The sequence below is a fragment of the Hordeum vulgare genome, chromosome 7H (genome assembly GCF_904849725.1).
Source record: "Hordeum vulgare subsp. vulgare chromosome 7H, MorexV3_pseudomolecules_assembly, whole genome shotgun sequence".
NCBI lineage: Eukaryota > Viridiplantae > Streptophyta > Magnoliopsida > Poales > Poaceae > Hordeum > Hordeum vulgare.
In genome coordinates, this window is record NC_058524.1 from 185290048 (window position 1) to 185434226 (window position 144179).

Consider the following 144179-nt stretch of genomic DNA (forward strand, 5'->3'; position numbering starts at 1 on the left):
CTCCCCGCTGTTCTCCTGATACACATATTGGCAATAAGCAAAGAGGATGTGTACCCGGAGAACAACAGGGAGGCACTGACGAAATTCCACATCGGATCCGGAGCAGAGCATACGAAAAAACGAACCCAATCTACACATACTCGGGCTGTCCATGGATAACGTTGGACAATTCGAAAGGATGGCGGTGATAAATATGCAAAGACATGCATATTTATAGATGCCACCCTTTCAAACAGGAGACGCATACTGGTCCCACATACTGATGATTGAAGAAACCTATAGCTAGCAAGTTTCATCGGCACGAAGACCGGAACAGAGCAAATTAAGGGGGTAGGAGGGGAAGTCATGTTTGCTCACCAACAAACGCAGGGGCGGAGCTCGTCCAACGCACGGGGAGCTCGTCGAACAACTGCACATTGATATTCACCCGAGCAACACAAATATGATGTTTTTTATAACATAATCGAAAAATATGTGACCTAACTCATAATTTACAAAACTATGACCCCGTCGGCCTTTGGAAGGCCGAAAAGTACCTTCTCGTTCAACAAGAGGCAGAAGAGGTGTCGGGGGTCGGGGGTTAGTGGCGTCGGGAGTCAATGTCGTCGAGGGTCGGTGGTGTCGGGTGTCGGTGGTGTCGGGGGTTAGTGGCGTCGGTGGTCGGGGGTCCAGGGTCAGTGGTGTCGGGGGTCTGGGGTCACGGGCCTTTTCGATCAACAAGAGGCTGAAGATGTGTCGGAGGTCGGGGGTTGGGGGTCAGTGGTGTCGGGGGCAGCGTATTAATAGTTGCGCGGAGTTTTCTGCCAGGGTGTCATCAGGATGTCGTGTCGAGGCGTTGTGTCAGGGTTTTGGGGCATCATGTCGGGGTGTCGGGGTTTTAGGGTGTCATTTTCTTCTTCATCATCTTTATTTTTTCCTCTTCTTCCTTTTCTTCTTCTTCCTTCCTTCCTTTTCTTCTTCTTATTTTTCCTTCTTTTCCATTTCCTCTTCTTCTTCTTCTTCTTCTTCTTCCTACTTTTCCTTTTTCACGTTCTTTATTCTTCTCCTCTCTCCTCTTTTTCTTCTCCTTCTTCTTTTTCTCCTCCTCCTCCTCCTCCTCCTCTTCTTATTCTTCTTCCCTTATCTACTTATTCTTCTTTTATTCTTCATCTTTTTTCTACTTATTTCAATTCTGACTATGTAACTAAACCTAGCACTAAACCTATCGCTAAACCTATATAGCACTAAACAGAAAAAATAACAAAAACAAAATCTACCAATCATTAACTAAAAAATAATCTACCACTAATTAACAAAACATAATCTACCTCTAAATTAACAAATAAAAATAACCTGGCACTAATTAACTAAACCTAGGACTAAATCTACTATTTAACTAAATCAACTAACTAAACTACCACTAAATCAAATAACTAAATCAACTAACTAAATAAACTAACTAAATCTAATCAAATAACAAAAAACAAACTCACCTATTAGCTTGAACCGGAGAGGAGGGCAGTGGGCAGCCGGGTCGGTTGGCGACCGGGGCGGGTAGATGAACCCATTCCTTTGCATGACCCGTCTTTTTCATAGTAAATAGCTAAACCAAGCAACCTAGCATACCTGGTAGATGATTGAGCCATGTTGTGCCATTACCCTCATATGCTTGCTATGCTTAGAGTTGAGTTGGTCTGATCATCTGGATGATGAATTAGAATGATCATATCCTACTGATGAGAGTTAAGTATGTAAACCTGTTTTGGTAAAGGTAGCGATGAGAGGCTATGTAGGAGTACATGGTGGGTTGTCTCATTGATGCCGCTCTTAGGACTTGAGATTTTGTGTTGGTGTTCCAAGACTAGCTACTACCGCACATTAGGTTCTGGTAACTGGACCCCTCTGGGCCTATTAACTACTCTGTTCTCAGTCCAGGAGTCGCAGTAGTTCGAAACGTTCATAGGTTGTGGCACGGCCTGCTAAGTGGATGAACAGCCCAATCGGGACCGGCTAGGGGCCCTTCTCACATCGTTTGAGTCCATGTTGGAAACCTCCGCCGGACTTCCATTATGGGTTCCAACTCAGATAGGCGACTGCCTTGGACGTGCGTGATACGTCCCAAACGTATCTATAATTTATGCTTCTTCCATGATCTTGACATTATTATATGTTTTGCTACACTTTTATATCTTTTTACACATATTTGGACTAACCTACTAACTCAGTGCACCCAGTGCCAGTTTCTGTCTGCTGATGTCTGTCGAAAAATCTCAAGAAAAATATATAAAAAATCAGCGTAACGGAAGCTTCCACATCACCGAAGATGGTCCAGAGCGGGTCATGTGCCTCCCAGGCGACCTGTGGGCGGGGCATGGACCTAGGTCGTGCCAAGAGGCCGCCTGGGTGGGGCCCACCTCCTCTGGTGCCCTCCTTTCGCCTATATTTACTCCTCTGAGAGAAAACCCTTCCATCACATCCAGAATCGCGATTTTCTCCATCGTTCCGCCGCTGCATCGTTTCCGAGACCGGGAGCGACAGGAGACCTCTACCCGGCACCCTGCCGGAGGGAGGATTGACCTCCGGGAGCTTCTCTACCGCCACGGACGCTTACCGGACGTGCCGTGAGTAGTCCTCCTTGGACCATGAGTCCGTGACCAATAGCTATGTGATGTCTTCTCTCCAATCTTGTGCTTCAATGGTTAGTCCTTGTGAGCTTCCCTACATGATCAAGGCATCTATGTAACTCTCTTGCTATTGCTATGCTCGGTTTGTTGGGATCCGATGGATTATGAGATTATGTTCAGATTGTTATGAGTTATATATTTGGTTCTCCTTTTATATTATGTTCCTTAGTGATTCATGCATGTTCTCTGTTGCTATTTATTGCTTTGGCCGAGCAGTAGATTGTAAATCCAAGAGGGAGCGTTATGCACGATTGTGGGTTTGTGCCCCTCGATGTCTAGCTTGAGTGACAAAACATGAGACTAGGAGATGTGCTATTGCCACCAGGGAGAAAACAACGGTGCTTGTGACCTCGATTGCAAGGATTGTTTACCGTACACATAGTTCGTTAATGTAGTTGTCCATTGCTTTGAGTTTATACTTTGGGTGGGGCTCGCAACTTAATACTAGCGAGATGTTCTGGATAGATATCTCAAGGTGGATGATTAGTAAGTAGATGGTGATGAATAAACGGTCTACTTGTCTTGGCGTACTACCCATTACTATTGAGCCTCTAACTTTCAAGTAGCATAATTAGCATTGCGGTGCGTTTATAATTCTGTCAATTGCCCAACTGTAATTTGTTTACCCAAGCATAGTTGTTTATTGTCTTTTGCGAGAGATACATCACTAGTGAACATCATGTGACTCCGGTCCATATGACCATCATTGCTTACACCTCCACCAGTTACCGTTTTCATTTACTTTTCCGTTGCAATCACTATTAATATTCCCTCTTGTGTTTTGATCCTTTGCAAACTCCAAGGCCGGAGAGATTGGCAACCTCTGTGTACTCGTTGGGAGCAAAGTTATTTCTTGTGTCTGCAGGTCCACGTTTTCTGCTAGCTAGTACATGAGACACCTACTTGTTGAGCCTAGGAGTCCTCCTGGTTCAATAAACCTTAGAGTCTTTGTGTGAGGGAAAACTTGTTGCTGACTACATCTCAACCTTCCACTTGGGGTAACCAACGAGGTGCGAGAAGTATATACATCATCTCCTCATCAAGCAAATTTTTCTGGCGCCATTGCCGGGACTCCAGTCTTCAAGATAGTGGAGTTGCGCACTATCTTTTACCTTTGCTTTTTAGTCTTGTTAGTTTGCTTTTCATGATTGGCATGACTAATTAGGCTTATGGAAAACTGCACTCTTAGTTTGCTGCTTGGGGAAGGCCACTTCACCACACCCGTGGTAGAGAAGTCTCCTCCACCTACTGAATGTATCCCATTCAAAATACCACTTGGGATAATTGAAATAAATAGGAATGATTGTTATGCAGGAGATGGAACAGGCAATCCTAGTATTCATTTGTTGAAACTTACAAAACTTTGTGAGTTGTTTAAGATTTCAGGTTTAACAAGAGATGGAGTCATGAGGAAAATATTTGCCTTGTCACTAGAAGGAAAAGCATTGGAATGGTATAGGATACTAGATGATTCTCACCTACGGGATTGGGAAGAGATTCAGTCTCTCTTTTACTCCAAATTTTATCCTCTTCATGAAGTCCATGATAATAGGAATTATGTTTATAATTTCTATCCTCATGACGGAGAGAGCATAGCTCAAGCTTGGGGGATACTAAAAGCTTTAATGCTAAAATGTCCTAACCATGCGCTCCCCGAAGATTATGCTTATGTGGAGAGTAAGAGTACCTTTTTGCATGTGGATCATGGTAACAAATCTTTATGTGATACTTATATTGTTGAGTTTATTCATGATTCCACTGAAAATTATTATGAGAAGGGAACATATGCTTATAGATATTTCAATCATATGAAGTTCCCTCTCTTTATGTTGAAGGTTTTGAAGCTGCACTTGTTTTGCCTTCCTATGCTTATTGCTTTGTGCTTCAATGAATTATTCTATTGCAATATTCCTATGCATAGGAAGCATGTTAGACTTAAATGTATTTTGTATTTGCTTCTTGATGCTCTCTTTTGTTATACAACTTTCATTCCTATGAGAGCATCATTAAAATCATAAGCCTATCTTTATGGCTATAGAGAAAGAGCTCTAGGGAGACAACCCTTGTTATCTTTACTTTGAGTTTTTACTTTCAGTTTTTAGTGGTCTTTATGTGTGTTGCTACTGTAGCAACATCATTGTGTCTTTATTTTTAAGCTTTGTGCGAACTTTTTGCCTCTGATTGCAAGAAAGTTCAAAAGTTGTGACATGATGTCCAGAAACAGATTATGTCTCCTTGACGGAAACAGATTTGAATTGTTTTGACAGCGTGCTCTATATAATTGTACTTCTTGCATCTATTCTGTGTTTTTTGATTTGAGTTGTAGAAGTGCCCCGAATAAATTATTTACTACATGTTGTTCTGTTCTTCGTAGATTCTTCCATGTTTTGCGTTTTCATTATTTTGCAAGTCTTAATCTTGCTTTTCCTTTGCAAAAACCTTTTGGCAATCATGAGAAACAATAGCTTTTCATGAACATCATTATTTCCAGTAGGTAATAAATTATTTTATCAAGGGTACTAACCACTCTAATCAGCTTATGATGAGTTTCGTATGAAGGGAGTTTTCAAGTATGCGATGGGAGATGATGAAAGAAGATACAGGAGTGTCAAGCGCTCAAGCTTGGGGATGCCCCCATGCACCACCAAGAAATATTCAAGGATACTCAAGCGTCTAAGCTTGGGGATGCCCCCGTGCATCCCCTTCTGTATCAACAATCATCAGTTCCTCCATCTCCATGATATATTTTTATCACTTCATATGTTATGTGCTATGCTTGGAGCGTCCCACTCTTTACTTTTTAGTTGGTTTTTTTTTTGCTTGCTGTTCATAACAAGTCGGAACCTAGCCTACCTTGTTTGGGAGAGAAACACGCTCCATTCCACTCTAGAACACAACATAGGTTTTCATGCTTAATTTTGTGTGTGTTCTGCTCCTAGTTTTCATGCTATATCTTTTTAAGAGCTATTATTTAGGTTGCTTTTGGAGCTCTCTTGAGTTATCATGCTTATCTTGTTTAGAGAGTTGGCTTGTTGCACTGAGTTGTGTGTTTTGCATGAGTAGGTAATTGAGGTTGCTATTTAAGTATAGTAGTAACTTGCAATAGTTTTGAGGTATTGATTTGAGTAATGTTTGTACTATTGGTGCCAAGCGCTTGAGCCTATTAGTGATAGGTGTCATATTTTGGGAAATATGTTTGTTTTTCAAAAACTAAAATTTAGTTGAGAACTCTAGCTACTAAATTGATTGATAACCTATGGAGGGGTTGGAATATATAGAGTACCCTCACGTTACCATGAGTCGAGGATGCGCAAGGATAACCAAACCCCCAAACACTCCTCCTCGGGGTACTTGTCTCTTTGTGAATTTCCTAACTAGATGGAGAGTTACCGATATTAAGTGTATGAGTTCTTCAGACTAATGTGAGTATTCGATTGTTGGCACTTCCACCATCCATACTTTGCTAGACTCTTCGCTACCGTGCATTGCCCTTTCTCACATTGAGAGTTGGTTCAAACTTCGCCGGTGTATCCAAACCCATGACATGATACACTTTGTCATACATAAGCCTCATTATATCTTCCCTCAAAACAGCCACCATACCTACCTATTAAGGCATTTCCATAGCCTTTCCGAGATACATTGCCATGGAACATTCACCATCTCATGACTTGATCTTCATGTCATACATGCTTTTGCTTGATCGTAGAGCCTCATGATAGTTGGTCCTTGCCCAAATTATTTCTACATGACGTGCTAGTATCATTGCATATCCTGCTACACTGTCAAAGGCATACATTTGCATACATCATGATAGATTTCACTTATCTTTATGTCGAGTACTTCTTATAAAGTGTGATGATCTTCTTTTTTCATGTAAAACATAGAGTGTTGTCCTTAAGTGAGGGAAAGATCCCAAAGAGGACAAAAGAAAAGTTCCCAAAGAGGACAAATGAGAGATAAAAAGAAAGAGGCAAAGAGGCCACACACAAAAAAGAGAAATAAAAAGAGAGAAGGGAGCAACACTAGTATTCCTTCTGAAAGATCCACACTCGTACTCCATTGCTATATTTTTACTCCATAGAGATTATCATTCATGCAAAACTATGTGGGGACCTTTACACTATAAAACTTGGTTTGCGTATTCCAATGATGAGCCTCCTCAAATGAGCTCTAGGTCTTCATGAGCAAACAAGTTGGATGCACCCACACTAGTTCCATTGGAGAGCTTACCTTAGCTCATATGTGTATATGTTACATGGCAATCCCTACTCCTCACATCATATCTATCATTTGGCTTTCTCTCGCCTATGGTTGTCCTCATTGATGTGAGCCTTTCACACCTTTTTGTATTCCTTCCCCATCATTATTCTATTTGCCATCCTAAGTGCCAACATATCTTGCTTACGCTCATCCATTGCATGAGTGCTCAAAGTCGAAAGGGAGAGGATCATTTTGACTTGTGCCTGACTAGTGGTCTGCGGATGAGTCAAAATAAGATTCCGAAGGAGACTAAGTGCGAGGTTTAGTAGATTGAGTTCTGAATTAAAAACTATTTTATTTTCTAAACCCATCTCCCACTTCTTGCATGCATACACCATTTGGAGACATTCGAGTCACGGACAGCGAGAGCTCTTGCACCTTTATGTTCTTACTTTGTTGAATTCAATACTAGATATAGACTCTTGCTTGTTATTGTCTTGACTTGAATTGCATATCTTACTTGCTTTGCTTTGAAGTTCTCATAGGTGTGTTAGCATGTCACCACAGAAATTATTATGTTATCATTTATCTACTCGAGGACGAGCAGAAATTAATCTTGGGGATGTGGATACGTCCCAAACGTATCTATATTTCTACTTGTTCCATGATCTTTTGGGTGACATTGTTATATGTTTTGCTACACTCTTATATATTTTTACACATATTTGTACTAACCTAATAACTCAGTGCACCTAGTGCCAGTTTCTATCTGCTGATGTCTATTTTGCAGGGGCTTTCACCCAATTTTTTGAAGCCCGAAAAATCCCAAGAAAAATATATAAAAAATTAGCGTAACGGAAGCTTCCAGATCACCGAATATGGGCCACACGGGTCCAGGGGCCTCCCAGGCGACCTGTGGGCCCACCTCCTAGGCCCCGCCAAGAGGCCACCTGGTGGGGCCCACCTCCTCAGATGCCCTCCTTTCGCCTATATTTACTCCTCCGAGAGAAAACCCTTCCATCACATCTAGAATCACAATTTTCTCCATCGTTCCACCGCCGCAGCGCTTCCGAGATCGGGAGCGTCGGGAGACCTCTTCCCAGCACCCGGCCGGAGGGAGGATTGACCTCCGGGAGCTTCTCCACCGCCATGGACGCTTCCCGGACATGCCGTGAGTAGTCCTCCTTGGACCATGAGTCCATGACCGGTAGCTATGTGATGTTTTCTCTCCAATCTTGTGCTTCAATGGTTAGTCGTTGTGAGTGCCCTACATGATCAAGGAATCTATGTAATTCTCTTGCTATTGCTATGCTCGGTTTGTTGGGATCCGATGGATTATGAGATTATGTTCATATTGTTATGAGTTATGTATTTGATTATCCTTTTATATTATGTTACTTAGTGATTCATGCATGTTATCCGTTGCTATTTATTGCTTTGGCCGATTAGTAGATTGTAACTCCAAGAGGGAGCGTTATGCATGATTGTGGGTTCATGCCCCTCAATGTCTAGCTTGAGTGACAGAAACAAGAGACTAGGGAATGGGATCTTGCCACCAGGATGAAAACAACGGTGCTTGTGACCGGGTTCCATGGATTGTTTACCTTACACATAGTTCGTTAATGCAGTTGTTCGTTGCTTTGAGTTTACACTTTCGGTGGGGCTCGCAACTTAATACCGCGAGATGTTCTGGATAAATATCGCAAGGTGGATGATTAGTAAGTAGATGCTGATGAATAAACGTTCTACTTGTCTTGGCGTACTGCCCATTACTATTGAGCCTCTAATTTTCAAGTGGCATAATTAGCATTGCGGTGCATTTATAATTCAGTCAATTGCCCAACTGTAATTTGATAACCCATGCATAGTTGTTTTATCGTCTTTTGGGAGAGAGACATCACTAGTGAACATCATGTGACTCCGGTCCATATCACCATCATTGCTTACACCTCCACCATTTACCGTTTTCGTTCACTTTTCCATTGCAATCGCTATTACTATTCCCGTTTGTGTTTTGATCCTTTGCAAACTACAAGGCTGGAGAGAATGACAACCTCTCTGTTCTCGTTGGGAGCAAAGTTATTTGTTGTGTGTGCAGGTCCTTGTCTTCTGCTAGCCAGGATAGGAGACGCCTACTTGTTGAGCTTAGGAGTCCTCCTGGTTTGATAAACCTGACAGTCTTTGTGTGAGGGAAAACTTGCTACTGACCACATCTCAACCTTCCACTTGGGGTAACCAACGAGGTGCGAGAAGTATATACATCATCTCGTCATCACTGAGTCATTGTAGGTTAATATCCGTGGCCGACTCCCTCGCGGGGCTTCTGCTTGAAGGTTGCTGAGGTGCTTGTTTTATGTGCACACGACGATAAGTGGCGGGAGCATGTGTGACGAAGTACACCCCTGTAGTGTAATTATCTATTCGAATAGCCGTGTCCTCGGATATGGACTACTTGGATACTTGCATGGTTCATCGATAACTTTAACGGATACTTTAAAATGGTCCAAACAAGTGTGAGTGCTATGGATGGCCTTCTTGTAGGATGACGAGAGAGGATCCATGGTGGTGTATTGATGTGGTGGATATGTGGACTCGTGTGTCCTCTCTCGTCCGGAGACGAGAGAGGTATAAAACATTGTTGTAGTTTAGGTTAGCCAAAGGTCAAAGCTGGCATTTCTGCAGTAAACCCCACAACCCCATTCATTGATAAATGACGCATATTGTGGGGACCCCGACTTACTAGTCGAGAATTGCCATGCTCAGTGATCCCAGAGATCAATGCTCACCGACACAGATACTGAATAAGGAGTCTTACATCCGAGTATAGATTATTATTACATTACGTGACTGAAGGGTCAAGTTCACAAGACAGGGCCTAAGGCCAAATCACACGAGTACACTAATAGTGGAAAAACAAAGGGGCTAAGAGGGTGCCCATGCCATCAAGCCTACACCGACCGGCATTCTGACTCGGAAGCGTCCTAGTTTGCAGGGGTGTCGCCGAAGACGTACTCATCTCCAAACTCCGGTCCTTCCATGTCTGGTCAATAACATATCCAGTGGCAAGCCAATGAGTACTTTGAATGTACTCGCAAACAGCCCATGATATGAACAATGAAAGTGAAGGATAACAATATCATGCATTTCTAGTATAAATCATCGGGGTGGAACAATCATTCTTTATGCATCAATTTAAAGAATTACTCTTGAAGAACAGGTTACACATAGCAACATATCGGTTGAGGGCTGAACCATATGGGTTCACCCTATATGCCAAGTCATCAAACTTGGTCATAGCATTGCTATCATAGCAATACTTTTCTCATCACCACACACACATACTCACGCTATGCAAACTTGGTTTATGCGGAAATATCAGGACGTAGTTTAAGCAGGATTACCCAACTGTCCTTGACCGTGGACACGGCTATTCGAATAGTTTACACTCTGCAGAGGTAGTACGATGGACCCACGAGATCCGGGAAACTTCCTTGTCATCCATGACTCACGGTATATCACATACCCGAGGTAAGTACCCGATCAATGCCTTTCCCCTCACGATACTAGACAAAGAGGTCCACTTGATTGGTACCCAGCCCACATGTCGTACGTCTTACGAGCACCAACTTTGGACAGTACCGACCATGCGAGGACCAACGGTGTGACCGGAACTCATAAAAATGGCATAGTCGTCCTACCCGGCACGACGCCATCACGAGAGTGACTACAATCACTCCCGCCACTAGTAATGTGGCTCTTTGCTAGCACCGACCAGAGTAATTAACATAGCCCCGTCCCATAAGGGGTAACGTGGTCGTACTGGTAAGGTTGGGACGGTCGACACATCATAAATCGAATCCCATTTCCGAAACCTTACTCACACAAATACCGGGTGCATCACTTCACCAAAAGTGACCACCTAACTCATCAGCACACTCGGGCATTAGTGGCACCCGACGGGGTTTTCATAAACTCTTACTTTGTGACAACATCATGCTCATGATAGTACTACTGCTACCTTTACTTGTCAACATGGTATTAGCATGACCCTAAGGGGTAGAGTCAAGCTCAATGCAAAGTACTCCGGAGGAGCCTTCGGTAAAATCATATCAAATGATTACCGGTACTTATGATCATATGCAACGAGAATACTTGCTATTATAACATGCAAAGTGACATATGCTCAGTCATGGTGAAAGGGCTGCTTGCCTTGGTCAGCTAAGTATCCGGGATCTTCGAGGTCTTCCGCTCTCGTCACACGGGTTTTCTTTCGTCGATAAAACAATAAATAAGAAATAGCTCACACAAAAATAGTCCATAAAGTCATTTTAAAAATGCTCCCTATTTCTGATAAATCTAAGATATCATATTAAAAATACTTGCCTAAATTTTCCCTGAAGGAATATTTTTAAAAATAACCAAGCAGAAGCAAAACTATTCCATTTTAGCCCTTTTTAATATTGTAAAATAGATTAGTTGCTGGGAAAATTCATCTAAGCATATCATTAAATACTACGCATTTTTAGAAGAATAACAGTGGAAGAAATATATTTTTACACTGGTTAAATGTTTTTGTAAAAATCTTGGAAATCCAGGTTTAAAAATAAAAGAAAAATATAGGCCAGCTCCTGGCCTGGCTCGATCCAGAGCTGGGCTGGCCCATGGCCAGCCGACGGCCTACCCAGGAGCGCGCGCCGTCAGGTTTGAACCTGACGCGCGGGGCCCTGCTGTTAGTGGTCGAGGCCTGCGCGGGGGAGGAGGCTGGGCCACCGACAGGTGGGGTACACCTATCGGGGTCGTCTCCTACCTCCAGCCAGAGAGAAGGAGGAGGACGCCGACGTGCTCAAGCTCCAATGAGCACGGGAATGGGTTCGCCAGACCGTCGCCTACCTGCTGGTGGTTGAAACGACGACGGGGAGGTAGGGGTTCGCCGGCGACGAGGATGCTGTGGTGGAGGGGTTTCGGGAAGTGTTCGAGGGGGTGGCTAGAGAGACGGAAAAGCTTGGGCGAGTTAGGGAAAAGCTTCCTGGGGTCAAGGGGGTCAGATTGGTGGGTCGAGGGGCGCAGGAGCCGTCGTGTAGCCGGAGATCGATCGGAGCTCCGAGGCGGAGGGGCCTCGGTCGATCTCGAGCACCGGGGCTCTGCTGGTTTGCTGGGGTGGCTAGGGAGGTGCTAGTGGTTGCGGCGAAGCTATCTGAGCGGTGCTGGAGAGAGGGGGAGGGCTATTTATAGGCCCGCGACGGTGAACGGACTCGGGAGCGTTGGTGACTCACCGTGGCGCGCATGGGGGTGCAGAGAGACGTTGGGGATGAAACCACGGTCTCAGGACATGGTATTGGACTGCCCGAATCGTCTGCTGCAGAGAGAGAGAGAGAGAGGAGAGTCGTGCATTCGTGGCATCGCAAGCTTGGCCGAATCTGGAGCGCGCGGGCACGCGTCGCGCGAGCTCTAGCGCGAGGGAGGAGGGGCCTTGAGGCTTGCCCGGCGCAGAGGGACTGTTGGGGAGGAGGTTGGACATCTCGGGGGAGGCTGGAACTGGCCGAGGGCATCGCCCCCACCTCGGTGACTCCCTGTAGCGCGCCCAGAGCGCAGTTTTGGCATGCCATGGCATGCTGGTGCGCTCTGAGGCACTTTGGACGTGTCTAGCATGTCCTCGCACTTGCTGGGGGTGTGGCTAGCCGTTTGGTTTTAGTGGGAGCTTCCGCTGGTCAAAGGAGTCAAGAAATACTGGTGCTGTCAGTCATGAACTGAGGTCTAAATTTGGTTTTTTGGCATTTCCACTTTGAACCAGTGAGGGGCCAGTTGACTCGGGTTAGATACAGGTGTTGTCTGCTTAATCTAAGAGTTTGAAGCAAACGAGTTTGGTTTAGCTGTGGCTAAGGTGCCTTTTTCCTATCTGTCAGAAGGTGTGCGACAGTGGTCACAGGGGGTTGCACCCCACCACTGGTGCTGAGACTTAACAGGTTTGGTTTTGGTGATAAACCATGGAGTTCCACCAAATTTGAGCTCCAATGGACAAGTTTAGCTTTGTAAACTTGAAATCACTCCAATATGACCAGATATGTTCCTTCCAAAGGGAGTGTGCGCAAACTAAGTCCCACAAATCCCATTTTTGGTGTAGAGCCCTCATTTGAGGTATTAGGCACTCCTGCAAAGTTTTAGCCTCATTGGACAAACTTTGCTATGTAGAGTTGCTCTAACTTGATTCTCGACAGACGGGGTTTTTGGGGTATTTGGGGTCCTTATCCACCTTTGATCATGGTGAAACTTTATGTGGACTCCATACATGGCTTAGGGACATCGCTGGAATTTTCTAGGAATTTATTGAGAATATTTCCTTTGGAAATATTTCAAAATGCCAAAATAGACAGAAATAGCTTTTATAGTTTTAATCAATAAACATAATATAAAATGGGGTTTAAATCTTATGTATGGAAAATATATGTCCTTCTAATCATCTCTAAACTTAATCAGATTTTTCCAAAGCAGTAAAGTATTTTTCCATGTTGGAATGCCAATTCTGATCTTAGAAATGGACAGATTATTTAATTAGGAAAATACTCACAAAAATAATTATTTTTGTGGTTTTGAGGTAAATATCAGATTACCAAATATATATATATATATATATATATATATATATATATATATATATATATATTTTTTTTTTTGAGATGAGCTCCCCGCTCCCCGCTCGCTCCCTAGCCTAGCCTAGCCCACCAGCCTCGCCGCCGTCGAATCCCCGCCGGTAGCCCTCCTCCTCCGCCTCCCTCCGGCCATGGCCTCCGCCGACACCCGCTCCGACGACTCCAGCCCCACGGTCGCATCCGCTGGAGCGGCTCTGCGGGAGAATCCTCTAACTCGCGCTCCTACCGCGAGGTCCTCAGCTCCCCGCCGGCACCGCATGGCCCACCGTCGCCGGCCGCGCCGCGCCTGGCCCCTGCCTCATCGGCCATGGTGCCGCTCCGCTCGACCGCGCCGGTCGCCCGCGTTCCTACCGCCGCCCGCCTGGGACCGCGCTTGGAAGTCCACCGTTCGTCTGGAGGCCCTGTACTCGACGCCGATGGATTCCAGCAGCCGCGGAGGAGGAACCGTCACCCGCGCATGCGTCGCGCGGCCACCCCTCCTTCCCAGCGCCGCCGCCGCAGCCCGTCGCCCGAGGAAGTCGCCGGCCTGTGCTTCAGATACCTGGAAGGCGGACACCGGGTGCGTGCCTGCACCAACCCCGTGCGCTACCGCCGCTGTCTCATCTCCGGCCACGAATCCAACTGCTGTGAGACACGGCTGCCTGGTGACCACCATGCGCAGCCTTAGTCGGTTCACCGGCAGGTGCGCAACTCCCCGCTGCGCAACCCTCCTCCTGGACTCCACCGCGACGCCGCGCAGCCTCGTAACGCCGCACCGCCCCAGCCGCCCGCCCCCGCGCCAACGCGTATCACTATGGCTCGTTCCATCGAGATGGAGGAAACGGAGGAGGTGCTCGCGCGTGGCATGGTGGCCACCACAACCGGCACCAGGTCCTTCGTCTCTCCGGCCGACGTGGAGGCTTCCCTGCATGCTATGTTCGACCTGCAGCCCGGCGACTTCACCGTTCACAAACACGCCCCGGAGGACTTCTTCATCATCTTCTCCTCGCAACTGATCATGGACCGGATGGTCGGCGACCACCTCCTCAACATCGCCCGCTTCTCCCTGCTGCTCCGCCCATGGTGCAAACTCGCCCACGCCACTGCCGGGAGCTTTGCATACTCCGTGCAGCTCGAGCTCCGCGGCATCCCGGCGCAGGTGTGGCACCTGTCTATGGCCGAGCACATCCTCGGGACTAGCTGTTGGGTTGAGCGGCTGCACCCAGACACGCGCTCCCGCGCGGACCTTGCCGTATTCTGGCTCACCGGGCGCGTGCGAGACCTAGCCTCCATTCGCAGGGAGGCCATCCTCGAGATTGTCGAGCACGTCCCCGCCGACCGGCCTGACCTGCCTCCGGCCTTCCGCACCCTGGAGTATCCTATCTCCATCCGGCTGGTGCAATCCGCCGCCCTCCCCAGGGCGGTTGATGATGCTACCAATGGCAATGGCACTGGAGATGGAGAGGCTCATGGCAACATGCCTGACCCTGCAGGCCATGGTCGTGGACGCGGACAGCAACGCCGCCGTGGACGGAAACATCGCCGACCAGCCTCCGCCCATGATGGACGCGCCGACGGCATGGCACTTGACGCAGCCGGCTGGACTTGCTGCACGGGCCGCCTACGGGCCGATGGCGATGCGGTCGACCCTGGCTGGCCGGCGCCCCGCACCGCCGAGGCTGTGCATGCGGCACCGCCCGTACCATCCAGTGACAGATGCATGGATGCATGGCCCCAGGCTGGGACCCACATGCCTTGTCGCAAAGCCAAAAGAGGGAAACATGGGGGAAAGAAAAAGCGCGCGAGGATTCAGGCGGCGCTAGCCAAAGCTGCAGCTGCAGCGGATCCCAGGCCGACCGAGCCGACCGGGTCGCCCACCCCACCGTTGGTCCTTGCCACCCCGACAGCTGGCAACGGCCTATTGGCGCTCGCCCGCCCTCCTCCTGCTGCCGGACCCGCAAAGCCCCGGTCGTGCGCGTCGCCTAGCGCACAGGGGGACCCCCCCTCGGGCGATGAACCCACCACGTCCAACGTCTGCGCGTCTGGGGATCAGGACGACCCATCCTCACCACATGTGGCTCCCGAGGCTGATCCGCTGTCGGGGCAAAGCGATACTTTGCCTTCGTCGGCTCCTGTGGCTGATTTGTCACCTACTGCTTTGCATGCCGGCCCCGCCACTACTACACAGGCTGCAGTGCCCACGTCCACCCCTGCGGCCCTGCCGGATCTGCATGGCCACCTCACCTCGCCATCGTGGGACGCGAGTGGTGAGACACCATGCATCTCGCCTTCCACCGCGCCTCTCGGAAAAGATGACTTGGGCTGCCCCTCCCCTGTGGCCCAGGAGCCCAGGAGCATTCTGCGAAGGCCCACGCCAGCTTCTCCAAGCCCGTCTACGCCACATTCCACCCCTGCGTCCCATGCGACTCTCGTGCGCAGCGCAGGAAGGCTTGCCTCACCGCCAAGCACCCTGCGACGTGCCAGGCAGCCGGCCTCTGTCAGCTCCTGGACCCTTGGAGATTTCCTCACCGCGGAAACTAAGCAAACTTGCTCTGCCCTTCCCAACCCCGGATGCAAACGTCGCCGACAGCCCCTCAACTTCTCGCCGCGTAGAGGACGATCTGCTGCCGCTGTGAAGGCTAAGCTAGGCGTGCCACCCACCGCTGAGCGTCGTGCGCAGGTTCAGATACTACGCACCCTCGGCATCATTGGCACTGATCGGGTGATCTCCGCCGAGGCCATGAAGGCTTATGATGGGGTCTTTTCTGCGCCCCTCTCGCATGCCGTGTTGACGGCCATTGCCGCGCTCGTTGGCCGCGCGCTGCCCGCCAACCCGTCCATGGCGCCTGTCACCATGGTGATATCGGGCAGCCCGATAGAGGCCTAGCTGAGCCGTCGCGTGCCCATCTGTCGACCTCTGCCTAATGGATCACGGCCTCAAAATCATCAACTGGAATGTTTGGGGCCTCAACGCCCGTGCCAGACGTACGGCAGTTAGCTCGCTTGCTGTAACTTCCAGCGCTTCGTTCGCTTGCTTTCAAGAGACTAAAATGGAGTTCGTCTACTCGTCGACTATCCTTGAGACGTTGGGCTCTGAGTTTGATGAATACATTTATCTCCCAGCGAACGGCACCTGTGGCGGGATACTACTGGCATGGAAGAGCCGGAACGTGACGATCACGGACCCGATGTTCACCACCAATACCATCTCTGCCCGGGTTCGCACAACTGGTAGCACGAGCTTGACATGGTGGCTCTCTATCGTCTATGGCCCCCAGGACAACAACGCCAAGATAGCCTTCCTGCAGGAGATTCGCGATGTCCGCGACGCATGCCCCGGGCCATGGCTCATCTGCGTGGACCTCAATATGATCTATCGCGACGAAGACAAGAACAACGGCAATGTCAATAGGAGTATGATGGGGCGGTTCCGTCGCGTCCTCAATGACCTCGCGCTCAAAGAGATTTATCTCAGCGGCCGGTGATGGGGTCATAGTCCTAGGGTAGGGTCATAGGCCTGTCCTACAGGTCCTACCCAAGGACTACCCCACGCAAGGGACAGGACCTTAAGTATGCACGACTGTATTAAGGTGTCCCCATCATCCAGTCGGTAACGGGCCCAGAATCATCCAGTCGGAGACTAAGACTCGGAGACCTACCGACTGGATACACTCGGTGCGTCGTAACCTCCATGGAGGGAAACTGTCGTACGTTTCCGGGTGCATTAACTAGCATTTATAGCATACGTTACCTGTAACGCATGCATTCAATCGCCACTACTCCACCCTTGAATCAGAACCGTTGTGGAGGGCAGCGCACTCTATATAAGCCGCCCTCCCCCACTAGTAAAAGGGTTAGAAAAACATTGTACTCCATATTACACTCGGTAACAAGCTCCAGGAGCACTGAGACGTAGGGCTATTACCTCCACCGTAGAGGGGCCTGAACTCATACAACCTCGCCGTAGCTAGGACTCTGCCCATCTCATTCGTACCCTACACATCTACTGTCGGGCTTATACCCACGACAGTTGGCGCCCACCTTGGGGCAGGCGTCTAAGCGACTTCCGGCGAGTTTGCGGCTACTTCCTTTCGTCATGTCGTCCGGTGGAGTTTCGAGCATGGGTCACCAGATCCTCTTCGGTGCTCTCTCCTTCGTCGTCGACGATTCGGCGTGGCTTCGGGATGCACCTCTCGACGTCGAGGCGCTTCCCCGTCGCGGGGCCACGCACTTCCGTGCTGGCACTCACGGCGTTCTTCTTCTCCAACAATCGGCTCCATTGCCGGCTTGCACCTTCATCACGCGCCGCAGCAGGCGGTCGCGCAGTCCGCGTCTACAACGTTGGGTGCAGCATGCCCGAGCGCGCCAGTTCGCGTCCTCTCAGGTGGCAGTCCTGGAGTCTGTTGTAGTCGCCCCACGCTCCCAGTGCTCGGACTCGCTTCCGACTGAGCTTCCTACCGAGTACGTGGGTCGTGGGCGTGCAGCAGAAGTACACATGGCCAACTCCCATGAAGATCCTCGTCAAGCCGACCGAGGTGAAGTTGGCGAAGCATCCGGTGTGCGTCGTCCGCCTCGTCGTTCTGCCAGCCGACACACTCGGCGGAGCAACGTGGAGGTGTTCCGCACACCTCTCCTCAACCTGGCCGCGGCTGCCCAGATTGTCGATTCCCTCCAGCCGACTGATTCAGAGGCAGGAAGGGGAATCGAACAAATCCGAGCCCTGTTGCGCACGGCGCAGCAGCAGAATTCGGCAGTCTCCCAGTCACACAATCGGATCCGCAATAGTTCCGTCCATGCAAACACGCATAGATCGGTTCAGAGCCCTGGATCTCATCAGTATCGCCGTCGTTCACGCACCCCTCCGCGGGGTGGGCCCTACGGGTCCCGACATCATGATGATCGGCATTTAGTCGGCGACACTTACGACCCTAGACCCGACGCAAGGGGCCGAATCGCTCAGCGAAGAGTCGACAGGGGTCGAGCCCACCGCGATGGCCACGATATGGACCGTCCGAGTGGAAGCAGGGCCATCGTATCTGGTCCTGAGTGTTTTAGTCGAGCCATCCGCTCGGCTAATATCCCACCCAACTTTCGATTGGCTGCGGGAATCGGTAAATTCTCTGGAGAGTCCAAGCCCGAAACATGGCTAGACGACTACCGAGTGGCGGTCCAGATTGGAGGAGGAGACGACCATGTCGCTATGAAACACCTCCCTCTGATGCTCGACGGCTCGGCCCAAGCTTGGCTGAACCAGTTGGCCCCCGCAAGCATTTACAGTTGGGCAGATCTAGCCCGAGTGTTCATCAGAACCTTCGAAGGAACGTGCAAGCACCCTGCAGGTCTTGTGGAGCTTCAGCACTGTGTCTAGAAGCCGAATGAGCCCTTGCGCGACTTCATCCAGCGATGGACGACTCTTTACCACACGGTGGAGAACGTCACCAAGCATCAAGCAGTCTGCGCCTTCAAGGCAGGCGTGCGGTACAGGGAGCTGTACTTGAAGATTGGTCGAACCGGCGGCATCTTCATGAGCAAGATGATGGAGATAGCAACTTGCTATGCAAATGGCGAAGAAGAGGACCGCATCCGGAGCGGTAAACACAAGACAGTCGACGATGCCGACGGAGGTAACACTCGGAAGCAGAAACCAAAGGTTCCGCCCACACCGCAAGCAGAAGCTGCAGCTGTAACCAGCGCCAAATTCAAGGGCAAAGGGAAAGCGCAGTTCACCCCCAAGAAAAAGCCTTTCAACAATCCCATCCTGGACCAGCCTTGTCCAATCCATACGAAGATGGATGAGGAAGGTAACCCCATATTCGCAAAGCACACCACTCGGCAGTGCCGTCTCCTGATCCAGGGTTTCAGCGAAGGGCAGCCGAGTGAGAAGAATCCTGAACAGGATGAGGAGGACAAGGAGGATCCGTTCCCCCAAGTCCATGCAACCCTCATGATCTTCGCTGACGTCGAAAGCAAGAGTCGACTGAAGCTAGTAAACAGAGAAGTCAACATGGCCGTTCCGACTGCCCCCAAGTTTCTCAAATGGTCTCAGACTGCGATTACCTTCGATCAGTCGGATCATCCAACACATGTCCCCACCCTAGGAAGGCAGGCTCTGGTCGTCGATCCGGTGGTGGAAGGAGTCCGACTGCGCAAAGTCCTAATGGACGGCGGCAGCGGATTGAATATTATGTACGCCGACACTCTCAAGGGGATGGGCATTCCGATGTCCAGACTCAGCGAGAGCAATATGCAGTTCCACGGAGTCGTCCCAGGGCGGAAGGCCAAATCACTCGGCCAGATCGCATTGGAGGTCATCTTCGGCTCCGACAAGAACTTTCGCAAGGAGAAGCTCACGTTTGAGGTGGTGGACTTCCAGAGCGCTTACCATGCAATTCTGGGCCGCCCGGCATATGTGAGTTTCATGGCACGACCGTGTTATGTGTGCTTGAAGTTGAAAATGCCCGGTCCAAAAGGCATTATCACCATCACCGGCAACCGCCAGCGAGCCGAGGAGTGTCTGCAAGAGGGGTCGAGGATCACCGACCAGCAGATGGCTGTACTCGAGCTCGAAGAGTACAAGAAGACAGTCGACCCCGCCGACTTAATGCGCTCAATGAAGCCAGCTTCTGAGTCCGCGTTCCAGTCGGCGGGAGAGACTAAGAAGGTCAGCATCCACCCGACGGACGAGTCTGCCGCCCCGACGAACATCTCCACCACCCTGGATCCCAAATAGGAAGCCGAGCTCACCCAATTCCTCCGTGAGAACTGGGACATGTTCGCATGGAAGCCATCTGACATGCCGGGTGTACCTAGGGAGTTGGTTGAGCACCGACTGCATGTGGATCCCGCTGCTTGGCCCGTCCGAGAGCGCCTGCGCCGGTCCGCCGCGCACAAAAGGAAGGCAATCGGAGAAGAGGTGGCTAAGCTGCTAGCTGCCAGATTCATTCACGAGGTTCACCACTCCGAGTGGCTCGCCAATGTAGTCATGGTGCCCAAGAAGGACAAGTCACTCCGAATGTGCATTGACTTCAAGCACCTCAATAAGGTCTGCCCGAAAGACCATTTTCCGCTCCCCCGCATAGATCAAATTGTCGATTCGACTGCGGGGTGCGAGCGTTTATCATTTCTTGATGCCTACTCGGGTTATCATCAGATCCGTCTGTATGGTCCCGATGAGTTGAAAACAGCTTTCATCACCCCGTTTGGGTGCTTCTGCTACATCACCATGCCTTTCGGTCTGAAGAATGCAGGAGCTACCTTTATGCGCATGATCCAAAAATGTCTCCTCGACCAGATCGGTCGCAATGTGGAGGCATACATGGATGATATCGTAGTCAAGTCCCGCAAAGGTTCCGACCTGCTGACTGACTTGGCAGAAACATTCGCCAACCTTCGTAGGTACGACATCAAGCTAAATCCTGCCAAGTGTTCATTCGGTGTTCCTAGTGGAAAGTTACTCGGTTTCTTCGTTTCCGAACGAGGGATCGATGTTAACCCCGAAAAGATCAGGACCATCATCCGAATGGAGAGGCTGGTCAGAATACACGATGTTCAACGACTCACATGTTTCTTAGCAGCTTTGAGCAGGTTCATCAGCCGACTCGGCGAAAAAGCACTTCCTCTGTACCGACTCATGAAAAAATCATATACCTTCGAGTGGACAGACGAAGCCCAAGTCGCGTTCGACGACCTCAAAGTCCTACTTTCCACCCAGCCGGTTCTTACTGCTCCGCTCAATAAAGAGCCCCTTCTTCTATATATCGCGGCAACAAATCAAGTGGTTAGTACTGTTCTTACAGTCGAGCGAGAGGAGGAGGGCAGAGCTTACAAAGTTCAGCGGCCAGTGTACTACGTTTCCGAGGTTCTGACCCCTTCCAAGCAGAGGTATCCCCATTATCAGAAGCTTATCTATGGGATCTATTTGACTGCGAAGAAGGTTGCCCATTATTTCCAAGACCACTCGGTATCTGTCGTTTCTGATTATCCTTTGTCGGAAATTCTCCACAATCGAGACGCGTCAGGCCGAGTGGCGAAGTGGGCGATGGAGATGCTGTACTGTGACATCAAGTTCGAGGCCAAGAAAGCTATTAAGTCTCAAGCCCTAGCTGACTTTATAGCAGAATGGGTAGAACAACAGCAACCGACTCACATCTACTCGGCTCATTGGACCATGTTCTTCGATGGGTCTAAGATGTTGAATGGATCCGGCGCTGGTGTTGTGATCGTATCACCAAAGGATGACAAGCTCAAGTATGTGCTTCAGATACACTTTGATTCCTCTAACAATGAGGCAGAGTATGAAGCTCTTCTCTACGGATTGCGCATGGCCATCTCACTCGGCGTCCGTCGCCTGATGGTCTACGGCGATTCAGACTTGGTGGTCAACCAAGTAATGAAAGAGTGGGACGTAAGGAACCCCACTATGACAACCTACTGCAATGCAGTCAGGAAGCTGGAGAAGAAGTTTGAAGGTTTAGAACTTCATCATGTTCCAAGACTGAAGAACCAAGCGGCGGACGAATTGGAGAAGCTCGGATCCACTCGGAGACCCGTCCCGAGTGATGTCTGCCTCGAGCACCTCCATCTTCCTTCAGTCAAAGAAGATCCCTTCACGGAAGAGACAGTGCAACCCAAGAGCGCAACAGACCCGACTGAAGTCGATGTGCCTGCTATGGTTGATCTGGTCACAGAGATTCTGGTAATCATCCCCGAGTGGACTGTGCCGATTATGGCATATATCCTAAGGCAAGAACTTCCAGAAGACGAAGTCCAAGCCCGACAAATAGTTCGCAGGTCGAAGGCATTCACTGTCATTGACGGTCAATTGTATAAGGAGAGTGTTTCAGGCGTTCTCCAACGTTGCATTTCCCCAGAGGAAGGGCAGTTGATCCTAGAGGATATCCACTTGGGAACCTGCGGCCATCATGCTTCTTCAAGAGCAATCGTCGCCAAGGCGTTCAGGGCTGGATTCTTCTGGCTGCAGGCTAACGAAAATGGCCAAAGCTATGGTCGATCGATGCGAACGCTGTCAGTTCTACTCCAACAAGTCCCACAAGCCAACATCTGCACTAAAGACAATCCCACTTGTGTGGCCGTTTGCAGTTTGGGGATTAGACACAGTCGGACCATTCAAGACAGGCCAAGGAGGCTACACACATCTGTTGGTGGCAGTCGACAAGTTTACAAAGTGGATAGAAGCCAAGCCCATCAAGAAACTCGACGCCTCCACAGCCGTGAAGTTTGTCAGAGACATCATCTCCAGATTCGGAGTGCCTCACAGCATAATCACGGACAATGGGACAAACTTCGACTCGGACAGATTCAAAGGTTTCTGCGCGAGTCAAGGTATCCGAGTGGATTTTTCTTCCGTAGCACATCCGCAATCCAATGGACAAGCTGAGCGTGCAAATGGACTTATCCTTCAAGGTTTGAAGCCTCGACTCTTATGAGAGATAGGACATGCTGCTGGCGCGTGGGTAACCGAGTTACCTTCAGTACTTTGGGGTCTCCGCACCACTCCGAACAGATCAACAGGGCGATCACCGTTCTTCCTCGTCTATGGAGCAGAAGCGGTCCTTCCGAGTGACCTGCTTCACAATGCCCCGCGAGTCGAACTCTTCTCCGAAGCCAAAGCAGAACAAGCAAGGCAAGATGGAGTCGATCTTCTAGAGGAGGAGCGCGAGATGGCACTTACTCGCTCAACAATTTATCAGCAAAATCTGCGACGTTTTCATGCACGACATGTCAGAAGCCGCACGTTCCAGGCTGGCGATTTGGTGCTCCGAGTGGATCAGCAGAGACCACACAAGTTGGCTCCGGCCTGGGAAGGTCCTTTCATCATTTCAAAGGTGCTGAACAACGGGGCATACAGACTCTACAACATTCAGAAGGAGAACGACGAACCCCGCGCGTGGAATGGAGACCTCCTCAAGCGTTTTTATACGTGATCGCCGACTGAAGCAGTGTAACGAACAAATTTTGGAGAAATAATATACAACAGATTCAATTTCTTTTGCAGATTCAGAGTTCTTCCGTGGTTGCAGACTATGGTCACAAAAAAAACTTAGCTGCGATCCTGCATCGCCTAAGTATTAACTATCTTCGAGTGTGCACTTTCACATCGCACTCGGGCACTTAGCTGCGATCCTGCATCGCCTAAGTATTAAATTCCTCCGAGTGTGCACTTTACGTCACACTCGGGGACTTAGCTGCCATCACGCATCGCCTAAGTATTAACTTCTCCGAGTGTGCACTTCACGTCGCACTCGGGGACTTAGCTGCGATCCTGCATCGCCTAAGTATTAACTTCTCCGAGTGTGCACTTTACGTCACACTCGGGGACTTAGCTACGATCATGCATCGCCTAAGTATTAACTCCTCCGAGTGTGCACTTTACGTCACACTCGGGGACTTAGCTGCGATCACGCATCGCCTAAGTATTAACTCCTCCGAGTGTGCACTTTACGTCACACTCGGGGACTTAGCTGCGATCACGCATCGCCTAAGTATTAAACTTCTCCGAGTGTGCACTTCACGTCGCACTCGGAGACTTAGCTGCGATCACGCATCGCCTAAGTATTAAACTTCTCCGAGTGTGCACTTTACATCACACTCGGGGACTTAGCTACGATCACGCATCGCCTAAGTATTAACTTCTCCGAGTGTGCACTTCACGTCGCACTCGGGGACTTAGCTGCGATCACGCATCGCCTAAGTATTAACTTTCTCCGAGTGTGCACTTTCACGTCGCGCTCGGGGACTTAGCTGCGATCACGCATCGCCTAAGTATTAACTTCCTCCGAGTGTGCACTTCATGTTACACTCGGGGACTTAGCTGCGATCACGCATCGCCTAAGTATTAACTTCCTCTGAGTGTGCACTTCATGTTACACTCGGGGACTTAGCTGCGATCACGCATCGCCTAAGTATTAACTTCCTCCGAGTGTGCACTTTACGTCACACTCGGGGACTTAGCTGCGATCACGCATCGCCTAAGTATTAACTTCCTCCGAGTGTGCACTTCACGTCGCACTCGGGGACTTAGCTGCGATCACGCATCGCCTAAGTATTAACTTCCTCCGAGTGTGCACTTTACGTCACACTCGGGGACTTAGCTGCGATCACGCATCGCCTAAGTATTAACTTCTCCGAGTGTGCACTTTACGTCGCACTCGGAGACTTAGCTGCGATCACGCATCGCCTAAGTATTAACTACCTCCGAGTGTGCACTTTACGTCACACTCGGGGACTTAGCTGCGATCACGCATCGCCTAAGTACTAATCTTCCTTCGAGTGTGCACTTCACGTCACACTCGAGGACTTAGCTGCGATCCTGCATCGCCTAAGTACTAATCGCTCCTCCGAGTGTGCTCTATATGTTACACTCGGTAACTTAGCACTGATCATGAATCACCTACGTCCTAATATTCTACGAGTACACATTAAGTGTTCAACTCCAAACAGCACTCAAGCAAAAGAATAATGTTTTCGTTGTGACTCCAGCAGTCTAGAAACGATAACGGACTCGGTGCGGATCAAGCTTACCCGCACCGATCCAAAAGTATGACGGCCAACAGAAGTGGCCAGAATATCTTACAGGCAAACACTCGGCATACCGAGCATAACATCTGATTACGCGTCAGCTGGGCCGGCGTCAGGACTAGAGGACTCCACAAAAGTGTCCAAGTCAATTCCATCAGCAATGCGGGTGGCAGTCTCGAGGAACGTCTCCATGAAGTCTTCGAATTGAAGTTTCTTCGTGTTGGCGACATTCAACGCTTTCAGCTTATCTTCCCGCACCTCCTTGCAATGGACTCGGACCAAAGATAGCGCGACATCAGCACCGCAACGCGCTGCCGATTTCTTCCAAGATTGCACTTGGTTCGGCACCTCCTCCAGTCGGCTCGTTAGGGTCTCCATCTCCTCCCGCGACTCGTCTTCCGGCCAAAGTTCTTTGTTAATTCGGCCGACGACTTCTCTCAGTCGACTGATGAAAGGACCTACTTTGCTAGCGCGGATTTGTGCTCGAAGCAGATCCCGATTGGCATCCTCACCGAGTGGAACTTTGTCCTTAACAGTCCGTTCCACAGCCGCCGTTTCAGCTTCGGAGTCTCCGCAAAAGTCTGCCATCAACAAGCAAGCACGCAATGAAAACCGAATGTATGGCACACGATAAAGCCACTCGACAAAGCATAAGACTTACCAGCCAGACAAGTCATCATTTGTTCAGCCCAGTCGGTGACATACTTCTCTTGAGCTGTGCACCTTCTGTTCAGGACGCCCATCTGATTATGCAGATCGGTCCTATGTTTCCTCATCATCTGCGTCTCCGCCGTCAATACCCTGTTTGCCTCCCGAGCTTCTTCCAAAGACTTTTCTCACGCTTCCAGAGCGTCCTTCATACCAGCCATGGCAAGCATTGCAGCTTCCAGTTCACCAGCATATTGATTCCTCTCCGCTCTGAGGGCTTCATAAGAAGTTCCCATATCACAAGTTTTCTACAACACGAAACAAAGGGTTATCAGCAAGTTTCTCAATACACACTACGTTCTTCAGACCCCTGCCGATGCAAGCAGTCGACAGCGATCTCGGGGACTACACCCAGTGGATTCACTAAGAGTGACCCCACTGGCATGCACCTCAAGCAGGTCTACCCTATTGAGGTGCACGTTTTCACCTACGCCTCCGAGGCTAAAGCTACTCCACTTGTGTGCAGTTTACTCTAGGGAACTCTTACTGCAAGAGTGCTCCGACTGCTATGACAACACCAAGTGGGTTACAGAAGAAAAGTAAGTACTTACTAGGGTACTTACTCGGATGTCATCGCGCAGCTCCAAGCTCCGCTGATATAAAGCTGCAGCGGAGTCATAAACCCTCTTGGCCTCTCCGGCCATCAGCTCCGCCTGAACCATGGTCCCCTTGACCACTCCCACCTGCTCCTCCGGGACACACCGAATGTTGAATTTGGCGTTCGACGAACCGGGAATCGGGGGGAGATCTTGGTTCATCCCAAGGTTCGCCCCCAGTAGGTTCCTCACCCGTCAGCACCGGTTCAGTCGGCGGAGGCACTTCGTTTGGTAGAGTGTCGGCGGCAGGGGCGGTGGCAGGAGGAGCAGCCTCAGGGACAGGCTCTTCGACGGGCTCCGCGGTCGAGTCAGCTCTCCCCCCTGACAAGCCGAATAACGCAGTGCTTCAGAAGCAGAAAGAGATGGCGCAGTCTGCAGGAATAAAATACCCGACTCTCCCACAACGTACCTGGCTGTGATGAAACGACATTGTCCGCGTCCATGGGATCGTCCCCTTGGAGAGCCGGCGAGGTCGCAGAAGTGGCAACCCTGTCGAGTGAAGACCATTCTACTTGTAAAAAAAGAGTTCACTCGATCAACAAAAAGGACCGAAAACTAGATTTGCTTACGTGGAGGTGACGCGGATGGCCACCCTCATCCGCGGTAGAACCTTCTGAGGTTTGGACCCGCTCGATTTGGGCGCCTTGGAGGACTGGCCCGCAGGTTCAGCGGCTGCGTCCCTGGCTCTTTTGGTACCTCGAACACTCGGTGCAGCCGGGGAAGCAGGCGGGGCACTCGGCAACACAAGGGGAACTGAAGGGACGGCAGACTCTTGCCGACGCCTATTCCGATGCTCTGGCCGCGGAGGTGGCGAGTCTGGCTCTTCATCTTTTTCCTCTTCCTCGCTGTTTTCCTCCTCCGACTCTTCGCTGTCGAAGATGTATTCGTCGCTCTCCACGCTTCCCTCCTGGCTGCCTTCTTCTTCTTCCTCCTCCAGTTTCCCGCTCAAGATGGGGGAGAACTAGTTGGTCCACGCCTGCAGTCGGAAATGTTAAGCATCACGCGGAGATATAAATAAGTTGCTGAAATCAAAGCAGTTCAACGCACTCGGCTAATGCTACTCACCTGATTCGGTGGAGGGTTGTCTGCACCATAAGGCGCCACTCGGCGGGCCCCCTTGGGATTCTCACAGGGACCTGTGATTTGGAGCACCTTTGAGGTCACCTTCTCCTCGAGAAGGCCCTCCACGTTGGTCCGAGTGGAGTCTTCAGGTCCTGCGTAGTGCCACATGGCGTGGTGGCGGGCTTGCAGAGGCTGGATTCGCCGACTGATGAAGACTTCCAGCAAGTCCATCCCAGTGACCCCCCTCCTGACAACATCCGCGAGTGCCTAAACCAAAGTTTGGATGTCTTTCTTCTCCGCTTTCGAGAGAGCGAGTTGCTTGGGTGGAGCAGGGCGATCTAGACTAAATGGAGGCAACCCAGTCGACACGTTCGGACAGGCTATGTCCTGGCAGTAGAACCACGTCGACTGCCAGTTCCTAACCGACTCAATCAACTGCAGAGCAGGGTAAATACTCCGATTCTTCTTCTGAAACCCTAAACCCCCACAGAGCTGGAGGAGATGCGTCTTGTCATCCGATTGACTAAGACGTTTTATGGTTTGGGAGCGGACGGAAAAGATGTGTTTGAATAAACCCCAATGGGGAGGACAACCAATAAAGCATTCGCACAAGACAATGAATGCTGAAAGGTGGACAATGGCGTTCGGAGGGAAATGATGGAGTTGTGCACCAAAATGATTCATAATACCCTTGAAGAAAGGGTGGGGGCAGAGAGAAACCATGGTGAACGTGGCTGAGGAGCAAGACGCGTTCCCCCTCCCGTGGCACCGGCTCAACCTCGTCGTCCGCCGGCAACCTCCAAGATTTATGCACGAGCTGGACGTGCTCTACCAGCTCCAGCAGGTCCCCCTCCGTCATTGTGGAGGGGAGAAAGTCTCCCTGGATCCATCCCGCTGGCAATGGCCGCTGCCGCCGCTGAGCAGCCGCCGCCTTGCCCTTCTTCTTCCTTGCCTCCATCTTGCTGGTCTGGCCCTTGGTCATGGCAGCGATGGCGAGCTTTCGAGAAGGATGGGAAGAGAAACGTGTATGAGCGCAAGAGGTGGCGAGGAATACGGAGCAAGCAAGAGCAGAGGATTCGGCGAGCGTAACCGAAGGGTCTCATCGGCCAGAGTTAAATAGAACACCGACTGGGTCGCTGGCGAGCGGGCCCGAAATCTTATCCGCCCAACCAGCCGCGGCGATATCGGCGGAAGAGTTGAAGGCGCGAGGATCGAGGAGTCAGGCGCTACTCGAGCGCGCTGACGTCGGCCCCGCTAAGCGCGCGGAACCTGAAATTTGAGATCCCGGAAAATCCGCCGCTGTCGTGAAAGCACTCGGTTCCCGACAGTCCGTTCCGCAGAACACATTCACTCGGATCATTGGCCAGGAGAGAAAGAATGGATAGAGGCTAGCAACGCCCAAGCCGAACCTAGTCCAGTCGGATCTGAGCATCGAGCACTGCTTTGACATTTCAACCCCAATCCATTCGGGGACTAATGATGGGGTCATAGTCCTAGGGTAGGGTCATAGGCCTGTCCTACAGGTCCTACCCAAGGACTACCCCACGCAAGGGACAGGACCTTAAGTATGCCCGACTGTATTAAGGTGTCCCCATCATCCAGTCGGTAACGGGCCCAGAATCATCCAGTCGGAGACTAAGACTCGGAGGACACCGGACCTACCGACTGGATACACTCGGTGCGTCGTAACCTCCCTGGAGGGAAAGTGTCGTACGTTTCCGGGTGCATTAACTAGCATTTATAGCATACGTTACCTGTAACGCATGCATTCAATCGCCACTACTCTACCCTTGAATCAGAACCGTTGTGGAGGGCAGCGCACTCTATATAAGCCGCCCTCCCCCACTGGTAAAAGGGTTAGAAAAACATGTACTCCATATTACACTCGGTAACAAGCTCCAGGAGCACTGAGACGTACGGCTATTACCTCCACCGTAGAGGGGCCTGAACTCATACAACCTCGCCGTAGCTAGGACTCTGCCCATCTCATTCATACCCTACACATCTACTGTCAGGCTTATACCCACGACAGTCGGCGTTTTACATGGTCCAACGAGCAGAACCCACCCACCCTAGTCCATCTTGATCGGGTGCTGTGCTCCACGGACTGGGAGAAGCGGCACAGCGAATGCCACTTGCGTTGCCTGGCCTCGGTCGTCTCGGATCACTCCCCCCTCTTGCTCGACTGCTCGGCACTCCGAGCAACGCGTCGACGATTCCACTTCGAGGAGTACTGGACTCGTCTCGCCGGTTTCCCGGAGATCGTTGCGGCCTCGTCGCATTCGGTAGACGACGCCGACCCGTTCCAGCGGTGCATGCGGCGCATGCAGGCCACAGCGTGCAAGCTCACTAGCTGGAGCGCGCGCTCCGTTGGCAACGTGCGAGACCAGCTCGCGATCTCGCGTGAGCTGCTGCTTCGTTTCGACGCTGCGCAAGAGCAACGGGCCCTATCAACACAGGAGGACTGGCTGCGTCGTGAACTCAAGCTCTCTTATCTTGGCCTTGCCTCCCTCGAGCGGACGATTGCCCGGCAGCGCGCTCGCATTGCCTCCCTCAGAGATGGTGACGCGAACACGGCATTCTACCACCGCCAGTGTGCATACCGCAAGCAGAAGAACCGGATCCATAGCATCTCTGTCGACGGCGCCGCTATCACCGATCCAGCCGGCATGGCCGCGGGCACTTTCGGGCACTTTGACAGCCGGGTTGGGACAGACATGCAGCGTGACTACACTATTAACCTGTCGCAATTCATCGAGCCCTCAAACCTGGAAGATCTTGATGCGCCATTCAGCGAGGATGAGATTTGGCAGGCCATCAATAGCATGCCGTCCTGCAAAGCGCCCGGCCCCAACGGCTTCACTGCGGAGTTTCTCCGATCCTGCTGGCAGATCATCAAGCATGACCTCCGATGCGTCTTCGACCAGATTTACGCGCTGCTTGGACGAGGGTTTAGCTGCCTTAACCAGGCGCTGATCACACTCCTCCCCAAGCGCGCCGAAGCCACTGGCCTCGGGGATTATAGGCCCATAAGCCTAATTCACATCGTCGCCAAGGTCCTGGCCAAGCTGCTTTCGATCCGCCTAGCCCCCAGGCTCAACAACCTCGTCAGCAACGTCCAAAACGCGTTCATCCCCGGGCGAGGTCTTCACGACAACTTCATCCTACTGCGCCAATCCGCACGGCTATTACATCAGCTGGGTGCCCCTCGAGTGCTGCTGAAGCTTGACTTAGCATGGGCTTTCAACTCCATCTCGTGTCCCTTCCTATTCGAGGTGTTGCGATGCCATGGCTTCGGCAACCGCTTCCTTGGTTGGATCGCCCTTCTCCTGTCGTCGGCCAGCACCAAGGTTCTCCTCAATGGCAACCCTGGACCAGCGATTTGGCACCGCCGTGGACTGCGCCAAGGTGACCCCGTCTCCCCCACAGCTCTTCGTCCTTGCTATGGATATGCTGGGCAGGCTCTTCCATCACGCGGTCGAGCTCTGAGTCATGCAGTAGCTGCATCCGCGACGCGCCATCTCCACCATATCCCTCTACGCCGATGACGTAATCCTTCTGTGCCACCCGTCGCCGGACGATATCGCGGCGGTGAAGGAGATTCTGCAGCTCTTTGGGCGCGCCTCGGGCCTACACGTGAACTTCCAGAAGAGCGCTGCGGCCCTCATCCACTGCGACACCGAGGACGCTACTCATATTGTCGCGCACCTTGGCTGCCCCATCGTCGAATTCCCGCTTACTTACTTGGGCATCCCGCTCACTCTGCGTCGCCCCACGGCTGCCCAACTGCAACCCGTCGTCAATAAGGTTGCTGGGAAGCTGCCCTCCTAGAAGGCATGGCTTATGAACAAAGCCGGCCGCCTTGTCTTCGCCAAGGCTATCTTGAGCGCGATTCTCATCCATCATCTCCTCGTACTTGCGCTGCCAAAGAAAACCATCAAACTACTGGAGAAGATCGAGCGAGGATTTCTCTGGGCTGGACGCGCCGAGGCACACGGCGGCAATTGTCATGTCAACTGGCGGCGCGTCTGCCGGCCAATCCAGTTTGGGGGCCTCGGCGTCCGCGACCTCGAGCGCACTGGCCTCGCCCTTCGCATGCGGTGGCAGTGGCTCAGCCGAGTCGATGTTGGCAGGGCCTGGAGTGGCCTAGACCTGCACTTCACGCCCGAGGAGCGCGCGCTCTTCTTCGCCTCTACCACCATGGCTATCAGCAATGGCCAGCGCGCCCTGTTCTGGGAGGACCGATGGATCAACGAGCGTGCAATCCGAGAGATCGCGCCTCTCCTTTTTGATCTCATTCCCAAACGGCGTCGCAAGTCAAGAACTGTTGCCGACGGCCTTCACGAGAACCAATGGGCCGCGGACATCCACGACATCATTGGCATCCCGGAGATTGGAGAATACTTGCGCCTCTGGCACGCGATCACCGAAATCGTCCTCACTGGCGCACCAGACAACATTCGCTAGAAGTGGACCGCGAACGGCGAGTACTCCGCCAAGTCCGCATACCTCGCCACTTTCCACGGCTCCGCGAGATGCCAGGCTTGGAAGCTTACCTGGAAGTGCTGGGCACCGCCTCGGGTGCGCTTCTTCCACTGGCTTGCCAACCTTGATAGGTGCTGGACGGCCGACCGCCTTGCGAGGCGCAACCTGCAACACCCACGGTGCTGCCCTCTTTGCGATCAGGCTCCGGAGACGATTCATCATCTTCTCCTGGAATGCCCTTTGAGCCGCGAAGTGTGGCACGAGATCCTCTCATGGCTACGCCTCTCTTGCCCGCTGCCCAACAACGAGGCCACTCTACACGACTGGTGGTGCTCTGCACGGCACGACACCCCTAAGCCTATGCACAAGGGAATGGCTTCTGTTGCTTTGCTCGTCCCTTGGATGATTTGGAAGCATCGCAACGGATGCGTGTTTGAGGGTGCCAAACCGTCGGCTACCTCCCTGGCGGCTACGATTAAGGAAGAGGCCGGCCTCTCGGCCAGAGCGGGCGCCTTGGGGCTCCAGGCCATCTTGCCACAAACCTGGGACGTCCACTAGTGTGCATGTGTTCACCTTGTAAATATGCCTCCTAGGAGGATTGTACTAAACCCCTTCTTTTCAATACAATGAACCGCAAAAGTCTTTTGTGTTTTCTCGAAAAAAGATTACCAAATATGAGTAGTAGCACTGCTTGCTATCAAGGACATGTAGTGCAACTCAAGGTGGTTTAGCTTTGGTTATCAAGGTCTTTGGAAGTCAGTAAAATACCAAAAAGGAACTTAGAGTTTTAAAACCTCACATGATCAAGCATACAAGCATACAATGTCAATCATGGTACTCACAACATTAGTTTTGAAAAAGTTTTAACAAGCTCAGAATTTTACAACACAGACAGGTGATAGCAAAAACAGGGTGTGACAAACCTATCCCCCTTACAAGAATCTCGTCCCCGAGATTCCTAAGCTAGGTGCTAAAAAGGTCTGGAAACTCTGATCGGAGGTAGTCTTCACGCTCCCATGTGTCTTCGGCTTCGGTGTGGTTGCTCCATTGAACCTTGAAATACTTGATGGTGCGGCTTCGAGTGCATCGCTCTGCTTTATCCGGAATGCGGATTGGCCTCTCGCGATAGGTGAGATCAGACAGAAGATCAATGGCCTAATGATCAATGTCCTTATAAGGATCGGAAGGACTTGGCATCTGGAGACACTTCCGAAGCTGTGACACGTGGAAAACGCTGTGCACACCCGAAAGTTCCGGAGGTAATTCCAGCTGATAAGCGACCTCTCCATGCCTTGTCGTGATCTTGAATGCCCAATGAACCTTGGAACGAGCTTCCCCTTAACGTGGAAACGCTTGGTTCCCTTAAGAGGTGTGACTCGGAGGTACACCAGATCTCCGGGAATGAACTCCACATTCCTAGGGGCGAGAGTCTGCATAACTCTTTTGTCATGACTTGGCTGCCTTCAGATTTTCTTGGACTAGTTGCACCTTCTCTTCTGCCCGGTGCAAAACTTCTGGTCCGAAAATCAGCCCATCTCTGGTTTCTGACCAGTTGAGCGGGGTGCAGCATTTTTGTCCGTACAACACTTTGAACGGGGCCATCTGGAGACTAGACTAGTAGCTGTTGTTGTATGAAAACTCAGCGAACGGCACACAGTCTTCCCATTTGACTCCATGCGCTAGAACGCATGCGCGGAGCATATCTTCAAGTATCTGATTCACCCTTTCCGTCTGTCCTCCCGTCTGCGGGTGGAAGGCGGTACTGAAAGAGAGCTTGGTACCGAGGGCTTCCTGAAGTTTCCTCCAAAACCTTGAGGTGAACTGCGTGCCTCGGTCAGATACAATCTCCTTGGGAACTCCATGAAGGCTTACTATGCGCTCGATATAGATACTAGCCAACTTGTTCCTGTCATAACTGGTGTTGACAGGGATGAAATGGGCCACTTTGGTCAAATGGCCGACAACAACCCATATCGAGTTATGTCCCTTGCTAGACCTTGGTAGGCCGGTAATGAAATCCATGCCTACCTTGTCCCACTTCCATTCCAGCACCTGGAGTGGTTGTAGCAGTCCTGCGGGTCGCTGATGCTCAACCTTAACTTGCTGACACACAACGCACTTGGCCACATACGACGCGATTTCCCTCTTCATGCCGTGCCATCAGAATCTTTCTCGGAGATCTTGGTACATCTTGGTACCACCGAGGTGAATGGAGTAGGGTGTATCATGAGCTTCCCGTAGGATGAGTTCCTTGAGTTCAGCCTTGTTGGGTATGCATAAACGTTTCCCAAACCACACCACTCCTTGATCATCCTCCAAGAATCCTAGGGCCTTGCCTTCTGGAATCTTCTTCTTGATACCTTCGATGCTCTTGTGACCCTTCTGGGCCTCCTTGATGTCGTCTTCTAGCGTTGGCTTGACTTCGATATTATCTAGGAATCCTGGTTCTACCAGTTCCAATCCGAAGTTCTCCAATTCTTCGTATAAGGCGGGCTGCCTTTCCTTAAGCATGGCGTTTAAGGTGCTGGTCTTCCGACTCAAGGCATCAGCCACTACATTTGCCTTACCGGGGTGATATTGAATGCTGAGGTGGTAGTCTTTGATTAACTCCAACCATCTCCGTTGCCTCATATTCAATTCCCTTTGGGTGAAAATATACTTCAGACTCTTGTGGTCAGTGTATATTTCGCATCGCTTCCCCAGAAGGTAATGTTGCCATGTCTTCAGGGCATGCACTACTGCTGCCAACTCGAGATCATGGGTGGCATAGTTCTCCTCATGCGGGCGTAGTTGCCGTGACAAGTATGCCACAACCCTGCCATCTTGCATTAGAACCCCACCTAGCCCGGTCCTGGAGGCATCACAGTATATCACGAACTCCTTGCTGATATCTGGAGTGGCCAATACCGGGGCGGTGGTTAGCCTCTTCTTCAACTCTTGGAAGCTTGCCTCACATTCTGGTGTCCATTCGAACTTCTTGCCTTTCTTCAAGAGTTGAGTCATAGGTCGCACGATGCGGGAGAATCCTTCTACGAACTTGCAGTAGTATCCTACGAGTTCGAGAAAGCTCCTGACTTCCTTCACGTCGATTGGCGATTCCCAGTTGGTTACCGTGGTAATCTTAGAGGGGTCAACTGCCAACCCACTTGCCATCATGGTATGACCTAGGAATCCAACTTTGTTCAGCCAAAACTGGCATTTGCGGAACTTGGCATACAGTTGGTGCTCTCGAAGCTTCTCCAATACTAACCTCAAGTGTTGCTCATGCTCTTCTTCAGACTTGGAAAAAATTAATATGTTCTCAATGAATACAACGACAAACTTGTCCAAATACTCCATGAAGACCTTATTCATGAGGTACATGAAGTAAGCTCGGGCATTCGTCAATCCGAAGGTCATGACAGTGCATTCGTACAGACCGTACTGGGTCACAAATGCCGTCTTCGGAATGTCTTCGCGTCGAATCTTTAGTTGGTAATATCCAGATCGAAGGTCGATCTTGGAGAATACCTTTGCTCCATTAAGCTGGTCGAACAAGTCTTCAATCTTGGGGAGTGGATACTTGTTCTTGATCGTGACCTCATTGAGTGATCGGTAATCGACGCATAGTTGGATTGTCCCATCCTTCTTGGACATGAAGAGAACAGGTGATCTCCAAGGTGACGCACTTGGACGAATAAACCCTTTCCTGAGTTGCTCATCCAGTTGCTTCTTCAACTCTGCTAGCTCTTCAGATCCCATCCTGTAAGGCTTCTTATAGATAGGCCTTGATGCGGGCATGAGTTCAATGATGAACTCGATGTCTCGGTCAGGAGGCATCCCTAGTAGCTCATCAGGAAAGACATCCGGGTACTCACAGACTATTGGCACTCAGTCGGGTTCTTCCTCTGATAGGTTGTTAACTCGTGGCACTCGAGTGGGTACTGGCTCAGAGACATACTTGACTTTGACCCCTTGGTCACTTGTCATGGTAATGGCCCTATTAGCACAGTCGAAAATACTCGGATGCTTGGCCAACCAGTCCATACCGAGGATTACTTCTTGGCCTTGCGACTTAAGCACAATGAGATCCGCTGAGAAGCTCGTCCCATTGATAACTATCCCAACCTTTCTACACCCTAGGTTGGTCCTCAAAACTGCTCCTGGAGTTTGAATTGCCATATGCCCACGAAGCAAGGTAGGTTCTAGACCACACTTTTCCGCAAACTTTTGCGTAACAAAGGAATGCGAAGCACCACAATCAAACAATACGGTTGCTGGGGTAGAGTTGACAAGGAGCGTACCCAGAATGCAGTCCAGATCTTCGTGTGCCTCTTCCACGGAAATATGATTAATCCGCCCTTTGCTGTGATACTGCTGATTGCGGGGAGCCTGGTTCCTGCCTGGTGCTCCTTGGCCTGGATTTGGCGCATTGGAGCGCGGAACAACCGGTTTCTTATTGGGGCCCTGGTTGTCCACACCCGAAACAGGTAACTTGCGCTGGAAGGTTGGTCTTGCCCCCACCGTTGTTTGGCGGAGTGCTTGCTGGCTTGACACTGACTTGCTGAGGTTGGTAATTCTGGCGAAATGTTGGATGCTTGTACTGTTGTTGCTGATAGTTGGGTCTTGCTGGGGCTGACTGCCATGGTCTTGGTTTTGAGTTGATCGGTCCTCCACTACTTATCAGCTTGCGCTTACGGGTGTCGTCCATTGCACGATGCTTGTCTTCCAACATAAGAGCCTTATTAACCAGGTCACTGAAGGTCCGACATTCACAAACAACCAGTTGATATTGGAGTGACTGTTGTAGTCCTTCCATAAAGCACTCCACTTTGGCAGCCTCAGTGCTGACATCTTCAGGTGCATAGCTTGATAGAAGGTTGAACTTCTGCAAATACTCCTTGACTGATCCACTGCCTTGCCTTAAGGCTCGGAATTCCCGCTTCTTAATGGTCATCATCCCCGGAGGAATGTGAGCGGCACGGAATCCATCCTTGAACATGGCCCAAGTAATGACTTGCCCGGCTCGCATGATTTGAAATCCATCCCACCAGGCTCTGGCTGTGCCTCCAAAAGAGTGGGTTGCATAGAGAACTTTCTCGTTGTCGTCAGTGCACTTGACCAATGCGAGAAGGTCTTCGATAGTAATCTAGTCATCAGCATCCAAGGGCTCAGTCGTCTCCGTGAATATGGGCGGCGTAGTCCGCATAAACTCAGAGAGAGTTGAGCGACCGTTGCCATTCCCGTTCTGCGGCGGGTGGTTCACCAAAGTTTGAGCCAGCTGCCGGATAGCGGCATTGTTGGCTTTACACTCCTCCCAAAGAGCTTGAAGGAACTGAGCCATCGTCAAGCTTTCAGGGGGAGGCGGCTGTGGAGGTACATCGTCTTGCTACACATGGTGATCTCCAGCTTGAGCTTTCCCTCCGGTTCCCTGCTGCTATCCTAAAGAGGCAGAGCCGGGGTTATCGAAAGTGCTGTTGCGAGTTGCATTCACCATCCTGTCAGGGGACTAGACAGGTCAAATTCTGTTGAACCTTTTACACTCGAAAGGGATGACGTTCTAGTAGAGGGGGGTCTGGTGTGTGCTAGTGTGCAAGGTTTTATGACAAAGGTTTTTTTGAAAGAACTACTACATGAATTTAAAGCAAGCGATGCAGTCTCTCAGAAGCTGCTCAACGTAGAATGTGACTTGCATTCAACAGGTTCACACAACATCCGGGTCATAAAATCCTGATACAAGAACTCCTATGTTCGGTACATCCTACGCTGCTACGCGATCGACTGTGCGGTCTCATAAGCCGGCTCTATGGGATCTTCCTCTTCGTCTTCATCTCTGTCTTCATCTTCATTAGTGCTTCCCTTCCTCGAAGGGATAGGGGAAGGAAGTAAACCATCTCGACTTCTCTTGGTTGGTGAGGTAGCGAAATGCTCGGTGTACTCTTCTGCGATTAAGCGTCGACTCTGAAGAGGAACAGCCTGAAGCGGGGGTATTCCTCCTCGGAAAGCAAAGCCGGGTGATATCACAGGTGCTCCTTCTTTCTTCACATTGTTGTTCTTCATCTTCTCCATACGAAGTAGGTCCTTAACTTGGTGCAACTCTTGGCGAATCCTAGTTGACACCTTGACCAAAAGATGCGTCAAGGTGTCTGAGGAGAGGCTAAAGTAGGTCTGAAACCTTAATGGCATCCCGTCCTCAGATGAGGGGTTGAGTGTCCAGCTTCCGTCTATCTTATCCTTAACAAAAGGTAAGTGACGAGTAGCGGGTTCATTCGCCATCTCAGGAAGGATGTCGCGGAGTCGCACGAGTGCCTCTCGTGCTGCAGTCTCCACGACCAACATCAGATCCTCCATCTATGGCCCTTCAAAGAACCAGCTAGTTGGGGAGTCATTAGCCTTCACTATCACGTCCACGTGATACTCCTTGGTGTCGGCATTGACCCAGTGCTCTTGGTAGAGAAAGACGGGCGTGCGACGCATTTGACACTTCTCGAGGCTATCACTCAAAAGCAGAGGGAAGCCCGTTCCCAGAGGCGTCTCGGGTACGGCAGCCATCTACAAGGTGTAGAGGAGAGGGTTAGAAATATATAGTTGGTGCGGTCTCGGGTCAATCTATGTGCACTAATTGTCCGGCTATCGCCCATGCTACCTAAGGCTTCCTATAGTCAGGATGGCTCTGATACCAGCTCTGTGCGGACCCCGACTTACTAGTCGAGAATCGCCTTGCTCAGTGATCCTAGAGATCAATGCTCACCGAACACAGATACTGAATAAAGAGTCTTACATCTGAGTACCGATTATTATTACATTACGTGAGCGAAGGGTCAAGTTCATAAGACAGGGCCTAAGGCCAAATCACACGAGTACACTAATAGCGGAAAACAAAGGGGCTAAGCGGGTGCCCATGCCATCAAGCCTACACCGACAGGCATTCTGACTTCGAAGCAGCCTAGTTCGCAGGGGTGTCGCCGAATACGTACTCATCTCCAAACTCCGGTCCTTCCATGTCTGGTCAATAACATAACCAGTGGCAAGTCAATGAGTACTTTGAATGTACTCGCAAACAGCCCATGATATGAACAATGAAAGTGAAGGATAACAATATCATGCATTTCTAGTATAACTCATCAGGGTGGAACAATCATTGTTTATGCATCAATTTAAAGAATTACTCTTGAAGAACAGGTTACACATAGCAACATATCTGTTGAGGGTTGAACCGTCCGGGTTCACCCTATATGCCAAGTCATCAAACTTGGTCATAGAATTGCTATCATAGCAATACTTTTCTCATCACCACACACACATACTCACGCTACGCACACTTGGTTTATGCGGAAATATCAGGACGTAGTTTAAGCAGGATTACCCAACTGTCCTTGACCGTGGACATGGCTATTCGAATAGTTTACATTCTGAAGAGGTAGTACGCTGGACCCACGAGATCCGGGAAACTTCCATGTCATCCACGACTCGCGGTATATCACATACCCGAGGTAAGTACCCGATCAATGCCTTTCCCCTGACGATACTAGACAAAGAGGTCCACTCGATTGGTACCCAACCCACATGTCATACGTCTTACAAGCACCAACTCTGGACAGTACCGACCATGCAGGGACCAACGGTGTGACTGGAACTAATAAAAATGGCATAGTCGTCCTACCCGGCACGACCCCATCACGAGAGTGACTACAATCACTCCCGCCACTAGTAATGTGGCTCTTTGCTAGCACCTACCAGAGTAATTAACATAGCCCCGTCCCATAAGGGGTAACGCGGTCGTACTAGTAAGGTTGGGACTGTCGACACATCATAAATCTAATCCCATTTCCGAAACCTTACTCACACAAATACCGGGTGCATCACTTCACCAAAAGTGACCACCTAACTCATCATCACACTCGATCATTAGTGGCACCCGACGGGGTTTTCATAAACTCTTACTTTGTGACAACATCATGCTGATGATAGTACTACTGGTACCTTGACTTGTCAACATGGTATTAGCATGACCCTAAGGGGTAGAGTCAAGCTCAATGCAAAGTATTCCGGAGGAGCCTTCGGTAAAATCATATCAAATGATTACCGGTACTTATGATCATATGCAACGGGAATACTTGCTATTATAACATGCAAAGTGACATATGCTCAGTCATGGCCAAAGGGCTGCTTGCCTTGGTCAACTAAGTATCTGGGGTCTTCAAGGTCTTCCGCTCCGATTCCCTCGTCACACGGGCTTTCTATCATCGATAAAACAATAAATAAGAAATAGCTCACACAAAAACAGTCCACAAAGTCATTTTAAAAATGCTCCCTATTTCTAATAAATCTAAGATATCATTTAAAAAAATACTTGCCTAAATTTTCCCGGAAGGAATATTTTTAAAAACAACCAAGCACAAGCAAAACTATTCCATTTTAGCCCTTTTTAATATTGTAAAATAGATTAGTTGCTGGGAAAATTCATCTAAGAATATCATTAAATACTACACATTTTTAGAAGAATAATAGTGGAAGAATTATATTTTTACACTGGTTAAATGATTTTATAAAAATCTTAGAAATCCAGGTTTAAAAATAAAAGAAAAACACAGGCCAGCTCCTGGCCTGGCTTGGCCCACAGCTGGGCTGGACCATGGCCAGCCGACGGCCTGCCCAGGCGCGCGCCCCGTCAGGTTCGAACCTGACGCGCGGGGCCCTGCGATCAGTGGCCGAGGCTAGCGCGGGGGAGGAGGTTGGGCCACCGACAGGTGGGGTACACCTGTCGGGGTCGTCTCCTACCTCCAGCCAGAGAGGAGGAGGAGGACGCCGACGTGGTTGCCGACGTGCTCAAGCTCCAATGAGCACGAGAATGGGTTCGCCAGACCGTCGCCTACCTGCTGGTGGTCGAAACGACGATGGGGAGGCAGGGGTTCGCCGACAACGAGGAGGCCGTGGAGGAGGGGTTTCGGGAAGTGGTCCAGGGGGTGGCTAGAGACACGGAAAAGCTCGGGCGAGTTAGGGGAAAGCTTTCTCGGGTCAAGGGGGTCAGATTGGTGGGTCGAGGGGCGCAGGAGCCGTCGTGTAGCCGGAGATCGACCGGAGCTCCGAGGCGGATGGGCCTCGGTTGATCTCAAGCACCGGGGCTCTGCTGGTTTGCTGGGGTGGCTAGGGAGGTGCTAGTGGTTGCGGCGAAGCTATCTGAGGGGTGCTGGAGCGAGGGGGAGGGCTATTTATAGGCCCGTGACGGTGAGCAGACTCGGGAGCGTCGGTGACTCACTGTGGCGCACATGGGGGTGCAGAGATACGTTGGGGTTGAAACCACGGTCTGAGGATGTGGTATTGGACTGCCCGAACGGTCTGCTGCAGAGAGAGAGAGGACAGTCGTGCATTCGAGGCCGCGCAAGCTTTATCCGAATCTGGAGCGCGCGGGCACGCGTCGCGCGAGCTCTAGCGCGAGAGAGGAGGGGCCCTGAGGCTTGCCCGACGTAGAGGGACTGTGGGGAGGAGGTTGGACATCTCGGGGGACGCTGGAACTGACCGAGGGCGTCACCCCCACCTCGGTGACTCCCTGTAGTGTGCCCAGAGCGCAGTTTTGGCATGCCACGGCACGCTGGTGCGCTCTGAGGCACTTTGGACGTGTCTAGCATGTCCTAGCACTTGCTGGGGTGTGGCTAGCCGTTTGGTTTTAGTGGGAGCTTCGGCTGGTCAAAGGAGGCAAGAAATACTGTTGCTGTCAGTCATGAACTGAGGTTTAATTGGGTTTTTTGGCATTTCCACTTTGAACCAGTGAGGGGCCAGTTCACTGGGGTTAGATACAGGTGCTGGTTGCTTAATTTAAGAGTTTGAAGCAAAGGAGTTTTGTTTAGCTGTGGCCAAGGTCGCTTTTTCCTATCTGTCAGAAGGTGTTCGACAGTGGTCACATGGGGTTGCACCCCACCAATGGTGCTGAGACTTAACAGGTTTGGTTTTGGTGATAAACCATGGAGTTCCACCAAATTTGAGCTCCAATGGACAAGTTTAGCTTTGTAAACTTGAAATCACTCCAATATGACCAGATCTGTTCCTTCCAAAGGGAGTTTGGGCAAACTAAGTCCCACAAATCCAATTTTTGGTGTAGAACCCTCATTTGAGGTATTAGGCACTCCTAAAAAGTTTTAGCCTCATTGGACAAACTTTGCTATGTAGAGTTGCTCTAACTTGATTCTGGACAGACATGGTTTGGGGGGTATTTGGGGTCCTTATCCACCTTTGATCATGGTGAAACTTTATGTGCACTCCATAAATGGCTTAGGGACATCACTGGATTTTTCTAGGAATTTATTGAGAATATTTCCTTTGGAAATATTTCAAAATGCCAAAACAGACAGAAATAGCTTTTATAGTTTTAATCAATAAACATAATATAAAATGGGGTTTAAATCTTACATATGGAAAATATATGTCCTTCTGATCATCTCTAAATTTAATCAGATTTTTCCAAAGCAGAAAAGTATTTTTCCATGTTGGAATACCAATTCTGACCTTAGAAATGGACAGGTTATTTAATTAGGAAAATACTCACAAAAATAATTATTTTTGTGGTTTTGAAATATAAGAATAGGTAAAAATCAGATTACCAAATATGAGTAGTAGCACTGCTTGCTATCAAGGACATGTAGTGCAACTCAAGGTGGATTAGTTTTGGTTATCAAGGTTTTTGGAAATCAGTAAAGTACGAAAAAGGAATTTAGGGTTTTAAAACCTCACATGATGAAGCATACAAGCATGCAATGTCAATCATGGCACTCACAACATTAGTTTTGAAAAAGTTTTAACAAGCTCAGAATTTGACAACACAGACAGGTGATAGCAAAAACAGGGTGTGACACATATGTAGTTAGTTCTGATGTAAGTCTTGCTGAGTACCTTCGTATGCACTGTTGCTTATTTAAATTTTTGCAGAGATAGATGTTGTTCTCTCTACGTTTTCCTGTTGATGTTAACATCGATGGAATAGCTTGGGAACCCAGATAATTGTCTGGCTCCTATGGTAGGGTCGGTGTATCTTTTCAAGCTCTTCCAGCCGCTTTTAATAGATGTATGTACCCAGACATGTAACTTCCGCTTGATGTTTGTATGCTCTGAATGTTGGTTGATTAGACCCCTTCTGTTTGTAACATTATACTATGTTGGCTCTTCAGAGTCTATTAAATAAATGATATGTTGTAGAGTTATGTTGTGATGCCATGTTGTATCTACACATATCGTGCATATTGTGTGTATGTTTGAAATGCATAGATATGTGTGGGATTCTACACCTAGTTGTGTGCCTTCAGTAGTACTCTTTATGGGGAAATGCCTATGTGTGCTTCCACCCAGCCTTGGTAGCTTGCTACTGCTCCGAACACATTGATTGACCGGCATGTATCCTTCTTTCTTGTTGTGTTTGTCCCCTCGGGGAAATGTCACGCGGTGTAATGGAGTCCTTGTAGCTTGCTACGACTCATCTACACACGTTGTTGACCGACACCTGCTTTGTTGGGTTATGTATGCCTGTCCCAGTACGGATGTGCCACTTGGGTTTATAACTAGCCATGTCGACCCGGGTTCTCTGACATATAATTGCTGGCGACATAGTCATATACGGGAGCCAAAAGGCGCAAACGATCCCGGCCAAGGTAAGGTGGCAGCTGTGGTGATTACCTGCGTGAGGCCACAAAGTGATATGATGTGTTTCAAGCTAGAATTGTATGGCTTAGGATCGGGGTCCCGACACATCAAGATCGTGCCATCTCAAGAACACGAGAGAGAGAGAGATCAAACACATAGCTACCGGTACATACCCTCAGCCCCGAGGGTGAACTACTCCCTCCTTGTTAGGGAGACTGCCAGGATGATGAAGATGGCCTCCGTTGATGGTTTCCCCCTCCGGCAAGGTGCCGGAACAGGCTCTTGATTGGTTTTTTGTGGCTCTCGAGACTTGGGGCGGCGGAACTCCCGATCTAGGTTTGTTTCTGGGGTTTTTGGGATTTATTGGAATTTTTGGCGTCGGTCTCCCGTCAAGGGGACTCCCGAGGGACCCACAAGCCAGGGGGCATGCCCTAGGGGGCGCCCCCTAGGTTTGTGACTTCCACGGGACTCCTCTCCGGTATCTTTTAGCTCCAGTATTTTTTTTATTTTCCAAAAATATTCTCCATAAATTTTCAGCACATTCCGAGAACTTTTATTTCTGCACAAAAACAACACCATGGTAGTTCTGCCGAAAATAGCGTCAGTCCGGGATAGTTATAATAAAATCATACCAAAATCATATAAAAATATTTTAAACATGGCATGAATACTTTTATTTCTGCACAAAAACAACACCATGGTAATTCTGCTGAAAACAGTGTTAGTCTGGGTTAGTTCTAATAAAATCATTCCAAAATCATATAAAATTATCGTAAACATGGCATGAATACTTCATAAATTATAGATACGTTGGGTATTCACAATCATAGAATATTTCCAAGATAGTATATTTATATGTGAATTCTCTTTTCCTTCAATATTCATTCATGAATTGTTCAAGTGACCAATGCGGAGTTTGCAAACTTTAAATTAATTTTACCACATATACTTCTTATATGTGAAGTCATTACTCCCCATGGGATAAGCATATAAAATTAATCTGATATTTATGATATTCAATTCATTCAACCATTTACTCATAGGATATAGGTGAAGCACGAAAGTAAATGACAAAACTGCTCCAAAACATATAAGTGAAGATCAATGAGTAGTCAAACAATTAAGTAGCTATGTGAGGACTTCCTCTCTCTCTCTCTTAATAAATATTTTTAGATCTGAGTATTTTATTTAAACAGTAATCAAAAGAAAAATATCACTCCAAGAATAGAACGCATCATGTGAACGAATAAAAATTTAGGCTCAACATAGGCTAACCGATAGTTGACGAAGAGAGGTGGGATACGTAGCATCCCCAAGCATAGACGCTTGAGAATTCTTGAAATGTTTACTTGTGGTGCCTTGGGAATCCCCAAGCTTGAGCTTTTGTATCTTGTTCAATCCTCTCGTATCCCAGTTTCACCTATTCTCAAAAACTTCATCCACACAAAACTTGAAAAGAATTCGTGAGATACGTTAGTGCACATAACAATAAATCAACTCTTTATGAACTGCCAAGACAAGTTGCATAATAATTCCAAATATCATCTACTGTTTACTATCATTTCCACAATTTATATCTATCAATATAGGCTATGGAAACTCTAGGATAAGTAGATAACAAAACTATGACAACAATCTGTCCAAACAAAACAATCTGTTGCAATTTATGAAAATAGTGTACTTCTGTAACTCAAACAATTATTAAAACTTAGGATATGCTATAAATTTATATGACAACACTTTGTAAAAATTTCAGAAAATTTTCACGTTCCAGTAAAATATGAAAATTCAAACACTACATCACCAGTTTCTGTTTTTACACAACACCAATCAAAGCATGCAATGCAAGCATCCTAATGCAATTCTTGGAATTTGTATTGAAAAACAAGATTATAAACAACACCTAAGAAAGAACAACAAAATAAAATGACGCTCCAAGAAAAACTCAAATTATGTGACGAATAAAAATATAGCTCCAAGTAAGATATACACATAATGTTGAAGACGAAAGAGGGGATGCCTTCCGGGGCATCCCCAAGTTTAGACGCTTGAGTATTCCTTGGAAATTACCTTGGGGTGACTTGGCATCCCCAGGCTTAGGTTCTTGTCACTCCTTATTCTCCTCATTTCGGTGTCTCACCCAAAACTTGAAAACTTCAATCACGCAAAACTTAACGGAACTTCGTGTGAAGTGTTAGTGTAATAAAGATAGGTCATTCACTTAGGCACTATGAAGACAAGATTAATAATTTTTCTCAGATAATACATAATGTATTATATCATTCCCATAATTTATATCACTGAATATAAGCTATGGAAACACTAAAACAAACAAACTATGTATGCAAAACAGAATCTGTCAAAAACAGAATAGTCTGTTAAGATCTGTAGTGTACCCATACTTCCGTGTCTCAGAAAAATTTGAAAAATTAGGACATCCTGAAGAATTTGTATATAAAGACTTTGAAACATTTAAGAAGCGTTTGATGCTCCAGTAAAATCACATAATTCATCTACCTGACATAAAACTTTTCGTTTTTGCACAGAATCAAACAAACAAGTTTCCACATTATCCAAAAGGCTTTAGTTCGCACTTTATTGAAATAAAAGACACAAAACATGATTACTACAGTAGATTAATCATGTGAACACCAAAAAACAGAAAGGAAAAGTGTTGGGTTGTCTCCCAAGAAGCACTTTTCTTTAAAACCTTTTAATTAGGCATGATGATTTCAATGATGCTCACATAAGATTAATAATTGAAACATGCAAAAGAGCATCATGAATCTCATGACAAGCACATTTAAGTCTAACCCACTTCCTATGCATAGGAATTTTGTCATCAGATATTTATGGGAGCAAGAATCGATTAGCATAGGAAGGCAAAATAAGCACAACTTCAAAACTTTGAACACATAGGGAGGAAACTTTATATTATTGCAATTACTACAAGCATATGTTCCTCCCTCATAATAATTTTCAATATCATCATGAAAGAATTCGACGATATAACTATAAGATACAACATTCTTTATATGATCTACAAGCATAGAAAATTTCTCACTCTCCACATAAGCAAACTTCTTCTCATTCATAATAGCGGGAGCAAACTCAACGAAATAACTATCATGAGGTACTTGATTGACATAACCACTTTGAATATTAAAATCATGATAACAAATTCATGGTTACTATCACTCTTTATAGCATACATGTCATCGCAATAATCTCATACATAGGAGGCATGCTATCATCATAATAGTTTTGCTCATCAAAACTTGGGGTCCTAAAAATATCATATTCGTCAAGCATGGCATCCCCAAGCTTGTGGCTTTGCATATCATTAGCATCATGAATATTCAGGGAATCCATACTAACGATATTGCTATCATGCTCGTCACTCAAAGATTCAGTGCCAAACATTTCAATAACTTCTTCTTATAACACTTGAGCACATTTTTCCCTTCCATCTTATTCATGAAAGATATTAAAAAGATGAAACATATGAGGCAACCTCAATTACATTTTTTTAGTTTTGTATTATAAAACCAAACTAGTGAAAAACAAGAAACTAAAAGATTTGATTGCAAGATCAAAAGATATACCTTCAAGCACTCACCACCCCGGCAACGGCGCCATAAAAGAGCTTCGTTGACGGGATGTGAGTGCCGCTTACCTAGCCTCCACGGCAACGGCGCGAGAAAAGAGCTTGATGTCTACTACACAACCTTCTTCTTGTAGACTCGTGTTGGGCCTCCAAGTGCAAAGGTTTGTAGGACAATAGCAAGTTTCCCTCAAGTGGATGACCTAAGGTTTATCAATCTGTGGGAGGCATAGGATGAATATGGTCTCTCTCAAGCAACCCTGCAATCAAATAATAAAGAGTCTCTTGTGTCCCCAACACACCCAATACAATGGTAAATTGTATAGGTGCACTAGTTCAGTGAAGAGATGGTGATACAAGTGTAATATGGATGGTAGATATAGGTTTTTGCAATCTGAAAATATAAAAACAGCAAGGTAACTAATGATAAAAGTGAGCACACACAGTATTGCAATGCTTAGAAACAAGGCCTAGGGTTCATACTTTCACTAGTGCAAGTTCTCTCAACAATACTAACATAGCTGAATCATATGTAAATACCTCTCGTGCGACAAAGATTGCACTCCAAAGTCACAAATAGCAGAGACCTAACAAAGAAATTATAGTAGGGTACGAAACCACCTCAAAGTTATGTTCTCCAATCAATCTTCTGAGTTATCCCTATAAGTGTCACGAACAGACCTAGAGTTCATACTAAAATAACACCTTAAAACACACATCAACCAAAACCCTAATGTCACCTACATACTCCAATGTCACCACAAATACACATGGGCTTGATTATACGATATGCATCACACAATTTCAGATTCATCATGTTCAATTCAACATAAAGAACTTCAAAGAGTGCCCCAAAGTTTCTACCGGAGAGTCAAGACAAAAACGTGTGCCAACCCCTATGCATAGATTCCATAGGTCAGGGAACCCGCAAGTTGATCACCAAAACATACATCAATTGGATCAATAGAACATCCCATTGTCACCACGGATATCCCATCGCAAGACATACATCAAGTGTTCTCAAATACTTAAAGACTCAATCTGATACGATAACTTCAAAGTGAAAACTCAATTCATCACAAGAAGATTGAGATGGGAAAACTCCATATGATTCATCTATATTAATAAAGCTCGCGATACATCAATATCATGGCATCTCAACAACATGAGAGAGAGAGAGAGAGATCAAACACATAGCTGATGGTACATACCCTCAGCCCGGAGGGTGAACTACTCCATCCTTGTCATGGACACCGTCAGATGATGAAGATAGCCTGTGCTGATGGTTTCCCCCTCCGGCAGTGTGCCGGAACGGGCTCCCGATTGGTTTTTTCATGGCTCTAGAGGCTTGCGGTGGCGGAACTCCCAATCTAGGTTTCTTTCTAGGGTTAAGGGATTTATAGGAATATTTCGCTTCGTTCTCACGTCAAGGGGACTTCCGAGGGACCCACAAGCCAGGGGCGCGCCCTAGGGGGCCTAGGCTTGTGTCTGTCTCGAGACTCATCTCCGGTATCTTTTTGCTCGAGTATTTTTTATGTTTTCCAAATGTATTCTCCGTAAATTTTCAGCCCATTCCGAGAACTTTTATTTCTGCACAAAAACAATACCATGGTAGTTCTGCTGAAAACAACGTCAGTCCGGGTTAGTTCTAATAAAATCACACCAAAATCATATAAAATTATTGTAAACATGGCATGAATACTTCAAAAATTATAGATAGGTTGGAGAAGTATGAGCATCCCCAAGCTTAATTCCTGCTTGGCCTCGAGTAGGTAAATGATAAAAGAAATATTTTATTACGTGTGAATGCTAGCAAGTGCACAAGTTTGATCAATGAAAATTTCACTCACTTTTTTCTAGCATCATTATATATCATCAACAATAGGTCATCTCATACAATTTCTCATGATTAAGTAACAAGCTATTCACGTGTTAAAGTATAGACCATATAGTCTCTTGAAAACTAACAAACTATGCTTTCAGTCACCAAACAATTGCAATTCATCTTATTTTCAGGAAGGGTCTATGTAAGAGCTTTGGATTTAGCAAATTCCACATACTCAACTATCATATAGTCTTCCATGATTGCTAACACTCAAAGCATATTTTTAGAGTAAATGGCATCCGTCGAACACAGAGAAAGATAGGGCCTTAAAGTTTCACCTCCCAACTTATTTATCATATAGATAATTGTCAACAATAGTTATTCATGATCAAATATATTTGAATGGCCATATAGTCTTGGATCTTTCCCCACCACGTGATGCTTGCCAAGAGAAAAAGGCGAAATATAGGAAGTGGTGAAGATCACCATGACTCTTGTGTAAAGGTAAGTACTAGAAATTAAAATATTGGCCCTTCGCAGAGGGAAGTATTGATTTGCACAGGTGCCAGAGCTCAAGCTTTTAAAATAGAGATGAATAATAATTTTGAGCCATATGCTTTGATTGTCAGCATAACAACCGAAAGATCGCGGGATCTTCCATACTAGATAAATTATAGGCGGTTCGCAAACAAAATGGTAGAGTTTCTGCTCCCCCTCCACCAATCAGTCACATTGCACGACGAGCCGAAGCCATGGGTATAGCCATACAAACAACAATCCTGGGGGAGTTTTGTTTCATTATATTTTGATTTGATTTTTGAGCATGGAACTGGGCATCCTGAATACGAGCCACTTTCTCGTGAATGATAGTGAATCAACCTATATCGTGGGAATAACCCACCTAGCATGGAAGATACTGACAGCCCCTAGTCACTATATGAGCAATTCGGGCATACAAAACAGAATTTTATTTGAAGGTTTAGAGTTTGGCACATGCAAATTTACTTGGAATGGGAGGTAAATACAGCATATAGGTAGGTATGGTGGACTCATATGGAACAACTTTGGGTTTAAGGGTGTTTGGATGCACAAGTATTATTTCTACTTGATGCGAAAGTTTTGGCTTGTATGAGGTGGAAGCAAGCACCACATGTTGGAGGATCCATAACAATATAACATCTATACAAATATACCCAAGCACAACTCATTATGTTGTCTTCCTTGTCCAACTTCAACTAATTTTCTCAAGTTTAAAAATAATTAACAGGTATTCACAATCATAGAACATTTCCAAGATAGTATATATATATGTGAAATCTCTTTTCCTTCAATATTCTTTCATGAATTGTTCAAGTGACCAATGCCGAGTTTGCTAACATTCAATAAATTTTACCACCTATACTTATTATATGTGAAGCCATTACTCCCCATGGGATAAGCATATAAAACATATATAATCTAAGATTTATGATAATCAATTCATTCAACCATTTACTCATAGGATATAAGTGAAGCACGAAAGTAAATGACAAAACTACTCCAAAACATATAAGTGAAGATCAATGAGTAGTCAAACAATTAAGTAGCTATGTGAGGACTTTCTCTCTCTCTTAATAAAGATTTTAAGATCTGAGTATTTTATTTAAATAACAAGCAAAATAAAAATAGCATTCCAAGAATAGGACGCATCATGCGAACAAATAAAATTTTAGGCTCAACATAGGCTAACCGATAGTTGACGAACAGAGGTGGGATGCATAGCATCCCCAAGCTTAGATGCTTGAGAGTTCTTGAAAAATTTACTTGTGGTGCCTTGGGAATCCCCGAGCTTGAGCTTTTTTATCTTGTTCAATCCTCTCGTATCCCGGTATCACCTATTCTCAAAAACTTCATCCACACAAAACTTGAAAAGAACTCGTGAGATAGGCTAGTGCACATAATAATAAATCAAATCTTTATGTACTGTCAAGACAAGTTGCATAATAATTGCCAACATCATCTACTATTTACTATCCTTTCCACAGTTTATATCTACCAATATAGGCTATGGAAACTATAGGATAAGTAGATAACAAAACTATGACAACAATCTGTCCAAACAGAATAGTATGTAGAAATTTATGAAAACGGTGTACTTATTTAACTCAAACAATTATTAAAATTTAGGGCATGCTGTAAAATTTATATGAAAACACTTTGTAAAAATTTTAGAAAATTTTTACGTTCCAGTAAAATATGAAAATTCAAATACTACAGCACCAGTTTCTGTTTTTACACAACACCAATCAAAGCATGCAACGCAAGCATCCTAATGCAATTCTTGGAAATGTTTACTGAAAAACAAGATTATAAATAACACCTAACATATAAAGACAATATAAAATGATGCTCCAAGCAAAACTCATATTATGTGATGAATAAAAATATAGCTCCAAGTAAGATATACCGATAATGTTGAAGACGAAAGAGGGGATGCCTTCCGTGGCATCCCCAAGCTTAGAAGCTTGAGTGTTCCTTGGAAATTACCTTGGGTGTGCCTTGGGTATCCCCAAGCTTAGGTTCTGGTCACACCTTATTCTCCTCATATCGGTGTCTCACTCAAAACTTGAAAACTTCAATCACACAAAACTTAACGAAACTTTGTGAGAAGGATTAGTGTAATAAAGATAGATCATTCACTTAGGTACTGTCAAGAGAAGATTCATAATTGTTCTCACATGATAAATACTGTATTATATCATTCCCATAATTTATATCACTGAATATAGGCTATTGGAACACTAAAACAAGCATACTATGCATGCAAAACTGAATCTGTCAAAAACAGAATAGTCTGTAAAGATCTGTAGTGTAAACATACTTCCCTAACTCATAAAATTTTGGTAAAACTAGGAAAGCGTGAAGAATTGGTATATAAAGACTGTGTAGAAATTTCAGAAGCTTTTCAGGATCCAGTAAAATCACATAATCCTTCTACTGGACGCAAAACTTTTTGTTTTTTCACAGAATCAAACAAACAAGTTTCCACATTATCCCAAAGCCTTTACTTGGCACTTTATTGAAATAAAAGACACAAAACATGATAACTACAGTAGCTCAATCATGTGAAAACCAAAAAAAAGAAAGTAAAAGTGTTGGGTTGTCTCCCAAAAAGCGCTTTTCTTTAAAGCCTTTCAGTAGGCATGAGGATTTCAATGATGCTCACATACGAATAATAATTGAAACATGCAAAAGAGCATCATGAATCTCAAGACAAGCACATTTAATTCTAACCCACTTCCTATGCATAGGGATTTTGTGAGAAAAAATTTATGGGAGCAAGAATCAACTAGCATAGGAAGGAAAAAATAAGCACAACTTCAAAACTTTGAACACATAGGGAGGAAACTTGATATTATTGCAATTCCTACAAACATATGTTCCTCCCTCATAATCACATACATCATTATTTCTAGTAGCATCATGAACGAATTAAACAATTTAACTATCACATACAACATTCTTTTCATGATCTACAAGCATAGAAAATTTGTCACACTCCACATAAGCAAACTTCTTCTTATTCATAATAGTGGGAGCAAACTCAACGAAATAACTATCATGAGGTACTTGATTGACATAACCACTCTGAACATTAAAATCATGATAACAAGTTTCATGGTTACTACCAATCTTTATAGCATACATGTCATCGCAATAATCATCATACATAGGAGACATGCTATCATCATAATAGTTTTGCTCATCAAAACTTGGGCGACTAAAAATATACTATTCAGCAAGCATAGCATCCACAAGCTTATGGCTTTGCATATCATTAGCATCATGAATATTAAGAGAATTCATACTAACAATATTACTATCATGCTCATCACTCAAAGATTTAGTGCCAAACATTTTAATAACTTCTTCTTCTAACACTTGAGCACAATTTTCCCTACCATCATTTTCACGAAAGATATTAAAAAATGAAGCATATGAGGTAACCTCAATTTCATTTCGGTTTCCCACCCAAAACTTTAAAACTTCAATCACGCAAAACTTAACGGAACATTGTGAGAAGCGTTAGTGTAATAAAGATAGATCATTCACTTAGGCACTATCAAGACAAGATTAATAATTTTTCTCAGATAATAAATAATGTATTATATAATTCCCATAATTTATATCACTGAATATAAGCTATGGAAACATTAAAACAAACAAACTATGCATGCAAAACAAAATCTGCCAAAAACAGAATAGTCTGTGAACATCTCTAGTTTACCCATACTTCCCTCTCTGTGAAAAATCTGAAAAATTAGGACATCCTGAAGAATTTGTATATAAAGACTTTGAAAAATTTCAGAAGCCTTTGACGCTCTAGTAAAATCACATAATTCATCTACCTGACACAAAACAAGTTTCCAAATTATTCCAAAGGCTTTACTTCGCACTTTATTGAAATAAAAGACACAAAACATGATTACTACAGTAGATTAATCATATGAACACCAAAAAACAGAAAGTAAAAGTGTTGGGTTGTTTCCCAAGAAGCGCTTTTCTTTAAAACATTTTAGTTAGGCATGATGATTTCAATGATGCTCACATAAGAATAATAATTGAAACATGCAAAAGAGCATCATGAATCTCACTTCCTATGCATAGGAAATTTTTCATCAAATATTCATGGGAGCAAGAATCAACTAGCATAGGAAGGCAAAATAAGCACAACTTCGAAACTTTAAACACATAGGGAGGAAACTTGATATTATTACAATTCCTACAAGCATATGTTCCTCCCTCATAATAATTTTCAGTATCATCATGAAGGAATCCAACAATATAACTATCAGATACAATATTCTTTTCATGATCTACAAGCATAGAAAATTTCTCACTCTCCACATAAGCAAACTTCTTCTCATTCATAATAACGGGAGAAAACTCAATGAAATAACTATCATGAGGTACTTGATTGACATAACCACTTTGAATATTAAAATCATGATAACAAATTTCATGGTTACTATCACTCTTTATAGCATACATTTCATCGCAATAATCTCATACATAGGAGGCATGTTGTCATCATAATAGTCTTGCTCATCAAAACTTGGGGGACTAAAAATATCATATTCATCAAGAATGGCATCCCCAAGCTTGTGGTTTGGCATATCATTAGCATCATGAATATTCAGAGAATTCATACTAACAATATTGCTATCAAGCTCATCACTCAAAGATTTAGTGCCAAACATTTCAATAACTTCTTCTTCTAACACTTGAGCACATTTTTCCCTTCCATCATTTTAAAGAAAGATATTAAAAAGATGAAGCATATGAGGCAACCTCAATTACATTTTTTAGTTTTGTATTATAAAACCAAACTAGTGAAAAACAAGAAACTAAAAGATTTTATTACAAGATCTAAAGATATACCTTCAAGCACTCACCTCCCCAGCAACGGCGCCATAAAAGAGCTTCGTTGACGGGATGTGAGTGCCGCTTACCTAGCCTCCACGGAAACGGCGCGAGAAAAGAGCTTGATGTCTACTACACAACCTTCTTCTTGTAGACTCGTGTTGGGCCTGCAAGTGCCAAGTTTTGTAGGACAATAGCAAGTTTCCCTGAAGTGGATGACCTAAGGTTTATCAATCTGTGGGAGGCGTAGGATGAATATGGTCTCTCTCAAGCAACCCTGCAATCAAATAATAAATTGTCTCTTGTGTCCCCAACACACCCAATACAATGGTAAATTGTATAGGTGCACTAGTTCGGTGAAGAGATGGTGATACAAGTGTAATATGGATGGTAGATATAGGTTTTTACAATATGAAAATATAAAAACAGCAAGGTAACTAATGATAAAAGTGAGCACAAACAGTATTGCAATGCTTAGAAACAAGGCCTAGGGTTCATACTTTCTCTAGTGCAAGTTCTCTCAACAAGACTAACATAGTTGAATCATATGTAAATTCCTCTAGTGCAACAAAGAGTGCACTCCAAAGTCACAAATAGCGGAGACCTAACAAAGAAATTATTGTAGGGTACGAAACCACCTCAAAGTTATCTTTTCCAATCAATCTTATGAGTTATCCCTATAAGTGTCATGAACAGCCCTAGAGTTCATACTAAAATAACACCTTAAAACACACATCAACCAAAACCCAAATGTCACCTACATACTCCAATGTCACGACAAGTACACATGGGCTTGATTATACGATATGCATCACAGAATTTCAGATTCATCATGTTCAATCCAACATAAAGAACTTCAAAGAGTGCCCCAAAGTTTCTACCGGAGAGTCAAGACAAAAACGTGTGCCAACCCCTAGGCATAGATTCCTAAGGTCACGGAACCCGCAAGTTGATCACCAAAACATACATCAATTGGATCTATAGAACATCCCATTGTCACCACGGATATCCCATCGCAAGACATACATCAAGTGTTCTAAAATCCTTAAAGACTCAATCTGATACGACAACTTCAAAGGGAAAACTCAATTCATCACAAGAAGATAGAGATGGGAAAACTCCATATGATTCATCTATATTAATAAAGCTCGCGATACATAAAGATCATGGCATCTCAAGAACACGAGAGAGAGAGAGAGAGAGAGAGATCAAACACATAGCTGATGGTACAAACCCTCAGCCCTGAGGGTGAACTACTCCCTCCTTGTCATGGACACTGCCACATGATGAAAATAGCCTGTGGAGATGGTTTCCCCCTCCGGCAGTGTGCCGAAACGGGCTCCCGATTGGTTTTTCGTGGCTCTGGAGGCTTGCGGCGGTGGAACTCCCGATCTAGGTTTCTTTCTAGGGTTAAGGGATTTATAGGAACATTTCGCATCGTTCTCATGTCAAGGGGACTCCCGAGGGACCCACAAGCCAGGGGCGTGCCCTGCGGGGCCTAGGCTTGTGTCTGCCCCGGGACTCATCTCCGGTATCTTTTTGCTCGAGTATTTTTTATGTTTTCCAAAAATATTCTCGTAAATTTTTAGCCCATTCTGAGAACTTCTATTTCTGCACAAAAACAATACCACGGTATATCTGCTGAAAACAACGTCAGTCCGGGTTAGTTCTAATAAAATCACATCAAAATCATATAAAATTATTGTAAACATGGCATGAATACTTCATAAATTATAGATAGGTTGGAGAAGTATCAGCATCCCCAAGCTTAATTCCTGCTCGGCCTATTGTAAACATGGCATGAATACTTCGAGTAGGTAAATGATAAAAGAAATATATTTTTAAGTGTGAATGCTATCAAGTGCACAAATTTGATCAATGAAAATTTCACTCACTTTTTTCTAGCATCATTATATATCATCAACAATAGCTCATCTCATACAATTTCTCATGATGAAGTAACAATCTATTCATGTGTTAAAGTATAGACCATAAAGTCTCTTGAAAACTAACAAACTATGCTTTCAGTCACCAAACAATAACAATTCATCTTATTTTCAGGAAGGGTCTATGTAAGAGCTTTCGATATAGCAAATTCCACATACTCAACTATCATATAGTCTTCCATGATTGCTAACACTCAAAGCATAATTTTAGAGCAAATGGCACCCGTCGAACACAGAGAAAGATAGGGCCTTAAAGTTTCACCTCCCAACTTATTTATCATATAGATAATTGTCAACAATAGTTATTCATGATCAAATATATTTGAATGGCCATATATGCTTGGATCTTTCCCCACCACATGATTCTTGCCAAGAGAAAAAAGGCGAAATATAGGAAGTGGTGATGATCACCATGACTCTTGTGTAAAGGTAAGTACTAGAAATTAAAATATTGGCCCTTCGCAGAGGGAAGTATTGATTTGCACAGGTGCCAGAGCTCAAGATTTTAAAATAGAGATGAATAATAATTTTGAGCGGTATGCTTTCATTGTCAACATAACAACCGAAAGATCGCGGTATCTTCCATACTAGATACATTATAGGCGGTTCCCAAACAAAATGGTAGAGTTTTTACTCCCCCTCCACCAATCAATCACACTCCACAGCGAGCCGAATCCATGGGTATAGCCATACAAACAACAATCCTGGGGGAGTTTTGTTTCATTATATTTTGATTTGATTTTTGAGCATGGAACTGGGAATCCTGAATATGAGCCACTTTCTCGTGAATGATAGGGAATCAACAAATATTGTGGGAATAACCCACCTAGCATGGAAGATACTGACAGCCCCTAGTCAATATACGAGCAATTCGGGCATACAAAACAGAATATTATTTGAAGGTTTAGAGTTTGGCACATGCAAATTTACTTGGAACGGTAGGTAAATACCGCATATAGGTAGGTATGGTGGACTCATATGGAACAACTTTGGGTTTAAGGGTGTTTGGATGCATAAGTAGTATTTCTACTTGATGCAGGAGTTTTGGCTTGTATGAGTTGGAAGCAAGCACCACATGTTGGAGGTTCCATATCAATATAACATCTATAAAAATATACTGTAACACCCAGTTTTTGGCCTTCCTGATTAGCTAACTTATTTCAAAATTTAGGACCAATTAAAAATTTTGTGAGTGCTTGTGATGCTTGGAGTGACTATTGTCTGCCTATTTGCTTGAATGCATGTGATTGATCCCCATTAATTCTTGCCATCCTCCTAATCACCTCCTCATTCCATGATCTCCTGCCTAATGATCATGCCATGTGTTTAGGATAAATATCTATTTTTCACCAAATATTATTTTCACCAAAAAGCATTTCTTTGAATTAAACTTTCAAACCCCTCAGATGAGGTTTGTACTAAAAGTCCTCAAATTAGGGAATTTCTTTTACACCAATACTTTTATTTAAAACCTATTATCAAAATGTATTCCAAAAACCACCACATTATTATTTTAAAAGTTATTTTATCATTTTATTTAAAAGCCTTTTTGTGAGACCAGAAATGGTATCCTATGAAGGAAAGTTATTTTTATTGCTTTCAAGATATTTAAGAAAATTTAGGGAAACTCAGTGGATATATTTATACCATATTTATGAGTTTCAACACATGGTCATGTTCAAAATATTGGGCAAACCCCTCCAAAACCATTCCTGCCTATTTCAAGCTTTTGAAATATTTCTATTATAAATATTCCCAATAAATTACAGTAAAATTCTAGCTTGTCATCTATGATATCATTGATGATCTTGCCAAGTTTCATCTCAATCCAAGTTGATTTGACTCCCCTAATCACTCTAAAACCCTATCTGTCCATAATCAAATTTGAGCAACTTTACATTGTGAAGTGACTCCACTTGAGCTCACATTTGGTAGACATGTTCTAATACTCCAATAAGGCATCCACACCAAGTGGTATACCACGGAGAATAGAAGAACTTGTCCTAAGACCCTCAAAACCCTCTCTGTTATTTTCCGACTTTGGCAAACTTTACATTATAAAGTTTTTCCAATTGACCTCAAACTTTTTGTGCATGCCTTAATGCTCAAATAATGCCCCTACACCAAATATTGGATTTGTGGGAATTTATTTGAATAGGGTTCTAAGCAAAAACCCATTTCTGCCCCTTTCTAGGGTTTTTCAAGTCTACAATGGAAAACTTCTCCAGCAAATCCCAAATTTGGTGTGCAAGCCTATTTTCCTCTATTATTTGACCCTGCTAAGTTTCATAGCCATTGGAATCCATCTGATAGCCTAACCACGGATCAAACACCTTGTGTGCACTCACTAATTTGGTTTCTTTTGCCCCTTCCACTTTATTCCTTGAGCTCAACTTTCTACCACAGCCTCTCATAGTCATATTTTACCCCGAGTAACTTTCCCATGTCCACTGATCAATTATTGGAGAAGGTCCCTTTGTAACTTTCTCTCATTTTCACCCTTGGCAACACTGTTTTACCTGTCTTTCGATTCTTCTGCTTAAGCTATCACTCCCAACTATTTCCAGAGCATCTATCATATGCCAAAGCATCATTTGGAACCAAGAGATGGCATGCCCATGTGGAGAAAATGAGCAACACTTCTTCAAATGGATTTCTGGTTGAATCATGGCTTTGAACAGCAAGTGCTAGCTGCACTTCCTTGATTGAGTTGAAACTGTGTAGAAATGCAGTCCTTCCATTCCTAAGACAGCTAGACATGCTATTCCCCCTTTATCTCTCAGGTAATTGCCCTCACCATTAGCCCTAAGGTTGCTGCTGCAAACTTAACCTCAGTCAACAGCCATTCAAATCAACTCAACTAGAGACCAAACTCCTCACTCACCTTCCAGGTAGCATGCCCCACCTCCCAGACAGCTTTGACTGGTCATTAGGGCCCTATTGGCATTGGAGCCCGTGGTGACCACCTACTAGACTGCAATATGTGTGCTCTGCACCTTCTTGCTTTCCTCCAGTCCATTTCTTGCCAAACTAGCTTGTCTAAGCATGTCTCAGCATCTTGTTTTGACCGTTCCAAGCATCTCCATCCACCAGCTAGCCTCCAAAGTCCTTCTGTGGTGCGTGGCATCCATGCACAAGGAGGTCCAAGGAGCTCCTGAGCTCTCTCTTTCCCCCTCTTGCATCTCCTCTTCCTCGGGCCTCTCATGCCTCTCTCAGCCTCCTCCCTTCCCCATGGAGCCTGGTAGCACTCTTCGCCGCAGCTTGCTCTTCCCTGCGTAGCCCCCATGACCGAGGCCCTCTCCTGGTCCTTGCTCCATGCTCGGGAAGGAACGACCTCTCCCTCATCGTGGACCCTGTGGCCCTCCTGGACCCTCCGGGGTATGTTTCCCCTGCTTTTCATCCATCCAGATGGCCGGGGCGCTGACCTCCTCGGCTACCAACGCCGCCCTCGAACCGCGGCCATGGCCGCTTTCCCTGTAGTTCCCCTGCGGGAATGGAACCCCGGGGTCGATGCGTCTCGATGCCCCGAGCAAGCTGATGGCCGGAGCGCCACGGGAGGTGGCCGGAGCGCCACGGGAGGTGGCCGGGGCAGCCAGATCGGCGCCGTTGCTGCGTGGCCTAGCCCCTACCCTCGTTCATGCCGAGCGGGAGGAGGACGAAGGAGCTGACATGCGGGACCACCACGTCATCCCATTGGGTGTCGACCGGGCCCGTCGGCCAGGATAAGTGGAGGCGCACTCGGCGCGGTGCACCTTCCCCTTCCGAAAGCGCATTTTCGATTGTGCGCCTTCGGCGGGTCCTTCGCTTGCGGTCGAGCTGCTGGGCCAGCCCGAAGGCCTACCTGACGCCCTAGGCGTAAGATAACCCCGAAGCTAAGTCTTTTTCTCTTTTTCCTATTTTGGAATAACTTCAAAATCCCACCATAAAATCATTCTAACTCCAGTTTCATTGATTCAAATTTCTACAGGATCCTAAAAATGAGGCCTATCCAAATAAGTGCTTTGCACAATTTCCCCTACCCACTTTCTGTGGCATTTTCATTTAAATCCAAATCTGCCCATATTTGACTCCACTTTGGAAATTCCCATAGGATGCAAATCAACTCCAAATGGAGTGATTCAAATTCCTAGGGTCTTCTAAAATAATCCTCTATTTTTAGAGACTTGGTCAACATTTTATCCAGCTTCATTCTGTTTTTTAAAATAAATAGCTTCCTATTGCTATTTACTCCATAATAGAAAACCCCTAGAATATTCATACCAACTCCAAATCCAGTGTCACCACTTCCTTAATATTTCTAAAATCATTCTCTGTTAAATGGGTGCCTTCACTCATTTTTAACAGAATGATTTCTGTTAGCTCCTTCAATAATCACCTATTGCTCCTTTCACCTATTCAAAAATCCTTGAGGATCCAAATCTCCTATGAAATGATTCACGTATTTTTCTAATGACCAAAGAGGTCCAAGAAAAATAAAACTTCTATTTTTGTGGCACTTTTATTCTGATTGCTATGTGGCTTACTATGGTTGTTTCCGGCGATAGTTGACAGTAGATGAAGTATTCGAAGACAGAGCGGAAGACCTCGAAGACCCCGAGGACTTACGTGAGCAAGGCAAGCAGCCCTTTGACCATGACTTGAACATATAAATTGATGCATGCTAGAATAGCAAGTACTTTTCCGTTGCATGTGATCATAGTGCCGGTTCATCATTGGTGTGATGGTACTGAAGGCTTCTTCGAAGAACTTGCATGATGGTGATGTTATACATATGGCTCCTCGAAGCATAAGCATGATGAGCTTGATCCTACCATCTAGGAGGATCATGCTACTATCATGTTGACTAGTAGAGTTAGAGAACCATTGCATGAGCATGATGATGAGTTAAATCAAAGGTTTATGAAAAAACCCGTCGGGTGCCACTAATGCCCGAGGGTGATGATGAGATGGGTGGACACTTTTGGTGAAGTGGTGCACCGGTGTTTTGTGTGAGTATGGTTTCGGAAATGGGATTAGATTTATGCTGTGTCGACCGTCCCAACCTCACCTGTGCGACCACGTTACCCCTTTATGGGATGGAGCTTTGTTGATTACTCTGGTCGGTACTAGCAAAGAACCACATTACTAGTGGCGGGAGTGATTGTCGTCACTCTCGTGATGGGGTCGTGCCAGGAAGGGTGACTATGCCATTGGTCCCCGCATGGTTGATACTGTCCAGCGTCGGTGCTCGTAAGACGTACAACATGTGGGTTGGGTACCAATCGAGTGGACCTCCTTGTTTAGTACCGTTAGTGGAAAGATAATGATCGGGTACTTACCTCGGGTATAGGTGATATACCGCGAGTCGTGGATGACACGGAAGTTTCCCGGTTCTCGTGGGTACAGCGTGCAACCTCTGCAGAGTGTCAAACTATTCGAATAGACGTGTCCACGGTCAAGGACAGTTGGGTAATCCTTCTTAAACTACGTCCAGCGTTTCCGCATAAACCAAGTGTGAGTGTGTGTGTATCTGTGGTAACTGGTGTTACTAGATGAAACGATATGACCAAGTTCGGTGACTTGGCACATAGGGTGAACCCGGAGTGTTCAGCCCTTGACAGATGCGATGGCATCTGTAACCTGTTCTCCAAGAGTAATTCTTTAGCTTGATGCATATACATGATCATCCCACCAAGTTGCATTTCATCAGAGATGCATGATATTGTTATCCTTCACTTTCATTGTTCATATCATGGGCTGTTTGTGGGTACATTCAAAGTACTCATTGGCTTGCCACTGGTTATTTCATTGACCAGGTGTGAAAGACAGGATATGGTGAAGATTAACACGGTGACGTTCATGCGAGCTAGGATGTTTTCCAGTCAGAATGCATGTAGGTTAAGGCTGATGGCATGGGTTCAGGCTTTCAACCAATAATTCTGCTATTGGTTCAGTTTCAAGGGTAGGCCTTTAAGGCCTTATATATGTAAGACTCGACCGAAGTGGTCATTTATTGTATCAAACAGTATGTATGGATGTAAGACTCTTTTATTCGGTATCTGTGTTCGGTGATCATTGATCTTTGGGATCACTGAGCACGGCGATCTCGACTCGTAAGTCGGGGTCCCCCCACACACCCAAGCATAACTCATTATGTTGTCTTCCTTGTCCAACTTCAACTAATTTTCTCAAGTTTAAAAATAATTAACGGGTATTCACAATCATAGAAGATTTCCAAGATAGTATATTTATATGTGAAATCTCTTTTCCTTCAATATTCTTTCATGAATTGTTCAAGTGACCAATGTCGTGTTTGCTAACTTTCAATAAATTTTACCACCTATACTTCTTATATGTGAAGTCATTACTCCCCATGGGATAAGCATATAAAACATATATAGTCTAAGATTTATGATAATCAATTCATTCAACCATTTACTCATAGGATATAAGTGAAGCACGAAAGTAAATGACAAAACTACTCCAAAACATATAAGTGAAGATCAATGAGTAGTCAAACAATTAAGTAGCTATGTGAGAACTTTCTATCTCTCTCTTAATACAGATTTTCAGATCTGAGTATTTTATTTAAACAACAAGCAAAAGAAAAATAGCATTCCAAGAATAGGACGCATCATGTGCACGAATAAAAATTTAGGCTCAACATAGGCTAACCGATAGTTGACGAACAGAGGTGGGATGCATAGCATCCCCAAGCTTAGATGCTTGAGAGTTCTTGAAAAAATTACTTGTGGTGCCTTGGGAATCCCCAAGCTTGAGCTTTTTTATCTTGTTCAATCCTCTCGTATCCCGGTGTCACCTATTCTCAAAAACTTCATCCACACAAAACTTGAAAAGAACTCGTGAGATAGGCTAGTGCACATAATAATAAATCAAATCTTTATGTACTGTCAAGACAAGTTGCATAATAATTGCCCACATCATCTACTATTTACTATCCTTTCCACAGTTTATATCTACCAATATAGGCTATGGAAACTATAGGATAAGTAGATAACAAAACTATGACAGCAATCTGTCCAAAGAGAATAGTATGTAGAAATTTATGAAAACGGTGTACTTCTGTAACTCAAAAAATTATTAAAATTTAGGGCATGCTTTAAAATTTATATGACAAAACTGTGTAAACATTTCAGAAACTTAAATTCAAACACTACAACACCAGTTTATATTTTTACACAACACCAATCAAAGCATGCAACGCAAGCATCCTAATGCAATTTTTGGAAATTTTTATTGAAAAACAAGATTATAAATAACACCTAACATATAACAACAATATAAAATGATGCTCCAAGCAAAACTCATATTATGTGATGAATAAAAGTATAGCTCCAAGTAAGATATACCAATAATGTTGAAGATGAAAGAGGGGATGCCTTCTGGGGCATCCCCAAGCTTAGAAGCTTGAGTGTTCCTTGGAAATTACCTTGGGGTGCCTTGGTCATCTCCAAGCTTAGGTTCTGGTCACACCTTATTCTCCTCATATCGGTATCTCACCCAAAACTTGCAAACTTCAATCACACAAAACTTAACGGAACTTTGTGAGAAGGATTAGTGTAATAGAAATAGATCATTCACTTAGGTACTGGCAAGAGAAGATTCATAATTGTTATCACATAATAAATACTGTATTATATCATTCCCATAATTTATATCACTGAATATAGGCTATTGGAACACTAAAACAAGCAAACTATGCATGCAAAACTGAATCTGTCAAAAACAGAATAGTCTGTAAAGATCTGTAGTGTAAACATACTTCCCTGACTCAGAATTTTTTTATAAAATTAGGAAAGACTGAAGAATTTGTATATAAAGACTGTGTAGAAATTTCAGAAGCTTTTCATGCTCCAGTAAAATCACATAATTCATCTACTCGACGCAAAACTTTCTGTTTTTTCACGGAATCAAACAAACAAGTTTCCACATTATCCCAAAGGATTTACTTGGCACTTTATTGAAATAAAAGACACAAAACATGATAACTACAGTAGCTTAATCATGTGAAAACAAAAAAAAAAGTAAAATTTGTTGGGTTGTCTCCCAAAAAGCGCTTTTCTTTAAAGCCTTTCAGTAGGCATGATGATTTCAATGATGCTCACATACGAATAATAATTGAAACATGCAAAAGAGCATCATGAATCTCATGACAAGCACATTTAATTCTAACCCACTTCCTATGCATAGGGATTTTGTGAGAAAAAATTTTATGGGAGCAAGAATCAACTAGCATAGGAAGGAAAAATAAGCACAACTTCAAAACTTTGAACACATCGGGAGGAAACTTGATATTATTGCAATTCCTACAAACATATGTTCCTCCCTCATAATCACATACATCATTATTTCTAGTAGCATCATGAAGGAATTAAACAATATAACTATCACATACAACATTCTTTTCATGATCTACAAGCATAGAAAATTTGTCACACTCCACATAAGCAAACTTCTTCTTATTCACAATAGTGGGAGCAAACTCAACGAAATAACTATCATGAGGTACTTGATTGACATAACCACTTTGAACATTAAAATCATGATAACAAGTTTCATGGTTACTACCATTCTTTATATCATACATGTCATCGCAATAATCATCATACATAGGAGGCATGCTATCATCACAATAGTTTTGCTCATCAAAACTTGGGGGACAAAAAATATACTATTCATCAAGCATAGCATCCACAAGCTTGTGGCTTTGCATATCATTAGCATCATGAATATTAAGAGAATTCATACTAACAATATTACTATCATGCTCATCACTCAAAGATTTAGTGCCAAACATTTTAATAACTTCTTCTTCTAACACTTGAGCACAATTTTCCCTTCCATCATTTTCATGAAAGATATTAAAAAGATGAAGCATATGAGGCAACCTCAATTCCATTTTTTGTAGTTTTCTATTATAAAACCAAACTAGTGAAAAAAAAGAAACTAAAAGATTTGATTGCAAGATCTAAAGATATACCTTCAAGCACTCACCTCCCCGGAAACGATGCCAGAAAAGAGCTTCGTTGACGGGATGTGAATTTCGCTTACCTAGCCTCCCCAACAACAGCGCCAAAAAGAGCTTGATGTCTACTACACAACCTTCTTTTTGTAGACTCGTGTTGGGCCTCCAAGAACAGAGTTTTGTAGGACCATAACAAGTGTCCCTCAAGTGGATGACCTAACGTTTATCAATATGTAGGAGGCGTAGGATGAAGTTGATCACCAAAACATACATCAAGTGGATCAATAGAACATCCCATTGTCACCACGGATATCCCATCGCAATACATACATCAAGTGTTCTCAAATTCTTAAAGACTCAATCCGGTATGAAAACTTCAAAGGGAAAACACAATTCAGCACAAGAAGATAGAGAGCGGAAAACTCCATATGTTTCTGTTGGGGAACGTAGTAATTCAAAAAAAAAATCCTACGTCATGCAAGGATCTATCTATGAAGAAACCATCAACGAGCAAAGGGGTAGAGCATCTTCCTTCCTTTTAAGATCACTAAGCGGAAGCGTTGCTAGAATGTGGTTGACAGAGTCGTACTCCCAGCGATTCAGATCGTGGTGGATTCCGATCTATGCGCCGAAGAACGGCGCCTCCGCGTTCAACACACGTGCAGCCTGGTGACGTCTCCAACGCCTCGATCCAGCAAGGATGGAGGAGAGGTTGAGGGACAACTCCAGCAGCACGACGACATGGTGATGGTGGAGCTACGTGGCACCCCGACAAGGCTTCGCCAAGCACTACGGAGGACGAGGACGAGGAGGAGTAGGGCTGCGCCAAGAGAGAGAGAGAGAAAAGTTTTCTCAAATCAGCCCAAAACCCTCACTATATATAAGAGGAGAGGGAGGAGGGTGCCCACCTTTTAGGGTTTCCCACCCTAAGGGTGCGACATCCCTATATGGCTTTGGGCGGCGGCCAAGGTGGTGGTGGCTCCCTAGGGTGGGCCTAGAGGCCCAAGGTGGCCTCCCCACGCCTAGGGTTTTGCCTCCTCCACCCCTTGTTGCGCCTTGGGCTCATTGTGGAGGCACACCAGCCCACTTAGGGGCTTGTTCCCACCCACTTTTGGCCAATGTAGCAGCTTGGGGCTGGTGTCCCTTGTCGCTCGACCCCCGGAACCCTTCCGGTGGTCCTGGTACATTACCGTTGTCGCCCGAAACACCAAATCCTCACTTCCTATATATGAATCTTTACCTCCGGACCATTTTGGAACTCCTCGTGATGTTCGGGGTCTCATCCGGGACTCCGAACAACCTTCGGTAACCACATACACTATTCCCCTATAACCCTAGCGTCATCGAACCTTAAGTGTCCAGACCCTACGGGTTCGGGAAGCATGCAGACATGACCGAGACACCTCTTTGGTCAATAACCAACAGAGGGGTCTGGATATCCATGTTGGTTCCCACATGTTCCACGATTATCTCATCAGATGAACCACGATGTTGGGGATTCGATCAATCCGGTATGCAATTCCCTTTGTCTACCGGTATGATACTTGCCCGAGATTCGATCGTTGGTATCCCTATATATTGTTCAATATCGTTGCATAACACATCATCTCGTGGCTAACTCCTCAGTCATAATGAGCACAATATGATGATGGATTACCGAGTGGGCCCAGAGATACCTCGCTGTCACACGAAGTGACAAATCCCAGTCTCGATTCGTACAACCCAACAGACACTTTTGGAGATACTTGTAGTGCACCTTTATAATCACCCAGTTATGTTGTGACGTTTGATATACCCAAAGCACTGCTAGGGTATCTGGGAGTTGCACAATCTCATGGTCTAAGGAAATGATACTTGACATTAGAAAGCTTTAGCACACGAACAACACGATCTAATGTTATGCTTTGTATTGGGTCTTGTCCGTCACATCATTCCCCAATGACGTGATCCCGTTATCAATGACATCCAATGTCCATGATCAGGAAACCATGATCATCTATTAATCAACGAGCTAGCCAACTAGAGGCTCATTAGGGACACATTGTGATCTATATATTCACACATGTATTACGGTTTCCGGTTAATACAATTATAGCATGAATAATAGACAATTATCACGAACTAGGAAATATAATAAAAACCACTTTATTATTGCCTCTAGGGCATATTTCCAACAGTCTCCCACTTGCACTAGAGTCAATAACCTAGTTACGATGTGATGAATCTAACACCCATAGAGTTCTGGTGATGATCATGTTTCGCTCGTGGAAGAGATTTAGTCAACGGGTCTGTGACATTCTGATCCGTGTGTACTTTACAAATATCTATATCTCCATCCCGGATGTATCCACGAATGGAATTGAAGCGGCGCTTGATGTGCTTGGTCTTCTTGTGAAACTCAGGCTCCTTTGGAATGGCAATAGCTCCAGTGTTGTCACCGAACAGAGTCATCGGGCCCGGCGCACTTGGAATCACTCCTTGATCCAGACTCCTTCCTCTGCTTCTTCCGAAGTAGCTATGTACTCCGCTTCACATGTAGATGCCGCCATGATGCTTTGCTTTCAACTGCACCAGCTAACTGTCGCATTATTCAAAATATACACGTATCCGGTTTGTGACTTGGAGTCATCCGGATATGTGTCGAAACTAGCATCAACGTAACCCTTTACGACGAGCTCTTTGGCACCTCCATAAACGAGAAACATATCTTTAGTCCTTCTCAGGTACTTAAGGATGTTCTTCACCGCTGCCCAGTGATCCACTCCTGGATCACTTTGGTTCCTCCCTACACATATCTGGTACACAGCATGGCATACATAATAGAGCCTATGGCTGAAGCATACTGGACGATACTCATCTTTTCTATATCTTCTGTCGTGGTCGGGCGTTGAGTCGTACCCAACCTCAAACCTTGTAATACAGGCAAGAACCCCTTATTATCCTTATCCATATTGAACTTCTTCAATATCTTTTCAAGGTATGTGCTTTGTGAAAGACCTATGAGGCATCTCGATCTATCTCTATAGATCTTGACGCCTAATATGTCAGCAGCTTCTCCAAGGTCCTTCATTGAAAAACTCTTATTCAAATAGGCCTTTATGCTTTCCAGTAGTTCTATATTATTTCCCATCAACAATATGTCATCCACATATAATATGAGAAATGCTACAGAGCTCCCTGATACGTCTCAAACATATCTATAATTTTTGATGGTTTCATGATGTTATCTTGTCAACTTTGGATGTTTTATGTACCTTTTATATATTTTTTTTGGACTAACTTATTAATTCAGTGTCAAGTGCCAGTTCTTGTTTTTTTTGTGTTTTTGACTCTTTTCAGATCTGATTTTGGAACGGAGTCCAAACGGAATAAAATCCCCGAAATAAATTTTTCCAGAACAGAAGAAGATCGGGGGACTTGAGGGCCAAGGCAGGAGAGCTACAAGCGGCCCACAAGCCCTGTAGCCGCCACCACGGGGGCCGGCGGCTACGACGCTTGTGGCCTCCCTGGCGCTCCCCTGCCATAGCTCTTTCGCCTATATATTCCCTAAAATCCAGAAAAAAATCAGGGCATCCACGAAAACACTTTTCCGCTGCCGCAAGCTTCCGTTTCCACGAGATATCATCTGGAGACCCTTCCCCGTGCCCTGTCGGAGAGGACTTTGGAGTTGGAGGGCTTCTACATCAACATCATCGCATCTCCAATGACTCGTGAGTAGTCCACTTCAGACCTACGGGTCCGTAGTTAGTAGCTAGATGGCTTCTTCTCTCTCTTGGATCTTCAATACAAAGTTCTCCATGATCTTCATGGAGATCTATCCGGTGTAATCCTCTTTGGCGGTGTGTTTGTCGACATCCGATGAATTGTGGATTTGTGATCAGATTATCTATGAATTATATTTGACACTTTGCTGATTTCTTATTTGCATGATTTGATATCCTTGTAAGTCTCTCCGAGTCTTGGATTTTGTTTGGCCAACTAGATCTATGATTCTTGCAATGGGGGAAGTGCTTGGTTTTGGGTTCATACCGTGTGGTGACCTTTCCCAGTGACAAAAGGAGCAGCAAGGCACGCATCGTGTTGTTGCCATCAAGGGTAACAAGATGGGCTTTTATCGTAGATATGATATTGTCCATCTACATCATGTCATCTTGCTTAAGGCGTTACTCTGTTCTTATGAACTTAATACACTAGATGCATGATGGATAGCGGTCGACGTGTGGAGTAATAGTAGTAGATGAAGAAAGTATCGGTTTACTTGTTTTGGACGTGATGCCTATAGATATAATCATTGCCATAGATGACGTCACGACTTTGCGCGGTTCTATCAATTGCTCGAGAGTAATTCGTTCACCCACCGTCTACTTGCTTTCATGAGAGAAGCCACTAGTGAACACTACGGCCCCGGGGTCTATTCACAACTATCGTCTCTACTTTTGCTTTTACTTTCCTTTGTTTACTTTTTTGCTTTCAGTTCTCACTTTTTAAACAATCTATAAGGGATTGACAACCCCTTCATAGCGTTGGGTGCAAGCTCTTTGTGTTTGTGCAGGTACTTGTGACTCGACACGATTCTCCCACTGGATCGATACCTTGGTTCTCAAACTGAGGGAAATACTTACCGCCGATGTGCTACATCACCCTTTCCTCTTCAAGGGAACACCAACGCAAGGCTCCAAGGCCGCGGGGAAATCCTTTGCATATTTGCCAAGGAATTCCCTATAGGCGTAGCCTGTGACAGAAGGATTCCTGGCGCCGTTGCCAGGGAAGGTCTGTTGTCGCAGTAGCAGAAGGATTTCTGGCGCCGTTGCCGGGGAGGAGGATCGCTTGCCGAGGAGAGATCAAGTCAAGATCTATCCAAGTAGGTGTCACAAACTCATCTCTTGCATTTACCTTTTTTGCCAGTTGCCTCTCGTTTTCCTCTCCCCCACTTCACATTTGTCGTTTCCATTTGCCTTTCTCCTTTGCCGTTTTTATTTGCCTTTCTCCTTTGCCGTTTTCTTTTGCCTTTTTGCCGTTTTCCGTTGCTAGTTTTCTTGCTTTCTTGTGTTCTTGTTGGTTTGTTGAAGTCATCATGGCTGAAAACACCAAACTTTGCGACTTCTGGAGTACCAATAATAATGATTTTATTAGTACTCCGATTGCTCCCGCCACTAGTGCGGAATCGTATGAAATCAACGCTGCCTTGCTGAATCTTGTTATGAAAGAGCAATTCTCTGGCATTCTAGTGAAGATGCCGCATCCCATCTCAATACCTTCATTGAACTTTGCGATATGCAAAAGAAAAGAGATGTGGATAATGACGTGATTAAGTTGAAGCTTTTTTCCTTTCTCGTTGCGAGATCGCGCAAAAACTTGGTTTTCTTCTTTGCCTAAAAATAGTATCGATTCTTGGGATAAGTGCAAAGATGCTTACATATCCAAGTATTTTCCACCGGCTAAGATTACCTCCCTACGTAACGATATCATGAATTTCAAGAAACTTGATCATGAACACGTTTCACAATCTTGGGAGAGGATGAAGTTAATGATTAGAAATTGTCCCGCTCATGGCTTGAGTTTGTGGATGATTATACAAATCTTTTACTCTGGTTTGAATTTTTCTTCTCGCAATATCTTGGACTCCGCCTCAGGTGGAACGCTCATGGAAATCACGTTAGGAGATGCTACAAAACTCCTAGACAATATCATGACCAACTACTCTCAGTGGCACACTGAAAGGTCACCTGCTAGCAAAAAGGTACACGCTATAGAAGAAATTAACTCGCTTAGTGCTAAGATGGACGAGTTGATGAATTTGGTTGCTAGTAGAAATGCTCCTTTAGATCCTAATGACATGACACTATCTTCCTTGATCGAGAGTAGCAACGCTAGTTTGGACGTTAATTTTGTTGGTAGGAACAACTTTGGGAACAACAATGCTTTTAGAGGAAACTTTGTTCCTAGGCATTTTCCTAGTAACTCCTCTAACAATTATGGCAATTCCTACAACAACACTTATGGAAATCACAACAAATTACCCTCTAATTTAGAGAGTAATATCAAAGAGTTCATCAACTCTCAAAAGATTTTCAATGCGTCCATAGAGGAAAAACTACTCAAAATAGACGATTTGGCTAAGAGCGTTGATAGGATGTCTTGTGATATTGATGCTTTGAAAGTTAGATGTGCTCCTCCCAAGGTCAACTTGGATGAAACTTTAAAAGCTATGCGTGTCTCCATGAATGAGAGCAAAGAAAGAACCGCCCAAATTCGCGCTACGCATGAATGGTTTAAAAGGGTGCGTTCTAGTGATGAAAATCACGAAGATCTTAAAGTTCTTGGTGTGTCTCCTCTTGAATCTTTGTTTTCGCGTGTCAAACCTATTGACGAAGGGGTTGGATATGAATCCACTTTGGTTGAAAAACGCCCCAATGATTCGGAGTCCACCTATCTTGATGATAAAGGTGTGGAGAGTGGAGTAGAAGAAATCAAAATATTGGGTAGTAATGGAACTCCCACTTTGGATTTCAAGGAATTCAATTATGATAGTTGCTCCTTGTTTGAATGCATTTCTTTGATGCAATCCATTGCAAAATCTCCACATGCTTATAGCCAAAGCAAAGCCTTTACCGCTCATATCGTAGATGCTATGATGAAATCTCTTCAAGCGAAGCTCGAATTAGAAGTCTCTATACCTAGAAAACTTCATGATGAGTGGGAACCTACTATCAAAATCAAAATCAAAAACTATGAATGCAATGCTTTGTGTGATTTGGGTGCTAGTTTTTCCGCGATTCCAAAGTCTTTATGTGATACTCTTGGTTTTCATGAGATTGAAGAGTGTTCTCTTAATTTGCATCTTGCGGATTCTACTGTAAAGAAACCCATGGGAAGGATCGATGATGTTCTTATTGTTGCAAATAAGAACTATGTACCTGTGGATTTCACTGTACTTGACATAGATTGCAATCCTTCATGTCCCATTATTCTTGGTAGACCTTTCCTAAGGACTATTGGTGCTATCATCAATATGATGGAAGGGAATATTAGATTTCAATTTCCTATAAAGAAGGGCATGGAGCATTTTCCTAGAAAGAAAATAAGATTGCCTTATGAATCTATGATGAGGGCTACTTATGGTTTGAGCACCAAAGATGAGTATACGTGATTCCATCACCTTTTGCCTAGCTAAGGGCGTTAAACAATAGCGCTTGTTGGGAGGCAACCCAACGAATCTATCCTTTTTCTTTCTGTTTTGTGTTTTCCACACTTTCATAATTCTGTTATGATTGTGTTTTTTGTGTTTCTTTTGCGTTTGTGCCAAGTAAAACCGTTATGATTAGTCTTGGGGATGATCGTTTTGGTCATGCTCGAAAAGACAGAAACCTTCTGCTCACGAAAAGAATTTCGTTTTTATTATGTAAGAGCTTTTGTGTTGATTCATTTTGCTGCTAATTTCTACGCAAATCTTCAGACTATCGTAATTTTTCAGAATGTTCGAAGTAACAGAAGTATACGAAGTATACATATTGCTACAGACTGGTCTGCAGTTAACAAATTCTGTTTTTGTTGAGTTGGTTGCTTATTTTTATGAAACTATGGATAGTATCGGGGGTATTAGCCATGGAAGATTGAAAATACAGTAACCCAACATCAACATAAGTAGAATTTAAGTTTGCTACAGAACCTAAGGAAGTGGTGGTTTGCTTTCTTATACTAATCATATCACGAGTTTCTGTTTAAGTTTCGTGTTGTGAAGTTTTGTAGTTTTGGGTGAAGTTCTTATGGACAAAGAGATAAAGAGTGGCAAGAGCTCAAGCTTGGGGATGCCCAAAGCACCCCAATTTGATTCAAGGATGCCGTAAAAGCCTAAGCTTGGGGATGCCCCGAGAAGGCATCCCCTCTTTCGTCTTCAATCCATCGGTAACGTTACTTGGGGCTATATTTTTATTCACCACATGTTATGTGTTTTGCTTGGAGCATCTTGTATCGTAGGAGTCTTTTATTTTTGTTGTGTCACAATCTTCCTTGCTGCACACCTAGAGAGAGAGACATGCACTCACTGTGATTTTGTCGAGCTTCACTTATATCCTTTGGTAGACAATTCAGCTCACATGTGCTTCACTTATATCTTTTGAGCTAGTTGATTTTGCTCTGTGTGCTTCACTTATATATTTTAGAGCACGGAAGCGCGTGGCTTGGTAGTTGATCTATGCTATGAAAGTAGTCTCAAAAGGGGTAGTTATACAAAGGGATATGAAAATTTCCACCTTCATGTGCATTGAATAGTAAGAGAAGTTTGATTCATCTCAATTAGTTTTGAGTTGAGGTTGTGGTAATATTTAAGTTGTTAGTAAGGTGTTGTGGATCTAGAAATACTTGTGTTGAAGTTAGTGATTCCCGTAGCATGCACGTATGGTGAACCGCTATGTGATGAAGTCTGAGCATGATTAGTCTATTGATTGTCATCCTTTGTGTGGCAGTCGGGATCGCGCGATGGTTTACACCTACCAACCCTTCCCCTAGGAGTATGCGTTGAATGCTTTGTTTCGATTACTACTAAAACATTTGCAACAACTATATGAGTTCTTCATGACTAATGTTGAGTCCATGGTTTAGATGCACTTTCAGCTTCCACCATCACTATCTTCTCTAGTGCCGTGCAACTTTCGCCAGTGCACAAAACTCAGCATTAGCCTCCCTCAAAACAGCCACCATACCTACCTACTATGGCTTTTTCAAAGCCATTCCAAGATATATTGCCATGCAACTACCACCATGACATGTTCCACAGCTTCTACATTGCCATTGCATGATCGTAAGATAGCTAGCATGATGTTTCCATTAATGTCTATGCCATGCTAGATCATTGTCACGGTACACTACCGAAGGCATTTCATATAGAGTCATCATTGCTCTAAGTTTTGAGTTGTAAGTGTGATGATCATCATTGATGGAGCATTGTCCCATGTGAGGAAATAAAAGAGGCCGGCGAAGCCCATTCACAAAAAGAGGCCAAAGATGCCCACCAAAAAAAAAGAGGCCAAAGAGCCCACCAAAAAAATGAGAGAAAAAGAGAGAAGGGACAATGCTACTATCCTTCCACACTTGTGCTTATTAAGCACCATGATCTTCATGATTGAGAGTCTCTCGTTTGGTCACGACCATATAGCTAGTGGGAAATTTTCATTATATAACTTGGCTTGTATATTCCAATGATAGGCTTCCTCAAATTTGACTTAGGTCTTCGTGAGCAAGCAAGTTGGATGCACACCCACTAGTTTTCTTTAAGAGCTTTCACATACTCTTAGCTCTAGTGCATCATTTGTATGGCAATCCCTACTCATTCACATTGATATCTATTGATGAGCATCTCCATAGCTCATTGATATGCCTAGTTAATATGACCATCTTCTCCTTGTTTGTCTTGCAACCTCCACCACACCCCATTCCACTTAGTGCTAAAACCATGGCTCACGCTCATGTATTGCGTGAGAGTTGAAAAGGTTTGAGAAAGAAAAAGTGTGAAAACAATATCTTGGCCAATACCGGGGTTGTGCATGATTTAAATTCATTGTGCAAGGATGATAGAGCATAGCCAGACTATATGATTTTGTAGGGGTAACTTTATTTTGGCCTTGTTATTTTGAAAGTTCATGATTACCTTGCAAGTCTGCTTGAATTATTATTGTCTCCACATCAATAGCAAACTATTGTTTTGAATCTAATGGATTTGAACATTCACCTCACATAAGAGGAGTTACAAAGGACATCTATGCTAGGTAGCACGAAAGCATCAAAAATTCATTCTTTATCACTTCCCTACTCGAGGACGAGCAGGAGTAAAGCTTGGGGATGCTTGATACGTCTCAAACGTATCTATAATTTTTGATGGTTTCATGTTGTTATCTTGTCAACTTTGGATGTTTTATGTACCTTTTATATCTTTTTTGGGACTAACTTATTAATTCACTGCCAAGTGCCAGTCCTTGTTTTTTCTGTGTTTTTTACTCTTTTCAGATCTGATTTTGGAACGGAGTCCAAACGGAATAAAATCCCCGAAATAAAATTTTCCAGAACAGAAGAAGATTGGGGGACTTGAGGGCCAAGGCACGAGAGCTACAAGGGGCCCACAAGCCCTGTAGCCGCCACCAGGGGCAGCGTCTACCAGGATTGTGGCCTCCCTGGCGCACCCCTGCCCTAGCTCTTTCGCCTATATATTCCCAAAAATCCAGAAAAAACCAAGGCATCCACGAAAACACTTTTCCGCTGCCGCAAGCTTCCGTTTCCGCGATATCTCATCTGGAGACCCTTCCCGGTGCCCTGCCGGAGGGGACTTTGGAGTTGGAGGGCTTCTACATCAACATCATCGCCTCTCCAATGACTCGTGAGTAGTCCACTTCAGACCTACGGGTCCGTAGTTAGTAGCTAGATGGCTTCTTCTCTCTCTTGGATCTGCAATACAAAGTTCTCCATGATCTTCATGGAGATCTATCCGATGTAATCCTCTTTGGCGGTGTGTTTGACGACATCCGATGAATTGTGGATTTGTGATCAGATTATCTATGAATTATATTTGAGTCTTTGCTGATTTCTTATATGCATGATTTGATATCATTGTAAGTCTCTCCGAGTCTTGGGTTTTGTTTGGCCAACTAGATCTATGATTCTTGCAATGGGAGAAGTGCTTGGTTTTGGGATCATACCGTGTGGTGACCTTTCCCAGTGACAGAAGGGGCAGCAAAGCACGCATCATGTTGTTGCCATCAAGGGTAACAAGATGGGCTTTTATCGTAGATATGAGATTGTTCATCTACATCATGTCATCTTGCTTAAGGCGTTACTCTGTTCTTAGTAACTTAATACACTAGATGCATGATGGATAGCGGTCGACGTGTGGAGTAATAGTAGTAGATGCAGAAAGTATCGGTTTACTTGTTTTGGACGTGATGCCTATAGATATAATCATTGCCATAGATGACTTCATGACTTTGCGCGGTTCTATCAATTGCTCGACACTAATTCATTCACCCACCGTCTACTTGCTTTCATGAGAGAAGCCACTAGTGAACACTACGGCCCTCGGGTCTATTCCCAACTATCGTCTCCACTTTCGCTTTTACTTTGCTTTGTTTACTTTTTGCTTTCAGTTCTCACTTTGCAAACAATCTATAAGGGATTGACAACCCCTTCATAGCGTTGGGTGCAAGCTCTTTGTGTTTGTGCAGGTACTTGTGCTCGACACGATTCTCCCACTGGATCGATACCTTGGTTCTCAAATTGAGGGAAATACTTACGGCCGCTGTGCTACATCACCCTTTCCTCTTCAAGAGAACACCAACGCAAGGCTCCAAGGCCGCGGGGAAATCCTTTGCATATTTGCCAAGGAAGTCCCTATAGGCGTAGCCCGTGACAGAAGGATTCCTGGCGCCATTGCCAGGGAAGGTCTGTTGTCGCAGTAGCACTCCCACTCACTTTCTTGTAAATACAAGCTTCTCCATAAGTGTGTATAAATCCAAACGCTATGATCATCTCATCAAAGCGAATGTTCCAACTCCGAGATGCTTGCACCAGCCCATAGATGGAGCGCTGGAGCTTGCATACCTTGTTATCATTGCTAGGATCGACAAAACCTTCTGGATGTATCATATACAATTCTTGTGTAAGAAAGCCGTTCAGGTATGTTGTTTTGACGTTCATTTGCCAGATTTCATAATCATAAAATGCGGCATTTGCTAACATGATTCAGACCGACTTCAGCATCGCTACGGCTGAGAAGATCTCATCGTAGTCAATCCCTTGAACTTGACGATAACCCTTAGCGACAAGTCGAGCCTTATAGATGGTCACATTACCATCCGTGTCAGTCTTCTTTTTAAAGATCCATTTATTTTCTATGGCTCGCCAATCATCGGGCAAGTCCACCAAAGTCCACACTTTGTTCTCGTACATGGATCCTATCTCGAGTTTCATGGCCTCAAGCCATTTGTTGGAATCCGGGCCCACCATCGCTTCTTCATAGTTCGAAGGTTCACTGTTGTCTAACAACATGATTTCCATGACAGGGTTGTCGTACCACTCTAGTGCGCAACATACCCTTGTGGACCTTTGAGGTTCCATAGCAACTTGATCTAAAGTTTCATGATCATCATCATTAACTTCTTCTCTAGCCGGTGCATGAGCCTCAGAAACATTTTCTTGCGCTGTGCTACTCTCCGGATCGAGAGGAGGTACAATTATCTCATCAAGTTCTATTTTCCTCCCACTTACTTCTTTCGAGAGAAACTCTTTCTCTAGAAAGGATCCGTTCTTGGCGACAAAGATCTTGCCTTCGGATCTAAGATAGAAGGTGTATCCAATAGTGTCCTTAGGGTATCCTATGAAGACGCATTTTTCCGCTTTGGGTTCGATCTTCTCTGGTTGTAGTTTCTTCACATAAGCATCGCGGCCCAAAACTTTAAGAAATGACACATTAGGTTTCTTGCCAAACCATAATTCATACGGTGTCGTCTCAACAGATTTAGACGGTGCCCTGTTTAAAGTGAATGCAGCAGTTTCCAATGCATATCCCCAAAATGATAGCGATAAATCGGTAAGAGACATCATAGATCGCACCATATCCAATAAAGTGCGATTACGATGTTCAGACACACTGTTACGCTGCGGTGTGCGAGGCGGTGTGAGTTGTGAAACAATTCCACATTTCCTTAGGTGCATGCCAACTCGTGACTCAAATATTCTCCTCCATGATCAGATCATAGAAACTTTATTTTCTTGTCACGTTGATTCTCCACCTCACTCTGAAATTCCTTGAACCTTTCAAAGGTTTCAGACTTGTGCTTCATTAAGTATACATACCCATATCTACTTAAATCATCAGTGGGGGGTGAGAACATAATGATAGCCACCGCGAGCTTCAACGCTCATTGGACTGCATACATCGGTATGTATTATTTCCAACAAGTTGGTTGCTCGCTGCATTGTTCCGGAGAACGGAGTCTTGGTCATCTTGCCCATAAGGCATGCTTCGTATGTGTCAAATGGTTCAAAATCAAATAAATCCAAAAGTTCAGCTGTATGGAGTTTCTTCATGCGCTTTACGCCGATATGACCAAGGCGGCAGTGCCACAAGTATGTGGGACTATCATTATCAACCTTACATCTTTTGGTACTCACACTCTGAAAATGTGTAACATCACAATCGAGATTCATCAGGAATAAAACATTGACCAGCCGGGCATGACCATAGAACATACCACTCATATAAATAGAACAACCATTATTATCTGATTTAAATGAGTAGCCATCTTGCATCAAGCGAGATCCCGATACAATGTCCATGCTCAAAGCTGGTACTAAATAACAATTATTAAGGTTTAAAACTAATCCCGAAGGTAGATGTAGAGGTAGTGTGCCGACAGCGATCACATCTTCCTTGGAACCATTCCCGACGCGCATCGTCACCTCGTCCTTAGCTAGCCTACGCTTGTTCCGCAGTTCCTCCTTAGAGTTGAAAATGTGAGCAACAGCACCGGTATCAAATACACAGGAGCTACTACGAGCGCTGGTAAGGTACTCATCAATAACAAGTATATCACATATACCTTTGACGTTGTCGGCCTTCTTGACCGTTAAGTACTTAGGGCAATTCTGCATCCAGTGATCGGTTCCCTTGCAGTAATAGCACACAGTCTCAGGCTTGGGTCCTTTCTTTGGCTTCTTCCTGGCAACCGGTTTATCGGGCGCGGCAACTGCTTTGCCGTATTTCTTGAAGTTCTTTTTACCTTTGCCTTTCTTGAAACCGGTGGTCTTATTCACCATCAACACTTGATGTTCTTTCTTGATTTCTACCTCCGCAGATTTCAGCATTGAATACAACTCCGAAATGGTTTTCTCCATCCGATGCATGTTGTAGTTCATCACAAACTTGATATTATTTTCAGTAGCATCATGAAGGAATTCAACAATATAACTATCACATACAACATTCTTTTAATGATCTACAAGCATAGAAAATTTGTCACTCTCCACATAAGCAAACTTCTTCTCATTCATAATACTGGGAGCAAACTCAACGAAATAACTATCATGAGGTACTTGATTGACATAACCACTTTGAATATTAAAATCATGATAACAAGTTTCATGGTTACTATCACTCTTTACAGCATACATGTCATCGCAATAATCATCATACATAGGAGGCATGTTATCGTCATAATAGTTTTGCTCATCAAAACTTGGGGGGCTAAAAATACCATATTCATCAAGCATAGCATCCACAAGCTTGTGGCTTTGCATATCATTAGCATCAAGAATATAAAGAGAATCCATACTAACAATATTGCTATCATGCTCATCACTCAAAGATTTAGTGCCAAACATTTAATAACTTCTTCTTCTAACACTTGAGCACAATTTTCCCTTCCATCATTTTCATGAAAGATATTAAAAATATGAAGCATATGAGGCAACCTCAGTTCCATTTTTTGTAGTTTTCTATTATAAAACCAAACTAGTGAAAAACAAGAAACAAAAAGATTTGATTGCAAGATCTAAAGATATATCTTCAAGCACTCACCTCCACGGCAACGGCTCCAGAAAAGAGCTTCATTGACGGGATGTGAGTGTCGCTTACCTAGCCTCCCCAACAACAGCGCCAAAAAAAAGCTTGATGTCTACTACACAACCTTCTTCTTGTAGACTCGTGTTCGGCCTCCAAGCGCAGAGTTTTGTGGGACAATAGCAAGTTTCCCTCAAGTGGATGACGTAAGGTTTATCAATCCGTGGGAGGCGTAGGATGAAGTTGATCACCAAAACATATGTCAAGTGGGTCAATATAACATCCCATTGTCACCACGGATATCCCATCGCAAGACATACATCAAGTGTTCTCAAAATCTTTAAGACTTAATCCGATACAAAAACTTCAAAGGGAAAACTCAATTCATCACAAGAAGATGGAGAGGGGAAAACTCCATATGTTTCTGTTGGGGAACGTAGTAATTTCAAAAAAAATCCTACATCATGCAAGGATCTATCTATGAAGAAACCAGCAACGAGCAAAGGGTAGAGCATCTTCATACCTTTGAAGATCGCTAAGCGGAAGCATTGCTAGAATGCGGTTGATGGAGTCGTACCCGCAGCAATTTAGATCACAGTGGATTTCGATTTATGCATCGAACAACGGCGCCTGCGCGTTCAACACACATGTAGCCCGGTGACGTCTCCAACACCTTGATCCAGCAAGGATGGAGGAGAGTTTGAGGGAGAGATCCGGTAGCACGACGTCGTGGTGACGGTGGAGCTACGTGGCACTCCGACAGGGCTTCGCCAAGCACTACAGAGGACGAGGAGGACGAGGAGTAGGGCTCCACCGAGAGAGAGAGAGAGAAAAGTTGTCTCAAATCAGCCCAAAACCCTCACTGTATATAGGAGGAGAGGGAGGAGGGTGCCCACCTTTTAGGGTTTCCCACCCTAAGGCTGGGCAGCCCTAGATGGCTTTGGGCGGTGGCCAAGGTGGTGGAGGCGCCCTAGGGTGGGCCTAGAGGCCCAAGGAGGCCTCCCCATGCCTAGAGGTTTGCCTCCTCCACCCCTTTATGCGCCTGATTGTGGAGGCGCACCAGCCCACTTAGGGACTGGTTCTCACTAACTTCTGGCCCATGTAGCAGCTTCGGGCTAGTGGCCCTTGCCGGTGGACCCCCCGAATCCTTCCGCTGGTCCCGGCACATTACCGATGTCGCCCGAAACACTTCCGGTGACCAAATCCTCACTTCCTATATATAAATCTTTACCTCTGAACTATTTAGGAACTACTCGTGACGTCTAGGATCTCATCCTGGACTCCGAACAACCTTCGGTAACCACGTACACTATTCCCCTATAACCCTACCTTCATCGAACCTTAAGTGTGTAGACCCTACGGGTTGAGGAAGCATGCAGACATGACCGAGACACCTCTCCGATCAATAACCAACAACGGGGTATGGATATCCATGTTGGTTCCCACATGTTCCACGATGATCTCATCGGATGAACCACGATGTCGGGGATTCGATCAATCTCGTATGCAATTCCCTGTGTCTACCGGTATGATACTTGCCCGAGATTCGATCATCACTAACCCTATATCTTGTTGAATCTCGTTGCGGGCAAGTCTCTTTACTCGTTCCGTAACACATCATCCCGTGGCTAACTCCTTAGTCACACTGAGTTCAGTATGATGATGGATTACCGAGTGGGCCCAGAGATACCTCTCCGTCGCATGGAGTGACAAATCCGAGTGTCGATTCGTACAACCCAACAGACACTTTCGGAGATACCTATAGTGCACCTTCATAATTACCCAGTTACTTGTGACGTTTGATACACCGAAATCACTCCTATGGTATGCGGGAGTTTCACAATCTCATGGTCTAAGGAAATGATACTTGACATTAGAAAAGCTTTAGCAGACGAACAACACGATCTAGTGCTATGCTTAGTATTGGGTCTTCTCCATCACCTCATCCCTCAATGATGTGATCCCGTTACCAATGACATGATCAGGAAACCATGATCGTCTATTGATCAACGAGCTAGCCAACTAGAGGCTCACTAGGGACACATTGTGATCTATATATTCACACATGTATTATGGTTTTCGGTTAATACAGTTATAGTATGAATAATAGACAATCATTATGAACTAGGAAATAAAATAATAACCACTTTATTATTGCCTCGAGGGAATATTTACAACAGTCTCCCACTGGCACTAGAGTTAGTACTCTAGTTACAATGTGATGAATCTAACACCCATAGAGTTCTGGTGATGATCATGTTTCGCTCGTGGAAGAGGTTTAGTCAACGGGTCTGCGACATTCAGATCCATGTGTACTTTAAAAATATCTACATCTCCATCCTGGATGTATCCACGAATGGAGTTGAAGCAGCGCTTGATGTGCTTGGTCTTCTTGTTAACCTGGGATCCTTTGGAATGGCAATAGCTCCAGTGTTCTCACAGAACAGAGTCATCGGGCCCGACGCACCTGGAATCACTCCTAGGTCGGTGATGAACTCCTTCATCCAGACTCCTTCATGTGCTGCTCCCAAAGCAGCTATGTACTCCGCTTCACATATAGATGTCGCCACGACGCTTTGCTTGCAACTGCACCAGCTAACTGCCCCATTATTCAAAATATACTCGTATCCAGTTTGTCACTTGGAGTCATCCGGATCTGTGTCTAAGCTAGGATCAAGGTGACCCTTTACGACGAGCTCTTCGGCACCTCCGTAAACGAGAAACATAACTTTAGTCCTTTTCAGGTACTTAAGGATGTTTTTGACCGCTGCCCAGTGATACACTCCTGGATCACTTTGGTACCTCCCTACACAGGTCTCATACACAACATGACATACATAATAGAGCCTATGGCTGATGCATAGGGGACAGTACTCATCTTTTCTCTATCTTCTGTCATGGTTGGGCGTTGAGTCATACTCAACCTCACACCTTGTAATACAGGCAAGAATCCCTTCTTAGCCTTATCCATATTGAACTTCTTAAGTATCTTGTCAAGGTATGTGCTTTGAGAAAGACCTATGAGGCGTCTCGATCTATCTCTATAGATCTTGATGCCTAATATGTCAGCAGCTTATCCAAGGTCCTTCATTGAAAAACTCTTACTCAAATAGGCCTTTATGCTTTCTAATAGTTCTATATTATTTCCCAACAACAATATGTCATCCACATATAATATGAGAAATGCTACAGAGCTCCCCGTCACTTTCTTGTAAATACAGGCATCTCCATAAGTCTGTATAAACCCAAACGATTTGATCACCTCATCAAAGCGAATGTTCCAACTCCGAGATGCTTGCACCAGCACATAGATGGAGCGCTGGAGCTTGCATACTTTGTTAGCATTGCTAGGATCGGCAAAACCTTCTGACTGTATCATATACAATTATTCTTTAAGACAGACGTTTAGGAATGCTGTTTTGACGTCCATTTGCTAGATTTCATAATCATAAAATGCGGCAATTACTAACATGATTCAGACCGACTTAAGCATCGCTACGGGTGAGAAGGTCTCATTATAGTTAATCCCTTGAACTTGTCGATAACCCTTAGCCATGTCGAGCCTTATAGATGGTCACATTACCATCCGTGTCAGTCTTCTTCTTAAAGATCCATTTAATTTCTATGGTTCGCCAATCATCGGGCAAGTCCACCAAAAGTCCACACTTTGTTCTCATACATGGATCCTATCTCGGATTCCATGGCCTCAAGACATTTGTTGGAATCTGGGCCCGCCATCGCTTCTTCATAGTTCGAAGGTTCACTGTTGTCTAACAACATGATTTCCATGACAGGGTTGCCGTACCACTCTGGTGTGGAACGTACCCTTGTGGACCTTTGAGGTTCAATAGCAACTTGATCTAAAGTTTTATGATCATCATCATTAACTTCTTCTCTAGCCGGTGCAGGCGCCTCAGAAACATTTTCTTGCACTATGCTACTCTTTGGATCGAGAGGAGGTACAATTACCTCATCAAGTTCTATTTTACTCCCACTTACTTCTTTTGAGAGAAACTATTTTTCTAGAAAGGATATGTTCTTGGCAACAAAGATCTTGCCTTCAGATCTAAGATAGAAGGTGTACCCAATAGTTTCCTTAGGGTATCCTATGCAGACGCATTTTTCCGCTTTGGGTTCGAGCTTCTCTTGTTGAAGTTTCTTCACATAAGCATCGCAGCCCCAAAAGTTTAAGAAACCATGTGAAGGTTAACCCCCCACTAAAAACTAACACCACTAGTGCACTAACCCCCCCCCCCCCAATGACACGTGGGGTCGACCTATTTATATAAACAAATACGTCTTAAAATAATAATACTCATAATTAATTAATTGATGAGTTAATTAGTTAACTTAATTAACTTAATCCTGCTTAGTCTAGTTAATCGTGGTAACTAGTTAAATAGTCAATGACACGGGGCCCACCCTGTGTTGACCAGTCAACTTTGACTCGTCAACTAGGACCCCCTTGGACCCAGCTGTGAGTCTCTCTCGTACACTGCTGTGTACCAGAGCTGGGTGCATGATACGTCTCAAACGTCTCTATAATTTTTGATGGTTTCATGTTGTTATCTTGTCATCTTTGGATGTTTTATGTACCTTTTATATCTTTTTTGTGACTAATTTATTAATTCAGTGCCAAGTGCCAATTCCTGTTTTTTCTGTGTTTTTGGCTCTTTTCACATATGATTTTTGAACGGAGTCCAAACGAAATAAAATCCCCGAAATCAATTTTTCCCGAACGGAAGAAGATCAGGGGGCTTGAGGGCCATGGCAGGAGAGCTACAGGGGTCCCACAAGCCCTGTAGCCACCACCAGGGGGTGGCGGCTAGCAGGCTTGTGGCCTCCCTAGCACCCCCCTTACCTAGCTCCTTCGCCTATATATTCCCTAAAATACAGAAAAAAATAGGGGAATCCACGAAAACACTTTTCCGCCGCCGCAAGCTTCCGTTTCCGCGAGATCTCATCTCGAGACCCTTCCCGGTGCCCTGCCGGAGGAGACTTTGGAGTTGAAGGGCTTCTACATCAACATCATCACCCCTCCAATGACTCGTGAGTAGTTCACTTCAGACCTACGGGTCTGTAGTTAGTAGCTAGATGGCTTCTTCTCTCTCTTGGATCTTCAATACAAAGTTCTCCATGATCTTCATGGAGATTTATCCGATGTAATCCTCTTTGGCGGTGTGTTTGTCGAGATCCGATGAATTGTGGATTTGTGATCAGATTATATATGATATATATTTGAGTCTTTGCTGATTTCTTATATGCATGATTTGATATCCTTGTAAGTCTCTCTGAGTCTTGGATTTTGTTTGGCCAACTAGATCTATGATTCTTGCAATGGGAGAAGTGCTTGGTTTTGGGTTCATACTGTGTGGTGACCTTTCCGAGTGACAGAAAGGGCAGCAAGGCACACATCGTGTTGTTGCCATCAAGGGTAACAAGATGGGCTTTGTCGTAGATATGAGATTGTCCATTTACATCATGTCATATTGCTTAAGGCGTTACTCTGTTCTTTTGGACTTAATACACTAGATGCATGCTGGATAGCGGTCGACGTCTGGAGTAATAGTAGTAGATGCAGAAAGTATCGGTCTACTTGTTTTGGACGTGATGCATATAGATATAATCATTGCCATAGATAACGTCACGACTTTGCGTGGTTCTATCAATTGCTCGACAGTAATTTGTTCACCCACCATCTACTTGCTTTCATGAGAGAAGCAACTAGTGAACACTACAGCCCCCGGGTCTATTCACACCTATCGTTTCCACTTTCGCTTTTACTTTTCTTTGTTACTTTGTTGCTTTCAGTTCTCACTTGGCAAACAATCTATAAGGGATTGACAACCCCTTCATAGCGTTGGGAGCAAGCTTTTTGTGTTTGTGCATGTACTTGTGATACTCCTTCACTGGATCGATACCTTGGTTCTCAAAAGTGAGGGAAATACTTACCGTCGTTGTGCTACATCACCCTTTCCGCTTCAAGGGAACACCAATGCAAGGCTCCAAGGCCACGGGGGAATCCTTTGCATATTTTCCTAGGAAGTCCCTAAAGGCATAGCCGTAGCAGAAGGATTCCTGGTGCCGTTGCTGAGGAGTATCAAGACAAGAATAGTCTCTCGTCAGCACGTGTTTCTGGCGCCGTTGGAAGGTCTTTTTTCGCAGTAGCAGTGCACCTACCAATTAGCCTTTTATTTTTTATATAAATTATAGAATATTATTAAATCTTTATGAAATCATATAAAATAATCCGTAATCCGGATGAAAATATATTGTACATGACAGCTGATCAGAAAAACGAGACGAACTCAGGTACGCTATTTGTTCGTGTGTCATACGTCCCTATCATAGCGAACATGGAACCTTTCCATCGTTTTCGCCTGTCTCGTAATAACCGCAAACCCGGGAAATATAGTCAAATATTTTCCCGATTTGTCCATGACGTATAATATTGCTTTCGCCCATGTCTAGCCCTTCATATTGCCATGACATTCATCGTGTTGCATATATGATTTATATTTATTATTTCTTCGCCCCTCTTCTCTTTGGTAGACTCTAAGACTAACGCTGTTGTCGGGTACGACTACCCTCCTGAAAACCAGCCCTTTTTCGTAGAGCAACAAGGCAAGCAACCCCCCCCCCTTGATCATTCCTATATCGCCTATTTCTTTCTCCCTCATGCTTGCATTAGATTTTCCTATTGTTATAATTAGCTCCTATATCTGATGCATAGCCTCTTTTTGATGAACTATTACCTTATTGTACCGTACTTAAAACTACTTAGTATAGGTGGAGTAGTGATCCCCTTTGACCATTAGTCCATTTGCCCGTGCTTTTTCATCAAGCCTCGATCATCGGATCAACGAGCCAAGACCCGTCACAACACTCACATGCCCCTTAGTTGTACGACATTGTAGAGCTACTATCAAGTACCAAGGGTGACACCTCGATACGTACTCCTGATGTTAGCTCTGTAGTGGAGTTGACCGGCGGTGGTTCTCGAAGGGTGATTCCTCCTTCACCACCTCCGATAAATGATTCTTACAGCCCATCAAGCGTGGACCATTGAGGATGATTCCTCTTTGGCCACTTTGACGGCGAGGGTGATACCTCGGATCCCTAAGATGTTACAGCCGCACAACTACTTCACCTTGTTACTGGGAACTCGATGAATGGTGTGTTGCGGGTGGATTCCCACGTGGATGTGATGATGAGTTAGTTAAAATGCTAATGGATTTGGGTATTTGATCTAAGTTGGTCGGGAGACCTTTTTTGCACTAACCTTCACAGGGGAGAAGTTATGGGTATCCGACGTCGTGGTATCAGCCGAAGCTCTTCACACATCAGCAATGGAGAGGTGCGCGCCCGAGTGGTCGAGATAAACATCATTCTTTTATAAGAGGTGCCAGAACTGACATTATCCGCCCTCGCAACATGGAGGAGTGCAAAGGGTGATGGGCCCATGAACCCTGCGCGTTTAGGATTTAGACTGGCGGGCTGTCCTCTTTGTTGAGCTGAGGTAGGGCTGCAACATGTTCATTTTCCAAGGCCGGGCAACCAGGAAAGTATGTCCGGTCAGAGTTTATCAAACGTGTTGGGTACTGTGGTGCACTCTTGTAGGGATGAAACTAACTATTTGAATAGCCGTGTCCATGGTTACAAGACGATTTGGAGTTGTGCCCCGATCTTATACAACTACAATTGTTACTTAACTGGAATATTTGCTCCGGGATTGCTTCCTCGCTTAGAGTCGAGGAAGAATCTCTGGACGAGACCTTAATTAATATTGCTGCAACAATATGACTATTTATTTTGTGCTACTTGCTCTACTCTCGTCTATTGCTGCAAGACCGCTGAATATGCTAGTCTTCGATAGGACTAGTCCCCTCTCTCTCTATTCTCGCATTGTTGCAGTCAGTCCACATAAAATCCCTTTCCTTTGATACTGATGCATAATTTGCATAATTCTGATGTCAGTCTTGCGAGTACTTTGGATGAGTACTCACCGTTGCTTTGCTCCCCCTTTCCCCCCTTGATTTGATTGTTGCGATCAGATGATGGAGCCGAGGGGATGCGTATCCGGCCGATGATGACTGCTACCCCGATGGTGCCTACTACTATGTGGAGGCCGCTGACGACGAGGAGTAGTTTAGGAGGTTCCTCGATAACGAGTTGACGGATATACTACTCGCCCCTCATTGGTTACCCCAAGTGGAAGGTGGAGATGTAGTCAGCAGCAGATTTCCCTTACACGGAGACTGTAAGATTTATCGAACCAGGAGGACTCCTAGGCTCAACAAGTAGCTATCTTCCACCCTGGCGCTAGCAGAAGACGTGGACCTGCACACACAACAAATAACTTTGCTCCCAACGAGTACAGAGAGGTTGTCAATCTCTCCGTCCTTGTAGTTTGCAAAGGATCAAAACACTAGCGCGAATAGTAATAGTGATTGCAATGGAAAAGTAAACGAAAACGGTAAATGATGGAGGTGTAAGCAATGATGGTGATATGGACCGATGTCACATGATGTTCACTAGTGATGTCTCTCTCCCAAAAGACGAGAAACAACTATGCTTGATTTATCAAATTAGAGTTGGGAAATTGACAGAACTATAAACGCACCGCAATGCTAACTATGCTACTTGATTGTTAGAGGTTCAATAGTAATGGGCAGTATGCCAAGACATGTAGACCGTTTATTCATCAGTATCTACTTACTAATCATCCACCTTGAGATATCTAACCAGAACATCTCACTGGTATTAAGTTGCGAGCCCCACCCAAAGTGTAAACTCAAAGCAACGGACAACTGCATTAACAAACTATCAGTAAGGTAAACAATCCTTGCAATCGCGGTCACAAGCACCGTTGTTTTCTCCCTCGCGGCAACATCACATCCCCTAGTCTCATGTTTGTGTAACTCAAGCTAGACATTGAGGGGCATGAACCCACAATCATGCATAACGCTCCCTCTTGGAGTTACAATCTACTACTCAGCCAAAGCAATAAATAGCAACGGAGAACATGCATGAATCACTAAGGAACATAATATAAAAGGATAATCAAATATATAACACATAACAATCTGAACATAATCTCATAATCCATTGGATCCCAGCAAACCGAGCATAGCGAAAGCAAGAGAGTTACATAGATGTCTTGATCATGTAGGGCAGCACAAGATTGGAGAGAAGAGATCACATAGCTACTGGTCATGGACTCATGGTCCAAGGAGGACTACTCACAGCACGTCAAGGAAGTGTCCATGGAGAAGCTCCCGGAGGTCAATCCTCCCTCCGGCAGGGTGTGGGAAGAGGTCTCCTGACGCTCCCGATCTCGGAAGCGCTGCGGCGGCGGAACGATGGAGAAATTCGCGATTCCATAAGTTCTGTAAGGGTTTCCTCTCAGGACTCTAAATATAGGCCAAAGGAGGGACCGGAGGAGGTGCCCCCCCCCAAGCGACCTCTTGGCGCGTCCTAGGGCCTGGCCGTGCCAGCAGGCCGCCTGGGAGGTCCCTCGCCCCCCTCTGGCCTATCTTTGGTTATCCAAAGCTTTTGTTTCGCTGATTTTTTATATATTTTTTCTGGAATTTTTCAGGCTTCGGAAAATGGCGTAAAAGCCCGTGCAAAATAAACATCAGCAGATAGAAACTGGCACTGGGTGCACTTAGTTAGTAGGTTAGTCCAAATATGTGTAAAATGATATAAAAGTGTAGCAAAACATATAACAATGTCACCCAAAATATCATGGAACAAGTAGAAATTATAGATACGTTTGGGACGTATCAACATCCCCAATCTTAATTTTTGCTCGTCCTCGAGAAGATAAATGATAACACAATAATTTCTGTGGTGACATGCTAACACATATAAGAACTTCAAAGTAAAGCAAGTAAGATATGTAATTCAAGTCAAGACAATAACAAGCAAGAGTTTATATCTAGTATTGAATTTAGCAAAGTAAGAACATAAAGGTGCAAGAGCTCTCGCTATCCGTGACTCGAATGTCTCCAAATGGTGTTTGCGTGCAAGAAGTAGGAGATGGGTTGAGATCATAGATAATTTTTTTAATTAATTGAGAACTCAATCTACTACAATTTCACACTTGGTCTCCTTCAGAATCTTATTTTGACTCATCCCCAGACCACTTGTCAGGCACAAGTCAAAATGATCCTCTCCCTTTCGATTTTGAGCACTCATGCAATGGATGAGAGTAAGAAAGATATGGTGTCACTTAGGATGGAAAATAGAATAATGATGGAGAAGGAAGACAAAAAGGCGTGGACGGCTCACATCAATGAGGAAAACCATAGGCGAGAGAAAGCCAAATGATAGATATGATGTGAGGATTAGGGATTGCCATGTAACGGATGCACATATGAGCTAAGGTAAGCTCTCGAATGGAACTAGTGGGGGTGCATCCAACTTGTTTGCTCATGAAGACCTAGAGCCCATTTTAGGAGGCTCATCATTGGAATATACAATCAAGTTCTATAGGGTGAGGGTCCCCACATAGTTATGCATGAATGATAATCTCTATGTAGTACCAATAAAGTCATGGAGTATGAGTGTGGATCTTTCAAAAGGAATAGTAGTGTTGCCCCCTTCTCTCTTTTTATTTCTTTTTTTATTTTTCTCTTTTTTATTTTTGTGGCCTCTTTGGTTCTTTCTTTTTATCTCTTATTTGTCCTCTTTGGGATCTCTTGTTTTGTCCACTTTGGGATCTTTTCCTCACTTAAGGGCAACACTCTATGTTTTACATGAATAAAAAGAAAAATCATCACACTTTATAAGAAGTACTCAACATAAAGACAAATGAAAACTATCATGATGTATGCAAATGTATGCCTCTGCCAGTGTAGCAGGATATGCAATGATACTAGCGCGTCATGTAGCAATAATTGGGGCAAGGCCCAACTATCATGTGGCTCTACGATCAAGCAAAAGCATGTATGACATGAATATCAAGTCATGAGATGTTGGATGTTGCATGGCAATGTATCTTGGAAAGGCTATGGAAATGCCTTAATAGGTAGGTATGGTGGCTGTTTTGAGGAAAGATATAATGAGGCTTATGTATAACAGAGCGTATCATGTCATGGGTTTGGATGCACCGGCGGAGTTTGCACCAACTCTCAATGTGAGAAAGGGCAATGCACGGTACAGAAGAGGATAGCAAAATATGGATGGTGGAAGTGCCAACAATCGAATACTCACATTAATCCGAATAACTCATACACTTATTATCAGTAACTCTCTATCTAGTTAGGAAATTCACAAAGAGAAAAGTACCCCGAGGAGGAGTGTTTGGGGGTTTAGTTATCCTTGCGCATCCTTGACTCATGGTAACGTGAGGGTACTCCATATATTCCAATCCCTCCAGAGGTTAGCCATGAATTTAGTAGCTAGAGTTCTCAACTAATTTTTAGTTTTTCAAAAACACACGGATTTCCCGAAATATGACACCTATCACTAATAGGCTCAAGCTCTTGGCACCAATAGTACAAACATTACTCAAATCAATAACTCAAAACTATTGAAAGTTACTACTATACTTAAATAGCAACCTCAATTACCTACTCATGCAAGACACACAACTCAGTGCAACGAGCCAGCTCTCTAAACAAGATAAGCATGATAGGTCAAGAGAGTTCCAAAAGCAACCTAAATAAAAGCTCTTAAAAAGATAAGCATGAAAACAAAGAGCTAAGCATGACAGTAGCTACGAAAAGATGAAGAACACACAAAAAAAAGATGAGCATGAAAACCTATGTTGTGTTCTAGAGTGGAATGGAGTGTGTCTCTCCCAAACAAGGTAGGCAAGGTTCCCACTTGTTATGAACAGCAAGCAAAACTAAAATTGCCTTCTGATGATTGTTGATAGAGAAGGGGATGCACAGGGGCATCCCCAAGCTTAGACGCTTGAGTCTCCTTGAATATTTCTTGGGGTGCATGGGGGCATCCCCAAGCTTGAGCGCTTGACACTCCTGTATCTTCTTTTATCATCTCCCATCGCATACTTGAAAATTGCCTTCATACGAAACTCATCATAAGCTGATTAGAGTGGTTAGTACCCTTAATAAAATAATTCATTACCTGCTGGAAATAAAGATTTTCATGAAAAGCTACTGCTTCTCATGATTTACAAAAGGTCTTTGCAAATAAAAGGTAAGCTTAGGATTTGCAAAACAATGAAAATGCAAAACATGGCAGAATCTGTGAAAAACAGAACAACAGGTAGTAAATAATTTATTCGGGGTACTTCTGCAACTCAAATAAAAAACCTCAGAACAGATGACAGAAAGTAAATTACATAGATCATGATGTCAAAAAAATTCAGATCAAAAAGTTGATCTGGTGATGTTTGGAGAATTGTTCCGTCAGGCAAATAGAATCTGTTTCTGGACAGCATGTCACAATTTTTGAACTTTCTTGCAATCGAAGGCTATAACTTGGCACAAAGGTTAAAAATAAAGATACAATGATGTTTCTACAGTAGTAACAAGCATCAAGACCACTAAAACTGAAAGTAAAAAACTCAAAGTAAAGATAATAAGGGTTGTCTCCCTAGAGCTCTTTCTTTATAGCCATAAAGATAGGCTTATGATTTTAATGATGCTTGCTACCTCTTGAGCTTGCGTTGGTTTTCCCTTCAAGAGGAAAGGTTTATGCAGCACAGGAGCAGTAAGTATTTCCCTCAGTTTTGAGAACCAAGGTATCAATCCAGTAGGAGAATCAAGCCAAGTGTCTAGAGTACCTGCGCAAACACAAAAGAGCTTGCACCCAACACTATAAAGGGGTTGTCAATCCCTTCAACATTGATTGCAAATTGATATTTGAAGGCGGAAAGTGCAACAAAGTAAAAGTGTTAGGCTGAAAATATGATGTGAAGTAGACCCGGGGGCCATAGTGTTCACTAGAGGCTTCACTCAAAATAGCAAATATTACGGTGGGTGAACAAATTACTGTCGAGCAATTGATGGAACCGTGCAAAGTCATGACGATATCTAAGGCAATGATCATACATATAGCATCACGTCCGAGACAAGTAGACCGATACTTTCTGCATCTACTACTATTACTCCACACATCGACCGCTATCCAGCATGCATCTAGTGTATTGAGTTCATGACGAACAGAGTAACGCCTTAAGCAAGATGACATGATGTAGAGGGATAAACTCAAACCAATGATGTAAACCCCATCTTTTTACCCTTGATGGCAACAACACGATGTGTGCCTTGCTGCCCCTTCTATCACTAGGAGAGGTCGCCGCATGGTATGAACCCAAAACCAAGCACTTCTCCCATTGCAAGAGTCATAGATCAAGTTGGCCAAAAAAAACCACAACTCGAAGAGAATTACAAGGATATGAAATCATGCATATAAGAGATCATAAGAAACTCAAATAAGATTCATAGATAATTTGATCATAAATCCACAGTTCATCGGATCTCGACAAACACACCGCAAAAGAAGATTACATCGGATAGATCTCCATTAAGATCATGGAGAACTTTGTATTGAAGATCCAAGAGAGAGAAGAAGCCATCTAGCTACTAGGTATGGACCCGAAGGGCTATGGTGAACTACTCACGCATCATCGGAGAGGTCATGGTGTTGATGAAGAAGCCCTACGTATCTAAATCCTCCCTCCGGCAGGGCACCAGAACGTGCCCCAGATGGGATCTTGCAGAGACAGAAGCTTGCGGCGGCGGAAAAGTATTTTCGTGGATCTCTCGCGCTGTTTTGGATTTTTCGGGAATTTATAGGCGGAAGAGGTAGGTCAGACGAGCAACAGGGGGCCCACAAGCCTACCAGGCGCGGGGCCCCCTGGCCGCGCCTAGGGGGCTTGTAGCCTCCTCTGGTGGCCTCTATCTTGGTTCTCACGTCCCCTGCGTATCTTCTGTTCCAGAAAAAATCTTTTTGAAAGTTTTATTCCGTTTGGACACCGTTTGAATTTCTCCTCTGAAAGGGGTCAAAAACACGGAAAAAATAGGAACTGGCACTTGGCACTGAGTTAATAAGTTAGTCCCAAAAAAGATATAAAAGGCATACAAAACATCCAAAGTTTGACAAGATAATAGCATGGAACTATCAAAAATTATAGATACGTTGGAGACGTATCAATGCTCTCGTAGGAATCAGAGTTGTAGAACAAAAGAGAGCATCAAGAAGGAAATACCAAACACATTTAAGTCTAACATGCTTCCTATGCATAGGAATATTGCAATAGAATAATTCATTGAAGCACAAGGCAATAAGCATAGGAAGGCAAAACAAGTGCAGCTTCAAAACCTTCAACATAAAGAGAGGGAACTTGATATTATTGAAATATCTATACGCATATGTTCCCTTTCTCATAATAATTTGCAGTGGGATCATGAATAAACTCAACAATATAACTATCACATAAGGTATTATTTCCATGATCCACATGCAAAAAGGTACTCTTACTCTCCACATAAGCATAATCTTTGCGGAGCCCATGGTTAGGACATTTTAGCATTAAAGTTTTTAGTCTCCCCCAAGCTTGAGCTATGCTTTCTCTGTCATGAGATCAAAAGTTATAAATATAGTTCCTGTCTCAATGTATTTCATGAACAGGATAAAACTTTGCATAAAAAAGAGGCATAAGATCTTGCCAATTTAGCAAATGAGAGTTATCAAGAAGCCTATACCAATCCAAAGCCTTATCTATTAATGATAGAGAGAATAGCTTTCTCATAAAAAAATCCATCGATATACTTGCAAGCTTAAATAAGGAGCATAGTTGTGAAAGATATAACAAGTGTTCGCCTGGATGTCTATCTCGTGCATATCGATTAGCCAAGACACAATCAATAATACCAATTGTTATTTTAAAGGGCACAATTTCCTGTAGGTGGGGGAGGCTTCTCCACCACAATAGCGGTGAGGAGGTTCCCACAAGCAGCGAACTAAGAGTGCAGTTTTCCATAAGCCTAACTAGCCATGCCAATCATGAAAAGCAAACTAACAAGACTAAAAATCAAAGGTAAAAGATAGCGTGCAACTCCCCTATCTTGAATACTAGAGTCCTCAGCAACGGCGCCAGAAATTTGCTTGATGATGAGTTGATGGATATACTTCTCGCCCCTTGTTGGTTACCCCAAGTGGAAGTTGGAGATGTAGTCAGCAGCAGATTTCCCTTACATGGAGACTGTAAGGTTTATCGAACCAGGAGGACTCCTAGGATCAACAAGTAGGTGTCTTCCACCCTAGCGCTAGCAGAAGACGTGGACCTGCACACACAACAAATAACTTTGCTCCCAACAAGTACAGTGATGTTGTCAATCTCTCCGGCCTTGTAGTTTGCACAGGATCAAAACACAAGCGGAAAGTAATAGTGATTGCAACGGAAAAGTAAATGAAAGTGGTAAATGATGGAGGTGTAAACAATGATGGTGATATGGACCGGAGTCACATGATGTACACTAATGATGTCTCTCTTCCAAAAGATGATAAACAACTATGTTTGGCTAAACAAATCATAGTTGGGCAATTGACAGAATTATGATCACACAACAATGCTGATTATCCTACTTGATTGTAAGAGGTTCAATACTAATGGGCAGTACGCCAAGTCAAGTAGACCGTTTATTCATCAGCATCTACTTACTAATCATCCACCTTGAGATATCTATCCAGAACATCTCGCCGGTATTAAGTTGCGAGCCCCACCCAAAGTGTAAACTCAAAGCAACAGACGACTGCATTAACGAACTATGCATAAGGTAAACAATCCTTGCAACCGTGGTCACAAGCACCGTTGTTTCCTCCCTCGTGGCAACAAGCGCATCCCCAGTTCTCATGTTTCTGTCACTCAAGCTAGACATCGAGGGGCATGAACCCACAATCATGCATAATGCTCCCTCTTGGAGTTACAATCTACTACTCGACCAAAGCAATAAAGAGCAACGGAGAACATGCATGAAACACTAAGAAATATAATATAAAAGGATAATCAAATATATGACTCATAACAATCTAAACATAATCTCATGATCCATTGGATCCCAACAAACCGAGCATAGCAAAAGCAAGAGAATTACATAGATGCCTTGATCATGTAGGGCAGCTCACAAGGACTAACCATTGAAGCACAAGATTGGAGAGAACACATCACATAGCTACTGGACATGGACACATGGTCCAAGGAGGACTACTCACGGCACGTCCGGGAAGCATCTATGACGGTGGAGAAGCTCCCAGCGGTCAATCCTCCCTCCAGCAGGGTGCCGGGAAGAGGTCTCCTCACGCTCCCGATCTCGGAAACGCTGCGGCGGCGGAACGATGGAGATATTGACGATTCCAAAAGTTCTGTAAGGGTTTCCTCTCGGGACTCTAAATATAGGCCAAAGGAGGGCACCGGAGCAGGTGGGACCCACATAGGAGACCTCCTGGCACGGCCTAGGGCCTGGCCGCGCCAGCAGGCTGACTCGGAGGCTCGTGGCCCCCCTCTCGCCCATCTTCGGGAAGCTTCTGTTTTGCTGATTTTTTATATATATATATTCTGGAATTTTTCGGGCTTAGGAAAATTGGGTAAAGGCCCCTGCAAAATAAACATCAACAGACAGAAACTGGGACTGGGTGCACTGAGTTAGTAGCTTAGTCCAACTATGTGTAAAATTATATAAAAGTGTAGCAAAACATATAACAATGTCACCCAAAAGATCATGGAACAAGCAGAAATTATAGATACGTTTGGGACGTATCATTGCCAAGCAGGAGGCCTCGCCTTATTCGATCATTGTCTCTTTTGTGCTAGCCTTCTCTAAGGCATTATCCTTGTTTTATGTCTGTACTCCAATATTTGTTGCTTCTACTGACTAGTGTGTTTATCGAGCTTCTGTATTCTAGCCCTCGAGGCCCGCGGCTTATAATATGAAGCGTGTATCACTAGTAGAAAATGGCCTATTTATCTCGGTTCCGGAGGCCCATTAGCCCCGGTTCTGGAACCGGGACTAAAGGGTCGGGACTAAAGCCCAAAACCTTTAATCCCAATTCGCTTATCAATCGGGACAGAAAGTTCTCCATGTGGCCGCTGCAGGGAGCCCAGGCAGGAGAACCTTTAGTCTCGGTTGGCCACACCAACCAGGACCAATGGGCATCCACGCGTCAACATCTGGAAGGAGTTTGGGTTTTTTTTAAGGGGGGGGGGGTTGGGGGTTTTGGAGGGTTAATTTAGGGGTTTCATATTGTGTTAGCTAGCTAATAGAGAGAAGTGTCCTCTCTATCTCCGTGCTTGGTCGACGCTAGCTACTATACATATAGAGAGAACTCGACGCTAGATAATAAGAAAATGAAGGAAACCATTAATTACACAAGATTGTCATGCTGAACATATATAGAGAGAAGTGACATCTCTTTCTCCGTGCTTGGTCGAACAACAAATTTTCGTATATCTATCCGACGCTGCTACATATATATAATATAACATCATTTACAATCCCTAACATCATCTACCTAACATCATCCCTAACATGGTATTCTCCGTCTTTAGGTATGACGTGCTCAAGAAAGAATTCCGCCAATTCCTCTTGAATTGCTCGTATGCGATCATATGGTAGGAGTTCATCCCGCATTTGCCAGATCGAATTTAAAGAAGGGGTCAATACATGCATATATATGAATAAAACTCAACACAATTGATGGTAATATATAAAATAAAATTTTGAATATTATTTACGTACTTGAAATTGTTTGTCAGAGAAGCCCCGCTCAGAGGTCGAGTGGCGAATAAACTCGCATACGTAGTATGCACATAAAACAATCCCTTCTTCCTGATACAAGCACTTTACGAGAATAGAGTTCAATCAAACTGATAAGCAAGCATCGTAATGATATATTGATGAAAATTTGAATCAACTAGAGATGCACGGAACTAGCTAGTACTACTTACTTTGGGGTGCGTAAGTCGAACTCTTCGTTTAGACTGGGAACCTTTTTGGCAAACTTCTTCCAAACCCTGCGAGGCAAAGAAAATGATTACTTGATATCAGGAAATTAACGAAAGTTGCATGCCGATATGGTCCCGGTTTCGACTGAACTTACTTCTTGAGCATTGCAGTCATGTCCGCATAACCCTCGGGATCTTTACGTCTCGAGTCTAAGACAGTTACTAATGCCCCGTCAAGCTTAATGCATAGCTGAATAAAGTGGAAATTGCGCACACATATATATCTCATCAATTACATTACTTAACCTCGAGTAAGCGAAACCGAGTATATAGAGAAGACAGCAACACTCACTTGAAGTTTAAGGAAACAATATTTCCTTATTGTTTTGATGTATAAGTAACGACTTTAACAAGTTCTCCTTGGTCCCTTTGATTGAGTTTTGTATCGTCCATTCATTTACGGCGTCTGGGCTAATGAACCCAACATCGAAGATTCCTGCTTTTTTGCATTCGACGATCTTCAATCTGCATAATATAGTGAGGATAATTATATATACATGCAATGAACGAGCTGAGCTAGAGACTTAACTATAGAAGTAATACTTACACACAGTAGGAAGTCATGAGTTGTTTGTCGAGGGCTAGTTGATTGTATAACTGAAATAACTCCACAAATTCAATAGGCAACAAGGGAAGTCCAATGAATTCGTGCTCTAGTTTCACTGCCACATACATAGTGTCTTTCCCAGACTCCCTGTAGGTTTTCATGTACCACTCATGCAATTTGTGCATCATTGTTGTTAGAGGAGGATGATCAGGTTTGACGAGAGGCTTCCTGTGCACGTATTTACATTGTTCTTTTGTTACCTCAGTCGTTTCAAAAATTACATCATCCCCCAAGTAATCACTAGGCTTGGTACCAAGCACTATCCCTGGAGGATTAGCAATGATATCTCTAGACACCTTGAGCGGGGGGCACGACTGCTTATCCTATTCGCCGAGCTGGGAAATTATTTTCCCACTTCTTTGTTCTGCTAACCTTGCATCAGTGGAAGTACTTCCCGACAGTCACGCTGCTGCATATGTCTTTTTTAAGAATGCGGTCATAGTTGGAATCCAGCGGAGGCGGTGGTGGTCGCTTCAGGGCATTGATAGTGCGTGTCACTTTCATCGGATCTATCTCCTGCCTCTGCTTGTACTGCTAGCCACCGGAGCAGCGGCGTCTCTCTTCCGTCGTTGCTGACGAGGCGGAGAAGGAGAAGGACTTCTCTAACGCGCCGGAGGAGCCGGAGCGGCGGCGTCTGTCTTCTGCCATTGCCAACGAGGTGAAGGAGGAGGCGGACTGTTGTGACACGCCGGAGTAGGTGAAGGAGGAGGCGGAGTGCCCTCACACATCGGAGGAGACGGAGAAGGAGGCGGAGTGCCCTGATCACTCGCCGAAGGAGGAGGAGGAGGCAGAGTGCCCTGACTCACGGAGGAGCAAGAGGAGGCGGAGGCGTCCAGTTTGGAAGCTTGATGTACTCCTTCTGACATAGACATGTACTCCTCAGAGAACGAACCAGCTGATTCTCCCCTTCACCTATAGGGTAGTCAAGCTCGAACTCCTCAAAACCCTCCATTACTTGATCCACCATCACAACAGCATAGCCATGTGGAATCGGAAGACACTGAAAAGTTCCGTTGGCTTGAGGAGGTGCAACAGAGCCGACAACCGCCTTGAAAGTGAGGTTCCGGCATTTCGTCATAAGCTCGCAATGTTGAGCCTCCGTGATAGTATCCACGGGGTAGCTAGGAGTTGTGAAGTCCGGATGAACGGGCTCCGTGGAAGCCACATCGCTTCTCCGCTGAGATGGCGGGGTACCTTCTTGGGTAGCTTCATGCCGCTGAGATGGTTGGCCGGCAGCTCGCTGGCTCTCAAGTTCCTCTAGCTTTTGTAGTCTTGCATTGATATTCTGTATGTCGCTCCGCTCCGCTTTCCTCTTTCTCTCCCAGCTTATGTAACCTCCAGCGTCGGGAAACCCAACCTTCCACGGAACGGAGCCTGGTGTGCCTCGTGTTCGTCCAGGGTGCTCAGCATTCCCTAGGGCCTCAGTCAGCTCGTCCTTCTCTCTTTCGGGAATGTACGTCCCTTTCTGTGCTGCGGTGATATACTTCTGAAGCTTCTTGACGGGTATTGCAAGTTACTCGTCCGTCCAACAACACTTCCCTCTTTCAGGGTCCAAAGTTCCCCCAACCCCGAAGAACCAAGTCCTCGAACGGTCTGCCAGTTCAATGTGTGTGGTTCGACCACTTTAGCAATTAGTGTTGCAAATATGCCCTAGAGGCAATAATAAAATGGTTATTATCATATTTCCTTGTTCATGATAATCGTCTATTGTTCATGCTATAATTGTATTAACAGGAAACAGTAATACATGTGTGAATAAATAGATCACAATGTGTCCCTAGCAAGCCTCTAGTTGGCTAGCTCGTTAGTCAATAGATGATCATGGTTTCCTGGTCATGGGCATTAGATGTCATTGATAACGGAATCACATCATTGGGAGAATGATGTGATGGGCAAGACCCAATCCTAAGCATAACACTAGATCGTATTGTTCGTATGCTAAAGCTTTTCTAATGTCAAGTGTCTTTTCCTTCGACCGTGAGATTGTGCAACTCCCGGATACCATAAGAGTGCTTTGGGTGTATCAAACGTCACAACGTAACTGGGTGACTATAAAGTTGCACTACGGGTATCTCTAAAAGTGTTTGTTGGGTTGGTACGAATCGAGATCGGGATTTGTCACTCCGTGTGATGGAGAGGTATCTCTGGGCCCACTCGGTAGAACATCATCATGAGCTCAATGTGACTAAGGAGTTAGTCACATGATGACGTACTACGGAACGAGTAAATAGACTTACCGGTAGCGAGATTGAACAAGGTATAGGTATACCGACGATCGAATCTAGGGCAAGTTCTATACCGACAGACAAAGGGAATTGTATACGGGAATGATTGAATCCTTGACATCGTGGTTCATCCGATGAGATCATCGTGGAGCAAGTGGGAACTACCATGGGTATCCAGACCCCGCTGATGGTTATTTGGGCGGAGAGATGTCTCGGTCATGTCTGCCTGTCTCCCGAACCCGTAGGGTCTACACACTTAAGGTTCGATGATGCTAGGGTTATAGGGAATTGTTATACGAGGTTATCCCAGACGTCACGAGGAGCTCCTGAATGGTCCGGAGGTAAATATTGATATATAGGACGGATGGTTTCAGACACCGGAAGTGTTTCGGTCGTCACTGGTAACGTACCGGGACCACCGGGACCACCCGAGGTGGCCCCGGGGGTCCACCAAAAGGGGGCAACGACCCCAGGAGGCTAGATGGGCCAAGTGGGGAAGGGAACCAGCCCCTAGGTGGGCTAGTGCGCCCCCCCCCCCCACTCAGCCCATGGCACAGGAAGAGGGGAGAGGGGGGAACCCTAGCGCAGGTGGGCCTAAGGCCCACCGGAGGGGTGCGCCACCCCTCCTCCCTGCCCTGGCCGCCGCCCCCTCTCCCATGTGGGGCTGACACACCACCTAGGGGGGAACCCTAGGGGTGGCGCACCCCCCTGACCTCCTCCTATAAATAGTGGGGGTTTTGGGGCTGTTGGAGATAGACTTTTCCCTCTCCCTCGGCGTAGCCCTGCCCTTCTTCCTCCTCCTCTCTGCCGGTGCTTGGCGAAGCCCTACCGGGAGACCTCATCTCTCCATCGACACCACACCGTCGTGCTGCTGGAGTTCTTCCCCAACCTCTCCCTCCTCCTTGCTGGATCAAGGTGCGGGAGACGTCATCGGGCTGCACGTGTGTTGAACGAGGAGGTGTCGTAGTTCGGCACTAGATCGGAATCACACCACGATCTGAATCGCCGCGAGTACGACTCCATCAACCGCGTTCTAGTAACGCTTCCGCTTAGCGATCTTCAAAGGTATGAAGATACACTCACCCCTCTCTCGTTGCTGGTCTCTCCATAGGAAGATCTGAATATGCGTAGGAAATTTTTTTAATTTATGCTACGTTACCCAACAGTGGCATCTGAGCCAGGTTTTCTATGCGTAGATTCTATGCACGAGTAGAACACAAAAGGTTGTGGGCGATGATTTGTCAATTACTTGCCGCTACTAGTCTTATTCTTTTCCGGCGGTATTGTGGGATGAAGCGGCCCGGACCGACATTACACGTACGCTTACGTGAGACTGGTTCCACCGACACACATGCACACCGTGCAGAAAGGTGGCTAGCGGGTGTCTGTCTCTCCTACTCTAGTCGGATTGGATTTGATGAAAAGTGTCCTTATGAAGGGTAAATAGCTTTGGCATATCATCGTTGTGTCTGTTACGTAGGTAAGAAAGCGTTCTTGCTAGAAACCCAAATCAGCCACGTAAAACTTGCAACAACAATTAGAGGATGTCTAACTTGTTTTTCCAGGGTTTGACATGTGATGTGATATGGCCAAAGTTGTGGTGTCGCATGTATGATGTATGAGATGATCATGTTATTGTAATAGGTGTCACGACTTGCATGTCGATGAGTATGACAGTCGGCAGGAGCCACAGGAGTTGTCTTAATTTATTGTATGAGATGCAACGCCTTGTGCTTACTACTTTTACTTCATTGCTAACGGTTAGCTATAGTAGTAGTGATAGTAGTAGTTGGCGTGACGACTTCACGGAGACACAATGATGGAGATCATGATGATGGAGATCATGGTGTTACGCCGGTGACAATGATGATCATGCGATGCCTGAAGATGGAGATCGAAAGAGCAAAGATGATAATAGCCATATCATGTCACTATATGATTCCATTGTGATGTTTATCATGTTTTTCATCTTATTGCTTAGAACGACGGTAGCATAATAAGATGATCCCTCTTAAAATTTCAAGAACGTATTCCCCTAAGTGTGCACCATTGCGAAGGATCCTTGTCTCGAAGCACCACGTGATGATCGGGTGTGATAGATTCTAACGTTCGCATACAACGGGTGTAAGCCAGATTTACACACGCGAAACACCTAGGTTGACTCGACGAGCTTAGCATGTACAGACATGACCTCGAATACAAGAGATCGAAAGGTCGAACATGAGTCGTATGGTTGAATACGATCAGCATGAAGTTGCTCACCATGGTGACTAGTCCGTCTCACGTGATGATCGGACACGGGTTAGTCAACATGGATCATGTATCACTTAGATGACTAGAGGGATGTCGATTTAAGTGGGAGTTCATACTTAATTTGATTAAATGAACTTAATTGTCATGAACTTAGTCTAAAAGTTATCTTTACAAATATTGTAGATGGCCAACGTCAACCTCAATTTCAACGCATTCCTAGAGAAAAACAAGCTGAAAGATGATGGTAGCAACTATGCGGACTGGGTTCGCAACTTGAAGCTCATCCTTGAAGCAGCTAAAAAGGATTATGTCCTTGATGCGCCGCTAGGTGACCCTCCCGCTCCCGCAGCAGCCCAGGACATTCTGAACGTCTGGCAAACGCGGAGTGATGACTACTCTGGTTAGGTGTGGCATGTTATACAGTTTAAAAACGGGGCTCCAAAGGCGTTTTGAGCAACACGGTGCATATGAGATGTTCCAAGAGCTGAAGCTAGTTTTTCAAGCTCATGCCCGTGTCGAGGGATATGAAGTCTCCGACAAGTTCTTTAGCTGTAATATGGAGGAGAACAGTTCTGTCAGTGAGCACATACTCAAAATGTTTGGGTTACACAGTCGTCTGACTTCACTTGGAGTCGAACTTCCGGATGATGCTATAATTGACAGAATCATCCAGTCTCTCCCACCAAGCTACAAAGGCTTTGTGCTTAACTACAACATGCAAGGGATGGAGAAGACCATTCCCGAGTTGTACTCGATGCTCAAGTCTGCAGAAGTAGAAATCAAGAAAGAGCATCAAGTGTTGATGGTCAACAAGACCACTAGTTTCAAGAAGGGCAAGGGTAAGAAGAACTTCAAGAAAGACGGCAAAGCCGTTGCCGCGCCCGGTAAGCCAGATACCGGGAAGAAGAAAAAAATGGACCCAAGCCTGAGACTGAGTGCTTCTATTGCAAGGGAAAGGGTCACTGGAAGCGGAACTGCCCCAAATACTCAGCGGACAAGAAGGCCGGCAACGTTAAAGGTATATGTGATATACATGTTATTCATGTGTACCTTACCAGCGCTCGTAGTAGCTCCTGGGTATTTGATACCGGTGTTGTTGCTCACATTTGCAACTCAAAGCAGGAACTGCGGAATAAGCGGAGACTGGCAAAGGACGAGGTGACGATGCGCGTCAGGAATGGCTCCAAGGTCGATGTGATCGCCGTCGGCACGTTACCTCTACATCTACCGTCAGGATTAGTTTTAAACCTTAATAATTGTTATTTAGTACCAACTTTAAGCATGAACATTGTATCAGGGTCTTGCTTAATGCGAGACAGCTACTCATTTAAGTCAGAGAATAATGGTTGTTCTATTTATATGAGTGATATGTTTTATGGTCATGCTCCACTGGTGAATGGTTTCTTGATGAATCTCGATCGTGATGTTATGCATCTTCATAGTGTGAGTACCAAAAGATATAAAGTTGATAATGATAGTCCCACATACTTGTGGCACTGCCGCCTTGGTCATATCGGCGTTAAGCGCATGAAGAAGCTCCATACTGATGGACTATTAGAGTCTCTTGACTTTGAATCATTTGACACATGCGAATCGTGCCTCATGGGCAAGATGACTAAGACTCCATTCTCAGGAATAATGGAGAGAGCAACCGACTTATTGGAAATAATACATACTGATGTGTGTGGTCCAATGAACGTTGAAGCTCGTGGTGGCTATCATTATGTTCTCACTCTCACTGATGATTTGAGTAGGTATGGGTATATCTACTTGATGAAGCACAAATCTGAGACATTTGAAAAGTTCAAGGAATTTCAGAGTGAGGTCGAGAATCAACGTGACAGAAAAATTAAGTGTCTACGATCTGATCGTGGAGGAGAATATTTAAGTCACGAGTTTGGCACACACCTAAGGAAGTGTGGAATCGTTTCACAACTGACGCCGCCTGGCACACCGCAACGCAATGGAGTGTCTGAACGTCGTAATCGCACTTTATTAGATATGGTACGATCTATGATGTCTCTTACCGACTTACCGCTATCATTTTGGGGATACGCATTAGAAACTGCAGCATTCACTTTAAATAGGGCACCATCTAAATCCGTTGAGACGACACCGTATGAACTATGGTTTGGCAAGAAACCTAAGTTGTCGTTTCTTAAGGTTTGGGGCTGCGATGCTTATGTGAAGAAACTTCAACCAGAAAGGCTCGAACCCAAAGCGGAGAAATGCGTATTCATAGGATACCCTAAGGAAACTATTGGGTATACCTTCTATCTTAGACCCGAAGGTAAAACCTTTGTTGCCATGGACGGATCCTTTCTAGAGAAAGAGTTTCTCTCGAAAGAAGTAAGTGGGAGGAAGGTAGAACTTGATGAGGTAATTACACCCCCTCTCGAACAGGATAGTAGCGCAGCGCGGGAAGTTGTTCCTGTGGCGCCTGCACCAACTGAAGAGGAAGTTAATGATAATGATCATGAAGCTTCGGATCAAGTTACTACTGAACCCCGAAGGTCCACGAGGGCACGCTCCGCACCAGAGTGGTACGGCAACCCTGTGATGGAAATCATGTTGTTAGACAACGGTGAACCTTCGAACTATGAAGAAGCGATGGCGGGCCCGGATTCCAACAAATGGCTTGAAGCTATGAAATCCGAGATAGGATCCATGTATGAGAACAAAGTATGGACTTTGGTGGACTTGCCCGATGACCGGCGAGCCATAGAAAATAAATGGATCTTTAAGAAGAAGACTGATGCAGACGGTAATGTAACCGTTTATAAAGCTCGACTTGTCGCAAAGGATTTTCGACAAATTCAAGGAGTTGACTACGAAGATACTTTCTCTCCCGTAGCGAAGCTGAAATCAGTCTGAATCATGTTAGCGATTGCCTCCTTTTATGATTATGAAATTTGGCAAATGGACGTCAAAACAGCGTTCCTTAACGGGAACCTTAAGGAAGAGTTGTATATGATGCAACCAGAAGGTTTTGTCGACCCTAAGGGTGCTAACAAAGTGTGCAAGCTCCAGCGCTCCATCTATGGGCTGGTGCAAGCATCTCGGAGTTGGAACATTCACTTTAATGAGGTGATTAAAGCGTTTGGGTTCATACAGGTTTACGGAGAAGCCTGTCTATACAAGACAGTGAGTGGGAGCTCTGTAGCTTTCCTCATACTGTATGTGGATGACATATTATTGATGGGGAACAATACAGAAATATTGGAGAGCATAAAGGCCTATTTGAACAAGAGTTTTTCAATGAAGAACCTTGGAGAAGCTGCATACATATTAGGCATCAAGATCTATAGAGATAGATCGAGACACCTCATAGGTCTTTCGCAAAGTACATACCTTGACAAGATATTGAAGAAGTTCAATATGGAAAACTCAAAGAAAGGGTTCTTGCCAGTTTTGCAAGGTATGAGATTGAGTAAGACTCAGTCGCCGACCACGGCAGCAGATAGAGAGAAGATGAGTTATGTCCCCTACGCTTCAGTCGTAGGCTCTCTAATGTATGCCATGTTGTGTACGAGACCTGATATAAACCTTGCCATAAGTTTGGTAGGAAGGTACCAAAGTGATCCCGGTATGGAACACTGGACAGCGGTCAAGAATATCCTTAAGTACCGGAAAGGACTAAGGAAATGTTTCTCGTTTATGGAGGTGACGAAGAGCTCGTCGTAAAGGGTTACACCAACACCAGCATCGACACAGATCCGGATGACTCTAAGTCACAGAGCGGATACGTATATGTTTTGAATGGTGGGGCAGTGAGCTGGTGCAGCAGCAAGCAAGAAGTCGTGGTAGCATCCACATGTGAAGCGGAGTACATAGCTGCTTCAGAAGTGGCTCATGAAGGAATTTGGATGAAGGAGCTCATCACCGACCTTGGAGTGGTTCCTAGCGCGTCGGTTCCAATGACACTCTTCTGTGATAACACCGGGGCCATTGCCTTAGCCAAGGAGCCCAGGTTTCACCGGAAGACGAAGCACATCAAACGCCGCTACAACTCCATCCAGGACCATGTCCAGAGTGGAGTGATAGATATTTATAAAGTACACACGGGTCTAAATATTGCAGACCTGTTGACTAAACCTCTTCCACGAGCAAAACATGATCAACACCATAATGCTATGGGTGTTCGATACATCACAATGTAACTAGATTATTGACTCTAGTGCAAGTGGGAGACTGTTGGAAATATGCCCTAGAGGCAATAATAAAATGGTTATTATCATATTTCCTTGTTCATGATAATCGTCTATTGTTCATGCTATAATTGTATTAACAGGAAACAGTAATACATGTGTGAATAAATAGATCAAAATGTGTCCCTAGCAAGCCTCTAGCACTACTGGAATTGAGAAATTTGCCAACTGCCATGCCTTTGCCGTCTGCTGACGCATGGCAAATATCCTCTTTGCCGTCAGCTGGCACAAAGCAGACGGCAAAGAGGTTGCTGATGGCAAAGGTTTTATTTGCCGTCGGCCACCTCTTTGCCGTCTGCTGACGCATGGCAAAGGCCCCGGAGACGGACGGCAAAGAGAACCCGGACGGGAAAGGGGCGCCACCCTAACGGCCGAAGCCCGCCCCACCCACCCACCCCTTTGCCGTCCGCCTCCCAGCTTCTGCAGACGGCAAAGGGGGGCTCCCCCTAACGGCACCCAGCCCCCACCCCCGCTCCCCTAACGGCACGCTCCCCCTTGATCTCCTGCCTCATCTCGCGCGCGCCCCTGCCCACTACAGCGCCGCCGCCACCACCCCCTTCACTGCTCCGGCCCACCGCCGCCGCCCTCCTCCCTGTGGCCCTCCTCCCTGCGGCCCTCCTCCCCGCGGCCCTCCTCCCCGCCGCCAACGACCGGCTCTCCCCGCTCCCCTCCTCCCTTCAAAGGGGCGCCACCCCCACGGCCGGAGCTCGCCCGCCCCTCCTCCCCGCACTACAGCGCCGCTGCCACCACCCCCTTCACTGCTCCGGCCCACCACCGCCGCCCTCCTCCCTGCGGCCCTCCTCCCTACGGCCCTCCTCCCCGCCGCCGACGACCGGCTCTCCCCGCTCCCCTCCTCCCCGCAAAGGGGCGCCACCCCCACGGCCGGAGCTCGCCCGCCCCTCCTCCCCACGCACGTCCTCCCCACGCCCCTCCTCCCCGCCGCCCAGGGCCGGAGCTCGCCCTCCCCTCCTCCCACTGCCCTCCTCCCACTTCAGGTAATTTTTTTTTTCTTTTTTTCTTTGTTTCCTGTTTTTTCTCAGCTTAAATTGTTCATAGGAGACTGGATTTTATTTTGCTAGTGTACATTTTTTTTATAATCTTACATCAAGGTAAAGCCTTATTTTATTTTATTAGCTATAAAGTCTTATTCATAGTGTAAGTAAGTTGATTCATGTTACTTGTGTATGTTTTAGAAAACAGTAAGAATCATCAATCATGTATCCCACAAGGAGGTGTGATCCCGGAGCTGAAAAGAGTTCGTATACGATAGTTATACAGATATTATATCCCCCTCTCTCTCCCCTCTTTGTCGTCCGCCCCCACATGGCAAAGGGGGGAGGCAGACGGAAAAGGGGGGAATCTGCCCCCTCTCTCTCCCCTCTTTGCCGTCTGCCCCCACATGGCAAAGGAGGGGAGGCAGACGACAAAGGGAAGAGGCCTGCCCTTAACACTTAACGGGGACGTTGCACCCTTTGCCGTCCCAGTTAATTTTCCGTCTGCCCCCTCATGGCAAATATTCTTTGCCATCCGCTTTGGGAAAGCTGACGGCAAAGAACCTCTTCACCGGATTTGTTTTACCGTCTACTTTGCCGTCTGCTGACCAACGGCAAAGCCTTTGCCGTCCGTGGTTCCACCCTTTGCCGTTCGCTTTGGCAGACGGCAAATTTCTGAATTTTAGTAGTGTAGTTGGCTAGCTCGTTAGTCAATAGATGATCATGGTTTCCTGGTCATGGGCATTAGATGTCATTGATAACGGGATCACATCATTGGGAGAATGATGTGACGGACAAGACCCAATCCTAAGCATAGCACTAGATCGTATTGTTCATATGCTAAAGCTTTTCTAATGTCAAGTGTCTTCCTTCGACCGTGAGATTGTGCAACTCCCGGATACCGTAGGAGTGCTTTGGGTGTATCAAACGTCACAACGTAACTGGGTGACTATAAAGCTGCACTACGGGTATCTCTGAAAGTGTCTGTTGGGTTGGTACGAATCGAGATCGGGATTTGTCACACCGTGTGACGGAGAGGTATCTCTGGGCCCACTCGGTAGAACATCATCATGAGCTCAATTTGACTAAGCAGTTATTCACACGATGACGTACTACAGAACGAGTAAAGAGACTTATCGGTAACGAGATTGAACAAGGTATAGGTATACCGACGATCGAATCTCGCGCAAGTTCTATACCGACAGACAAAGGGAATTGTATACGGGATTGATTAAATCCTTGACATCGTGGTTCATCCGATGAGATCATCGTGGAGCAAGTGGGAGCTACCATGGGTATCCAGACCCCGCTGATGGTTATTGGCCGGAGAGGTGTCTCGGTCATGTCTGCCTATCTCCCGAACTAGTAGGGTCTACACACTTAAGGTTCGATGACGCTAGGGTTATAGGGAATTGTTATACGAGGTTAATGAAAGTTGTTTGGAGTCCCGGATGAGATCCCGGACGTCACGAGGAGCTCCGGAATGGTCCGGAGGTAAAGATTGATATATAGGACGGATGGTTTCAGACACCGGAAGTGTTTCGTGCGTCACGGGTAACGTACAGGGTCCACGGGGACCACCGAAAGGGGGCAACGACCCCGGGAGGCTAGATGGGCCAAGTGGGGAAGGGAACCAGCCCCTAGGTAGTCTGGTGCGCCCCCCCCCCCCCCACTCAGCCCATGGCGCAGGAAGAGGGGAGAGGGGGAACCCTAGCGTAGGTGGGCCTAAGGCCCACCAGAGGGGTGCGCCACCCCTCCTCCCTGCCCTGGCCGCCGCCCCCTCTCCCATCTGGGGCTGCCGCACCACCTAGGGGGGAACCCTAGGGGTGGTGCACCCCCCTCCCCTCCTCCTACAAATAGTGGGGGTTTTGGGGCTGTTGGAGATAGACTTTTCCCTCTCCCTCGGCGCAGCCCTGCCCTTCTTCCTCCTCCTCTTTGCCGGTGCTTGGCGAAGCCCTGCCGGGAGACCTCGTCTCTCCATCGACACCACGCCATCGTGCTGCTAGAGTTCTTCCCCAACCTCTCCCTCCTCCTTGCTGAATCAAGGTGCGGGAGACGTCACCGGGCTGCACGTGTGTTGAAAGGAGAGGTGTCGTAGTTCGGCACTAGATCGGAATCACACCGCGATCTGAATCGCCGCGAGTACGACTCCATCAACCGTGTTCTAGTAATGCTTCCGCTTAGCAATCTTCAAAGGTATGAAGATGCACTCACCCCTCTCTCCTTGCTGGTCTCTCCATAGGAAGATCTGAATATGCGGAGGAATTTTTTTGAATTTATGCAACATTACCCAACAATTAGGTCATTCTCAGCTTTGTCCCACAATGGTCGGGCTTTGAGGTAGCCACCTGACCCCGTGTGATGGTGATACTGCTTCTTTGCAGCATTGTTCTTGTTTGTGTGTGACATTTTCTCACTCTTGTCCGATGTCTTGTAGGCCACAAATGCGGGTCAGTGATCTCTTATCTTCTCAAATCGGCCAATAAATTTTGGAGTCTTCCCTTTGTCGACAAACTTTGATTTCAACTCCTTCTTCCACCTCCTGAATAGATCTGCCATCTTCTTAAGAGCACACGCCATGACTAATGCCTCTGTAACTGGCTTATTCGGATCCTCCTCTGGCGGTAGGGTGAAATTTGCCTTCAGCGTGGTCCAAAGATCATCTTTTTGTCTATCGGTGACATAATCACCTTCAGGGACGTCATCGCCCTTAGGCTTATTCCATTGCTTCATGCTGATCGGCATGTTGTCCCTAAGAATAGCTCTGCACTGAGGACAAAATACGTCCTTGGTCCGGTTGGGTTGAATCGGTAGGCCATCATCTGCTAGTGATGTGATCGTGAACCTTTCATCCTTGCGCAACCTTCTCTTTGGGCCTCATCTCGTTACCGAAGTTTGGCTCGACCCGGAGGGCTATAAAATACGAAACAAGAGTTAATATCTGTACATACCAAAACAATTAATGCATCATTTAGCTAGTCCACACAGGCTTAATTAGTATATATACCTCGCCGGACTTTGCAACAGCTCCCTCCTCTGTTCAGTCACCAGAGCCGTCATCACGGTCTCCTTCTTCCTCCGGCATTCGGTCACCAGTGCCATCATGATCATGTCCTTCCTCCTCCATTGTTCTATCACCCGAGCCATCATTATCTCCTTCCAGACCATCGATTTCATTGAGATACGACAAGACATCATGTCCGGCGAGGATTATCTCCCCCAACAACTGTTCTTTTTCCAAGGCTCATTGATCCATAGTTTCTCCAAATATTTCAGCTCCTTGTATGAATAACCGAATTACAAAAACTTCTATGTTTTAAACATGCACAAAACATTTTCTTTGGCTCCCATTAATATTGGCCAAAAAAGTTCCATCATTATTCGATTTATGTTTTGTGAATGAATGAATCGGGACTTGACAATGCATTCCCATGACGTACATGATATAGCTTGAGAGTGCTTTCAAGGGAAGGGAAGCAAGAAATAAAATGTGTAATCATAAATAAACTAGATCATTTTGAGCAGCACAAGATCATCATGTATATATAATATCACTAATACATCGAATAATCCACTTAATTAATGCATCATCGAATAATCCACTTAATATTATCGAATATGTAATCTTGAATACATCACTAATACATCTCTCAAATACACTAATACATCTCTCGAATAATATCTAATTGATCAACCAACAAAGAGTTGTCGCTATACTAAGGCGCGGGCGATGGACACCCAAAGAGTAGGAACCATCACCGGATCATAGCTCGGGTGAGATCCCTGAAGAACCTGCCAGGTATTGGAGAACCTAACGTCCAATGCCTCCATGTAGCGATGAACGTGCTTGTCCTCCTCCCTAACACAGCGACGTACCTCCTCCTCGGGGACCGACAGCCTCGACACCGAAAGTGACCCACGTGACCGCCACCAAAGAAGCTCTGGGTCGACGATGGGAGCACGGTTCCTCACGAAGCTGCGCGCCCCAGAAGGTAGCTCCTCCCAGTGCCAGCCCGGCGGAGCCTAGTCCCGGACATGCTGGCACCTCTCAAGCAGGTGGTCGCCACCGAGTCGATGTCGAGGATGTGGGCCAGGCATCATCGACGTCGAGAACCAATTCTACAACTATTTAAATTCCTACTATTTAATAAACATTTACAAGTATTTGAGTGCAAAAATTGTAGTGTGAAATAGGTACCATACATGCCATAAGAGTGAAATTGTATTTATAATATTTTACCTTACATCAGGAGCTATTCTGTCGTTGGTATATTCATGTTAGTCTAGTGTGAAGCAATCTCATATTTCGATATCGAGGAGAAATTACCATTGTTCTGTTGGAAACAATGAAATTGGGCTTGCTTAGTACTCCTACCTTCTACACAAGTGTACAAGTGTTTATTGCACCTGCACACACAATATGTTTGCTTTTGGGGTTCTTGTGAAATCTGATTTAAGTGCAATAGGTAAGTATGAAATGTAGGCTCTTGCTACTATTTAGCCGAGTGCTTCCTCCTGAATATGCCTAGCATTTTGAAACTAGTAGGGCTGGTAATTGTGGCAAATGTTGAAGAGAATAGTGCCTCAAGTTCTTTCTTTTGTTGGAACATGGTAATAGGTGCATCAAAGAACTATCACATCTTTTTGAGAGCATAGTGATTGTTGGTCTTCCTCCTCAGGTAGATATCCATGAGCTAGAAAACATTGCTCTAGGGAGAAATGATGATGATGAAAAGAAATAAAGACATAAAGTTGGCAACAACCACCACCAAGTCCATGCCGTATCAAATTTGGAACCTCGGGTTATCACTCACATCATATATTGTTGCATGTTCTTATAAAATGGAGGTCCTATAGGAGAATATACCAACTTCAGGTTTTACTATGCAGAAATGCAACCTGAAAACATTACTTGTGGTGCCTTGGGCATCCCCAAGCTTGAGCTTTTTTATCTTGTTCAATCCTCTCGTATCCCGGTTTCACCTATTCTCAAAAACTTCATCCACACAAAACTTGAAAAGAACTCGTGAGATAGGCTAGTGCACATAATAATAAATCAAATCTTTATGTACTGTCAAGACAAGTTGCATAATAATTGCAAACATCATCTACTATTTACTATCCTTTCCACAGTTTATATCTACCAATATAGGCTATGGAAACTATAGGATCAGTAGATAACAAAACTATGACAACAATCTGTCCAAACAGAATAGTATGTAGAAATTTATGAAAATGGTGTACTTCTTTAACTCAGACAATTATTAAAATTTAGGGCATGCTGTAAAATTTATATGACAACACTGTGTAACAATTTCAGAAACTTTTTACGTTCCAGTAAAATATGAAAATTCAAATACTACAGCACCAGTTTCTGTTTTTACACAACACCAATCAAAGCATGCAACGCAAGCATCCTAATGCAATTCTTGGAAATTTTTACTGGAAAACAAGATTATAAATAACACCTAACATATAAAAACAATATAAAATGATGTCCAAGCAAAACTCATATTATGTGATGAATAAAAATATAGCTCCATGTAAGATATACCGATAATGTTGAAGACGAAAGAGGGGATGCCTTCCGGGGCATCCCCAAGGTTAGAAGCTTGAGTGTTCCTTGGAAATTACCTTGGGTGTGCCTTGGGCATCCCCAAGCTTAGGTTATGGTCACACCTTATTCTCCTCATATCGGTGAATCACCCAAAACTTGAAACCTTCAATCACACAAAACTTAACGGAACATTGTGAGAAGGATTAGTGTAATAAAGAGAGATCATTCACTTAGTAACTCTCAAGACAAGATTCATAATTGTTCTCACATAAGAAATACTGTGTTATATCATTCCCATAATTCATATCACTGAATATAGGCTATTGTAACACTAAAACAAGCAAACTATGCATGCAAAACTGAATCTGTCAAAAACAGAATAGTTTGTAAAGATCTGTAGTGTAAACATACTTCCCTGTCTCAAAAAAATTTGATAAAATTAGTAAAGCCTCAAGAATTTGTATATAAAGACTGTGTAAAAATTTCATAAGCTTTTCACGCTCCAGTAAAATCACATAATTCATCTACTGGACACAAAACTTTCTGTTTTTGCACAGAAAAAACAAACAAGTTTCCACATTATCCCAAAGGCTTTACTTGGCACTTTATTGAAATAAAAGACACAAAACATGATAACTACAGTATCTTAATCATGTCAAAACCAAAAAAAGTAAAAGTGTTGGGTTGTCTCCCAACAAGCGCTTTTCTTTAAAGCCTTTCATCTAGGCATGATGATTTCAATGATGCTCACATACAAATAATAATTGAAACATACAAAAGAGCATCATGAATCTCATGACAAGCACATTTAATTCTAACCCACTTCCTATGCATATAAATTTTGTGAGCAAAAAATTTATGGGAGCAAGAATCAACTAGCATAGGAAGGAAAAAATAAGCACAACTTCAAAACTTTGAACACATAGGGAGGAAACTTGATATTATTGCAATTCCTACAACCATATGTTCCTCCCTCATAATCACATACATCATTATTTCCAGTAGCATCATGAAGGAATTCAACAATATAACTATCACATACAACATTCTTTTCATTATCTACAAGCATAGAAAATGTGTCACTCTCCACATAAGCAAACTTCTTCTCATTCATAATAGTGGGAGCAAACTCAACGAAATAACTATCATGAGGTACTTGATTGACATAACCACTTTGAATATTAAAATCATGATAACAAGTTTCATGGTTACTACCACACTTTATAGCATACATGTCATCGCAATAATAATCATACATAGGAGGCATGCTATCATCATAATAGTTTTGCTCATCAAAACTTAGGGTACTAAAAATATAATATTCATCAAGCATAGCATCCACAAGCTTGTGGCTTTGCATATCATTAGCATCATGAATATTAAGAGAATTCATACTGACAATATTACTATCATGCTCATCACTCAAAGATTTAGTGCCAAACATTTTAATAACTTCTACTTCTGACACTTGGGCACAATTTTCCCTTCCATCATTTTCACGAAAGATAATAAAAATATGAAGCATATGAGGCAACCTCAATTCCATTTTTTTGTGGTTTTCTATTATAAAACCAAACTAGTGAAAAAAAAGAAACTAAAAGATTTGATTGCAAGATCTAAAGATATACCTTCAAGCACTCACCTCCTCGGGAACGACGCCAGAAAAGAGCTTCGTTGACGGGATGTGAATGTCGCTTACCTAGCCTCCCCAACAACGCGTCAAAAAATAGCTTGATGTCTACTACACAACCTTCTTCTTGTAGACTCGTGTTGGGCCTCCAAGCACAGAGTTTTGTAGGACCATAACAAGTTTCCCTCAAGTGGATGACCTAAGGTTTATCAATCTGTAGGAGGCGTAGGTTGAAGTTGATCACCAAAACATACATCAAGTGGATCAATAGAACATCCCATTGTCACCACGGATATCCCATCGCAAGACATACATCATGTGTTCTCAAATTCTTAAAGACTCAATCCGATACAAAAACTTCAAACAGAAAACTCAATTCATCACAAGAAGATAGAGAGGGGAAAACTCCATATGTTTCTGTTGGGGAACGTAGTAATTTCAAAAAAAATCCTACGTCATGCAAGGATCTATCTATGAAGAAACCAGCAACGAGCAAAGGGGTAGAGCATCTTCATACCTTTTAAGATCGCTAAGCGGAAGCGTTGCTAGAATGCGGTTGATGGAGTCGTACTCACAGCGATTCAGATCGCGGTGGATTTTGATCTATGCACCGAACAACGGCGCCTCCGCGTTCAACACACGTGCAGCCCGGTGACGTCTCCAACGCCTTGATCCAGCAAGGATGGAGGAGAGGTTGAGGGAGAACTCCGGAAGCATGACGACGTGGTGACGGTGGAGCTACGTGGCACCCCGACAAGGCTTCGCCAAGCACTACGGAGGACGAGGACGAGGAGGAGTAGGGCTGCGCCGAGAGAGAGAGAGAGAGAGAGAAAAGTTGTCTCAAATCAGCCCAAAACCCTAACTATATATAGGAGGAGAGGGAGGAGGGTGCCCACCTTTTAGGGTTTCCCACCCTAAAGGTGCGACAACCCTATATGGCTTTGGCCGGTGGCCAAGGTGGTGGTGGCTCCCTAGGGTGGGCCTAGAGGCCCAAGGTGACCTCCCCACACCTAGGATTTTGCCTCCTCCACCCTTTGTTGCGCCTTGGGCTGATTGTGGAGGTACACCAGCCCACTTAGGGGCTGGTTCCCACCCACTTTTGGCCCATGTAGCAGCTTGGGGCTGGTGTCCTTGCCGATGGACCCCCGGAACCCTTCCGGTGGTCCCGGTACATTACCGTTGTCGCCCGAAACACCAAATCCTCACTTCCTATATATAAATCTTTACCTCCGGACCATTTTGGAACTCCTCTGACATTTGAGATCTCATCCGGGACTCCGAACAACCTTCGGTAACCACATACACTATTCCCCTATAACCCTAGCGTCATCGAACCTTAAGTGTGCAGACCCTACGGGTTCGGGAAGCATGCAGACATGACCGAGACACCCCTCCGGTCAATAACCAACAGAGGGGTCTGGATATCCATGTTGGTTCCCACATGATCCACGATGATCTCATCAGATGAACCACGATGTTGGGGATTTGATCAATCCGGTATGCAATTCCCTTTGTCTACCGGTATGATACTTGCCCGAGATTCGATCGTTGGTATCCCTATATATTGTTCAATCTCGTTGCCGGCAAGTATATTTACTCGTTCCGTAACACATCATCCCGTGGCTACTCCTTAGTCACAATGAGCTCAATATGATGATGGATTACCAAGTGGGCCCAGAGATACCTCACCGTCACACGAAGTAACAAATCCCAGTCTCGATTCATACAACCCAACAGGCACTTTTGGAGATACATGTAGTGCACCTTTAGAATCACTCAGTTACGTTGTGATGTTTGATACACCCAAATCACTCCTACGGTATCCGGGAGTTGCACAATCTCATGGTCTAAGGAAATGATACTTGACATTAGAAAATCTTGAGCAGATGAACAACACGATCTAGTGTTATGCTTAGGATTGGGTCTTGTCCATCACATCATTCCCAATGATGTGATCCCGTTATCAATGGCATCCAATTTCCATGATCAGGAAACCATGACCATCTATTGATAAATGAGCTAGCCAACTAGAGGCTCATTAGGGACACATTGTGATCTATATATTCACACATGTATTATGGTTTCTGGTTAATACAATTATAGCATGAATAATAGACAATTATCATGAACTAGGAAATATAATAATAACCACTTTATTATTGCCTCTAGGGCATATTTCCAACAGTCTCCCACTTGCACTAGAGTCAATAATCTAGTTACAATGTGATGAATCTAACACCCATAGAGTTCTGGTGATGATCATGATTCGCTCGTGGAAGAGGTTTAGTCAACGGATCTGTGACATTCTGATCCGTGTGTACTTTACAAATATCTATATCTCCATCCTGGATGTATCCATGAATGAAGTTGAAGCGGCGCTTGATGTGCTTGGTCTTCTTGTGAAACTCGGGCTCCTTTGGAATGGCAATAGCTCCAGTGTTGTCACAGAACAAAGTCATTGGGCCCGATGCACTTGGAATCACTCCTAGGCCGGTGATGAACTCCTTGATCCACACTCCTTCCTCTGCTGCTTCCGAAGCAGCTATGTACTCTGCTTCACATGTAGATGTCGCCACGATGCTTTGTTTGCAACTGCACCAGCTAACTGCCCCATTATTCAAAATATACACGTATCCGGTTTGTGACTTGGAGTCATCCGGATCGGTGTCGAAGTTGGGATCAACGTAACCCTTTACAACGAGCTCTTTGGCACCTCCATAAACGAGAAACATATATTTAGTCCTTTTCAGGTACTTAAGGATGTTCTTGACCGCTGTCCAGTGATCCACTCCTGGATCACTTTGGTACCTCCCTACATATGTCTGGTATAGAGCATGGCATACATAATAGAGCCTATGGCTGAAGCATAGGGGACGATACTCATCTTTTCTATAACCTCTGTCGTGGTCGGCCGTTGAGTCGTAATCAACTTCACACCTTGTAATACAGACAAGAATCTCTTATTGTCCTTATCCATATTGAACTTCTTTAGTATCTTGTCAAGCTATGTGCTTTGTGAAAGACCTATGAGGCATGTCGATCTATCTCTATAGATCTTGATGCTTAATATGCCAGCAGCTTCTCCAAGGTCCTTCATTGAAAAACTCTTATTCAAATAGGCCTTTATGCTTTTCAATAGTTCTATATTATTTCCCATCAACAATATGTCATCCACATATAATATGATAATTGCTATAGAGCTCCTACTCACTTTCTTGTAAATACAGGCTTCTCCATAAGTCTGTATAAACCCAAACGCTATAATCACCTCATCAAAGCGAATGTTCCAACTCCGAGATGCTTGCACCAGCCCATAGATGGAGCGCTCGAGCTTGCATACCTTGTTATCATTGCTAGGATCGACAAAACCTTCTGGATGTATCATATACAATTCTTGTGTAAGAAAGTCGTTCGGGAATGTTATTTTGACGTCCATTTGCTAGATTTCATAATCACAAAATGCGGCATTTGCTAACATGATTCGGACCAACTTCAGCATCGCTATGGGTGAGAAGATCTCATCGTAGTCATTCCCTTCAACTTGTTGATAACCCATAGCGACAAGTCGAGCCTTATAGATGGTCACATTACCATCCGCGTGAGTCTTCTTTTTAAAGATCCATTTATTTTCTATGGCTCGCCGATCATCGGGCAAGTCCACCAAAGTCCACACTTTGTTCTCATACATGGATCCTATCTCGGGTTTCATGGCCTCAAGCCATTTGTTGGAATCCGGGCCCGCCATCGCTTCTTCATAGTTTGAAGGTTCACTATTGTCTAACAACTTGATTTCCATGACAGGGTTGTCGTACCACTCTGGTGCGCAACATACCCTTGTGGACCTTTGAGGTTCAATAGCAAATTGATGTAAAGTTTCATGATCATCATCATTAACTTCTTTTCTAGCCGGTGCAGGAGCCTCAGCAACATTTTCTTGTGCTGCGCTACTCTCCGGATCGAGAGGAGGTAAAATTATCTCATCAAGTTCTATTTTCCTCCCACTTACTTCTTTTGGGAGAAACTCTTTCTCTAGAAAGTATCCGTTCTTGGCAACAAAGATCTTGCCTTCGGATCTAAGATAGAAGGTGTACCCAATAGTTTCCTTAGGGTATCCTATGAAGACGCATTTTCCGCTTTGGGTTCAAACTTCTCTGGTTGAACTTTCTTCACATAAGCATTGCAGCCCCAAACTTTAAGAAATGACACATTAGGTTTCTTGCCAAACCATAATTCATACGGTGTTGTCTCAACGGATTTAGACGGTTCCCTATTTAAAGTGAATGCAGTAGTTTCCAATGCATATCCCCAAAATGATAACGGTAAATCGGTAAGAGATGTCATAGATCGCACCATATCCAATAAAGTGCGATTACGACATTCAGACACACCGTTACGTTGTAGTGTGCCAGGCGGTGTGAGTTGTGAAACAATTCCACATTTCCTTAGGTGCATGCCAACTCGTGACTCAAATATTCTCCTCCATGATCAGATTGTAGAAACTTTATTTTCTTGTCACGTTGATTCTCCACCTCACTCTGAAATTCATTGAACCTTTCAAAGGTTTCAGACTTGTGCTTCATTAAGTATACATACCCATATCTACTTAAATCATCAGTGAGGGTGAGAACATAACGATAGCCACCACGAGCTTCAATGCTCATTGGACCGCATACATCGGTATGTATTATTTCCAACAAGTTGGTTGCTCGCTCCATTGTTCCGGAGAACGGAGTCTTGGTCATCTTGCCCATGAGGCATGCTTCGTATGCGTCAAATGATTCAAAATCAAGTGACTCCAAAAATCCATCTGTATGGAGTTTCTTCATGCGCTTTACGCCGATATGACCAAGGCGGCAGTGCCACAAGTATGTGGGACTATCATTATCAACCTTACATCTTTTGGTACTCACACTATGAATATGTGTAACATCACGATTGAGATTCATCACGAATAAAACATTGACCAGCGGGGCATGGCCATATTACATACCACTCATATATATAGAACAACCATTATCCTCAGATTTAAATGAGTAGCCATCTTGCATCAAGCGAGATCCCGATACAATGTCCATGCTCAAAGTTGGTACTAAATAACAATTATTAAGGTTTAAAACTAATCCCGAAGGTAGATGTAAAGGTAGCGTGCCGACAGCGATCACATCGACCTTGGAACCATTCCTGACGTGCATCGTCACCTCGTCCTTAGCCAGCCTACGCTTGTTCCGCAGTTCCTCCTTAGAGTTGAAAATGTGAGCAATAGCACCGGTATCAAATACCAAGGAGCTACTACGAGCGCTGGTAAGGTACTCATCAATAACAAGTATATCACATATACCTTTGACGTTGTCGGCCTTCTTGTCCGCTAAGTACTTAGGGCAATTCTGCATCCAGTGATCGGTTCCCTTGCAGTAATAGCACTCAGTCTCAGGCTTGGGTCCTTTCTTTGGCTTCTTCCCGGCAACCGGTTTACCGGGCGCGGTGCTACTTCTTGAGCTTGCGTTGGTTTGTCCCTTGAAGAGGACAGGGTGATGCAGCAAAGTAGAGATAAGTATTTACCTCAGTTTGAGATCCAAGGTATCCATCCTGTAGGAGTATCAAGATGAGGCACCAAGGCACCTGTGCAAAGACAAACAAACTTGCACCCAACGCAATAAAGGGGTTGTCAATCCCATTACGATTACTTGCAAAGTGAGGTCTAATAATGATAATAGGTAAATATAAATAAATAAATAAAAGTGCAGCAAGGTATTTTTGTATGTAGATCTGAATATATAATGTGTAAAATAGACCCGGGGGCCATAGTGTTCACTAGAGGCTTCTCTCATGATAGCAAGTATTACGGTGGGTGAACGAATTACTGTCGAGCAATTGATAGAATCGTGCAAAGTCATGACGATATCTAACGCAATGATCATACATATAGGCATCACGTCCGAGACAAGTAGACCGATACTTTCTGCATCTACTACTATTACTCCACACATCGACCGCTATCCAGCATGCATCTAGTGTATTAAGTTCATAACAAACAGAGTAACGCCTTAAGCAAGATGACATGATGTAGAGGGATAAATTCATGCAATATGATATAAACCCCATCTTTTTACCCTTGATGGCAACAACACGATGCGTGCCTCGCTACCCCTTCTGTCACTAGGTGAGGACACCGCACGGTATGAACCCAAAACCAAGCACTTCTCCCATTGCAAGAATTATAGATCAAGTTGGCCAAACGAAACCCATAACTCGAAGAGAATTACAAGGATACGAAATCATGCATATAAGAAATCGGAGGAGACTCAAATAATATTCATAGATAATCTGATCATAATTCCAAAATTCTTCGTATCTCGACAAACACACCACAAAAGAAAGTTACATCGGATAGATCTCCATGAAGATCATGGAGAACTTTGTATTGAAGATCCAAGAGAGAGAAGAAGCCATCTAGCTACTAGCTATGGACCGAAGGTCTGTGGTGAACTCCTCACGCATCATCGGAGAGGCAATGGTGTTGATGAAGAAGCCCTCAGTGTCCGAATCCCCCTCCGGCAGGGCACCAGAACGGTCCCCAGATGGGATCTCGCGGAAACAGAAGCTTGCGGCGGCGGAAAAGTTTTTTCGTGGCTCTCTCTCCTTGTTTTGGGATTTTAGGGAATTTATAGGCGAAAAAGGTAGGGCAAAGGAGGCACGGGGGCCCACGAGCTTGCTAGGCAACCCCCCCCCCCCCGGGGCGCGCCTAGGGGGCTCGTGGCCTCCTCCGTGGGCCTCTGTCTTGGTTCTCAAGTCTTCTGGATCCCTTATGTTATGGGAAAAATCATCCTGAAGGTTTTATTCCCTTTGGACTCCGGTTAATATTCTTATCTGAAAAAAGTCAAAAACACGGAAAAAACAGAAACTGGCACTGAGTTAACAGGTTAGTCCCTAAAATGATATAAAATAGCATATAAATGCATATAAAACATCCCAAGTTGATAATATAGTAGCATGGAACAATCAAAAATTATAGATACGTTGGAGACGTATCAAGCATCCCCAAGCTTAACTCCTGCTCGTCCTCGAGTAGGGAAATGATAAAGACCGGATTTTAGATGTGGAATGCTACCTAACATATTTGTTCTTTGTAACTGCTTTATTGCGGCATGAATGTTCACATGCATAAGATTCAAAACAATAGTTTAATATTGACATGAAAACCATAATACTTCAAGCATACTAGCAAAGTAATCATGAGCTTTTAAAATAACAAGGCCAAAGAAAGTTATCCCCACAAAATCATATAGTCTCGCTATGCTCCATCATCCCCACACAACGAATTTAAATCATGCACAACCCCGGTATTGGCCAAGTAATTTTTTTCGCACTCTTACTTTCTCAAACTTTTTCAACTCTCACGCAATAGATGAGTGTGAGCCATGGATATAGCACTATAGGTGGAATAGAGTGTGGTGGAGGTTGTGAGGCAAAAAGGAGGAGATGGTCACATCGACTCGGCGTATCAATGGGTTATGGAGATGCCCATCAATAGATATCAATGTGAATGAGTAGGGATTGCCATGCAACAGATGCACTAGAGCTATAAGTGTATGAAAGCTCAAAAATAAAAACTAGTGGGTGTGCACCCAACTTGCTTGCTCACGAAGACCTAGGGAAATTTTGAGGAAGCCCATCATTGGAATATACAAGCCAAGTTATATAATGAAAATTCCAACTAGTATATGAAAGTGACAAAACAAGAGACTCTCTATCATGAAGAACATGGTGCTATTTTGAAGCACAAGTGTGGAAAAAGATAGTAGCATTGTCCCTTCTCTCTTTTTCTCTCATTTTTTTGTTTGGGCTCTTTGGCCTCTTTTTTTCATTTCATTTTTTTTGGTGGGCATCTTTGGCCTTTTTTTTATTTCCTCATATGGGACAATGCTCTAATAATGATGATCATCACACTTTTATTTACTTACAACTCGATACTTAGAACAATAATGACTCTATATGAAATGCCTTCGGCAGTGTACCGGGATGTGCAACGATCTAGCTTAGCGTATGACGTTGAAACATGTCGCTAGCTATCTTACGATCATGCAATGGAAATATGAAAGTGATGGCACATGTCATGAGACGGAACGGTGGAAGTTGCATGGCAATATATCTCGGAATGGCTATGAAAATGCCATAATAGGTAGGTATGGTGGCTGTTTTGAGGAAGGTATATGGTGGTTTTGTGCACCGGTGAAAGTTGCACGGCACTAGAGAGGCTAGCAATGGTGGAAGGGTGAGAGTGCATCTATACCATGGACTCACATTAGTCATGAAGAACTCATATACTTATTGCGAAAGTTTTATTAGTAATCGAAACAAAGTGTTAAACGTTTACTCCTAGGGGAAGGGTTGGTAGGAGTTAACCATCGCGCGATCCCGACCGCCACACAAAGGATGACAATCAACAAATCAATTATTCTCCAACTTCCTAACATAGCGGTTCACCATACGTGCATGCTACGGGAATCACTAACCTTAACACAAGCATTCCTAGATTCACAACACCCTACTATCATAACTCTAATATTACCATATCCATATCTCAAAACTAATTGTGAGGAATCAAACTTCTCTTACTAATCAATGCAATTTAATATGAAAGTTTTTATGATATCCTCTTCGGATGCCTATCATATTTAGGACTAATTTCATAACACACGCCAATTACCAAGTTACTTAGAGAGAGCGCTCTCAAAATGATATAAGTGAAGATCGAGAGTTTTTATTTCTACAAAATATGACACCGCCGTGCTCTACAAATATTTAAGTGAAGCACTAGAGAAAAATTATCTAGCTCAAAAGATATAAGTGAAGCTCATGGGAGCAAAATTATCTAGCTCAAAAGATATAATTGAAGCACATGCGAGCTAAATTGCCTAACTCAAAAGATATAAGTCAAGCTCATTGAGTATTCTAACAAATTCACGATGAGTGCATGTCCCTCTCAAAAGGAGTGCAGAAAGGATGATTGTGATAAAACAAAAAGCACAGACTCCTATAATACACGACGCTCCAAGCAAAACACATATCATGTGGTAAATAAAAATATAGCTCCAAGTAACGTTACCGATGGATTGAAGACGAAAGAGGGGATGCCTTCCCGGGGCATCCCCAAGCTTAGGCCTTTTGGTGTCCTTGAATTTGGCTTGGGATGACTTGGGCATCCCCAAGCTTAGGCTCTTTCCACTCTTTATTCCATTCTCCATAAGAACATCACCCAGAACTTGAAAGCTTCATAAACACGATGACATGATGTAGAGGGATAAATTCATGCAATATGATATAAACCCCATCTTTTTACCCTTGATGGCAACAACATGATGCGTGCCTCGCTACCCCTTTTGTCACTAGGTGAGGACACCACACGGTATGAACCCAAAACCAAGCACTCTCCCATTGCAAGGATTATAGGTCAAGTTGGCCAAACGAAACCCATAACTCGAAGAGAATTACAAGGATACGAAATCATGCATATAAGAAATCAGAGGAAACTCAAATAATATTCATAGATAATCTAATCATAAATCCACAATTCGTCGGATCTCGACAAACACACCGCAAAAGAAAGTTACATCGGACAGATCTCCATGAAGATCATGGAAGATCTAGTGCTATGCTTAGGATTGGGTCTTGTCCATCACATCATCCCCTAATGATGTGAGTCCGTTAGGAATGACATGATCAGAAAACCATGACAATCTATTGATCAACGAGCTAGCCAACTATAGGCTCACTAGGGACACATTGTGATCTATATATTCACACATGTATTACGGTTTTCGGTTAATACAATTATAGCATGAATAGTAGATAATTATCATGAACTCGGAAATAAAATAATAACCACTTTATTATTGCCTCTAGGGCATATTTACAACAGTCTCCCACTGGCACTAGAGTCAATACTCTAGTTACAATGTGATGAATCTAACACCCATAGAGTTCTGGTGTTGATCATGTTTCGCTCGTGGAAGAGGTTTAGTCAACGAGTCTGTGACATTCAGATCCACGTGTACTTTACAAATATCTATATCTCCATCCTGGATTTATCCACGAATGGAGTTGAAGCAGCGCTTGATGTGCTTGGTCTTCTTGTGAAACCTGGGCTCCTTTGGAATGGCAATAGCTCCAGTGTTCTCATAGAACAGAGTCATCGGGCCCGACGCACTTGGAATCACTCCTAGGTCGGTGATGAACTCCTTCATCCAAACTCCTTCCTGTGTTGCTTCCAAAGCAGCTATGTACTCCGCTTCACATATAGATGCCGCCACGACGCTTTGCTTGCAACTGCACCAGCTAACTGTCCCATTATTCAAAATATACTCGTATCCTGTTTGTGACTTGGAGTCATCCGGATTTGTGTCTAAGCTAGCATCAACGTGACCCTTTACAATGAGCTCTTCGGCACCTCCATAAACAAGAAACATAGCTTTAGTCCTTTTCAGGTACTTAAGGATGTTCTTGACCGATGTCCAGTGATCCACTCCTGGATCACTTTGGTACCTCCCTACACAGGTCTGGTGCACAACATGGCATACATAATAGAGCCTATGGGTGATGCTTAGGGGACAGTACTCATCTTTTCTCTATCTTCTGCCGTGGTCGGGCGTTGAGTCATACTCAACCTCACACCTTCTAATACAGGCAAGAACCCCTTCTTAGCCTTATCCATATTGAACTTCTTCAATATCTTATCAAGGTATGTGCTTTGTGAAAGACCTACAAGGCATATCGATCTATCTCTGTAGATCTTGATGCCTAATATGTCAGCATCTTATCCAAGGTCCTTCATTGAAAAACTCTTACTCAAATAGGCCTTTATGCTTTCCAATAGTTCTGTATTATTTCCCAACAACAATATGCCATCCACATATAATATGAGAAATGTTATAGAGCGCCCACTCACTTTCTTGTAAATACAAGCTTCTCCATAAGTCTGTATAAACCCAAACGCTTTGATCACCTCATCAAAGCGAATGTTGCACCTCCGAGATGCTTGCACCAGCCCATAGATGGAGCGCTGGAGCTTGCATACCTTTTTAACATTGCTAGGATCGGCAAAACCTTCTGGCTGTATCATATACAATTATTATTTAAGAAAGTCGTTCAGGAATGCTGTTTTGACGTCCATTTGCTAGATTTCATAATCATAAAATGCGGCAGTTGCTAACATGATTCGGACCGACTTCAGCATCGCTACGGGTGAGAAGGTCTCATTCTAGTCAATCCCTTGAACTTGCCGATAACCCTTAGCGACATGTCGAGCCTTATAGATGGTCACATTACCATCCGTGTGAGTCTTCTTCTTAAATATCCAATTATTTTCTATGGTTCGCCAATCATCAGGCAAGTCCACCAAAGTCCACACTTTGTTCTAATACATGGATCCTATCTCGGATTTCATGGCCTCAAGCCATTTGTTGGAATCCAGGCCCGCCATCGCATCTTCACAGTTTGAATGTTCACTATTGTCTAACAACATACCCTTGTGGACCTTTGAGGTTCAATAGCAACTTGATCTAAAGTTTTATGATCATCATAATTAACTTCTTCTCTAGCCGGTGCAGGCGCCTTAGAAACATTTTCTTGCACTATGCTACTCTCTGGATCGAGAGGAGGTACAATTACCTCATCAAGTTCTATTTTCCTCCCACTTACTTGTTTTGAGAGAAACTATTTCTCTAGAAAGGATACGTTCTTGGCAACAAAGATCTTGCCTTCGGATCTAAGATAGAAGGTGTACCCAATAGTTTCCTTAGGGTATCCTATGAAGACGCATTTTTCTGCTTTGGGTTCGAGCTTCTCTGGTTGAAGTTTCTTTACATAAGCATCGCAGCCCCAAAACTTTAAGAAACCATGTAAAGGTTAACCCCCCACTAAACACTAACACCACTAGTGCACTAACCCCCCCCCCCTAATGACATGTGGGGTCGACCTATTTATATAAACAAATACATCTTAAAGTAATAATACTCATAATTAATTAATTAATAAGTCAATTAGTTAACTTAATCTTGCTTAGTCTAATTAATCATGGTAACTAGGTAAATAGTCAATGACACGGGGCCCCACCCCGTGTTGACGAGTCAACTTTGACTGGTCAACTGGGACCCCCTTGGACCCACCTGTGAGTCTCTCTCGTACACTCCCGTGTACCAGAGCTGGGTGCACCTACCAATTAGCCTTTTATTTTTTATATAAATTACAGAATATTATTAAATCTTTATGAAATCATATAAAATAATCCATAATCCGGATGAAAATATTTTGTACATGAAAGTTGATTAGAAAAACGAGACGAACTCAGGTACGCTATTTGTTTGTGTGTCATGCATCCCTATCATAGCGAACATGGAACCTTTCCATCATTTTCGCCTGTGTGGTAGTAACCAGAAACCCGGGAAATATCGTTAGATATTTTCCCAATCTGTCCATGACGTACAATATTGCGTTCGTGCATGTCTACCCCTTCATATTTCCATGCCATTCATCGTGTTGATATGTGTTTTATATTTATTGTTTCTTCGCCCCTCTTCTCTTCGGTAGACTCTGAGACTAACGCTGCTGCCGGGTACGACTACCCTCCTGAAAACCAGCCCTTTTCCGCAGAGCAACTAGGCAAGCAAACCCCCCCCCCTTGATCATTCCTATATCGCCTATTTCTTTCTCCCTCATGCTTGCATTAGTTTATGCTACTGTTGTAGTTAGCTCCTATATCTGATGCATAGCCTCTTTTTGATGAACTATTACCTGATTGGACCATACTTAAAACTACTTAGTATAGGTGGAGTAGTGATCCCCTTTGACCATTAGTCCAGTTGCCCGTGCTTTTTCATCAAGCCTCGATCATCGGATCGATGAGCCAAGACCCGTCACAACACTCACATGCCCCTTAGTTGTACGACATTGTAGAGCTACTATCGAGTACCAAGGGTGACACCTCGATACGTACTCCTGATGTTAGCTCTGTAGTGTAGTTGACCGGCGGTGGTTCTCGAAGGGTGGTTCCTCCTTCACCACCTCTGATAAATGACTCTATCATGCAACCCATCAAGCGTGGACCATTAAGGGTGATTCCTCCTTGGCCACTTTGACGGTTACATCATTAGGAATCCATCGAGGGTGATACATCGGATCCCTCTAATGTTACAGCCACACAACTACTTTATCTTGTTACGGGAACTCGATGAATGGTGTGTTGCAGGTGGATTCCCATGTGGATGTGATGATGAGTTAGTTAAAATGCTAATGGATTTGGGTACTTGATCTGAGTTGGTAGGGAGACCTTTTTTGCACTAACCTTCACATGGGAGAAGTTATGGGTACTAGACATCATGGTATCAGCCGAAGCTCTTTAGATGTCAGCAATGGAGCGGCACGCGCCCGAGTGGTCAAGATAAGCATCGTTCTTTTATAAGCGGTGCCAGAACTGACATCAGCCGCCCTCGCAACATGCAGGAGTGCAAAGGGTGATGGGCCAATGAACCCTGCGCGTTTAGGATTTAGACTGGCGGGCTGGCCTCTTTATTGAGCTTAGGTAGGGCTGCAACGTGTTCATTTTCCGAGGCCGGTCATGAACCAGGAAAGTGTGTTTGGTCAGAGTTTATCAAACGTGTTGGGTACTGTGGTGCAGCCCTGCAGGGATGAAATTAACTACTCAAATAGTCGTGTCCACGGTTACAGGACGATTTGGAGTTGTGCCCCGATCTTATACAACTACAATTGTTACTTAAATGGAATATTTGCTCCGGGATTGCTTCCTCGCTCGAAGTCGAGGAAGAATCTCTGGGCGAGACCTTAATTAATATTGCTGCAACAATATGACTATTTATTTTATGCTGCTTGCTCTACTCTCGTCTATTGCTGCAAGACCGCTAAAGATGCTAGTCTTCGATAGAAAAAGTCCCCTCTCTCTCTATTCTTGCATTGCTGCAGTTAGTCCACATAAAATCCCTTTCCTTTGATACTGATGCATACTTTGCATAGTTCTGATGTCAGTCTTGCGAGTACTTTGGATGAGTACTCACCGTTGCTTTGCACCCCCTTTCCCCCATGATTTGATTGTTCCGACCAGATGATGGAGCCCAAGGGATGCATATCCCGCCGATGATGACTGCTACCCCGACAGTGCCTACTACTACGTGGAGGCCGGTGACGACGAGGAGTAGTTTAGGAGGTTCCCCGATGACGAGTTGCTGGATATACTACTCGCCCCTCATTGGTTACCCCAAGTGGAAGGTGGAGATGTAGTCAGCAGCAGATTTCCCTTACATGGAGACTATAAGGTTTATCGAACCAGGAGGACTCCTAGGCTCAACAAGTAGGTATATTCCACCCTGGCGCTAGCAGAAGACATGGACCTTCACACACAACAAATAACTTTGCTCCCAACGAGTACAGAGAGGTTGTCAATCTCTCCGGCCTTGTAGTTTGCAAAGGATCAAAACACAAGCGGGAATAGTAATAGTGATTGCAACGGAAAAGTAAACGAAAACGGTAAATGGTGGAGGTGTAAGCAATGATGGTGATACGGACCAAAGCTACATGATGTTAACTAGTGATGTCTCTCTCCCAAAAGACGATAAACAACTATGCTTGGGTTATCAAATTACAGTTGGGCAATTGACAGAACTATAAACGCACCACAATGCTAATTATGCTACTTGAAAGTTAGAGTCTCAATAGTAATGGCCAGTACGCCAAGACAAGTAGACCGTTTATTCATTAGAATCTACTTACTAATCATCCACCTTGAGATATCTATCCAGAACATCTCACCGGTATTAAGTTGCGAGCCACACCCAAAGTGTAAACTCAAAGCAATGGACAACTGCATTAATGAACTGTGCGTAAGGTAAACAATCCTTGCGACCGCGGTCACAAGAACCATTGTTTTCTCCCTGGTGGCAACATCACATCCCCTAGTCTCATGTTTCTATCACTCAAGTTAGATATCGAGGGGCATGAACCTACAATCATGCATAACGCTCCCTCTTGGAGTTGCAATCTACTACTCGGCCAAAGCAATGAATAGCAACGGAGAACATGCATGAATCACTAAGGAACGTAATATAAAAGGATAATCAAATATATAACTCATAACAATCTGAACATAATCACATAATCCATCGGATTCCAACAAACCGAGCATAGGAAAAGCAAGAGAATTACATAGATGCCTTGATCATGTAGGGCAGCTCACGAGGACTAACCGTTGAAGCACAAGATTGGACAAAAGACATCACATAGCTACTGGTCATGGACTCATGGTCCAAGGAGGACTACTCACGTCACGTCCAGGAAGCGTCCATGGCGGTGGAGAAGCTCCCGAAGATCAATCCTCCCTCCGACAGGGTGCGGGAAGAGGTCTCCTGACTCTCCCGATCTCGGAAGCGCTGCGGCGGCGGAACGATGGAGAAATTCGCGATTCCAGAAGTTCTCTAAGGGTGTCCTCTCGTGACTCTAAATATAGGCCAAAGGAGGGAACCGAAGGAGGTGGGACCCACCCAAGCGACCTCCTGGCGCGGCCTAGGGCCTGGTCGCACCAGCAGGCCGCCTGGGAGGCCCCTCGCCCCCCTCTGGCCCATCTTCGGTGATCCGAAGCTTATGTTTCGCTGATTTTTTTAATATTTTTTCTGGAATTTTTCGGGCTTCAAAAAATTGCATAAAAGCCCCTGCAAAATAAACATCAGCAGATAGAAACTGGCATTGGGTGCACTGAGTTAGTAGGTTAGTCCCAATATGTGTAAAATGATATAAAAGTGTAGCAAAACATATAACAATGTCACCCAAAAGATCATGGAACAAGCAGAAATTATAGATACGTTTGGGGCGATCAACATCCCCAAGCTTAATTTATGCTCGTCCTCGAGTAGATAAATGCTAACACGATAATTTCTATGGTGTCATGCTAACACACATATAAGAACTTCAAAGTAAAGCAAGTAAGATATGCAATTCAAGTCAAGACAATAACAAGCAAGAGTTTATATCTAGTATTGAATTTAGCAAAGTAAGAACATAAAGGTGCAAGAGCTCTCGTTGTCCGTGACTCGAATAACTCCAAATGGTGTTTGCGTGCAAGAAGTGGGAGATGGGTTGAGATCATAAATAATTTTTGTAATTAATTGAGAACTCAATCTACCAAAATTTCACACTTGGTCTCCTTCCAAATCTTATTTTGACCCATCCCCAGACCACTAGTCACGCACAAGTCAAAATGATCCTCTCCCTTTCGATTTTGAGCACTCATGCAATTGATGAGCGTAAGCAAGATATGTTGGCACTTAGGATGGCAAATAGAATAATGATGGGGAAGGAAGACAAAAAGGTGTGAACGTCTCACATCTATGAGGAAAACCATAGGCAAGAGAAAGCCAAAAGATAGATATGATGTGAGGAGTAGGGATTGCCATGTAACGGAAGCACATATGAGCTAAGGTAAGCTCTCCAATGGAACTAGTGGGGGTGCATCCAACTTGTTTGCTCATGAAGACCTAGAGCCCATTTGAGGAGGCTCGTCATTGGAATAAACAAATCAAGTTCTATAGGGTGAGGGTCCCGACATAGTTATGCATGAATGAGAATCTCTATGTAGTACCAATATAGTCATGGAGTATGAGTGTGGATCTTTCAAAAGGAATAGTAGTGTTGCCCCTTCACTCTTTTTATTTCTTTTTCTATTTTTCTATTTTTATTTTTTTGTGGCCTCTTTGGTTCTTTCTTCTTATCTCTGATTTGTCCTCTTTGGAATCTTTTGTTTTTTCCACTTTGGGATCTTTTCCTCACTTAAGGGCAACACTCTATGTTTTACATGAGTAAAAATAAAAATCATCACACTTTGTAAGAAGTACACAACATAAAGACAAATGAAAACTATCATGATGTATGCAAATGTATGCCTCTGCGAGTGTAGCAGGATATGCAATGATACTAGGGCATCATGTAGCAATAATTGGGGCAAGGACCAACTATCATGCGGCTCTACGATCAAGCAAGAGCATGTATGACATGAAGATCAAGTCATGAGATGGTGGATGTTGCATGGCAATGTATCTCGGAAAGGCTATGGAAATGCCTTAATAGGTAGGTATGGTGGTTGTTTTGAGGAAAGATATAATGAGGCTTATGTATGACAGAGCGTATCCCGTCATGGGTTTGGATGCACCGGCGGAGTTTGCACCAACTCTCAATGTGAGAAAGGGAAATGCACGGTACCGAAGAGGCTAGCAAAATATGGATGGTGGAAGTGCCAACAATCGAATACTCACATTAGTCCGAAGGACTCATACACTTATTATCGGTAACTCTCTATCTAGTTAGGAAATTTACAAAGAGAAAAGTACCCCGAGGAGGAGTGTTTGGGGGTTTGGATATCCTTGCGCATCCTCGACTCATGGTAACGTGAGGGTACTCTATATATTCCAACCCCTCGAGAGGTTAGCGATCAGTTTAGTAGCTAGAGTTCTCAACTAATTTTTAGTTTTTTTAAAACACACGGATTTCCAAAAATACGACACCTATGACTAATAGGCTCAAGCTCTTGGCACCAATAGTACAAACATTACTCAAATCAATACCTCAAAACTATTGCAAGTTACTACTATACTTAAATAGCAACCTCATTTACCTACTCATGCAAGACACACAACTCAGTGCAACGAGCCAACTCTCTAAACAAGATAAGCATGATAACTCAAGAGAGTTCCAAAATCAACCTAAATAAAAGCTCTTAAAAAGATAAGCATGAAAACGAAGAGCTAAGCATGACAGTAGCTACGAAAAGATGAAGAACACACAAAAAAAAGATGAGCATGAAAACCTATGTTGTGTTCTAGAGTGGAATGGAGTGTGTCTCTCCCAAACAAGGTAGGCAAGGTTCTGACTTGTTATGAACAGCAAGCAAAACTAAAACAAATTAAAAAGCAAATAGCGGGACACTCCAAGCATAGGACATAACATATGAAGTGATAAAAATATAGCATGGAGATGGACGAACTGATGATTGTTGATAGAGAAGGGGATGCACAGGGGCATCCCCAAGCTTAGACGCTTGAGTCTCCTTGAATATTTCTTGGGGTGCATGGGGGCATCCCCAAGCTTGAGCGCTTGACACTCCTGTATCTTCTTTTATCATCTCCCATCGCATACTTGAAAATTGCCTTCATACGAAACTCATCATAAGCTGATTAGAGTGGTTAGTACCCTTAATAAAATAATTCATTACCTGATGGAAATAAAGATTTTCATGAAAAGCTACTGCTTCTCATGATTTACAAAAGGTTTTTGCAAATAAAAAGTAAGCTTAGGATTTGCAAAACAATGAAAACGCAAAACATGGCAGAATCTATGAAAAACAGAACAGCGGGTAGTAAATAATTTATTCGGGGCACTTATGCAACTCAAATCAAAAAACTCAGAAAAGATGACAAAATAAAAATTATATAGATCATGTTGTCAAAACAATTCAGATCAAAATGATGATCTGGTGATTTTTGGAGAATTGTTCCGTCAGGCAGACAGAATCTGTTTCTGGAAAGCATGTCACAATTTTTGAACTTTCTTGCAATCGGAGGCTATAACTTGGCACACAGCTTAAAAATAAAGATACAATAATGTTGCTATTGTAGTAACAAGCATCAAGACCACTACAATTAAAAGTAAAAACTCAAAGTAAAGATAACAAGGGTTGTCTCCCTAGAGCTCTTTCTTTATAGCCATAAATATAGGCTTAAGATTTTAATGATGCTCTCGTAGGAATAAGAGTTGTAGAACAAAAGAGAGCATCAAGAAGGAAATACCAAACACATTTAATTCTAACATGCTTCCTATGCATAGGAATATTGCAATAGAATAATTCATTGAAGCACAAGGCAATAAGCATAGGAAGGCAAAACAAGTGCAGCTTCAGAACCTTCAACATAAAGAGAGGGAACTTGATATTATTGAAATATCTATAAGCATATGTTCCCTTTTCATAATAACTTTTAGTGGGATCATGAATAAACTCAACAATATAACTATCACATAAGGTATTATTTCCATGATCCACATGCAAAAAGGTACTCTTACTCTCCACATAAGCATAATCTTTGCGGAGCCCATGGTTAGGACATTTTAGCATTAAAGTTTTCAGTATCCCCCAAGCTTGAGCTATGCTTTCTCCGTCATGAGACCAAAAGTTATAAATATAGTTCCTGTCTCGATGTATTTCATGAACAGGATAAAACTTTGCATAAAAAAGAGGCATAAGATCTTGCCATTTTAGCAAATGAGAGTTATCAAGAAGCCTATACCAATCCAAAGCCTTATCTTTTAATGATAGAGAGAATAGCTTTCTCATAACAAAATCCATCGATATACTTGCAAGCTTAAATAAGGAGCATAGTTGTGAAAGATATAACAAGTGTTCGCCTGGATGTCTATCTCCTGCATATCAATTAGCCAAGACACAATCAATAATACCAGTTGGTATTTTAAAGGGCACAATTTCCTGTAGGTGGGGGAGGCTTCTCCACCACAATAGCGGTGGGGCGGTTCCCACAAGCAGCGAACTAAGAGTGCAGTTTTCCATAAGCCTAACTAGCCATTCCAATCATGAAAAGCAAACTAACAAGACTAAAAAGCAAAGGTAAAAGATAGTGTGCAACTCCCCTATCTTGAAGACTGGAGTCCCCGACAACGGCGCCAGAAATTTGCTTGATGATGAGTTGATGGATATACTTCTCGCCCCTTGTTGGTTACCCCAAGTGGAAGTTGGAGATGTAGTCTGCATCAGATTTCCCTTACACACAGACTGTAAGGCTTATCGAACCAGGAGGACTCCTAGGATCAACAAGTAGGTGTCTTCCACCCTGGCTCTAGCAGAAGATGTGGACCTTCACACACAACAAATAACTTTTCTCCCAACAAGTACAGAGAGGTTGTCAATCTCTCCGGCCTTGTAGTTTGCACAGGATCAAAACACAAGCGGGAAAGTAATAGTGATAGCAACGGAAAAGTAAATGAAAGTGGTAAATGATGGAGGTGTAAACAATGATGGTGATATGGATCGGAGTCACATGATGTTCACTAGTGATGTCTCTCTCCCAAAAGACGATAAACAACTATTCTTGGGTAAACAAATCATAGTTGGTCAATTGATAGAATTATGATTGCACCGCAATGCTAATTATGCTACTTGATTGTTAGAGGTTCAATAGTAATGGGCAGTACGCCAAGACAAGTAGACTGTTTATTCATCAGCATCTACTTACTAATCATCCACCTTGAGATATCTATCCAGAACATCTCGCCGGTATTAATTTGTGAGCCCTACCCAAAGTGTAAACTCAAAGCAACGGACGACAACATTAACGAACTATGGGTAAGGTAAACAATCCTTGCAACCGTGGTCACAAGCACCGTTTTTTTCTCCCTGGTGGCAACAAGCGCATCCCCAAGTCTCATGTTTCTGTCACTCACGCTAGACATCGAGGGTCATGAACCCACAATCATGCATAACGCTCCCTCTTGGAGTTACAATCTACTACTCGGCCAAAGCAATTAATAGCAATGGAGAACATGCATGAATCACTAAGGAATATAATATAAAAGGATAATCAAATATATAACTCATAACAATCTGAACATAATCTCATAATCCTTCGGATCCTAACAAACTGAGCATAGAAAAAGCAAGAGAATTACAAAGATGCCTTGATCATGTAGGGCAGCTCACAAGGACTAACCATTGAAGCACAAGATTGGAGAGAAGACATCACATAGCTACTGGTCATGGACTCATGGTCCAAGGAGGACTACTCATGGCACGTCCGGGAAGCGTCTATGGCGGTGGAGAAGCTCCCGGAGGTCAATCCTCCCTCCGGCAGGGTGCCGGGAAGAGGTCTCCTGACGCTCCCGATCACGGAAGCACCGCAGCGGTGGAACGATGGAGAAATTCGCGATTCCAGAAGTTCTGTAAGGGTTTCCTCTCGGGACTCTAAATATAGGCCAAAGGAGGGCACCGAAGGAGGTGGGACCCACCCAGGAGACATCCTGGCACGGCCTAGGGCCTGGCCGCGCGAGCAGGCTGCCTCGGAGGCCCCTAGCCCCCCTCTCGCCCATCTTCGGTGATCAGGAAGCTTCTGTTTCGCTGATTTTTTTATATTTTTTCTGGAATTTTTCGGGCTTCGGGAAATTGGGTAAAAGCCCCTGCAAAATAAACATCAGCACACAGAAACTGGAACTGGGTGCACTGAGTTAGTAGGTTAGTCCAAATATGTTTAAAATTATATAAAAGTGTAGCAAAACATATAACAATGTCACCCAAAAGATCATGGAACAAGCAGAAATTATAGATACATTTGGGACGTATCATTCCCAGGCAGGAGGCCTCGCCTCATTCGATCGTTGTCTCTTTTGTGCTAGCCTTCTCTAAGGCATTATCCTTGTTTTATGTCTGTACTCCAATATTTGTTGCTTCTGCTGACTCGTGTGTTTATCGAGCTTCTGTATTCTAGCCCTCGAGGCTCGTGGCTTGTAATATGAAGCTTGTATCACTAATAGAAAATGGCCTATTTGTCCCGGTTCCAGAGGACCATTAGCCCCGGTTCTGGAACCGGGACTAAAGGGTCGGGACTAAAGCCTAAAACCTTTAATCCCGATTCGCTTATCAATCGGGACAGAAAGGTCTCCACGTGGCCGCTGCAGGGAGCCCAGGCAGGAGAACCTTTAGTCCCGGTTGGCTGCACCAACCGGACCAATGGGCATCCACGCGTCAACATCTGGCAGGAGTTGGGGTTTTGTTTTTTTAAGGGGGGGGGTGGGTTGGGGATTTTGGAGGGTAAATTTAGGGGTTTCATATTGTGTTAGCTAGCTAATAGAGAAAAGTGTCCTCTCTTTCTCCGTGCTTGGTCGACGCTAGCTACTATACATATAGAGAGAACTCGACGCTAGCTAATAAGAAAATGAAGGAAACCATTAGTTACACAAGATCGTCATGCTGAACATATATAGAGAGAAGTGACATCTCTTTCTCCGTGCTTGGTCGAACAACAAGTTTTCGTATATCTATCCGACGCTACTACATATATATAATATAACATCTTTTACAATCCCTAACATCATCTACCTAAGATCCAATCACAAATCCACATGGTATTCTCCGTCCTTAGGTATGACATGCTCAAGAAAGAATTCCGCCAATTCCTCTTGAATTGCTCGTATTCTGCCAATTCCTCTTGAGTCCCAAACAAAATTGATGGTAATATATAAAATAAAATTGTGAATATTATTTACGTACTTGAAATTATTTGTCATAGAAGCCCCGCTCAGAGGTCGAGTGGCGAATGAACTCGCATACGTAGTATGCCCATAAAACAGTCCCTTCTTCCTAGTACAAGCACTTTATGAGAATAGAGTTTAGTCAAACTGATAAGCAAGCATGGTAATGATATATTGATGAAAATTTGAATCAATTAGAGATGCACGGAACTAGCTAGTACTACTTACTTTGGGGTGCATAAATCGAACTCTTTGGTTAGACCGGGAACCTTTTTGGCGAACTTCTTCCAAACCCTGCCAGGCAAAGAAAATGATTACTTGATATGAGGAAATTAATGAAAGTTGCATGCCTATATGGCCCCAGTATTGACTGAACTTACTTCTTGAGCATTGCAGTCATGTCCGCATAACCCTCGGGATCTTTACGTCTCAAGTCTAAGACAGTTACTATTGCCCCGTCAAGCTTAATGGATACGAGAATAAAGTGGAAACTGCGCACACATATATATCTCATCAATTACATTACTTAACCTCGAGTAAGTGAAACCGAGTATACAGAGAAGACAGTAAAATTCACTTGAAGTTGTAAGAAAACATTATTTCCTTTTTGTTTTGATGTATAAGTAACTACTTTAGCAAGTTCTCCTCGGTCTCTTTGATTGAGTTTTGTACCGTCCATTCATTTACGGCATCTGGGCTAATGAACCCAACATCGATGATTCCTGCTTTTTTGCATTTGACGATCTTCAATCTGCATAATATAGTGAGGATAATTATATATACATGCAATGAACGAGCTGAGCTAGAGACTTAACTATATAAGTAATACTTACACACAGTAGGAAGTCATGAGTTGTTTGTCGAGGGCTAGTTGATTGTATAACTGAAATAACTCCACAAATTCAATAGGCATCAAGGGAAGTCCAATGAATTCGTTCTCTGGTTTCACTTCCACATACATAGTGTCTTTCCCTGACTCCCTGCAGGTTTTCATGTACCACTCATGCAATTTGCGCATCATCGTTGTTAGAGGAGGATGATCAGGTCTAACAAGAGGCTTCCCGTGCACGTATTTACATTGTTCTTTTGTTACCTCAGCCGTTTCAAAAATTACATCATCCCCCAAGTAATCACCAGGATTGGTACAAGGCACTATCCCCGGAGGATTAGCAACGATATCGCTAGACACCTTGAGCGGGGGGCACGATTGCTTATCTTATTCGCCGAGCTGGGAAATTGTTTTCCCACTTCGTTGTTCTGCTAACCTTGCATCAGTGGAAGTACTGCCCGACAGTCGCGCTGCTACATATGTGTTTTTAAGAATGCGGTCATAGTTGGAATCCAGCGGAGGCGGTGGTGGTCGCTTCAGGGCATTGATAGTGCGCGTCACTTTCACCGGATCTACCTTCTCCTTCGGAGGTGGAGTTTTCTTTGCAAAACGTTCCCTCAATTGGGCACGACATATGTCCTTGTTTTCCTACGTGGTCCTATCGTGGTAACTTTTCCAGAGGCTTGAGAGATGGACCGTATATCCTGCCTCTGCTTGTATTGCTAGTCACCGGAGCAACGGTGTCTCTGTTCCGTCGTTGCTCACGAGGCGGAGAAGGAGGCGGACTGCTCTGACGCACCGGAGGAGCCGGATCGGCGGTGGCTGTCTTCTGCTGTTGCCGACGAGGCGAAGGAGGAGGCGGACTGTTGGACACGCGTGAGTAGGAGAAGGAGGAGGCGGAGTGCCCTCACACATTGGAGGAGCCGGAGAAGGAGGCGAAGTGCCCTGATCACTCGCCGGAGGAGGAGGAGGCAGAGTGCCCTGACTCACAGAGGAGGAGGAGGCGGAGGTGTCCAGTTTGGAAGCTTGATGTACTCCTTGTGCCATAGACATGTACTCCTCAGAGCACGAACGAGCTTATTCTCCCCTTCACATATAGGGTGGTCAAGCTCGAACTCCTCAAAACTCTCCATTACTTGATCCACCATCACAACAGCATAGCCATGTGGAATTGGAAGGCAGTGAAAAGTTTCGTTGGCTTGAGGAGGTGCAACAGAGCCGACAACCGCCTTGAAAGTGAGGTTCCGGCATTTCGTCATAAGCTCGCAATGTTGAGCCTCCGTGATAGTATCCACGGGGTAGCTAGGAGCCGTGAAGTCAGGCTGAATGGGCTCCGTGGAAGCCACGTCGCTTCTCTGCTGAGATGACGGGGTACCTTCTGGGGTAGCTTCGTGTCACTGAGATGGTTGGCCGACAGCTTGCTGGTTCTCAAGTTCCTCTAGCTTTTGTAATCTTGCATTGATCTTCTGCATGTCGCTCAGCTCCGCTTTCCTTTTTCTCTCCCAGCTTCTGTAACCTCCTGCGTCGGGAAACCCAACCTTCCACGGAACGGAGCCTAGTGTGCCTCGTGTTCGTCCAGGGTGCTCAGCATTCCCTAGGGCCTCAGTCAGCTCGTCCTTCTCTCTGTCGGGAATGAACGTCCCTTCCTGTGTTGCGGTGATGTACTTCTGAAGCTTCTTGACGGTTATTGCAAGTTGCTCATCCGTCCAACAGCACTTCCCTGTTTCAGGGTCCAAAGTTCCCCCAACCACGAAGAACCAAGTCCTTGAACGGTCTGGCAGTTCAATGTCTGTGGTTCGACCCCTTTAGCAATTAGGTCATTCTCAGCTTTGTCCCACAATGGCCGGGCTTTGAGGTAGCCACCTGACCCCGTGTGATGGTGATTCTGCTTCTTTGCAGCATTGTTCTTGTTTGTCTGTGACATTTTCTTACTCTTGTCCGATGTCTTGTAGGACACAAATGCGGGTCGGTGATCTTTTATCTTCTCAAGTCGGCTAATAAATTGAGGAGTCTTCCCTCTGTCGACAAACTTTGATTTCAACTCCTTTTCCACCTCCTGAATAGATCTGCCATCTTCTTAAGAACACACGCCATGACTAATGGCTCTATAACTGGCTTATTCGGATCCTCCTCTGGCGGTAGGGTGAAATTTTCCTTCAGCATGGTCCAAAGATCACCTTTCTGTCTATCGGTGACATAATCACCTTCAGGGACGTCGTCGCCCTTAGGCTTATTCCATTTCTTCATGCTGATCGGCATGTTGTCCCTAACAATAGCTCTGCACTAAGAACAAAATGCGTCCTTGGTCCGCTTGGGTTGAATCGGTAGGTCACCGTCCGCGAGTGATGTGATCGTAAACCTTTCATCCTTGCGCAACCTTCTCTTCGGACCTCGTCTCGTTACCGAAGTTTGGCTCGACCAGGAGGGCTATAAAAGAAGAAAGAAGAGTTAATATATGTACATACCAAAACAATTAATGCATCAATTAGCTAGTCCGCACAGGCTTAATTAATATATATACCTCGTCGGACTTTGCAACAGCTCCCTCCTCCGTTCGGTCACCAGAGCCGTCATCATGGTCTCCTTCTTCCTCCGGCATTCGGTCACCAGAGCCATCATGATCATGTCCTTCCTCCTCCATTGTTCTATCACCCGAGCCGTCATCCTCTCCTTCCAGACCATCGATGTCGTTGAGATATGACAAGGCATCACGTCCGGCAAGGATTATCTCCCCCAACAACTGTTCTTTTTCGAAGTCTCATTGATCCATAGTTTCTGCAAATATTTCAGCTCCTTGTATGAATAACTGAATTACACAAACTTCTATGTTTTAGACATGCACAAAACATTTTCTTTGGCTCCCATTAATATTGGCCAAATAAGTTCCATCACTATGCGATTTATGTTTTGTGAATGAATGAATCGGGACTTGACAATCATTCCCATGACGTACAGGATATAGCTTGAGAGTGCTTTCAAGGGAAGGGAAGCAAGAAATAAAATGTGTAATCATAAATAAACTAGATCATTTTCAGCAGCAAGATCATCATGTATATATAATATCACTAATAAATCGAATAATCCACTTAATTAATGCATCATCGAATAATCCACTTAATATTATCAAATATATAATCTTGAATACATCACTAATACATCTATCAAATACACTAATACATCTCTCGAATAATATCTAATTGATCAACCAACAAAGAGTTGTCATTGTACTAAGGCGCGGGCGCTGGACACTCAAAGAGTAGGAACCATCACCGGATCATAGCTCGGGTGAGATCCCTGAAGAACCTGCCAGGTATTGGAGAACCTAGCGTCCAACGCCTCCATGTAGCCACGAACGTGCTCGTCCTCCCCCCTAACATGGCAACGTACCTCCTCCTCGAGGGCCGACAGCCTCGGCACCGAAAGTGGCCCATGTGACCGCCACCAAAGAAGCTCTGGGTTGACGATGGGAGCCCGGTTCCTCACAAAGCTGCGCGCCCCCGAAGGTAGCTCCTCCCAGTGCTAGCACGGCGGAGCCCAGTCCCGGACATGCTGGCACCTCTCAAGCACGTGGTCACCATCGAGTCGATGTTGAGGATGCGGGCCAGGCATCATCGACGTCGAGAACCAATTATACAACTATTTAAATTCCTACTATTTAATAAACATTTACAAGTATTTAAGTGCAAAAATTGTAGTGTGAAAAGGTACCATACATGCCATAAGAGTGAAATTGTATTTATAATATTTTACTTTACATCACGAGCTATTCTCCGTTGGTATATTCATGTTAGTCTAGTGTGAAGCAGTCTCATATTTCGATATCGAGGAGAAATTACCATTGTTCTATTGGAAACAATGAAATTGGGCTTGCTTAGTACTCCTACCTTCTACACAAGTGTACAAGTATTTATTGCACCTGCAGACACAATATATTTGCTTTTGGGGTTCTTCTGAAATCTGATTTAAGTGCAATAGGTAAGTATGAAATGTAGGCTCTTGCTACTATTTAGCCGAGTGCTTCCTCCTGAATATGCCTAGCATTTTGAAACTAGTAGGACTGGTAATTTTGGCAAATGTTGAAGAGCATAGTGCCTCAAGTTCTTTCTTTTGTTGGAACATGGTAATAGGTGCATCAAAGAACCATCACATCTTTTTGAGAGCATAGTGATTGTTGGTCTTCCTCCTCCGGTAGATATCCATGAGCTAGAAAACATTGCTCTAGGGGGAAATGATGATGATGAAAAGAAATCAAGACATAAAGTTGGCAACAACCACCACCAAGTTCATGCCGTATCAAATTTGGAACCTCAGGTTATCACTCACATCATATATTGTTGCATGTTCTTATAAAATGGAGGTCCTATAGCAGAATATACCAACTTCAGATTTTACTATGCAGAAATGCAAACTGACGGACAACATCAACGGCAACGAGTCGGGGCGGTGGCAGACTCACCGGGAGGCTGACGAGGAGAGGGGCAGCGGTGATGGGTCGGGGCGTCGGCGGCAGCAGCGGTGGGTCGGGGTGGTGGCGGCAGCGTTGGGTCGGCTCGAGGCGGCATCGAGGGCGTCGGCGAGGACGTCGACCACGAGGTCGAGCAGCCTGACGACGTCGACGGGGCAGAGGGTGTCGACGGTGAGCTCGAGCAACCTGGCAGCGTCGATGTGCTTGGCATCATCGGGGGGCAACTGCGAATGGATTTGGGAAATTTCCCCAAGTCCCGCTTATATACCCAGCAATTTAGTCCCGATTGGTGGCACCAACTCGGACTAAAGGTCATTTTTCAGCAACCCAAAGGGCAGGAAGCACAGACCTTTGGTCCCGGTTGGTGGCACAAACCGGGACCGATGCAACACTTTGGTCCCGGTTCGTGCCACCAAACGGGACCAAAGGACTCTGCTCCCACCCTTTGGGCTGCTGAAAATGACCTTTAGTCCCGGTTGGTGCCACCTCAGCCTCGGCGTTCGGGTATTTTGGTTATTTTGGTTCTGGTAGTTCGGTTTATGGGAAATTTGGGTATTCAAAAATGGGAACCAAAATTTTTTCTATCAAAAAATAACTGAACCCAAATTACCCAAAAATTCGGTTTGGATAATTCGGGTACCCAGAAACCCAAAATATTCGAAGCACACATCAACTTTTTGGTATGAACAATTGGGATAATGTGTATATTTTGGATAGTATGGATATTTTAGTTAGTATGGGTAACATGTAAGTGTAATAATAGCATAAAAAAATTGGATATTATGAATAATTCGGGTAGTATGGGTATTTCAGGTTTTCCAAACTAGAACCCGAACCCTAACCCAAAAACCGAATAACCAGGAATTCGGAACCAAACCATAACCCAATACTCGTATTAGCCGACAATTCAGGTAATTCGGTTCGGTTCGGGTTCAGGTAGCAGGTTAGGGTACCCAAACACCCAGGTTGAGTGCCACCAACTGGGACTAAAGGGCTGCGCTAGTCCCGGTTGGAGCCACCAACCGGGACTAAAGTGTTGCTGGTGGCACGATGTCGGGCGGCTGGACGTTTAGTCCCACCTCGCTAGCCGATGGGCGTCGATGGTTGTTTATAAGCGCTCGTGCACCCCCCCCCCTTTCGAGCTCCTCTCTAATGCAGGCCTACGGTCCTAAACGCGTCTCTTTTCCTGTGGTCCTACTCGGCCTACTGTGGGCCTCCATCCTGGCCCAACTAACGGATCTGAGTAGGCGACATTTTTTTCCAGGAATTTTTTTTGCTTTATTTATTTTCTTTTGTTTCCACTTACAGCTAAATACTTAGAGTTTTTGAGTATTCTTTTTACTTTAGGTCAC